We start from the raw sequence: 144,179 nt of genomic DNA, 5'->3' as shown, positions 1-144,179 counted from the left end.
TAGGTGTTGCATTCAGAAACTGTTTATAGACTTCCACCCTCAGCAAGTCATTTTGTGCCTTTATTTGCTTGAAAGAAGCCTTAGTGCTTTTGGGCTTCTTGCTCTGCTGAGTGGAGGAGGACACTTCCAAACCAAGTTGTAATCCCTGCTCTTGCTGAAAGGAGCTTGTACCTATATGTTGGTTGCCTTCTCCATCTTTCCTTGAACTGTCAAGGACTTCTTCACTGATTTCTTCTATCTCCGGAGAATCAACCCTTTGCCTCTTGGCCTGGGGTTGTTGGGAGGATCCACTAGCAGGAGTGGACTCTTCTCTGTCTCTTTTCATACCCCTCTCCTCATGTGCTGGGGTTTGCAAGATTGGAGCTGCTGGTTGCTCAGTTTGTGGAGGGGGGGTGTGCTCTTGTTGTTGCCCTATTGAGGAGGCAGGCTGTTCTTTGACTGTTTCTTCTTCAGCACCCATTATTCTTTTACCCTTGTCTGTACCTGGTGCTGTTGTGGAAGATGTCTGTGTGGTTGGTGCAGCTGCTGAGGCCGAGGTACCTTCTCCTACTGGTTGCGGTCGTTTGAAGGGTACCTGCTGCACAGAATCCAAGTCAAGAGTCTTTTCCAAATCCTTGACATTCTTTTGCATTATCTCTTCTTCAGTTAATTTTTCAATTAAAGTGTCTTGCAGCCATTCTTGCTGATTGGCATACTTTTCAATGTGTGGGTACTTGCAATGCTCATAGCCTAACAGCCTGTACTTAACTCTTCTAGTAGTGATGAAGCCTTCAGGGTCATAGGGGACCCAACGGAAGATTTTTGAGAGCATGTACTTATCTTTAAGGATTATCTCAGCATCTTGCCATCCCTCTTTTTTATTCATTATGAAGGGGCCTAGGTGGTGCTTGAACTTGAAATGGGCTTTCTTTTTGGAGCTGTGAAAGTGAGTGAGGTCAGAGTGAATTAGCTGCCTATAATACTCCAAGGCAAATAGCCTCATGGGCACATATTTTGGGAGCCTGTATGGACAAAGCTCACAGCCATAGACTCTGATGACTGTATGATCCTCATATAGGTACCAATCACCTATTTTGTAATTCTTGGAGAGCTGCAGGACCTTCTGTATTTCAAATGATATTCTGGGAGGAGGGGACCTCATTAATAAACAAGAGACTGGATAAACAAACTGATCAATGAATTCACAATATGAATATGGTGACTTTTGCACTTGATGATAGACAGATGTCCAGAAGATAACAGATCTTCTTTCCCCTTTAGAGTCCAGCTTTTTGATGTAGCATGGAAAAGCCTCGGACTGATAGTACATGAAAAGGTGGTAGATATAAGATGAATACTTGAAGATTCCCTCTCTGTCTACCTTGCACAGCTGCTCATGAATCTTGTTAGCTATGAATTTGGCAAAATTATATTTGTGGGCAGGGGGTTGGCATCGGCTATAAGCAGCTAAAAATACCAGCATTGTTTCATCCACATGCTCACTGGTTCTGTATCCCAGCACATAAGCAATCATGTCCAACAGAAGTCTACCTATATCAGTAAAATAGACATCCAAGTAGGGAGGTGACCCTGTGGGCTAGAAATTAGGCCTCATAAATATCTTGGTGATTTTCTGAATGTCTTCACTGGACATCTTGGCACCTGTGTCCAACAGATAGTTCATGGAGAAAGGGAACAGCAGCTCAGTTTGATTGAAGTTAAGCATTTGGTTGATGGATTCAGCATTAATGTGAAAGAGGATGCTCCCAGATGGAGACTTAACAGCTTTGTGCTGCACATCATAATTTTCAGCACATAGGCGAATAATCTCTGGAAAAATGTTGACAGAGGGGAGACAGTAGTATGGCAGATTTGACTCCCATATCCCATATGTATCCTTGCCATTCAGGTAGTCATCTCTCAATTGCCTGAAGGTCTGCAAATGGTCCCTGTTACCCGCAAAGTCTTGGATGAGGTAGTCCCTGTCAACAAGAGGCAAGGACTCCAGGTCTTTATTTGGTGCATTTATGGGAGCAACACTGAGGGCTGTGGGTGCAGGAGCAGCCATCATGTAGTCTGAATTGAATAAGGAAGGTGTAATAGCTTGCAAGGATCCTCCAAATTCAAGTGACAGACTCAATGTAGATGATGCTAGAAATTCTCTCCAAATGGAATAGGCAGGCTATGCAGGACTGTCTCTGCTTCGCTTGGGTCAATTTATAGAGATTGTGAATTGATGAAGATGAATTGCAGAGGGTATGTAGGATTCAAGCTGGTGAAATGCAGCTTTGGGCATGCACCCGGCAAAAGGAACAATGTCGGGTAGCTCAAGGATAAATTTGTGACTTTAGGCCGTGAGTTTATTGTTTCAATATCAAATTTATGGAGCTAGGGCAATGTGGGTTGATTTAGTTCCAATTTAAGTAATAGACGGCTTCAATTTGGGACTTTGACAGGTGCTTAATGGAGAATTTGCAGAGAAATGGTATGCATAGGGGCAAAACAAGGGAATTGTGGTGAATACCTGGATAAACGACACGGAAAGCCTTCGGGTCGGACAGGGGTGCTCGATGCAGCTGAATTGACGAGTAGTGGCGGCTCCAACTTTGAATTTGGTGTTTAGGAAGAAATTTCGTGGCGAAAAGGCTTACAACGGCTCAGTCACTTTCGCTCGAAAATGACATAAAACGGCCAAAAACGGGCTTTTTAACGACAAATTTGGAAAAAAAGGGACATTGGCGCTTTTCCGCCGATGACGTCAGCATGACGTCATGGCGGGGCCCGGGGTACGGAGGGTGACGTGGACGCTGAGCTTGAGGCCAGCGTGACTGGACATGGCGGCGGGCGGAGAGCGGTGGCAGGGCTGCGTGGAGGGCCACGAGGCGCGAGGGCGGGCGGAGGCGGCACGACGTCATGATGACGTGCGGGTGACATAGCAGGGAGGTGGTAAGCGGTCTCCCCGCACCACCTTTGGGCGAAGGCGGTATCGGGGAGGGGGGCTCCGAACAACCCCGCCGCTTGCCACGCGTCCCGGGTACGGCCACCAATACCGCCATCTCCCCGGACGTTAAAGGGAGGCATGTCGGGGTTTGAAAAAGACCGCCCACCGTTGGATCGGGGGCGGCAGATGATCGACGGTTGGCGGGCGCTGTCGATCGATAGCGCAACTTTGGGTTGGGTCCCGTCCGACCATTAAAATATTCAGTTTAATATTTGGGGCGCGGGACTTTGGGTTTTGGGGTTTTGTGGGTTTTTGAATTAATCTGTCGGGGGAAACAAAGGGTTAGAATTAGGTTTGAGTAGAGGGAAAGGGGGCTTTATGAGATTTTTTAGGAAAAAAGGGGAAATGAGGGATAAGTGCAGGTTATTACTCTGACCAGAGGTTACAGCAACCCCAAAGCAAGGTTAACCATAGTCCCTGGTGGACTAATGTCTCCCTTAGACAAACTTATTTAGCTATAGTGCTAAAGGGGGGGTATTTATACATTGCTTGGGGTATTATACACCATGGTGTTATAATAGTAGGGGAAATGGGGACATAGGGGATTTAATGTAAATACAGTTAGTAGTTAGTACTGGGGAGGAATGAGAATGGGAAGTGGTAGTTACTAAGCTTTTCAGGAATCAAACTTAGTTAGGAAGTAGATCAAAATGAAAAGAATTTTTACACAAGAAATGTGGCTTCTTTTCAAAATAAAGAAGTCATTTATGACATGAAATTTGTACAAGTGAAGAGTGTAGGGAGGACTGATCAGGCAGATCCTGCAGTCCTCATGGGGGATTAGTAAAAGACTTTTGAAGGAGATGAGGGGAGTTAGTGATAGTTCAGTAGTTTGCTCAATGAGCCATTGGACTTGCCTTTCTTTTGCTGGTAACATCATTGTAATTCTTGCCAATTGATATACTTAGATGATGCCTTCTGCAAGTCTCAACTGTCTACCCTATCTATTATGCCTAACATTTTTTCTTCATTTTTGATGGGTGCACTTGGTCTTGCAAACCCTGATAATTCTTTTTCTTTTTGCTGCCCTCCTATCTAAGTCTACCCTTATGACTTCCAAGGGCCCAGATTAAGCAGTTGAGCTCCTTTCTTTCTCTATCCACCTAGTCATCTGTCAAGCTTGAACTGTTTGAACAGGTACTTCCTCTCTAATCTACAACATGCAATTTAAAACATGGTGAGGGCCAGTTTGAGCTATTGGACCACCCATCAAACTAGTAGTGGCAATTTGGACTAGCCACTTTCATGGTCTTTGTTTGGGGTTCATTTCTTTTACTTTTTCTCTGACCAATTCATTTTCTTGCCCTTTGATTTTTCTTTTAAGGCATACCCTCTTTACATTTTTTTAACATGTCTGCTCTCTTCACAAAAATGGAACCTTAGTGGCATGGAAGGTGAGCATTTTTGGCACTTCCATTTTCAATCATGAGATATGAAAACCTATTGGTATAGGAGGCTAACAGGATGATGCAAACATTGCAAGATATTCAAATCACTTGTACTCCGCCTATCTCCATTTTTTGTGATAATACAACTGCTATTAGTATCTCAAAGAATCATGTCATGCATTTAAAGACTAAGCACATACCGATCAAGTATCATTTTCTCCGGGAACAAGTGTTGGAACAAAAGGTCAAATTAGAGTATGTTCCCTCTAAGAAATAAGTTGTTGATATTCTCACCAAACCACTGCCCAGGGAAACTTTTGAATACCTCAGACAGAATCTGGGAGTAGTTGATGCATCATCTTGCTGTTGAAACCTATCTGTTTCAAAGAAAAGTGGTTGTACGCGAGTTTCATGAGGAGGATCTGCGTACATACGCAGGTTTATGCAGATACAGTCGCGTATATGTTGGTTTGAAGGAAATCAGTGGGGACAGTCTATGGGTGAAGAAATTCTGATATGGGTCTGACAAAGACCATCTGGCATAGGTTTAGGGGGAGCAAATATACTTCTAATAATGCATTGTTGGCATTACATTAGAAACTCTTGGTTCATGTACACAAGTTGTTTTTGGTTTCAGGTGGATCAGGTGCAGAAGGAGAACATGGTTGCTAATCTAAATAATGATGTTGCTGATATTTGTTATTGGTGACTTTCATAGTCTTGCTCTAAATTTTTCGTCTCTATGTCATGTATATCTTTTATTGTCAAGGTCATGTAACGGCCTATTTTGGTTTCCCCACTATGCCTAGGATAAATGATGTAATGTACTTGGTTGTCATATGTAAACTTCTGATGTATCCCCACTTGTTTGGGTGGATGATCCCCACTTGGTTGGGTGATGGATGTTTGTATAGAGTCTTTTGGTGATAGGAAGGTCTTTTATGATGTATAACTCATGGTTCTTCTTGAAGAACATCTTTTGCAGATCTTGCCTACAGTCAGGGGGAGCATGGTCAACACAGCTGAGCAGAGATTTCAACATGTACTTAGGGGGAGCATAACCCTTTTCCCTTGATGACAAAGGGGGAGAATGACTTTGAGGATCTTGGGGTTGCCATCAAGTCCAAAGGGGGAGATTGTTGGCATTATGACACAGGTTTGGCGCTATGGCACAGGTCTTGTCCTTGATGGCAACTCACTCTGGTAACAAATCTCAGTTCAGGCTCTCAGAATGAAGGAAATATATATATACGCAGGTTCATCGTGATCAAGCCACGTATACATGCGGGTTAGATGTTCCAAAGTCATGTATGCGTATACACGCACTTTCACGCAAGAAAAAGTGCGTACATGTGGGAGAACTTATGGTTGGTCTATGGTATTTGAACCTATGGTTTTGGACCATGGTATCTCATCCGAAGTGTTGATCCCAAGTATTGGGTCCATGGTATTGATTTGTTATGGTTTTGGACAGTGGTATTGTGAAAGGCCTAAGACTATAAAAGAGGAAGGAGATCATTAGGCAAGGTCACGATTTAAATTATTGAATATCTGAAAAAGGGCTAGATATGGAATACTGGTGATTAAGGTTATGGTGCAGAGCTGGATCTGAACGAAAGAGGAACCTAAGCACAAAGAAAAGGATAAGTTCTATTGATGGGTCAAAATCTTAAGGCTTGAGTAATAATATCTTTGTATTATTTTGATATGTTATATGTGGTGCACGCTTGATCTATAAATCTGATAATCTGGGTTAACTAATGTCTGAATATTTGAAGGAGTGAATTATCTTTATAGATCTGTATGCAGGTTCAGTGAAGCGAAGGCACGTATACACGTTGTTTCTGTAAGTCAAAAGTGCGTATACACAGGTTGGTCTTAACACAGAAGTGTATGCACGCAGGTTTCTGAATATTGAAGTAGCGTACGTCTCTTAAATTATGTTCTAGCTGCTTCTGTTGATTAATGTAGTGATCTGGGTTTAGAATTGGTGTATGGTTACTGTTACTGTGTTCTGGGTACAACTGTCAGAGAAGTGTCTATTTGATTCAGTTTAGATTGGTGAAAATGAGATTGTTTGATGCAAAGATTCTTGATGTTTTATTGATGTTATTCATGGATCTAGTCTGAAAATTTATGAAACGTGGTCCCTGGAAGAAATATAAGGTTGTAGCCTTCTGTAGGTCAGCACTTATGTACTAGTACTTCAGCTAGTACAAGAGCTAAGGGGGTTGTAGCTCCCTTCTAGGAGAGGCTGGAGAACGAGAGAAGGTTGTAGCCTTCTGCAGGTTGAAGCCTACGTACTGGTATAAGTATGCATCAGTATAGAAACATTATAAAAAGAAGTTTCTAATTAAAACAAGATAGAGACGAATTGCAACGGGTGGTTTTCACCCAGATTGGGTTTCCACCTTATATCGTGTGTTCTTGTGTGTGATTGTCTTATGATCTGTTTTACTGTTCCTCGTTACTGTTTATATGATTCTGATGCACAAATTAATGATCAACATTAGTATAATAAATTAAATTTTCCTTATCTATAGTTACGTATATACGCGGTTTTCACTAACTGAAGTAGCATATATGATCTGGGTGTGAAAGGGAAAATAATTGACTTAATAATACTGATTCACCCCCCCCCCCCTCTTAGTATTATTTCCAACAAGTCACTCCCTACATTGAAGATCAAAGAGGATTAAATGTTATTAGCTTCTTAGGTTCTTGTTGCCATGATGGCTCGATGTTATTAGCTTTTATAATGATCTATAGTGCCCCGTTCTTCTTCACAAGCTCTAATATGACATTAACCTTGATACATTATTCTTTGAGGACCTCAACTTGAGGATCTATATATTTGACTCTTACTATGAAGGGATCTGATAATAATTATTTTTTCAGTTTGATGTTATGATGAGAATAATTGTTATGGATGTGTTTTATGACTATGTCTAATCGTATGATGGATTTCATTATGTGTACGTTTACATTAGTTCTTTCTCACAATTACAAAGATGTTGATGATTATGTCATCATGATGGTTTAGCATACATGAGTATATTGGTGAATATTATGGTGAACAAATGCTACTAATGATTATTGAGTGTGGCAAGAGACCACACAGATGTACTTACATGTGATGAGTCGATAACCTCTGTTTTGGTTTGAATTAAGTATTATTCTCTCAAGAAATTTTAAAGTTCAACTTAAAATTTTGTTGTGTATTCTAATGACTTACTAGTGGTTGTAGGCACAGGATAGTTGTTTGGTCAAACGACTCACACATGGGTGATGTGGTTGTATAGATAAATGAAACTTCCTAGGAGGGGTGGGATAGTGTCCTTGATTTCACCCGCTAGCACTCTCATCATGACTTGAGCTAGAAGGTGTTGGGATACCTTCGCCTTGAAGATCACGATGTCGTGGAGGCAAACCCCGAATTGGGATTCTCATGAGGATTTTACTGGGGGGAATGTATCAAGGTGGATTCCTTGATCCCCAACACCATTAGTCTCACTATAGTGGGTGAGATGAGAGAGGATAGCGGCCTCCATCGTCGCACCTAGTTTTTCCCCTCATAGTCACTAAATGTTTGAAGGGCAACCAGCATGGCACCCTTGGAACTTCAAGGGAAGTTCTTGAAGGGCACAGATGACTTGGTACCCTTTGCATCAAGAAGAAACTGATTGGCATGGAACCCTTGGGACTTCGAAAGGAATTTCTTGAAGGGCATGATTGGCTTCGCAACTTTGGCATCAAGAAGATATTGATGCACATAATGTGGTAAATGAGGATTTAGAACCAAGTTATCTAAATCAAGAATAAAAATTTGGGTAAAGGGAGAATAGGAAGAAATGAAAAGATTGGACTACATGAGAAATCTACCCTTCCCACATTGGAAAATCTTTGTAGAAATTTGATATAAATTGCAACTGCTCAAGATTTCAAACTGAAAACAAGAGACACAAATTTTACTCTACTAATCTGCGGAATGGAAATCACAATTTAGAACAATTTGCATAGACATGCAACAAGAAAAACCAAAAGTACACGATTTCTAAGGAACCCACCTTGGGAAAATCCCTCAAGCCTCTTTGCATTAATCATTTGAATAGAGAAACTATTACAATTGCTTGCTCTAGCTATGAGCACAACCTGCAAGAGTAAAATTGTTCTAATTTCTAAATGAGAGCTTCTAGCCAACACTTAGCCAATTTTCTGCTCCACTGGCCTCATATTTCCTTACGTGATCCTGAGAAAATTCAAGATCCTAAATAATATGAAATTCATTATTTCCTTGCGCAATTCCCAAGGAATTGATCTCTTTACTACATGCAACAATTGTACACTCAACTAGTATATAACTCATGTTACACTAGTCTTGTCTCCTCCGCCTCGGCTGGGAAATTCAAATTCCATGCATGCGTGAGCTATTTTGGGCTGATTGATCAATTAACTAACATATCTTTGAGTTAGACTATTGTCCCACTACAAAACTTCCCTTGAATTGACTTTATCAATGGTTAGAGATCAGCTAACTAAATACAACTGAAAACTAAACTAGATTGTTAAAATTTAGCAATAAACACATGCATGACTGAACTCCAAACCCCTAACTAAATTTAATGAGCTAAAAAAGTTGTCTTGCTGATGTGGAAATTGGATTTACTCAATTTGACTAAGGCTAAAGTCAAATTGAACCTTTCTTGCTACATTTTCTAACACTCCTCTTAGCAAGAAAGGGATTTTTCACCACCCCTACCCTACACTTGTGGAATTTGAATTTACTTCTTTAAAATGCCTTTTTCGAGATGTCAATGTCTTGCTCCTCAGTTGGAATGTACTGTAGAAACATATTTCTCCTATGCACACAGTCCCACAAATGATGATATCAGATATCAATGTGCTTGGACCTGTCATGAAATGTCAGATTCTAAGAGAGCTTAATGCAACTCTGATTATCACAATATATCATTGTTAGGTCAATCCCCTGACTAAAAGGGCCCACAAGTATTTTCCGCATCCATATGGCCTCGCATGTTGCTTGGGTTGCAGCCATGTATTCGGCCTCTGCTAGAGTACCATAGACCTCTACTTCCTTCTATAGCAGGAAATAGTTATGGACCCAACATTGAAGATAGCACTTGAAGTATTTTTCCTATCTGATGGACTCCCTGCCCAATATACAACAGTGAAGCCTTGGATCTTCACTCCCTCTATCCTCTTGTACCATAATTCATACTCAGTATTTCCTCTGAGGTATTGTAACACATACTCTGCTTCCTTCCAATATAGCATGGTATGCCTCACCATAGCTTGACTAAGCTTGTTTACTACATAACACGTGTCAGGTCTTGTGTTCACAAGATACATCAAAGACCCCACAATCTGCCTTTGAATGGTAGCATCAACCTCTTCACCTGAAGTGGCATTCTCCTTCTCCAGTTTGTAGCTAGAAGTGTATCCATAGGCTTGCAATTCTCCATGTGAAATTTATAAAGTATTTTAGAGGCATACTTCCCCTGAGACACAAACAATTCACCATCACCTTGCCATACTTCTAGAGTGAGGAAGTAATGCATTAATCCCATGTCTTTCATATCAAATTCCCTTCCAAGATCCTTTTTGCAAGAGCGGATCAATTGCTCATCACCTGTCAATATTAAATCATCAACATAAAAAACAAGAATAAGAAACTTATCATCTACCACAATGTGATAGAGGTTCGCATCTGCTTCACTTTTGGTGAAGCCCAATCCAATGAGATAATTGTCGATCCAAGTGTACCGTGCTTGGGTTCCTGTTTGAGACGATAAAATGCTCTCTTTAGTATGCACACATGTGACTCTCAATCATATGTCTCAAATCCTTTTGGTTGCTCTATGTAAATTTCCTCCTCAACAACACCATTGATAAATGCAGTCTTCACATCCATCTGGTGTATTTTTGATCAGGTGCTCATGTCTTAAGTGTTGTAAAATGCTCAAAATTTAAAATGCTCAGAACTGGTTCAAAGTTGAATGACTAGAAAGTGATCGTCTTCCTGATTCCGGCGCCGCAAACGGTTCAAAAAATGGTCGTCGTATGAGGAAGTTATGGAAAAAAGAAGAATTTCTCAATAACATTGAAAATTTGAATTTTTCAAAAAAAAAATTAAAAAAGGAATATTCCATAGAATATTCTAGCAAATATTCCTTTTCGGCAACCAATCGCAGACTACCACGTGGCAAGCCCGGAGGCCGCCATGTGGCATGGGTGACGTCAGCAAATCGCTGTTGGTGTGCATGTTAAAATTTTGGGAGTTCCATGGTTTGAACACATGACCTACGTTACAACAATCCCACACGTTACCGTTAGGCCACCATATCAATTCTTATTATATGGGCGTAAAAAACATTGTTTAAAGTTTAAAATGAATTTGGCCGGGGCCTGAAGGGGGCCAGCCCCCATACCATGCGACCTCGGGCCCAGAACCTAGCGCTTAAGCCCCAACCGCCAGCACACTAACCACCAGCGCGCAATCCGAGGTAAACCGTTCACATGCGCATTAAAGACCGACAGTTAAATCCGGCGGTCAGGTCAGATTTGGTGGTGGAATTGGCGGACCGCCAAATTTGGCAGGCTTATCTTGCCTCCAACTATAGTTAGCTGGAGTTTTTTTAGGGGCAGACTGGAGAAACTTTAATTGGCCATAACTTTGGCTAGGAAAGGCGGTTTTGGACAAAAAAAAAATTGATTTTGGGTATTTTCGACCTTTTGAAGCCATTGGTCCAGGTCTTACAGCCACCTGAGGTCATTTGCAGAGGTTTTGGAGCCGTGAAAGTTCTAGGAGCCACTAGGGCCCAGTATTGTGAAGACTGTATAGGGTTGCAGGTATCCATCGGAGGTGAACCAGTAGTCAATCTTGAAGGATTCAAGTGTTCTGAATCCGTTTTTACCATTTTTTCCACCTGTAGATGCTTCTATTCAGCTGTATATTCAATTTGAGCATTTAATTAAAACAAGGATAGGCCCATTTGGGAACTTTGGACCCAGCAGACGTAGCCCAGGAGGGGTGAACTTCTTTATCAACTTCTTTTGCATCTGTGGTTGATTTATTTTGCAGAACAAATTCGTTTTATTGTGTTAAACAGTAAAAGGAAATAAATCTGCTATGCTTAAATGGGTCATGAACAACTGAAATTTTCATTTGTTTTCTTTCTGCGAGACATGGACATCTTTTAAATATGTATATATCTTAATTGAATACCTTGCAAACCATTTACAAGTAGTTTCAAATTCAGATCAAGTTGGTATCAGAGCTATGTTGTTATTTCTTTGTATCAAAAGCAGTCAAATAAACTATAGACAGAGCCTGAAACGAGCCAAGAAGCCTTTGAAATGCTCTTGTTATACAATTGCAAAGTAGATAAATGCTCTTTCAGTCAATCTCTGGTGTAGTTGTCTTTTGATTGTTTTTGTGCAAAGATCTTCTAACTGTCTTGCAAGTATTGATGCTCACCAGGTTGAAACTTAAAAGAGGGGAAGGACAATTGACTAGAGAACGAAAGAATCCTCAGTCAAGGAAGGCCAGAGAGCCATCACCTCCACCTTCAATTTCACCCTCAAGAGTCTCAGCAGAAGCTTCAAGAATGTCTGCACATGAAGGAGAAATTCCTGCAGACATGGATCCAAAAGAAGAAGAAAGAGTCTTCAGAAAGGCTTTCTTTGTAGGTTTTAACCCTGTACAGAAATTACCTGCATACAAATTCTTAAACAAAGAAAATAAACAATGCGAGAGCATAACCCATAAAACACATATGCACAGAGATTTTTCCCTGGATCCCAAAACCGGGACTACCAGCTTGATTTTTCATTATTGTTCCTTTCAATGTTACAATACATATTTATACATGCCGAAGCATCCAATACCATGGACCGAAAACCATCGCGTCCAATACCATGGACCGAAAACCATCGCGTCCAAAAAACATGTGCGAAAATCATGCACAAAACCATAGGTGGGTCCACCCAACCTAACATATGGTCCAAAACCAAAATTTTCCGGGGCGCTGCCCCGAACCCCATAAAGTGGGGTTACGAGTGCCCTTCAAACCCCCTATTAACTACGTGGAAAGAATATAACACAACCTAACATTCTTGGACCTCACTGAAATGGTGAGGATATTGTACCAAGAAAGAAATGAGAAATTGGCTGGAGAAGGGTCCAAACATCCACATGAAGGAGAGGACTCTTCAGGAGGTAAGAAGAAAGGACATGGAGGAAATGGTGATCCATCACCCCCATCGTCACCTTCTTCCTCTTCATCCTCGTCTTCTTCTTCTGTGCATAAGCATAGATCCTCTGGAAAAAGTCCTTTTTTGAAGCTTGATGTACAATTCAAATTACCTATGTTTAATGGTGAAGTGAATGCAGAAAAGCTTGACAACTGGATTATGCAGTTGGAAGTTTACTTGAGGATCCATAATATGCATGATGATGCCACAAAGATTCAGTTGGCTTCTTTGAGAATGGATGGAGCACCATTGGTCTGGTGGGAGGCCAAGACTAAAGAGGAGATCAAGAAATTTGGTAAGGTTACCTTAACATGGCCTAAATTTCTGTTAGCCATTAAAAAATAGTTTTATCCTCTTGCTCACATGCAGAAAGCCATTATGAATTGGCAAAATTTCAGACAACTTAAGGGTCAGAATGTCCAAGACTACACCCAATAATTCAGGAGAAGAGCTCTCTTGTTAGGGGTAGATTTACAGACCCAGGAAACCTTGTTGAAATACATTGGTGGCTTGCATAGCTACCTTAGACACGCCATCTTGATGTTTAACCCTACTAGCCTGGACGAGGTTTGTGTCCAAGCTACCCATTTAGAGGCAAGGGGAAAAAACACATTTGAAGAGGGTAGAAACAAACCCCCCCAAGGGGAAAAACAAAGAGAAAACCTCCAAGGGAAAGGGCAAAAAGAATGCATCTGTCAAACAAGAGAGTGAGAAAGTGATCTATAAACACTGTTCTAAACCAGGCCATGAGGAGAAAAACTGTTGGAAATTACATCCTGAAAAAATACCTCAATCTAACAAATCCAAAGGGAAACAGAAAATTGTTGCCACTACATCTACACCACAGGATTTAGGGGATGATTCAGGTGATGAAACCAAAATTGCAGCCATGGGTTTGAAAAACTTGAAGGGAAAAGAAATTGAAACTCAAACCAGCACTAGTACCTCAAACTGCCATGTACAAGCTCCTAATGAGGAAGAAAGAATTGAACTGTTTCATGTGAGGGTGATTTCAAAACATACTAAAATTGACACACTTTTTGATAGTGGGTCACAAGAAAACCTTATATCAGAGGACTTGGTCAAGCAGCTTAAACTTGAGACCGTTCCACATCCGAAGCCATATCCACTTGGATGGATTTGTAAAGATGCAAATTTACAAGTTTCAAGAAAGTGCACATTGCACTTTGCAATTAATGCACATTTTATTGACACAGTTGAACTTGATGTGGTACCTTTTAATATAGCAGGAATTGTTTTGGGAAGTCCTTACTTGTTGACAGGAAAGCTATCTTTCATCGCCATGAAAACAAATATCATCTTTTCAAAGATGGCAAGGAGTTCATTGTTAGAGCTCATCGCAAGAAGACAAATATAGCGATGGTGAATGCAGGACAGGTAAAAAGGCTGGTCAATTCAAGTAAGAATTTTGTTCTTCTTATGATTAAGCCCAAGGTTGATGTGAATCATGAGTCATTTGACAATTGTGATCCAAAACTTAAGTCAGAACTGTATGATGTAGTTGATGCATATCATGAGATGTTTCAGGAGCCAACAGGTTTGCCTCCTAAGAGGGAGATTCAGCATGAAATCCATTTTCATCCAGATTGTCCTCTTCCAAACATATGCATGTACTGCATGTCTATTATGGAGAATGCTGAAATAAAGAAGCAAATCAAGGACTTGTTGGACAAGGGTTTCATAAGGCCAAGTACTTCGCCATGTGGGTCACCGATATTATTGATTCCAAAGAAAGATGGCACTTGGCGTATGTGTGTTGATTTCAAGGCCTTGAACAAGATAACGGTAAAGAATCGTTACCCACTCCCAAGGATAGATTATTTGCTAGACCAGCTGAAAGATGCTTGATATTTCACTAAGTTAGACTTGCGCAGTGGATATCATCAAGTAAGAATTGAAGAAAGTGACATTTGGAAGACAACCTTTAAAACCAAACAAGGACTCTTTGAGTGGCTTGTAATGCCGTTTGGTTTGTGCAATGCACCTGCAACTTTCATGCGGGTAATGGATGATGTCTTGCGTCCTTTTCTTGATGATTTCGTTATTGTCTACTTAGATGACATCTTAATTTTCAGCAAGTCTAGAGAAGATCATGTCATGCATGTTAGGAAAGTACTTGATGTTTTGAAGAAGAAACAGTTATTTCTTAAAATGTCAAAGTGTGAATTTGGAAAGACTTCTTTGGTTTATTTGGGACACATAGTAGGAGGAGGTGCTTTGAGAATTGATCCTGCTAAGATCAAGGCTATTGTGAAGTGGCCTACTCCCAAATCCATAACAGAGGTAAGAAGTTTTTTGGGTGCAGCTCAATATTGGAGGAAGTTCATCTCTAACTTCTCTTCTATAGCAGCTCTTATGCATGCAGTGACAAGTGTGAAGCATGCTTTCCAATGGGGAGGCAAGCAGCAAAAAGCTTTCGAATCTTTGAAAGAGAAGATTAGTTCAGCTCCGGTCCTTGCATTACCAGATTTGAGACAGCCATTTGAGATACAAACCGATGCTAGTGATTATGCAATGGGTGCAGTTCTTCTACAGCATGGTAAGCCTATTGCTTTTCATTCTGAAACTTTTAATGGTGTTGTTGTAAATTATCCTACATATGATAAGGAGTTGTATGCGTTGGTACAAAGCGTCAAAAAGTGGAAACACTATTTGATGGGCAAAGAAACTGTTATACATACTGACCATCAGCCCTTACAGTACTTGCAATCACAAAGCAAGTTATAACAGTCACGACACTTCAGATGGATGGGTTTCTTGCAACAGTTCCATTTGGTAATAAGGTACAAGAAAGGTACTTTGAATAAGGTTGCTGATATGCTTTCAAGGCCTATTATTGGTGTTGTTACTTTACTTAAGAATGATTCCATGGTACATGATAGTTACATAGAACAATATGCATCTGATGATGACTTTAAAGATGTGTATGCTAACTTGAGTAAAGGGAATCATGTAGAAGAAAATGACTATCACATGCATAACAATTTGTTGTTTCATTTGGGCAAGTTGTTTATACCACAGGGGGAGAGAATAAATGTCATAAGAGAAGCTCAATCTTCTCTTATTGCTGGCCATTTTGGGGTAAGAAAAATAGTTGCACATCTACAGAGGTATTGCTATTGGCCTCGCATGGTAGATTCTGTTTCAAGGTTCATAAGAGGATGTTCATTATGTGCTACAAGAAAGCCTAGTAATAGGAATCTTGGTTTGTATACTCCTTTGCCGGTACCTTCTAGACCATGGGAGAGCATCTCTATGGATTTTGTAGGAGGTTTGCCAAAATCTAGAAAGCAGCATGATTATTTATATGTAGTAGTTGATCGTTTCAGCAAAATGTGTATACTTATGCCTTGTAAGAAAACTATAACTGTTGAACAAACTGTTGAATTATTTTTTCATCATGTATGGATTCACTTTGGTTTGCCTACTTCCATTATTAGTGACAGGGATTCCAGATTTTTGGGGAATTTTTGGTCCAACCTATGGGAGATGATGGACACAAAGTTGAAGAAAAGTATTGCTTTCCTTCCGCAAACAGATGGACAAACAGAAGTTGTGAACAGAACCATTGTGCACCTCTTGAGAGGATATTGCAGCAAGCATCCCAAGCTATGGGATGAACATTTACACTACATACAGCATGCTTACAATCGTGCCAAGCACTCTTCCACAAACACCTCACTGTTTGAAGCTTGTTTTGGTTACTTGCCAAAATCACCTCTTGATTTCATTCTTGAGAAAGATGTTGCCATTGAGGGACATAGTGATATTGACAAAGCTCGTTCATTCATTGAAAGAATTCAGCAAATACATCAGCAAATTCAAGAACAGCTTGAGAAGAGTCAAGGCAATTACAAGGAAAGACATGACAAGCATAGAGTCGATCACAAGTTTCAAGAAGGGGATGAGGTATGGTTGTACATTAGTAAGGAAAGGATGTAAGGAGAAAGTAAAAAGTTGAAGCCTATTCGTTATGGTCCATTCAAAATCCTCAAGAAGGTTGGAAATAATGTTTTTCAATTAGATTTGCTTCCTACATGCAAATGTATTCTGTTGTCAATGTGGAGAACTTACGTTTGTATGAACCTCCTTTGATTGTTGATCATGAAAGTGTTGTTCAGCTATCATCTATAGAAGATTTCTCGCCAAAATTCTTAGATGAGCTGAAAGAAGATACAATCCTTGACAGAAGGACACGCACTTCAAGGAGGGGCAGTGTAGATTATGTTCGGGTTGGTTTCAAAGGCAGCAAACCGAACAAGGAAAAGTGGATGGAGGTGGACAGAGTGAGGGACCTGTACCCTCACCTCTTTAACAGGTAATTGAAGGCTTTTGGGGTCCAAAAGCTTCCCAATGGGGAGGTGTGATCAGGTGCTCATGTCCTAAGTGTCGTAAAATTCTCAAAACTTAAAATGCTTAGAACTGGTTCAAATTTAAACGACTGGAAAGTGCTCGTCTTCTTGATTTCCGCGCCGCAAACGGTTCGAAAAATGGTCGCCGTATGAGGAAGTTATGGCAAAAAGAAGAATTTCTCAATAACATTGAAAATTTGAATTTTTCAAAAAAAAAATTAAAAAGGAATATTGCATAGAATATTTCAGGGAATATTCCTTTTCGGCAGCCAATCACAGACTACCACGTGGCAAGCCCGGAGGCCGCCACGTGGCCTGGGTGACTTCAGCAAATGGTTGTTGGTGTGCATGTTAAAATTTTGGGAGTTTCGTGGTTTGAACACATGACCTATGTTACAACACTCCCACGCCTTACCGTTAGGCCACCATATCAGTTCTTATTATATGGGCGGAAAAAACATTGTTTAAAGTTTAAAATGACTTTGGGCGGGGCCCGAAGGGGGCCAGCCCCTAAGGGCCAACCCCCATACCATGCGACCTCAGGCCCAGAACCTAGGGCTTAAGCCCCAACCGCCAACACACTAACCACCAGCGCGCAATCCGAGGTAAACCGTTCACATGCGCATTAAAGACCGACAGTTAAATCTGGCGGTCAGGTCAGATTTGGTGGCGGAATTGGCGGACCGCCAAAATTAGCGAGCTTATCTGGCCTCCAACTACAGTTAGCTGGAGTTTTTCTAGGGGCAGACTGGAGAAACTTTAATTGGCCATAACTTTGGCTAGGAAAGGCGGTTTTGGACAAAAAAAAAATGATTTTGGGTATTTTCGACCTTCTGAAGCCATTGGTCCAGGTCTTACAGCCACCTGAGGTCATTTGCAGAGGTTTTGGAGCCATGAAAGTTCTAGGAGCCACTAGGGCCCAGTATTGTGAAGACTGTATAGGGTTGCAGGTATCCATTGGAGGTGAACCAGTAGTCAATTCTGAAGGATTCAAGTGTTCTGAATCCGTTTTTACCATTTGTTCCACCTATAGATGCTTCTATTCAGCTGTATATTCAATTTGAGCATTTAATTAAAACAAGGACAGGCCCATTTGGGAGCTTTGGACCCAGCAGACGTAGCCCAGGAGGGGTGAACTGCTTTATCAACTTATTTTTCATCTGTGGTTGATTTATTTTGCAGAAAAAATTCATTTTATTGTGTTAAACAGTAAAAGGAAATAAATCTGCTATGCTTAAATGGGTCATGAACAGCTGAAATTTTCATTTGTTTTCTTTCTGCAAGACATGGACATCTTTTAAATATGTATATATCTGAATTGAATACCTTGCAAACCATTTACAAGTAGTTTCAAATTCAGATCAATTTTCCACCCATCTGCATAGCTAATGAAAAAATTGATCTGATGGAGGAATACCTTGCCATGGGCTAAAATGTTTCCTCATAGTCAACGCCATCTAGCTGAGAAAATATTTTGGCCACAAATCTAGCCTTATACTCCTAAATACTCCCATGTTGCATGCTTCACTTTGTAGATCCATCTGGAACCAACCATTGATTTATCTTCTGGTCTCGATGCCACTTCCCATACACTATTGTTCATGATGGATTCATATTCTTCCACCATGGCATCAAACAAAACATGTTGAGAAATTTATTCCTCAAATGAACAAGGCTCTGTCTCAATGAGATCTATCATGAGAGCCATGTAACTAGTGTACCTCTCAAGTGACCTCCTATGCTTTTTTTGTGATGTAGGGGCTCCCACATTCTTGTTAGCATCCTACAATAATCTATTAGCTTCTATGTTTCTCTTTCTCCCTTCTCTCGATGTTTCTGGTTGAGTGGGTGTCTCCACTCAGCCTCCTCTCTGCTCATCCATTTGTGGTTGCTCCATAACTTCTTGAGGCTCCTCCTTTAGAGCTAGAAGCTCTTGCTCTGGTGGGATACTTAGCTCTCATTCCAGAGAGCATCTCATAGCCTTCTCCTCATCAAAATTAACATCTCTTCTTACCACCATCATCCTGAGTGAAGGTAAATACACTTGGTAATTGTGTGGAGTTTCGGTGTATCCTACAAAGACTCTTAACTCTGTTGTAGGCTCAAGTTTCTTCCTCAAATCCTTGGAGACATGAAAATATACTAAAGCTCCAAAAATTTTGAAATGAGACACAACAAAATTTCTCCTTGAGAAATCTTACTCATGTGTGATCATAACAAGTATCCTATGAGGACTCTGGTTCTGCAAGTAAATTATTGTGTTACATGCTTCTACCCATAGATGAAATGGCATCCCCTTATCATCTGGCATAGCTCTTGCTTCTCCAAGTATGCTCATGTTCTTCCTCTCAGCTACCCCATTTTTTTGTGGGCTATGGGGTGTTATCATTTTTCTTCGAATAGCTTCTTTGTCATAGAAATAATTGAAGGCATTCAAAACAAATTCACCTCCATTGTCACTCCCAATAGCCTTCACTTTCTTCCCATTCTCCTCCACCAATGCTTTGAATTCAACAAATTTGGAGAAAACTTCATCCTTCTTTTGCATGAAGAAGATCTAGCCTTTTCTAGAGCAATCATCAATAAAAATAACATAGTACTTATATTTTTCTATGGATTCTATAGAAAAGGATCCACAGACATAAGAGTGGACGCACTCCAAGATTGCATCGGCTTTGATATCTCGGCCATGGAAAGTGGAATTGACATATTTCCCCAATGTACAACCCTTACAGACATCCTGCTAGTTAAGGGAGCCTTTAGGCAGACTAATGGTAATTTGTTGCGTGATTTTTAAGGCACCATGGTGTTGATGACCTAATATCATGTGCTAGAGTTCTCCAACAATTGCCTTGTTGTTCAATGAAGCACAATCTCCAACCTCAAGCTTGTATAGGTTCTTCACTCGAACTCCAATCTACTTCACTTTCTTGATAGCTATGTGTCTCAGAAAGGATTTAACTTTACTGAAAATAACATCATAGCCTCTATCCTCCAATATGAAAAATCAAATTCTTCTTCAACCCAGCTACAAACATAACATCTTTGAGGTGAAGAGATGAGGCTTTATCTCTCTCAAAGGTGACAGTACTAATTCCTATAGAACAGTACCTCCCATAATCCTCCAATTCAATATGCATCTAGAGATCTTTCTCCTCCAAGCTACTGAAAAATTCCTTGCACCCTATCATATGGAATGATGCACAGGAATCAAGGTACCAAACACTCCCCATAAAATTTTTGGACATGCATGCTATTATGGTGAATTCTAATTCTAATTTTGAAGCCAGTGCTTCACCTTCTACTCCTCCTAAAGGCTTCTTGTTGGAATTCTTGTGCGGAAATTTTGTTGCATAGTGCCCATATTTGTGGCAATGGAAACATTTTATCTTGCTCAAGTCTTTATTCTTGCCATTATTTTGGCTGGATTTAGGTTTGCTTTGGGTATTCTTTCATTTTCCCTTCTTCCCCTTCCCAACCAAGGAAAAATTTTCTTCATCCTCTTCTCTGGATGATGTTCCATCTCTGGTATTCCTTTCGATCTCTTCTTGAACTAAATTGAACCACAACCTTTCCCAATTTGGTAAATTTCCCCTTTCATTCACAGTGTCTTGGTAGTTGTGCAGGATTTTGGAAGGCCTAGAAGAGCTAGGCTCACCAAATCATCTTCTATTATAGTCACACCAACCCTTCCAAGCTCATCTCGAACTTGAGTAAACCTGGAGAGATACTGTGGAATAACGTCATTTTTCTGCATCCTAATGTTTTGAAGTTTGTCTTTCAAGGCCAATTTTCTATGGTCATTGTTATTTTTTAATATCTTAGTCAATTCCTTCCACATAGCGCATGGGATTTCTTTTCCATGGATATTTGAGACCACGTGGTCTCTCACATCTTCCAGAAGAATTATCATGGCCTTTGCAGCATCATTCTTCCACTGGGTTAACTGGTGTGCATCACACTGTGGAAGGTTTTGCAATATCATTCTTAACATATTATAACACATCATTATCATCAATCACTTCTTCCATTCAGTCCTTCTAGGCTATGAAATTCTAGCTACCCTCCAGGGCATACTCCAATCTCAGTTTGTTGAAAGACATTCTCCCAAATCTGAAGAAAAACAATTGCATTGAAGCTGCAAATTCGAAATTCCTGAGGGACACATTTGAAACATTGGTCTCTAATGTGATTGCAGGACTCTGATACCATGTAAAAATTTGATAGAAATTTCAACTGCTCAAGATTTCAAACTAAAAACAAGAGACACAAATTCTACTCCAGTAATTTGCGAAATGGAAATCACAATTTATAATAACATGCATAGACATGCAACAAGAAAAATCACAAGTACACAGTGATTTCTAGGGGAACACAACTAGGAAAATCCCCTCAAGTTTCTTTGCATTAATCAGTTGAATAGAGAAACTATTAAAATTTCTTGCTTCATCTCTGAGCACAACCTGCAAGAGTAAAATTGTTCTCACTGTTGAGAGTGTCTAGCAAAAACTCAACCAATTTTCTACTCCACCAGCCTCCTATTTCCTTGCACAATCCTGAGCAAATTTGAGCTCTTAAATAATCGGTGAGTTGGAAATGTCTGGCTAGGGACAAAACATCCTTCACACCCATACGATGACAGCCACAAGGGAGCACAAGAATCAATAAATTCTAGTCGATTCTCCACCCCTTCAATGAACAGTACTTCGGGTTACATAAATTTCCACTACATGTTTATTGTATTGCATTAAATTGTATACTTGAATTATGGATGAATTGACCTTAAATTTTTATGTGTATTTCATATTGATGTGTGATTTATTATGTGATTCACTTATAGTTATTGTTCATAGATAAATGAATGTCAAATGAAAATTTTCTAATTTGTCTCACTCTTAGTAATACCATATCTTAGGATTGTCTCTCTATTTTTTTTAAATAATATATATATAGTCTTGGATTCCTTAAATTTTTATTTACCCATGTTACATGTGGTCAACATAATTAAATAAAAAAAGGTTGTGGATAATTCATATTGATGTGTGATTTATTATGTGATTCACTTATAGTTATTGTTCATAGATAAATGAATGTCAAATGAAAATTTTCTAATTGTCTCATTCTTAGTAATACCATATCTTAGGATTGTCTCTCTATTTTTTTTTAAATAATATATATATAGTCTTGGATTCTTAAATTTTTATTTACCCATGTTGCATGTGGTCAATATAATTAAATAAAAAAAGGTTGTGGATAAATAGTGTTACAGGTGCAATCCCTACATGATCGGACCACATGATTTGACAAGGGCATCCACCACCCTATCCCAATGGAGGAGTTATCAACTAATTTCAATGGGTAGCAAGCTAAGTGGGCTTGATTGTGGGGAAAAACTCCACAGTTAAGCGCGCTTGAGCCAGAGGAGTTCTGGGATGGGTGACCTCCTGGGAAGTCCTGGTTACCGGGTGCAAGCCCCGGAAGTGATGATTGATGCTATGTGATTCGTTCTCCACATTTCACTAGTTTCAATCCCACTTCTTCACCCCTGTGAGCATCACCCGATGCAATGAGTGCTAAGTGAACTATTCAAAAATCATGAGATATTAGTCACTTTACGACTACCTCTCATGGAAATGGTCATACTTTGAATGACTTACTTAACGCAGTTGAATCCCAAAAATGATATCTAATATAATGCACTGCGTAAATCCCCCATACTTAAATTCAAAAAGAGTCAAGGGATCTCTACCTGAATGGTTCATGAGGCACAATACTTGCTAAGGTTTTGCAAATGGGGTAGCAAACTAAGTGGGCTTGATTGTGGGGAAAAACTCCACAGTTAAGCGCGCTTGAGCCAGAGGAGTTCTGGGATGGGTGACCTCCTGGGAAGTCCTGGTTACCGGGTGCAAGCCCCGGAAGTGATGATTGATGCTATGTGATTCGTTCTCCACATTTCACTAATTTCAATCCCACTTCTTCACCCCTGTGAGCATCACCCGATGCAATGAGTGCTAAGTGAACTATTCAAAAATCATGAGATATTAGTCACTTTACGACTACCTCTCATGGAAATGGTCATACTTTGAATGACTTACTTAACGCAATTGAATCCCAAAAATGATATCTAATATAATGCACTGCGTAAATCCCCCATACTTAGGTTGGGAATTTTATTAATTTGAGGAGATTGTCTTTCACCCTGCCTCCATGCATGAAATTAATTAAATGCATCTTTAATATGCCTCTATATCCAAGGTAGGTCTCAGAGTGCATTATGGATGCCTTAACTCCCTCCCATGCCAATTTTTTCATAGCTTTCTTGCCTATGGTTTTCTCTAGTGGTGAGGTCTTGGTTTCTTTACTATTTTTATGCTACATCCTTATGTTGTTTCCTTTACTTTCCATGGCATTTTATTTGGTCTCTTCATATCAGGGGCTACTACATGCTCTTCCTCCCAACCTAGATTTCCTCTTGTTGGCATTGGCTCTAATTGACAGCAAAGGACTTGCTCTGATATCCTATGCTCCTCCACCATCCTGGGGATATAACGTCTCTCTCTTCTTCGGTCTAAGGCTTCTACACTCCCTTATCCAAAATATTATTAATCTCGCTTGCATTTTGCTTCCACCAGCTATTATGACATGGCAGCATGACCACTATCATAGACAAGGGGATGGTGGAGGCATAGTGGGGGGCTCTCAAGCTTGTTTTCATGCAGAATCTTCTACTAGGTACTACTAAGCCCATACTCTACCAGAGATCCAATCTTAAATAAATTTTGTAGAAATTGAAATCCATCATGAACAACAAGGAATTATTGATTTTGAGGTTTTGGATGGGGTCATTGCATGGATCTCAGATATGGGAAACACTCATGGTCACCATAATCATTATCTCCACATTATGGATCTCTACTAGCATGTTAAGCTACTTCTCATTAAGATATTGGTCGATAAGTGTCAAATTCAGGACAACATGTTGCTAAAAGTGGAGGGTCACTTAGCCAAGCTTAATATGGGTTCACCTCTAAGTTCACATGTTCCTTCACCTTGCGAAGATGAGGAGCATCCCATTAATCAGGATACCTCTATATCCTCTTAACGCACAGGTTTTTTATTTCAAGTTTTTTTATGTTTAGTCTTCAGGGTGTTATGTTAGTTTCTACTAGGGATCCTCTCCACGTCTTTGGGTCAAATTCTATTTCCTTTGGTTTATGTCAATCTTATTTTGGGTTGCTACCTTACAAGATTATGTTTTTTTGATGTATTTAATTGTTGGTTCCCCCTTACATGAGGTAGCAAATCTAGTCGCCTCTCTTTTGTATGGACATGGTTTTTGGAAACTGTAAATTCTACTCTTTTGTCTCTAGTTCAGTTTCTATGTGGCAGGCTAGAGATAGAAAGTATAATGGGAATGTTGTAAAATTTTGATTTATCAATGAAAGCTCTTAACTCACCAAAAAAAAAAAATCAAAAAAAAAATTAGAAATAAAAATAAAAATTGCTCCTCCCACCCCGCAATGCTTAGCAATCCCAATGGCACATCTTTCCACCACCACAATGCAAGGCATTAGCAATTTCGTGGCACCAAACTTTTGGCTCCAGGGGATGGGGAGGGTGATGAGTGGCATCACCCATCCCCACCCCGAGCAATAATCAAATTTTTTATATTTTTAATTCTTTTTAATGTTTAAATATGTTTTTTTAATTTTTCAAAAAAAAAAATTAAAAATATTTTAAGGTAATGTTTTAATATATTTAAAAAATGTTTCACAGACCCTGCGTGGTCTAGTCACTGATATAAACACAGAACTGTAAATGATGATAAATTAGTATTTTTTGACATGTTTCAAGCAATCACCCTGCGTGGTGATCACACAATGAACAGTAAAGCATATGTGGCCTGCATATACAATATGTAATTTTCTTTTTTTAATGAAAATTACGATTTTTTCCAGTGGAAAAAAATATATTTAAAAAATGTGTTTTTATTAAATTAAAAAATAAAATAAAATAAAAATAAAAATTAATCTTTGGCATTAATGAAGTTATTTGTGAATATATTCGAATCAAAATTCACAATCACGACATTCAAAATTGCAACTGGAACCTAGCCAACAAAAATTTAGCATCTTTGCTCAAGATCCAACAACTAATCTCTCAAATGTAACAAAAAAAATGTTAGACAGTGGAAATTTGCACCAAAGGAAAACAAAAAGGAGCAATATTGGTATTTCAAGGACAAATGAAGCAACAACTAGAACAAATATTTTTGAATTATGCTAAGTTTGAACATGTGCAAATGAATTATCATACGTTTATCTTAGTACAAGATATATGTTTGGTTTCGGGTACAAAATTTGTTTATGCATTATAAAACAATCTAAGATGCATATCAAGATTAGATAATGTTTCAAAAAGAACAATTATAACATATAGGAATGTTATACAAAAAAACATGTGCATCTATCATGCAAGACATTGAGGAAGAAAATGTAATTTTGTTTATGCTTGTTTAATATATCATATATTATTATAAATATTCTGATTTTTTTAATTTATTCAACAATGAAATGTTATATTTTATTTTTATAGAATTTTGCTTTGTGACTTTCCATTGTGAAGAAAATTTAAGTTTGTTTATGCTTGTTTAATATATCATATATTATTATAAGTATTTTGATCTTTTTTAATTTATTCAACAATGAAATGCTATATTTTATTTTTGTAGATTTTTGCTATGTGACTTTCAATTATATTTGAGAGGATTTATTTTATAGGGAAATATATCATGGAAATCGTCAATTCCTTTCATATTGATAAGGCGCAAGAATTAATGAAAAAGAAACAAAGAGTAAAAGAATTTTAGGCTACAAAAGTAGAGACACGTGAAAAATAAAGAGGAAAGAAAAAGCCTATAATAAGTTTAGAAAGCTAGCATTTCAACATGTGGAAACTCCAAATGAAGATAATGTTGGCATTGGTGACAATGCAGTTACTACTCTTGCTCAAAAAATAAAGAAACAAGATAAACACAAAATAATGATGTCCAAGGGTGATTCCATTCGTATACTTATGACGAGTGTCGATTTAGAATAAACTCCTTTAAATCATAAAGGATGAAATCTAATGTTGTTTATGATAAAGGAATCATGGTTACCTCTTAATATCATGCTAAAAGTTATAAAGGTAGTAGGGAAATCATAATATCATGTGTTGATATAAAGGATGGTAATATCAACACATCAAAAATTACCATTAGAAATTGAATGAGGAATAACTTGGTTGATGGGCCATACATTTCAGTTGAATGTGGAGAAAATTTATAGACCCATGGAGGAGAAAGATAAATACCAAATTAGAAAGAGACACCACTTGTATATTCACAATTTGAAAACATTGATTAGGTACAATCCATATGTACACGTGGTTGACTATGTGGTGCTTTTTGACCTAATCAAAGTTTCTAGTAGGGATGCATTTGACAGATCAAAACGTTTTGACTATAAATGTTTTGTGATTCGGAAAAACCATTATGTAAAGGATAGAAGAGAATTGGTGCAAGAGTATCTCAATATCCCTCCTTTTGAAAGAGTCAAATGCATCAATTATGTTGGTTTAAGCGATGTAGAAGTAAAACTATTGGCATGAAATTATAACACATAATGAATATGGGATGTCTATGAATTTCATTCAAAGGGTGTAGTTTATTCAAAATAAATTTTAAAAATTATGTGATAAGGCATAACAAAGCTTAATGTCAAGTTTTAGAAGCAATGTTGTTTGGAAGTAGGTTTTCTAATTGATGAGGAAAATTCAAAAGTAAAAAATCACAAAGGAAGCGATGCATTCAAAATTGTAGATAGTTGTTTTAATTTGGATTTAAAAGTGGAAAGACGTGGGATTTGATAGATGAGATCCTCAACATGTGGGAGAATAATGGTACTAAAAATCAGAAAGTTAAAAGGTTATACTCTTAACATGTAGCACCAATAAGGCGGGTCATGAAATCAAGAATTTGCTAAAAGAGATTATTATAACACCTTTGAGAACAATGCAAGGATTGAAAGATAAAATGCTTATCATAAAAATATTATCATGTGTAAAGTTGGGTGAAATATGGATAGTGTATTTCAAAAGTAATTTTATTGAATTATTTTTATTTATGTTAAGATTAGAAAAAAGTATATTTTTTATTCTAACATATTATCGTTTCAAGTGTGTGTGTGTGTGTAGAGAGAGAGAGAGAGAGAGAGAGAGACTTAAATCAAGGGTTTGCTAGAAGAGATGACTATAAGACCCTTGAGAACAATGCAAGGAGTGAAGGATAAAATGCTTATCATAAAAATATTATCATGTGTAAAGTTGGGTGAATTATGGATAGTGTATTTCAAAAGTAAGTTTACTGAATTATTTTTGTTTATGTTAAGAATATAAAAATTATTTTTCCATTTTAACATATTATTGTTTTAAGTGTGTTTGTGTGTAAGAGAGAGAGAGAACTATCTTAAACATGAACAAATGCTTAAAATTTTAAATGAAAGAGTTGGGATGATGTTAGACATAACTACCAAGATTCAATCTTTACAACAACACATTCAAAAAGGAATTGTTGATTTATTATATTTATTGTATTCATTTATAAGTTAATTTTTATGTTTTATTACATATATGCATATAAATATATGTTTGCGTATTTCATTAAAGATGTTGAAGAGGAATACAAATGGAGTACCAAGGACCTTCAAAAGTTATATTCAAAGAGCCCAAGTTTGAAATACAAAGAAGACAACGTCTTCAATATCCTCAACTTGATGACACCCTTGATCTCTACATTCGGAATGGACTTCTCTCCATGTCAAGTAATATTAGATAATTTTGAAAAAAAAAAATGTAAATCTTGTTCTTAAAAATGATTACTTGCTAGATATTTACCCATAGTTACAATATCCAAAATAGTGGATATGATAGTGAGCCTTATACTTACCAAGCTTTCAATAAAGAGGTTACAATATTTTTAGAAGTCACAACATCGTCATTTTAGAAACCTATGATTTTTCATCCCGACACAATTAGGATTAGTACTATCAAGAATCAAGGGAAAAGTGAAATCAAAGAACCAACTTATTTGGTAAGAAACTTGAATTGTATATATAGTGATTAAAATTAAAAATATATTATCAAAATGTACAAGTTAATTTTATTTTTTACTCATTCATGTTATAGGCAAAAGCCTAATATTCATAGTTCCAGTAATGATCCATTCACAAATGATATTGACAACATACATGTTGCATGCTGGGAAAAGATAATACTTGTGATTCTATTCACATTAATGCAAAAAATGGAAGAAAACATAGTCAATTATCGATTTATAATGTTGTGGAAAGAAAGCTTACATGTGAGGAAAAGGATTTGAAAGGAAAGATTGTTAACATGATCAAAAACACAAGTACAAATTAATTATCTTATAGATACATTTTCAAGTGAAGAAGATTGGTTTCTAGAATTGTTCTCATGTTCAAGTAATATTTATGATATAAAATATATGAAATCAAACTTCAATATTTATTATTTTTAATTTATGTGTGTAATTATGGTTTGTTTTGTTTTGCTTTGCTTTTGTTTTTATTTTTTATACGAAATCAAACTTCAATAACTTCAATATTTTTTATTTTTTATTTATGTGTGTAATTATGTTTGTTTTATTTTTATTTTTATTTTTATTTTTATTTTTATTTTTATTTTTGTTTTTGTTTTTGTTTTGCTCTGGTAATTAGGTACAACACTAGCTTGTTGATTACAAAAGTGAGGAAATTGTATAGCCATTGAAAATGACCCCACTACAATGCAATTTTATTGAGCAAAAAATTAATGTTATTAAAGTTATTGTAGATGAATTGCAAAATTTTAGTTTGAGGAAAGAATAATTTAGTGAATTTCGAGTGGAAAAAATGTCAAAGAAACCTTAGTGGCCATTATATGGATTGTCTAGAAAGGATTACTCTTGGTGCTTGCAGACATCAAAAATACAATGGAAGTCCAAAATGACCTAATGCAAGCACAAAATGATATTGAAAAAAAATGTTGGTGATCACCATGAGAATGATGAATTAGTCATATATCATATTGTTGATTAGTTTTAAGTTTTTCTTGAAAATCATGCTCATTTTGCAAAATATTTATAACTTATGGTTGTAATCATATTGTTGATTAGTTTTAAGTTTTTCTTGAAAATCATGCTCATTTTGCAAAATATTTATAACTTATGGTTGTAATGTTGCGAGTTTGAAATTTATGATAGGAATAAATATTCATTAATTGTTGTCTTATATATTTATTATGTTATTTTTACTTTAGTTTTACTTTTATGTGAATAAGGAAAATAACTTTAATATTGTTATATTTTTAAGTGAAAATTACAAAAATTAAAAATGTTAATTTCTATTTTCTTTTTTCATTTTTTTAACTACCCTATAAAAATATTTTATTTGACATATCATTTTAAACAAAAAGCTTCCCAAAAAAAATTCTTAAATATTTAAAAATAATGTTTTTCAGCTACACCTATTTCCTATGTATTAAAATAAAAATTAAAAAAAAATGTTAAAAATATATATTTTACACCTAAATTAATTACTTCAAAATGGTAAATGATATATAACATTTTTCATATTATTAATATTATTAAAAATGTTAAATGTTATAAAAAATATTTTAATTAACAAAAATTGAAAAAATAAATAAATAAAACACCATTGGACAAAAAATAATTAAATAAATAAAACAAAAACTTTTTTAAAAAATCGTCTTTAAAAAATAATAATAAATAAAAATCATTTAAACAAAAACAAGAATAATAAATAAAAACATTTGAAAAAAAATGTGGATACTTCATAGCTAAGAAGATTTAAAATGTAAAAAAATGTCCCCTAAAAAAGAGGTGCTACACTTTTCAAAACAAAGGTTATAGCCACTAAATGCGGCCTTTAAGAAAATGAGAACCCAATGATGTAGTTAAGATAAAATTAAGAGATAGAAATAATAAGATAGACACAAGACATAGAAACAAACACATTGAGACAACATTTACATAGAAACCCTTAACTAGGACAACCAACACCTAGTAGATATCTATTTGGGTGTTGATTTTCCCTATTAAGGATTTCTACAATAAATGTTGTTTCTATGTACATGCATTTTGTGTTGTCTTTGATATTTCTCCCTCCAAGAATTAACATGGGGTATCAAAGCAAAGAAAACCTAGACTCTTTAGCGAGAGAAGTTTGATGTCTAGAGCCATGATTGTGCATTGTTATTGTTGGAGAGAACCATATGCTTAAAGAAAAACAAAACAAAAATGGCTTGAAAGCACTAAAAATGAATTGAATTGTTTGATCCACTAAGCTCCATTATATTAATCGAATTGGATTTCTCATCTTTGTTGGCTAAAGTTATGGAGTTATTAATCAAGGCCACTAATAATACTTTCATAGAATGGAGTAATTCAAAAATCAAATTCCAAGATCTATCTTGAGTGTAGAGATCGACATGGAGGTCATCAGATGTCGAAGAGGTGGTGGATTGTGTGGTTGAGGTTCCCATGTTTTTGTGAATCATGTCCATTGTTTGGTGAAGAATTTAAATCCATGCAAATCATCTGGTTGCGTTGCTAGGTGAGATGAATGGCCAAATGTGTTGATACTTTTAGAATGCTCCCTTGTGCACTATAAGAAGCACTCCAGCACTATTGAAAGGTGTTGGTCATTAGTTTCTTAGATCTACATGCTAGTCATAAACCTGAGTATATTACCTCTGGTATGAGATTGGTTGTTGGCTATGTTGAATGGGGATCTTCAATGAGCACTATCTAGATCAAATCGCAAGATTTGCCTAACAATTGTACTATATATTTTCTACATAGAAATGAGGATAAATTCACATAATATGGGACCAATATGTTATTAAAAATTCTGTGTTAAGTTGTGGATGAGTGACACAGACATGTGTGTTGGACTTGTGAGGCAGGCCATGCAAGAAGCCAAAGCAATTTTGTCGGCACTTACAGTACTTGATAGAGGAGAGGTGTCCTAATTGAGAGAAAGATAAGCATTGTTTCTTGTTGTGGGAAATGAGGGAAGAAATGTATATATCCACTTGGACCAACTTGAAGAGGAAAAATTGTTCACGCTATAAAATCCCATTGTAAGTTGGCACCAAAGTAGTTCAAAAATGGAGAGGTGGTGGCATACTCTCTGAATAGGAACGAGTATGAAGCTTCGTTAACCTCTAGCCCGTGGATCTAATGATGAACACCAGTCAAATGGTTGTAACCCTATGCAAATTAATATGGATCAAATGAGTGGGGATCACAATATTAGAAGTGGCTTCGTTGGTTAAAGGAGGGTGGCCAATGTTGAATTTCCACGACCTTAGGTCGAGGTTAGAGTCTTAAAATCACGGACACTACAAATCCAAGAATCTCAACCATAAACTGCTTTGCACAACAAAAATATAAAGCAGTAAATCTCATATGCATAATATACACAGTTTTAAACAAAACTCTACAATAATGCACAATCACCAATCTTCGTTATATTAATCTAAATCTGATAAATACAACAGTGTATGGTTACAATATACAATGACAATCTTCGTTGCAACTTCTATGTTGTATCTCGTCCTGTCGGTCCGTCGCTTTTGTACTGCTCACTAGTAGTGCCTTAGTCCATCAGGCATGTATACATCGAGACTCAAAGAGGGTTGCCTCATATCACTGTTGCAAGTTACGTTTGCTATAATGAACACGGGCTCATCAACTTCTCTCTAGGTAGGCCTAATTCCCGAGCTCCAATTTGCCAGGCTAGCAACAACTTTTGTCCATCAAAGTGTTGCACATCGGCACCTATCTTCACCCAACCTTCTGCTTCTCTTCATCCTTCAAGATAGCTCGTCTAGGGCTACTTTGGGTTATCAACACGCTGCCCTCCAACTAGCTCTATGACACCCAATACTTCACTGTTGACTCTGCTCCTAAGAAGACACCTTCCCTCCCTAAAATGTCTTCCAATTGGATCCAACAAGTTGCTAGATAAACTGATCCAAAACTAGTCAACTCCTTTGACCCAACACATACCAAAACACTGTTGTTTGTGACTCCTGCACTGCTGCAATTTCTAGGACTAGTTAGGGCACACAACACAGTCCCTAACCGTCCTCAAATCTGGCCCAGAATTTCCCTTATGAAATGCGGTTGTCCTTCAATGGGAGGTTTCCCCTCCACGCTGCTCTTTTAGGGCAGATTCAAGCCCTTAAACACAAACTTATCCTCCTAAAAAACAGCGGCATCCTACAGGTGTATAGACAGACTTATGGCAGCCTCTTATGAGGACTATCCATCCACCAAACAGCCTCCAAACTTACTCGTTGTCATTGCCTTGGTTTCTGCCTACAAGAACAGGGCTTCAGCCCTTCCACCAGCAGTTATGTCCTCAGAAACAAACCCCTGAACAAACCTTAAACCACGTTATTTCAGATCCTCTTTTGTTGTGGCTAGTGCACAGAATTCTTCTCTCCAACGAGTTCTCTTTCTAAGGTGTGTGTTGCACAAGATTGGATGCTTAAAATGACTTAACACATCCTCAATATATAGGCTTTAAGGCCTCAAACGAGTTCACTCAAAGAAACACGTCTACTTGGAATTTTCTTCAAGTCGCCCTACTTGAAAATCCAATATTTACTATGTCAACTTCAAAAATTCATATCTCTATAACGACAACTTGGATTTGGACGACTTTTGATGCGTTGGAATCGTCTTTCTGAGCACTATCATCACCTACCATGAATCTGTCATGGTTTTGCCCCAAAACACGATGGGTTCCAAAACCCCATACTTGAGTTCCAAGCCCACTAGCAGCCCTTATGGCACTTTGTCCTCCAAACCCTGAACCCTAGGGCTTGGAGTACCTCCCAAGCTACACAAATCAACACTCCCTCTTAGCGAGGGAGGTACTTCCAAGACTAGGAAGTATCTCGTCATCATCATCACTGCTCGCAACACTTGCCTAACTCTTGGCGCTCACAATCACAGCAATCCCTGTACGGTGAACTACGTCCTTCTCAGAAGTGTCATTATCTCTGCTAGAAGCAACCTTCTTCTTATTATCCTGTAACGTTTTCCACTCTTTCCATGATTCCTTCTTAGTATTTGTAGGAGCACCCTTGCTCACCACTGACCACGTGCTCTCGTTGGGTTGCAGAGTCTCCCTCTGAATCTGCAAGCTCCCTCTCAAACTAGACTCCCTCTGAGTCTCTGGAACCTAGACCTTCTCGGAAAAGCGTACATTCTTCTCGAGAACATGTGCCTTCTCCTCTGAAGCCTACACATGCACCTTCACTTTCTCCTACTTCTCTGGAAACTTCACATGTGCCTGCTTCTTTCCATGATCCTCAAGTTTGGCAGTCAACCTGTAGAGACCATGCTCTCTAACTTTGAGTACAATCCCGTCAGACTTAGAGGCTCTGAGCCTGAATATTTCCTTTCCATCCTGGAACAAGACCTCAAACCCCTTGTTCTCCATCATCGAGACGGAGAGCACATTATATTTGAGTCCTCGTACAAACAGTACATCCTATACCTGCATCATACGTCATGTCTCCATTCTGAATGGCATAACACCCGATCCTCGAATCTCCAACTAACTCTTGTCACCCAACACCATGTGCAACTTCGAGTCCCATCCAGCTAGAGTCTCAAAAATATCCTGTGACCTTGTCATATGCTTCATCGCACCATTGTCCACGTACCATCCATCCCCTTTGATAGCACTCTGCGAGAAATGAGAAATCGTAGAAAAATCCTCCCCTTCATCTTCCAATCTTCTAGCGAGCTCATCCATCTCTGCTTTATTGGCAATAAGGGTGGTCTGCTTCCCACCATCATCACTGCTCGCAACACTTGCCCAACTCTTGGCGCTCACAATCGCAACAATCCATGTACGATGAACTACATCCTTCTCGAAAGTGTCGTTGTCACTGCTGGAAGCAACCTGCTTCTTCTTCTTATCCTGTAATGTCTTCCACTCTTTCCATGATTCCTTCTTGGCAGTTGTAGGAGCACCCTTGCTCACCACTGACCACGCGCTCTTCTTGGGTTGCAGAGTCTCCCTCTGAATCTGCAAGCTCCCTCTCGAACTAGACTCCTTCTGAGTCTCTGGAACCTGGACCTTCTCAGAAAAGTGTACCTTCTTCTCGAGAACCTGTGCCTTCTCCTCTAAAGCCTGCACCTGCACCTGCACTTTCTCCTACTTCTCTGGAACCTGCACCTGTCCCTGCTTCTTTCCATGATCCTCAGGCTTGGCAGTCAACCTGTAGAGACCATGCTCTCTAACTCTGAGTACAATCCCATTAGACTTAGAGGCTCTGAGCCTGAGTCTTTCCTTTCCATCCTGGAACAAGACCTCAAACCCCTTCTTCTCCATCATCGAGATGGAGAGCACATTATATCTGAGTCCTGGTACAAATAATACATCCTGGACCCGCATCATACATCCTGTCTCCATTCTGAATGGCACAACACCCGATCCTCGGATCTCCAACTAACTCTTGTCACCGAACACCATGTGCAACTTTGAGTCCCATCCAGCTAGAGTCTCAAAAATATCATGTGACCCTATCATATGCTTCGTCACACCACTATCCACATACCATCCATCCTCTTTGATAGTACTCTGCAAGAAATGAGAAATCATAGCAAAATCCTCCTCTTAGTCTTCCAATCATCTAGCGAGCTCATCCATCTCTGCTTTATTGGCAATAAGGGTGGCCTGCTTCCCTATTTTTTCTCATCATCTCCCTTTTCCTCAGACATTTCGATGAAAAATGACCCATCTCGCCATAGTTCAAACACTTGAATTTACTCAAGTCCTTCTTGTGCTTAACCTTCATTTGTGATGCAAGTGCCACATCATCATCTGAAGCTTTCTGCTTCAGCTAAAGATCCTCGCCTCACAACTCTTCCTGAATGAAGTCATCCCACATCCTATCCCAGTCTGGAAGCTTCTCCCTGGAAACATTCCCTTTGATGAAGGGTTTCCATTCCTTGGTGAACCATTTCAAGGAAATCCTTACCATATCTCCATCTGAGACAGTCACACTAATGGTAGCAAGCTCATCTTTGATCTGAGACAATCTTGTCAGATACGAGGTCACGCTTTCACATTTTAACATTTTGGTGGACTTCAACTTATCCTCCAATACTAATACTCGATTCTTGTTCTTATTCTGGAACAAATCCTGAAGAGACACCCACATCTCATGTGCGGTGTTCTTCCTGGATAAATGAGGAATTAGGGCATCCCTCACACCATCAACGATGATCAATCTCGCCCTTGCATCCAAATCTTCCCATATTTCCATCTCCTTAAGGTCGGTTGGCTTCTTGATTTCTTTCTCGACAAAATCCTAGATCATGTTGACCTGCAAGATCAACTTGATATTTTCCTTCCATGGACTATAGTTGGACAACCCCTCCAACATGTCCTCATATCAGATACCTGCTTGCAACTTCGACATTGTAGTGAACCCTTCACTCACAATGTAACCAACTCCCTCTCACGTTGTACTTCATTGCGCACAACTTTGATTTACTTACTTCCAAAGTAGCTCAAACACACTCCGATACCATGTTGAAATTCCACGACCTTGGGTCTAGGTTAGAGTCTTAAAATAACTGACGCTACCAAACCAAGAAGCTCAATCATAAACTTCTTTGCACAGTGGAAATATAAAGCAATAAATATCATATGCACATTATACATAGTTTTAAACAAAATTGTACAGTAATGTACAATCACCAATCTTTGTTATATTAATCCAAATTTGATAAATACAATAGTCTATGGTTACAAGATACAATGACAATCTTCGTTGCAACTTCTATGTCGTATCTCGTCCTGTCGGTCCTTTGCTTCTGTAGTGCTCACTAGTAGTGCCTTAGTCCATCAAGGCATCTGCACATCGAGACTCCAAGAGGGTTTCCTCCCATCACTATCGCAAGTCAAGTCTACCACAATGAACACGAGCTCATCAACTACTCTCTGGGTAGGCCTAATTCCCGAGCTCCAATCTCCCAAGCTAGCAACAACTTTCATCCATCAAAGCGCTGCACATCGGCACCTGTCTTCACCCAACCTTCGGTTGCTCTTTGTCCTTCAAGGTAGCTCGGCTAGGGCTACTTGGGCTATCAACACGTTGCCCTGCAACTAGCTCTATGACACCCAATACTTCATTGTTGAATCTGCTCCTAGGAAGACACCTTCCCTCCCCAAAATGTCTTCTGATTGGCTCCAACAAGTTGCTAGATAAACTGATCCGAAACCAGTCAACTCCTTTGACCCAACACATACCAAAACATTGTTCTTTGTGACTCCTGCACTGCTGTAATTTCTTGGACTAGTTAGGGCACTAAACATAGTCCCTAACCGTCCTCAAATTTGGCCCAGAATTTCCCTTGTGAAATGTGGTTGTCCTTCAATGGGAGGTTGCCCCTCCACGTTGCTCTTTTAAGGTAGATTCAAACCCTTAAACACAAACTTATCCTCCTAAAAGACAGTGGCATCCTACAGGTGTATAGACAAACCTGTGGCAGCCTCTTATGAGGACTATCCACCCACCAAATAGCCTCCAAACTAACTCGCTGTCCCTGCCTTGGCTGTGGCCTACAAGAACAAGGCTTCGGCCCTCCCACCAGCAGTTTTGTCCTCAGAAACAAACCCCTAAACAAACTTTAACCCACGTTGTTTCAAATCCTCTTTTGTTGCGGCTAGGGCACAAAATTATTCTCTCTAGCGAGTTCTCTTTCTAAGGTATGTGTTGCACAAGATTGGTTGTTTAAAATGACTCAACTCGTCCTCAATATATAGGCTTTAAGGCCTCCAACGAGTTCACTCAAAGAGACACGTCTACTTGGAATTTTCTTCAAGTCGACCTACTTGAAAATCCAATATTTACTATGTCAACTTCAAAAATTCATCTCTCTAATGACAACTCAGATTTGGACGAATTTTTTATGCATTAGAATTGTCTTTCTGAGCACTATCATCCTCATCCATCACATGTCGTGAATCCATCATGGTTTTTCCCCAAAACACGATTGGTGCCAAACCCCCATACTTGGGTTCCAAGCCCACACGCTACCCTTGTGGCACTTTGTCCTCAAAAACCTGAACCCTAGTGCTTGGAGTACCTCCCAAGATACACAAATCAACAACCAACCCATGTGACAACATGACTAAGAGAAGCACACATTCAAGTATAGCATTGACAACAAATGAAGTCCCCTAGATACAAATTAAAGTGGAGGTTCATGGGTTTATGACACATGGTGAATGATGCATGGAAATGTTTTAAAATGATTGATATGGAGAATTAGTGGAAGCACGTGGAGATAGTAGGTGAAGAAAGACTCAATGAATGTTTGAGCCAACTCCTTGCAATGGAGCAAAGAGGGATGCAAGTAAAGTAGGGAGATGCTCCTCACATCATTTGCTTGAGCATACAGTGCTAAGGTAAGTACTTGTTCTATGTAATTGCAATTGAAGGAGGGATTCTATCAATGAAATAGGTTAATGTTTCATAGCATCACGTGCTTGGTCATACATGTAAATGAGCATATGGTTGTAAAACCTATTTAGGCATACATACCTTTGGTTTGACGGTTCATTGGCAAAATTTCAAGATGTAGACCTAAGTGATAGAAGGCATGTTGTATTCCAAAAATTGATTAATAAAGGGGTGAGTGTTTATACCCAAGAAAAGTTTAAAGGAGGGAATGTTGGGATAATCCTGACTCGGTCTTAGAATAGTTAAGATAACCTTAAATAAATAATTGATGGGTTTATCAATGGTGTTTTATAAATCTGTAGAATTGGGTAACCCATGGTATTATATTTGATAAAGCCTATTGAATGGCTTGTAATACTCCATTGTAATAATAGATATCAATTTGGGTGTTGATTTTTCTAGTTAAGGGTTTCTATGGTAAATATTGGCTACATATGCATGCATTAATAGATATCTATTTGGGTGTTGGTTTTCTAGTTAGGGGTTTCCATGGTAAATATTGGCTTTATGTCCATGAATTGTGTGTCGTCTTTGACATTTCTCTCTCCAATAATCAACAACTATATTACTGAATCATATAATCAGAATTATGTTTTGTTTCTGTATAAAGGAACCCCCTCATGACTTTGACTTCCCAATTGTTGACAAGTGATAATTGACTTTGCAACTTTCAACATGTGGTAATTAAGGTAAACAACCAATTTCTAAGTTCCAATCACCTAACTCCAAGGGAATCAAAAGGGTTGAAGCCATAGTCTCCCCAACTTGAGGAAGGTATCTCACCTCTAAGTCATAACTGCTTGAGCTAACCCTCAAGACTGGATGATAAGAATTTATTCCAATAAACAGAAATATCCATGTACATTCTATTTGAATAAAATTCAGACATAAAAAATGGCCAGAGTTGATGCACATATGGATAGAGCCAACCTTACAGGGCACTGTTGGGTTTTTATTGTTTGTAAACACTGATAGACATACATGTACTAAATTAAATAAATGTGCTTGACAGCAATTTAAAGACTCCACAGGTTATTAGAACCTTGGCTGCTAGCAAAGACGCCCCAAGCCAAGTTAGAGCAACAGGCATCTACAGCAATTCTGGAGGGTTTCCTTTGAATGCGGAACCACACCAACTTAAAATCAAAATAATAAAGTTGCTTATTAACTGTTCAACAAATTAGGAATAACATGTTTTTCATGCCATTCCCTAGCTCATTTTTAAAACAATCCCGTGACTATTTTTCTATTTCTTCCAACTGACTACCAACCAGAAGGCAACATTTTATACAACAGATTGCTTAAAGTAGGTTCATTGTTTGAGAGACTGATTTTCAACAATATATTTGTATTGGTAAAATTAATTACAAAGATTTCATACAATACATCATGTATAATAGAGCCAAACCCATACAACTCAGAACTCCTAAATTGACACTTATATCTAAAAGATGCCTATCAACCTCAAAAAAACTCTGTAATTTCAGAAACTACACAATTATAGTTCGGAGAAGCCAAAATAGTCAATCCCAACCACTGTAAATTTACAATACATCTCAACCGAAACACAAACTAGTGAACCAAATACTCTTTAAATGAAGGGAGATCTATCAAGATTCAGATGAAAATACTCGAGAATAAATTTGTCCCTATGGCAGCCTAGTTCAAAGGGAACACCTCAATATTGTGCTACAATTATATCGCAAATATCATATCAATTCTGATGCCTCTTTAACCAAAGATGATTCCATACAAAAATAAATCGGATATCATTCTACCGATTGTATTGGTAAAACAGCACAGTAACCAGCTTCTATTGCCATGCACCTATACAAATACACTGTCATTGACAATGCTATTATTTGTTAAACACCATGATGGATAAAACCGAATGAAACAAGACAATTTACAACCCTACATATAGACGTCCTTCTCTTACAACCATATTGTGTAACTTTCTCAAGAATATATGATATTCACACTCTGATTTCAATTTCTGGATCACTGTAAGAACATACGAAAAGCTCCAGAAAATTAGGTTCAGTATCTCCTGAACAAGTTTCTAACCCAGACAGAGCTGTAGGTGGCATATAGTGTTTTGTATTTCCTCCATCCCGAAAAATACTTTCCAATAACCGCATGATAGCTCGGGCGTTTCTTAACCCTGTTCCAGTAATCTAACAGATGTGATCTTGAACCAATGTACTCTTCTTCTAAATTCAATAGATTAATACGAGCTAAAATTGGAATAAACATGGCATCAGCCATTGAAAAGGCTCCACCCGCTAAAAAGTCGGTAGATGAAAGTTGGTCCTCAGCAGCATCAAGTATTTTTATTAGTAGTTCATTGCTACTGTTGATGAGCTCCTTGTCTTTCAATTCCTCCTCTGTTGCATAGGCACTGTGGAGCTTCAAGTGGTACTTGCCAGCCAGATCAGGACACTCGGCCATTCGTGCAATTGCAGCTCGTCTCTGGAATCTTGAAAAGAAAAGTCGGTACTTTTGAGGAACATGGCTAAGAGTAAATAGCTTTGGATTCCAGGAATCTATCGAGCGCATCCATAGTAGCATTTTCTCGCGGTCCACAGCATCACCCCCTAATGGTTCATGTATGCTATCAATATACCTGTGGTGTAACATAAGCTACTATCATTGAACATGCTTTAAATCTTTACCACTAGAAATCGGCCCAGAATAGGAATGACAATAAGATTGTTTTAAGCAAATACTAATACATTCGTTGCCGTATAAAAATGAGAACCTCAAACAGACGTGAGTATGAAGAAACAAAGCACTCTGAAGCACCTTGACTTCTTCCATTTATATCATTTAAAATAAAGTAGAATGTGTTACTTGATGCCAAAACAAAGAAGTTAAAGTGTAATATAATGACGTACTGAAGAATGGAAAGTGTGTCCAAAATAATATGTTGACCATTCAGGAATACAGGTAGTTTGCCAGTTGGGTTCATGCGAAAAATTCTTGAATCTAGGTTCTTCGCCTTCAGAGGATTGATGCTGTATGGCCAGTAATCTAGGCCTTTCTCCTCAAGAGCAAGCCGCACTTTCTGACTATCTAATGAGTAAGGATGTTGATACAGCTGCATTTCATTCAAGTGCTTCAAAACATATCCACTAACTTGCTACAAACTTTCTGCAAATTACTTCAGGAGAAAGATCACTTCTTCTGCGTGCAATCCAACAATAGAAGATCCGTGAGGCTTACCCATTTTCATTAAATCACATTATAACAAAAAACCCTCCTTGACCATATGACTATACTGCACATCCATATTATTCATTGTCAGGCACATCTGCTAAAGCATTTACCAAAATATTTGTCCTTCAATCATTTGGAGGTTCCCAGTCAATTTATAGCTGAGGACTGTTTTATGTATCCATTAACATGTATCATCAGTTTGAAAGCATAGATAAACCTACAAATTTAACTTTAACTACTGAATACCATTTAAGGACACAATGACCAAGCTAAAGGGAACATGTAGAGAACATGACAAAGGAAAACAAAATAGAGTATATATATATATAGAGAGAGAGAGAGAGAGATCTGAAAAGTGTCGAAGTGATACTCTGAATGGTTCAAGGCATTAATTGCAAAATGAAAGAGGTTTTTGAATAGTGACATATAAAGCCCGCCAATAATTTATAAGACTTGCTTGGACTCGCACATACTCAAATGGACTGTTCAATAATGCATAATATCCAACGATGAAAATCGCAGGTTGACAAATGACTCAGAGAGGCTGGAGTATAGGAGTTCAACTGGGACTCAACAAAAACATTGAAAATATGCTTAAATAAAAAGTGTCATGGAGCTCTAAGTGAATAGTTCATTTGGCACAATATTGCTTAAGTTTTGCAAATGGGCTAGCATGCTAAATGCACTTGACTATGGGGAAAGCTCTATGGTTGAGCATGCTTAAATAAAAAGATTCAAGAAGCTCTAAGTCAATAGTTCGTTCATTAGACACAATACTTGCTGAAGTTGTGCAAATGGGCTAGCTAGCTAAATGCACTTGACGATGGGGAAAACTCCATGGTTAAGTATGCTTGAGCTACAGGAGTCTTGGAATGGCGACCCTCCCTATAAGTTATCAAGTGCAAACCCCAAAGAGGAAACTTCACTAGCTTCAACCCGGATGGGCGACCCTCCCTATAAGTTATCAAGTGCAAACCCCAAAGAGGAAACTTCACTAGCTTCAACCCCACTTCACCCCTGTAAGCATCACCCAATGCCATGAGTGCCAAGTGGGCTATTCAACAACCATGGTGTTAAATTTTTGTAGCTATGGTGGGTCTTCATTGTGAAAATTCCAAGATCTAACAATCTCAGGAATCCTACTGCAACCAACTAAATCTATTTCACCTAGATCATAAATTACATTACAAACTTATTTCAGATTTCTTCTTGAAACATTGAAGTAAATTACTGAAGCAGCCTACACCAAATTAAATATGATTCTGAAACATAGAAACTGAACAAGGAAATACAAACACATAGGACACCGTTACTTTTGTACAAATGTCCCTGGAAAAACCCAACTTGGGAAAACCGTTGCGGCAGTGAGGGTTTTATTTTATTATGCAGCAGTGAAATCTGAGTACATCTATGGATGCCCAACTGGCAATCCAAAGAACAAGAAAATCTGGCAGAAATATTCCCTAAGCAACCCTGGCACTCGTGTTGTTTGCACTCACGTTCCTGCACTTGTGTGTTCCTGCACTCGTGTTCTTGCACTGGGAATAACTTAGCCTCTTGCTACTACCTCTCTAGATCTGGAAATCTTCCTCTGGATCACTGTCCCTGCCCCTCTACTGCAAAAGATCTCTTCGATCAGAATTTCCTCCTGAGAACTTCTCACTTCAGAAATTTGATCTCTTGATCTCTCAATGTATTTTCCAAATGACCCTCAAGCCCCTTCTTATATCTTTCCTTTGGACAACCAATGGCCTAGATTAACTCCTAATCTCCATCTTTATCTAGAAGATTCACCCACAATTAGATTAATACCCATTAATATTTTAATTTTCCTAAGTTTAGACTTAGGAACTCCATTAAAAATATTAATTATTTTAATATAATCGTCTCTGGGTGGAATTTCCCAAAACAGTTTTTGGGTTCTTTGGAATGTATGTGCCCAAGCCTCCCTGCAAAATTTGAGGCTTAGAGCACATCCGATGTTACCCCAAAGCAATATGCTACTGCATATTGCTCTGACTCTGAAGCATCGTCCTCTACGCTGCGGATGTCTAACATGTTGTCCACCAACTACTACGTTGTCACTGCTACTATATTTTTGCCTTTGACACTGCCACTACCAATGCTACATCTGTACTACAGCTCCCTCTCAAAAGCTGCATCTGTTATGCTGCTAGCACTGCCACTACTAACATTGAATCCGTACTGCAACTCAGTTGCTGAGAGAAGCAACTGAAAACACCCAAAAACTGGACAAGTATCCCGTGGATACACCTCAGTGTTGAAACCCTGACTACTGCTAGTCCCACGTTGTCTTCTGAAGCCACTGCGTTGTTGAAGCTCTACACTATGCCTCCATGGACTGCTACCTCTCTTCTCTTCACTGCTCAAGTTCTTGCGCTCCTAACTACTGCATCTGTTGCTCCAACACTCCATGGCACCAACTAAAAACTCCTCCATCCTGCTACTACTAATCATGGGCTCCCATAGCAAGGTTATGATCCAAGAGGTGGGCTCCTCAAGAATCCTGCCCATCTGTAGCTCTATCAAAATACAGGTCTATATCAGCCCACCTCCCTCCTGGAGGTATCTTGGCTATCATGGCAAACTCCTCCTCCTGTTCGATCTTTGCGGCTACAATCTTAGGATTGTGCTTCTCATCCTTGTCCTTTTTCTTCAAGGGACACTGGGATGCATAGTGGCCCATCTCGCCACATCTGAACACTTCACCTTGTAGACATCCTTCTTTCGTCTTTGTTGCCCCTACAGCCCCTTCGATGCAAGGGTTGCATTATCCTCCTCCTCTACTTTGTGCTTCGACCCACTGTTGTTGTTGCTTCTGTCAAATTTGACCTTGACCAAGTCTCTCCTCAGCTCTTCTTGTTTTAGAGCTACCCACATCTCATCCCAATTAGGCAATGCTGCTCTGCCCAAGATACTCTGGACAAAGACTTGCCACTCATCCGAGACAAAATTTAGGGCCAGTCTCACTAACTTTAAATCCTAAGGTGTATGCCCCGCAGCCAACAACTCATCACGGGTCTCCTTCAGCTTCGTGAGGAATGGATCCACACGTTCTCCCTTCTGCATCTGAGCAGATCTCAACTTCTACTCCAAGTACATCTTCTGCTGCTCAGAAGATCCCTGATACAATGTGGCCAAAGCATCCCACATCTCCTTAGCAGTTGCTCTGCTAGCAACGTGGCACACCACGTGATCCTTGACTCCATCCAGGATCATCCTCTTGGCCTTTGCCATTTCAGCTCTGTACTTCTTCAACGGATCTACATCCGCAGGGACAGCTACCACACTATCAACATGCGTCTTGAGGGCATGCTCATCTAGAAGGAAGGACATTTTAGCCTTCCAGATGATGAAGTTGGAAGCTCCGTCCAACCTGTCCTCATCCCTCAAGCCACTGGTTGCCATATCCTCCAAAAACTATCGAACAACGCCCTATTTCTCTTTACTGCGTAGCTTCTAGGCTGGCTTACACACTCTCTGATGGAACTAGTAAGTCTGTTGCTCCTCTACTGCTCAACAAATGAGAAATATTGATTTCCTCGACAAGAAATCACTTAGGAAGTATTCCTTCACTATGTGATCTGCTTCCTTCTTCCGACGGCTTTTTTGCCCAACACTCAGCTTGCAGAAAACTGCGTCCCTCTAGCTCTGCGTTGATGCTCTGCGTGGTTCCCTCTACCTTGGAAAATTCTCAATCCGACAGTCTTACCTCTCTGTCATCTCACTTAGAGAAAGACACCCACAAAAATATAGCCCTCCTGGCTAGAACTACGCAATCCCTCAGGGGATTCAAACCGCTGCTTGTTACAGCAAGTTGGCCCTTGCTTCAGTGCTAGATCTACTCTTCCTATTTCACATCAACAGCTTTGATACCATGTGAAAATTCCTAGATCTAACAACCTCATGAATCCTACTGCAACCAACTAAATCTACTTCACCTAGATCATAAATTACTTTACAAACTTATTTCAGATTTCTTCTTAAAACATTGAAGTAAATTACTGAAGCATCCTACACCAAATTAAATATGATTCTGAAACATAGAAATTGAGCGAGGAAAAAACACATAGGACACCATTACTTTTTGGACAAACGTCCCCAGAAAAAACCAACTTGGGACTCGCACATTCCTGCACTTGCGCGTTCCTGCACTGGGAATAACTTAGCCTCTTGTTACTGCCTCTCCAGATCTGGAAATCTTCCTCCGAATCACTGTCCCTACCCCTCTACTGCAAAAGATCTCTTCGATCAGAATGTCCTCCTAAGAACTTCTCACTTCATAAATTTGATCTCTTGGTGTATTTTCCAAATGACCCTCAAGCCCCTTCTTATATCTTTCTGTTGGACAACCAACGGCCTAGATTAACTCCTAATTAAAGGCTCAGATCATTCTAACTTTATCTTCGTCTTTATCTAGAAGATTCCCACAATTAGATTAATACCCATTAATATTTTAATTTTCCTAAGTTTAGACTTAGGATCTCCATTAAAAATATTAATTATTTTAATATAATCGTCTCAGAGTGGAATTTCCCAAAACGGTTTCTAGGTTTTTGGAATGCATGTGCCCAAGCCTCCCTGCAAAATTTGAAGCTTAGAGCACATCCGATGCTACCCCAAATCAACATAATTTATATTTTAGCCCTTGTAATGTATAAAGAATTGGTAAGACACGTTCTTCATGTCATTTTGATTATTTAGCCCTTGAAAGAATTTATATAAGACATGTTCTTCACAAGTCTGATATAAAAGAGAAATTTTTGAAATTTAAAAATTGAATTTTTGGCTCCAAACTAGTCAAGTCGGCCCTCCCTCAAGTCAAGTCGGCCCAATGAAGAGACACACCCATTATGGACAAGAAGAACACTATATAAAGGCATTCGACCTCCTCCACAAAGGCACCATTCAACCTCACACAAGAAAGACAGTTTTTTGGGCATCTAAGTGAAGGACGAGGAAGAAGATCTCTCTCTCTCTCTAACTCGCATTTCTCTCTCTAGACCTCGCACGTGTGACTTTTCTACGCAACAGTTTTTGGGCAGGCCGAATTTCTTTTTGTTTTTTAACCACATGGTGAATCGGTAACTGCCAGGCCTAATCTATGGGAGACCCAGGATCAAACCTCATAGCTGCCACTATAACACCAAGAGCATAACCAACCACCTGCAAGTCGGGTATACTAAGTTCCTATGATTTTAGCAAGAGCAGACTCACGGGAAAGGGGAATCCGCCCCTCTAGCCGCCACCACAGCAGGTCATTGTACTCAGGCCGAATTTCTAAGAAGCTTTTGGGCAGCATATTCTGGGCAGACCGAAATTTTGGGCAAATCTGAGAGGGCCTAAATTTTGAAGGGTGAAAGTTTGACTTGACTTGACTTGACTAAAGGGTTGCTTGACCAGGTTTGACCATAGCTTGTTGGATGCCATAGTTGATAGCTACCTTAGATGTATCTCTTGTTGAATTGAAGAATTTCTCTAAGAAAAAGGTTGTTGGGTTTCCCCCCCAAGTGGATTTTCTCAGGGTAAATCTTGTGTTCTCTATGTATTGTGATCTATATTGTCCTTATGGTTTTATGGTTGAAGTGTAATTACTTAACGATAAACTAGAATTGTTAAAAGAAGATCTATATCATTTGAAGTAATTATCAGTATTTCCGAAATATTGTGCTTGAATCTATTGCACTTAAAAACTCAACATGGTATCAAAGCTTAGGTGACACAAAAAGGGCATTGAGATCACTCTTGAAGAAGCTTTGGTAAGAGATCACTCTTAAGGAAGACATACATCTACAATCACTTTCTTGTCCAGAAAACAAATTAAGGGCAACTACAAACTTTAGGGCTTGGAAAACAATGATTGATCTTCTCACAAAAGAGGATCTCTTGTGTATTTTGAAAGGAAACGTCATTTAACCTGAAAAGGATGAAGAGAAATTAAAATTTGAGAAAGATAACATTACAGTTAGAAGTATCATTGTAGATTCTAACAAAGATCATTTGATCCCATATATTGCAAATCTTGACTCTTCAAATAAAATAAATGTATGGTTCCCTAATTGGTTTGTATATCATCAACAATATTGGTCAAGCAATGAGTTTGAAGAATGAGCTTCGTGGTGTTAGAATGAGAAGGAATGATACTATAGCCTCATATTTCATGAGGATTTATCAATTGAGAGGCCAACTTCAAGCACTTGATGAAATCATTCTCGAAAAAGAACTAGTACCTGTAGCACTCAATGGTTTCCCTGAATCATGGGATTCATTTGCAGCAGGAATACGTGCTAGAAAGGATGTTCCAAATTTTGATGAACTATGGACCGCATGCACTCAAGAAGAATCAAGGCTCATGTCAAGAGGGAGGATTCTATGATCTGAAGAAGGTGACTCTCAGGCATATGCAGTACGTTTCAAGAAGGGCGGAGGAAGAAAGAAGTTTGGCTTTCAAAGAAGAAATGGAGGAAGAAGAAATGAAGGAAGAAGACCTGAAGAAAGAAGATCCGCTCTTCAAGGAAAGAGAGATATGTCAAAAGTTTCAATGTCATAAATTTGGTCACTTTAGACACAATTGTCCTGAAAGATCGAATGATAGAAAAGAAAAGAAGCATGCCTCTGCAACATATTTTGAAGAACTTCCAAAGAAACCTAAGAATGAAAATCCAAGTAATAAAGATTTTTTCTATTTCTCTGCTCTTACTGGTTTTGTTGCAGATAGTGAAGACTTGTGGCTAGTAGATAGTGGTGCCTCAAGGCACATGACAGGAGATCGAGACAACCTCACAAGTCTAATGGAAAGAAGATTATCACAAAAGGTGGAACTTGGAGACAACAATAGTTATGCAATCAAAGGCATTGGGAAGACATCCATTGAGCTAGAATCAGGTGATAATGTTCATCTTAGCAACATATTATATGTACCAGGTTTGAAGAAAAATTTGGTTTCTATTTCATGATTGGAAGATAAAGGAGATAGAGTAGCATTTGTTGATGGAAAAGTTTTTGTTTGGCCCAAAGGCTCTAGCATAGATTCTGCTAGAGTAATTGGAGTTCGTGAAGGAAGGTTGTATAGACTTTTGAAACAACCTATTCAAGCACTTTTACATAATGATATTAATCCACGTGAGCTTTGGCATAGAAGATGTGCTCACCTTCACTATCAAGTTTTGCCAGCCTTAAAGCAGATGGTTGCAGGTGTTCTAGATTTGCAAGAAGAACATGGAGGTGTATGTAAAGGATGTGTGCTTGGGAAGAATGTCAAGGAACCTTTTCCAAGTAGCGAAAGTAGATCTAAGCAAGACATAGATCTAGTTCATTCTAATGTATGTGGCCTAGTGCCAATGAAATCTCTTAGAGGCTCTTTGTACTATGTAATCTTTATTGATAATTTCTCTCACAAGACGTGAATCTACTTCATGAAGACGAAGGATGAAGTCTTTGACAAGTTCCAGGAATTCAAGGCTAAAGTTGAAAGCTTGATGGGAAAGAAGATCAAGATCATGAGGTCTGATAATAGAGAAGAATGTACCTCTAAGGAGTTTGTTTCTATTAAATTTAGCTATGTTCTATGCTTAGAGCAATTTATTTCAATTTTCATAGTTAGCTCAATATATTTTCTAGATTAGCAATCACATCAGCATTAAAGTAAACTGCAGATAGAACATAAACATAAATCGCAGAAGACAAGCCAAGACAAGAGGACACAAGATGTGGCACTAGCCAGGGACAAACCCCAATGTGGGGAAACCCTTGATCAATTCTTCTTATATGTTCTTTAATAGTTCAACAGAGAGAGAGATAGTACATATACATCAGAAGTCAACATATTGACTTATCTAAATAAGAGCAGAGATCTTCTCTAAGAAGATAGCATATGAGGTAGCTGATCTGAGCTGAGTAGAAGGCATACTGCTTCCACTGATCCAAGGTGACTCCATCACCATGCTACTCCTCACTGTGCTGCACCTCATTGTGTTGCACTCAATCATCATGCTGGACCTCATTACCATGTTGCACACATCATACTGCTGCACCTTATCATCATGTTGCACTTGTCACTGTGCTGCACTCAATCACTGAGCTGGACTCCTTTAACAGGTCCAAGGTGCAGTCTCCTAACAATCCTTAAAATCTACCCAGATTTGACTACAATTGATCTCCAAGGAAATATCATTTCCTTTACAATTCAGTGTAGCCTTCAAGCCCTAAACAATGAATGAACTATGTCTATGCTCACTTCTTATTACAGTGGCATTCAAGTGGCATACAGCAGTCCTTAGAACTTGATTATGACAGCCTATAGAGTGGCTGATATCCTTCCAGCAAGAGCTCACTCAAACCTCCTACCAGCAAGCAGTTCAGCCCTTTAATTTGACCCCTGAAACAGCTCTCAAATGTACACGCTGATCAGTCTCTTTCTTGCTGTGGTTGAGGTTCTTTTGACTGCTGAAATAGGCCTCCTATGACTGCGATCAGACCTTCCTTTCACAACAGCTATACCTCTCCCTTAATGGCTGCTAGGACTCTCCTCCTACTGCGGCTAGAACATCTTTTAAAGACAGCGTTTAGGGCTGCCTTGATTTAGATCAGCAGTTTAGGCAGTAGGGCTTCCTCATGACAGCAAAGTCTTTTACAAGTTAAGACCTCCTTTGACTGTGTCCTTGATTCTTTTAGCATAGTGGATGAGGGCATGGCATATCCCTCTTAACAACGTCCATAGGGCTGCAAACGTCCTCCTAATTTCTGCGGCTAGGGCTTCCTCTAGGGCTCCTTGGATAGTGTTGAAACTCCCTTAGACAGAAGACCCTTTTCTTGGCTGCGTTGAGGGCTTACACTTTTACTGCCCCTCTTGACTGCGGCTAGGGCACATCCAAGACTCTTCCTTCTCATGGCAGCGTTCAGATCTAGGGCATGCCTTCTCCATGACATCGTTGAGCTAGGGCATCCTCTCCATGACTGCGTTTTAGGGCATCATCTTCATTACTGCATTTTAGGGCATCATCTTCATTACTGCATTTTAGGGCATCATCTTCATTACTGCGTTTTAGGGCAGCATTGTCTTCTTAGGATCTCTCCTCCCACCAAAACCCAAGACAAGTGGAGAGGAAGAGATCACAAGAAGTGTATGTACAAATGACTTTCAAGGCACCTCTATTTATACTAAAACGTTGAGCACAAGTGGGGGCAATTTGGTTGTTGGCCAACCTTGACAAATTGTCCCATAACACAAAAAAAATCATATCTCCATGAATACTTGTCGGAATCGGATGATCTTTAGATCAATCCTACACCTCTCGATGAGAGGGATCCAAGAAAAATATCAGTTGCCATAAAGAAGATGACCCACGTGGAGATTGGCCCTAGTTGCCAATTTTAACACTCCCTCTCAACTAGGGAGAACTCCATCTGCTGATCCATATGTTTGACTGTACTATCTCTGCCATCAATGCCCTGCCCTACACTGCTCTGCTCTGCTTGAACCATGAAGACGAAGAATTGATTGAGAATGTCTCATACAATTCTCTACTGACCCGAAGTCATTTTTATTGATCCTAGATCAATATCACAAGAGAGTGTCTCAAACCACTCATACTGATCCCAGATCAATGGAGGTCATAGGGAGTACAGTAGATACAACGATGCATCCATCGATAGTACTACCAATGGTCCCTAACCCCATTTCCCTACTCATTGATCAGATGAGAGGTACTTCCCATTAGTCCCAGACTACATGGGTAGGATGCCTCGACAGGAGAACTAATCATCCTGTCCACAAGAGAACGAATAATCCTGTCCAATCATCCTGGCCCACAAGAGAACTAATCATCTTGTCCCATAGTCGCCACGGGGTATCATAGGGGAAGGTTGAACCTTTCACCCTGTACCAGTGTTGCGGGGGAGCGCCCCCCCCCCCCCTCGCTCCCGCTCCCGATCCGCGCTCCGGGCGGGAGCGACTCGGGAGCGGGTCGGGAGCGCGCTCCCTAAAAAAAATTTCGCTCCCTGCCTTTTCGGGAGCGTTTTCGGGAGCGTTTTGCCTTTTTTGCATTTTTTTTTGTTTGTAGTAATGTTTGAAATGCAATTTTTTTTGAAAGAAACAAATAGTTTTTGAGTGGGGCAACTTAATGATCAAGTCTAGGCCCTAGTATTGATATGCTATTCATGGTAATGTTAAATTCTTAAAGTAAAAGTGACATTTTCTTTAATTTTCATTTTCATCCTTTTACTTAAATTTTTAACATTACCATGAAATGACTCAGGATGTTTGAGAGTGGTTTCGTCCTCATTGGATTTCATATGGAGAAAGTAGAATTTTAGATTTCATTCAAAATCCAGCAGACTTATCAGTTTTTCAGGATTTCAGGATTGGGGGATTGCAATGTTTCCATTGAATTTTGTCATGTATTAGGGTATGGAACTCATATTTAATCAAGAGTACCAATCCCTCTATGTACCTTGATGTTAGTGACATTGGTTGTCGAACTCCTCTATCATGACCCTTCTAAAAATGTACGCATCACTCAAACAAAATCTTGACTTGACATGCTATGCTTTTTCTATCTTATGTTAATGCTTAGAGGGTGATATTAATGACAAAGATCCCTATATAGATACAAAGGTAATGACAAAGATACCTCTGGATATTAATGCTTGGAGGGTGATATTAATGACAAAGATCCTGATTTTGCAACAAGACTAAAAAATTAGACATTTCTCGTGGTGGCAAGAGGCCCAAGCATAGGAAATAGATAATAGATTTACTTCTCTTTTCTAGTTTCTAGTAGCTTTTATAACTATTGACTCTTTCATATTTATTATGATATTTTTTTAAACAATATATGACAATTTAAGTTTGAAGTTGGCAATTATAACTCATTAGTAATGAATTATGAATATGATGCTTCATGAAAGTTGAAAGTTGTTTCATTTCATTTCATTTTATAACATTTCATTTCATGTTAGATATTATTTGTTGTAATGGTTACACTTAGCTTACAAGTACAACTTTGGTGATCAATGATGATAAATGTTATATATTGAATTTTGAAAGCTTGAAACTTTAAGATTGATGAATCATGAGACTCAATATGTTGTATGTTACTATGTTACTAACTTGCGGACGTGGTTGATGAAGATTATAACTTCTAGATGATTGTTGTTATATGGTTCAATCTATGCTTTTTTATGTTTTTTATATCTAATTCATCATTCTACATGTTTTTGTTGACATATATGTATCAAAAATTAAAAAATATAAAAAATATATATATTTTTAAAAAATCGCTCCGGGATTCGCTCCCAAACCGGGAGCTTCTGAAAATGGTCGCTCCCGCTCCCGCTTCCGCTCCCGCTCCCAAGTAACATTGCCCTGTACACAACGCACCATTAGGGGAGGGCGAGTCACCCTATGGTCGCGTGTTGCTCCAGTAAGTACCCCAAGCGATCCATATGTCTGACTGTACTATCTCTGCCATCAGTGCCCTGCCCTACATTGCTCTGCTCTGCTTGAACCATGAAGACGAAGAATTGTTCGAGAATGTCTCATACCATTGTCTACTGACCCGAAGTCATTTTTATTGATCCTAGATCAATATCACAAGAGAGTGTCTCAAACCACTCATACTGATCCCAGATCAATGGAAGTCATAGGGAATACAGTAGATACAACGATGCGTCCATTGATAGTACTACTAATGGTCCCTAACCCCATTTCTCATTGATCAGATGAGAGGTACTTCCCATTAGTCCCAGACTACATGGGTAGGATGCCTCGACAGGAGAACTAATCATCCTGTCCACAGGAGAACGAATAATCATGTCCAATTGTCACCACAGGAGAACTAATCATCCTGGCCCACAAGAGAACTAATCATCTTGTCCCATAATCGCCACGGGGTATCATAGGGGAAGGTTGAACCTTTCACCCTGTACACAACGCACCATTAGGGGAGGGTGAGTCACCCTATGGTCGCGTGTTGCTCCAGTAAGTACCCCAAGCCCCACGAAGCTCCCAAAGCTCAATGTATGCAACATGCAGGACCCTCATAAGAGGGTCTCTCAACGACTCCAAGTCATTCGAGAAAGTCACAAATTTGACCTTTCCCCGGGGCTTTAACAGAATGTCTGCGACCTGTACATCAATCTCAATGTGATGGAGCCTCCTCGCTCATCGACATACCATATCCCTGATAAGGTAGTATCTGATGTCTATTTGCTAGAGCAATCATAGAATACGAGATTCATCAACAATCGAATCCCCCCCGGTTGACAGAGAAGATCACGGTGGTATCCATCATGTGTACAAACAGCTCATTGAAGAGCTTCCACAACCAGGCAGCTTCATACAAGATTATACTCGTAGCTATGCATTCGGTCTCGGCGGTGCTTATAGCAACCGACTTCCGCTTCCTACTCATCCATGATATCGAAGCAGAATCCAAAGAGAACCAGCACTCAGAAGTGCTCTTGCGATCCTCCACATTGCCTGCCCAGTCAGCATTCGAATAATCATGCAACTTCACATTTCCGACAATGTATCTCAATTCATGAGAGATTGTGCCCCGAATATATCTCAGAAGATACTTGGCACCAATCCAGTGAGGCTCAACCATATATGAGCTCATCATACTAACTGCAAAACATATCTCCGGACGGAAGTTCACCAAGAACATTAATGCGAATGAGTTTATGAAACTCAGAGGCATTTCCCAAATCTGGTCCGGCATCACTACCATATAACTTCTGAAAGTTAAGATCCTTGAGGTAGTCACGAGCTTGCAGTGTACCGTTCCACATCCGGAATCCAACTCCATCTTGCTTCTGCAAATGAGAGGGTCTACACCTGTCAAAAAATAGGTCGTCCTTAGAAGGTGACGGTATGAGAGATCTATCATCCACAACCTTCGAGCAATGGTTTGGATCGGTTCCACTCCTAGTGAATCTCAACTTTCATCAGACAGCTATCAATCCTCTCATACTATGCTCGAGGTGTTTTGCTTCAAGCCATAGAGGGAGTTCTTCCACCTGTATACATGAGATTCCCGATCATGAATCTCAAGCTCCTCGGGTTGTTCAAAACCTGTGGAGCTGCTACATAAGGGGAATGGTCCCCTTGTAATATTTTCCTTTGGTACATCTCAGATATGTACCTTCATGCTCTTCTTGAATTCAGGCATCACTGTCACCATCTGACTCACATCGGGTAGGGCCCCATAAGTAGACCTCCGGTGTTACAGATGAGATATGTCAGTTGACATGATCCCCAGTGGACCATCCTGCAACTTGATACAAATTGCCAACCCTGAACCCATGAGAAAAAGCATCTTTGAAAATTCTATTTTCAAACATGTACCTTTCCATTGATGAATGACACCCTGACACCTTTGACTTCCATTGTCGAAATGGACACCAGGTTCTTCTTGCGATCATGTACATAAAAGAGATTCTGTAAATGAATCGAGTTACCCTCATTTAATTGAGGGGTAACATTTCCTACAGCATTTCCAGGATAGGTGGCATCGGCTCCAAGTATAATCCCACGATTGTTTCCATCTCTTACCAAATTCGAGAGAGCACCCTTCTATCCGATGAAGTGCCTTGAAGCACTATAATCAATAAGCCAGATTCCCACAGAATCTAAAGGAGAGGACCAATACAAGATAACAACATTTGATTCTTCATACCTAGGGTTCCTTGCTTTCTCTGAAGAGTCGGCCATTTCCTTGATGGCCTACATTACTTGGCATTCCTCTTATTATTGAAGATGTCCCTGGAATGATTGTTATCATCATCAAGTGATGTGTTCCTGCCATTCAGACACTCCTTTACATAATGGCCAAACTTATTGCAAATAAGGCATATGTCTTTCTTTCCACCCTTAGATCCAGACTTCCCATTGAAGTGATCTTTAGGTCATCAGAAACTTCCGTTGTGCCATTTTGATTATATTCTCTGCTTCGACTTCACCCTTGTTGAATTTGAAAGGAGATGAGGAATCCATTGATCCTTTTGTCCTTTCCCAACTATCTCGGTGATTGCTCTTCCATTCTTCCTTGGGCTTTGTCTTCACCTCAACTCTAATACCATGTTAAATTTAAGTATGTTCTATGCTTAGAGCAATTTATTTCAATTTTCATAGTTAGCTCAATATCTTTTCTAGATTAGCAATCACATTAGCATTAAAGTAAACTGCAGATAGAACATAAACATAAATCGCAAAGACAAGCCAAGACAAGAGGACACAAGATGTTGCGCTAGCCAGGGACAAACCCCAATGTGGGGAAACCCTTGATCAATTCTTCTTATACGTTCTTTAATAGTTCAGCAGAGATAGATAGTACATATACATGAGAAGTCAACATATTGCCTTATCTAAATAAGAACAGAGATCTCTAAGAAGATAGCATATGAGGTAACTGATCTGAGCTGAGTAGAAGGCATACCGCTTCCACTGATCCAAGGTGACTCCATCACCATGTTGCTCCTCACTGTGCTACACCTCATTGTGTTGCACTCAATCATCATGCTGGACCTCATTACCATGCTGCACACATCATACTGTTGCACCTTATCATCATGTTGCACTTGTCACTGTGCTGCACTCAATCACTGAGCTGCTCTCATCACAGTGCTGCTCCCATCACTGAGCTGCACCCAATGCTGCACCCATCATGCCATTGCACTCACCAGTCTTAGCTGCTTGCTATGGCTTACAACCTAGCAGAGTAGCTAGACTCCTTTAACAGGTCCAAGGTGCAGTCTCCTAACAGTCCTTAAAATCTGCCCAGATTTGACTGCAATTGATCTCCAAGGAAATATCATTTCCTTTACAATTCAGAGTAGCCTTCAAGCCCTAAACAATGACTGAACTATGTCTATGCTCACTTCTTATTACAGTGGCATTCAAGTGGCATACAACAGTCCTTAGAACTTGATTATGACAGCCTATAGAGTGGTTGATATCCTTCCAGCAAGAGCTCACTCAAACCTCCTACCAGCAAGCAGTTCAGCCCTTTAATTTGACCCCTGAAACAGCTCTCAAATGTACACGCTGATCAGTCTCTTTCTTGCTGTGGTTGAGGTTCTTTTGACTGCTGAAATAGGTCTCATATGACTGCAATCAGACCTTCCTTTCACAGTAACTATACTTCTCCCTTAATGGTTGCTAGGACTCTCCTCCTACTGCGGCTAGAACATCTTTTAAAGACAGCATTTAGGGCTGCCTTGATTTAGATCAGCAGTTTAGGCAGTAGGGCTTCCTCATGACAGCAAAGTCTTTTACAAGTTAAGACCTCCTTTGACTGTGTCCTTGATTCTTTTAGCATAGTGGATGAGGGCATGGCATATCCCTCTTAACAGCATCCATAGGGCTGCAAAAGTCCTCCTAATTTTTGTGGCTAGGGTTTCCTCTAGGGCTCCTTGGATAGTGTTGAAACTCCCTTAGACAGAAGACCCTTTTCTTGGTTGCGTTGAGGGCTTACACTTTTACTGCCCCTCTTGACTGCGGCTAGAGCATGTCCAAGACTCTTCCTTCTCATGGAAGTGTTTAGATCTAGGGCATGCCTTCTCCATGATATCGTTGAGCTACAGCATCCTCTCCATGACTGTGTTTTAGGGCATCATCTTCATTACTGCGTTTTAGGGCATCTTCTCCATTAGGGTAGCATTGTCTTCTTAGGACCTCTCCTCCCACCAAAACCCAATACAAGTGGAGAGGAAGAGATCACAAGAAGTGTGTGTACAAATGACCTTCAAGGCACCTCTATTTATACTAAAGCGTTGAGCACAAGTGGGGGCAATTTGGTTGCTGGCCGACCTTGACAAATTGTCCCACAACACAAATAAATTCATATCTCCATGGATACTTGTCGGAATCGGATGATCTTTAGATCAATCCTACACCTCTCGATGAGAGGGATCCAAGAAAAATATCAGTTGCCATAAATAAGATGACCCAAATGGAGATTGGCCCTAGTTGCCAATTTTAATAGTTTCCTTTTGTAAGGAAGTTGGGATTAAGAGAGAGCTGATAGTCCCTTACAATCCACAATAAAATGGAGTTGTTGAAAGAAAGAATAGATCTATTAAAGAATATGTGAAGGCAATGATGCATGATCAAGACCTACCTATGTTTCTATGGAGCGAAGCATCGATGACAGTTATCTACTTTCAAAATAGAAATCCTCATTGAATTTTGGAAGACAAGACTCCTAAAGAAGCATTCACCAAACAGAAACCTCAAGTTGGTCATTTGAGAATATTTGGTTGTCCTGTTTATATTCATGTACCTAAAGATAAGAGAAGGAAGTTAGAGCCTTCAGGAAAGAACGGGATTATCATTGGTTATAGTGAGTTGTCAAAGGCCTATAGAATATATGTTCCAAGACAAAAACAGGTTGAAGTTAGCAGGAATCTGACTTTTGATGAAAATGTGGCCTATTGGAAATCTAAAGAAGTTATCCATGGATTTTGATGGTGCCAAAGAATGCGAAGCTCCCAAGGAAGAAGTTACTGGTCCATCCAATACTACAAAACATCCCAAAAATCATCTAGAAGAGCCAGAAGGGCAGAAGGGCCTAGAGATCCAGTGGATCCAATTGTTGTTCATGAAATCAAGAAGAGGCCAGCTTGGCTTAGATCTACCTTGCAAGAAGCAAAAGGACATGCAACACCACGTGGCTCCTTCAGGGAAAGCAAGAGGCCAAAGAGGTATTTTGGTTATGCAACTTTGATGACGAATCTCATTGATGCTGAACCTTCCACTTTTGAAGAAGCAGCTAGCCAGCAAGTTTGGAAGGATGCGATGTTGGAAGAATACCAATCGATTATGAAGAATGATGTATGGGAGATTGTGCCTAGACCTGAAGGAAAATCAATGGTGTCCTCCAAATGGGTATACAAGATCAAGCATGCAGTGGATGGCAATATTGACAAATACAAGGCAAGATTTGTGGCTAGAGGGTTCTCCCAAAAAGAAGGAGAAGATTATAATGACTTTTGCTTCAATCACCAGGTACACTACCATTAGATCTATTATTTCTATTGCTTCTTCTATGGGTTGGAACTTACATCAAATGGATGTAAAGATTGATTTTCTTAATGGCATGATTGAGGAAGAAGTGTACATAGAGCAACCTCAAGGTTTTGAGGTCCATGGTAGAGAGTCTCATGTTTGCAAGTTGAAGAAAGCCTTGTATGAACTTAAGCAAGCACAGAGAGCCTCGTATACACGATTTGACAGTATCTAACAAGACTAGGTTTCTCGAAAGTGATCTTGATCCAAACCTGTACTTCAAGATCGAGAAGAATGAACCTATGATTCTATTATCGTATGTTGATGACTTATTTTTGACAGGTTTAGAGCATCTCATTATTCGAAGTAAGAGGGAGTTGGCCTTTGAATTTGATATGAAGGATCTTGGGTTGATGCACTACTATTTGGGGCTAGAAGTTCGGCAAAAGCTTGACAAAATCTTTCTTGGTCAAGGAAAATATATCATCAAGATCTTGCAGAAGTTTGGAATGATGCATTGTAAGTCGATGCCAACTCCCATGGTTACAAATTTGAAGAAGTTGAGAGACACGGAGTCTGACTTGGTAGATCCATCTATGTAGCGGAAGTTGATTGGCTCACTGATGTATTTGGTTAATACCAGGCTGGACAGTTGCTTTGCAGTGAACACGTAGAGCCAATTCCAGGTGGAACTGAGACATGATCATTGGCACACTGAAGTATTTGGTTAATACCAGGATAGACATTTGCTTTGCAGTGAACATGTTGAGCCAATTCTAAGTGGAACTAAGACATGATCATTAGATAGCAGATAGCAGCAAAGCACATACTGAGATATTTGCGTGGTACGGTTGACTTTGGTTTGAGATATGTCACAAACGGTGACATACAGCTACAGGGCTATACATATGCAGATTGGACAGGGAGTGCTAAAGACAGAAAGAGTACCTTCGGAGGTTGCTTTAGTTTGGGCTCTACTATGATTTTGTGGATGAGAAGGAAGCATACATTTGTCACACTCAGCACTGTCGAGGCAGAATATATTGCAACTAGCTTGGCGAGTTGTAAAGCAGTGTAGCTTCAAAAGTTACTTGAAGGACTTTTTGATCATGTGCTCAAGCCGACCGTGATATATTGTGATAATCAAAATTGAATGAAGCTGACAGAGAATCCATTTTTCCATTACAAGTTGAAGCACATTGAGATCAAGTACCACTTCATTTGTGACATGGTGCAAAAGGGAGCAGTGAAGCTCCAATATGTCTCCACTAATGAGTAGATTGTTGATATTCTTACAAAGCCTCTGTCCCGAGCGAAGTTTATATACTTCAGAGACAAGCTTGGACTCATTGAGAGGGAGTGTTGATGAGATAGATTCGTGGACTGACATTCTCCCTGTGTCAAGTACTTTGACCCATATTAGGGAAATTATCCGTGTCAAGTACAATGACCCGAATTAGGGAGAATGGTCCGACAGAGGATTGACATTCTTCATCATATTCATTTAGCATCAGGCAGTGGATTGTGCAGCTAGAGTTTAGCCTTTGGCGATTCACCATGTGTCATTGACCCGAATGATGGTGAACCAAGACTAGTCGGGATGCCATGTGTCAGGTACCAATCCAAATTATGGTGACTAGTTGTATGCTAAATGATATCCCATGTTTATGAAGTATTGACCTGAATTATCGTGACCACACACCATAGGTCTGAAGTATTGACCTGAATGATGGGATTATTTGATGCAATTGATTTACCATGCTTCTGAAGCACTAGCCCAAATTATGCTGAGGATATACCATAGCTCTGAAGTGCTGACCCGAATTATGGTAAATGGTTGATGCTATTGGATTACCATGTGTCATAATTGTGACCTGATTATGGTGATGATTTTTTATAACCTTTTCTTAGAGAAATTTGATCACAATGAAGAACATCTTTCTAGTCATTATGAATATCTCCCTGGCTAAGAGGAAGCGTTGAATTTTTGTAGCTATGGTCAGTCTTCATAATTTATATTCATAGCACTTGAAAGAATTTATATAAGACATGTTCTTTATGTCGGATTTAATAGAGAAATTTTCGAAATACAAAATTTGAACTTTTGGCTCCAAACTAGTCAAGTCAGCCCTCCCTCAAGTCAAGTCGGCCCAGTGAAGAGACACCCATTCTGGACAGGCAGAACACTATATAAAAGCATTCGACCTCTTCCACAAAGGCACCATTCGACCTCATACAAGAAACACAGTTTTCTCAGCATCCAAGTGAAAGACAAGAAGAAGAACAACAACAAAAAGAAGTACGAAGATCTCTCTCTCTCTGTAACTCGCATTTCTCTCTAAAGACCTCACACATGTGACTTTTCTAGGCAACAATTTCTGGGCATGCCAAATTTCTGGGCAGTTTCTGGATAGACCGAAATTCTAGGCAGTTTTTGTGCAGGATGAAATTCTGGGCAAACCTGAGAGGGCTGAAATTTTGATGGGCAGAAATTTGACTTGACTTGACTAGACTAGAGGGTTGCTTGACCAAGTTTGACCATAAGCTTGTTGGATGCCATAGTTGACTAGCTTGCATTAGATGTATCTCTTGTTGAACTGAGAATTTCTCTAAGGAAACGGTTGCTAGGTTTTTCCCCCAAGTGGGGTTTCCCAAGGTAAATCTTGTGTTCTCTTTGTGTATTGTGATATCTATTGTCCTTATGGTTTTATGGTTGAATTTCTGAAATGTAACTGCTTAATGATAAACTGGAATTGTTAAAAGATCTAATATCATTTGAAGTAATTTTCAGTATTTCAAAAATATTGTGCTTGAATCTATTGCACTTAAAAATTCAACACATGGAATTTGCTCAGTTGGAACTAATGCTCATGGATATGGGACATGGACTAAATAATTACTCTACGAAGATAATCCCAAAGATGATATCTCAAATAAAATAAATTTAAAATGAGTGTTTTAAAGTTTTTCCTTCTTTTTGCATATACATCCTGCATTGAGCAAGTTTTTGGGCTAGGTCCATGAGTGAAACTCGTGAAGCCACAGAAAACTCATGAGTAAACTCCCAGGTCAAAGTTTGACCTTGTTATGAACCTACTTGAAGTTCTATTTTTAAAGGCCAAAGAGACTCACAGCAGATATCTGGAACTTCAAAACTGATATGAAGTCTGAAACTAATACAGAGATAACAATACTAACAAAAGAAAAATCAGCGGCAATAGCAGTAAACTCAACACTAACAGTTATAAGTTGAGTAATAACCTAAAGAATAGGATACACCCCTCTACCCCCTCATATCCCATATACGTTGTGCATGTGGATGCATGGGTCCCACATATGTGGCATGCCTGGAATGTGTCCTTTCCCAGGCATGTCTCTGATACATATTGGAGACGTGAGACCCGCATGTCCCTCTGTGTTGAACAAATGGGCTCGAAATTCAGCATCCAAGAAAACTTTAGGTTTTATTTTGATCTACACCATTTGGCCCAGATATTGGTCACCATTCAAGCAAGGAGGCAAATACAATATGGAGGTTAACTTATATTTGAGATTCTTGGTATTTGGTGCAAGATAAATCTGCATTACATTCTCTGAGTTGTCACTTCTAAGTTTTATTTTAGCTTAGTGTTCTCCCACTGAAACCATGACTTAGTCATCAAGGGTTCCTGCAAAAAGAAAGGGAAAAATATGTGTTGCTTCTCATTCCTCTCCACATCCAAGTGCTATTGCTGCTGCTGTTAGTGTTCTGTCTGCTGTAAGTGGAGCTTCCATTGGTGGAAATAAAGCTCCAACAGGAAAACAAAGTTAACCAAGAGAGAAATATACATTTTGAAAATATGTAACCAAAAGACCGGTGCTGAGGAGTAAGGGTGGTGGAAACTGCACTTGGGCAGTACCTACTTCCATGTCAAGAGTCATTTAATAGGCCTCAAGAAAGGGATTGGAGCATGTCCAAACATTAATATGAACTAAATAAAATATAAAAAAGATATCCTCTTTCATGAGCATGCTAAACATATAGAGATGAAGATCCTCTCTCATTTTTTTGGAAATTATCCAGTGAAAGTGAGAGTGGAGCTGAATTTGATAGTGACCAGCAATAGCAGCAAAGAAGAAGCGTGCCCCTAGTGGTCAAATGGACAAGATCTTTCGAGTAGATTTGTGGGATGAGATGGATCTTACCATCAAGTTCTATTTCTATATCAGTTGCTTTCATTAATGTCACATGCTCTTCTTTATTTGTTGAAATTGTCAAGTTATAACTGAACAAACTCTAATTGGGTATGTACCTCCTAGTTCAAAGAAGGTTAGAGCCACACTATTGGTTAAAAGCTAAGTTACCAGGATTCGGATACGGATTCGGATCCGGATCCGGATTCGGATATGGATCCGCTAGTTTTTTGAAAAGCCAGGATCCGGATACGGCAAGTACAAACAATATAAAATATTTTATAATTTTTAAAAAATAAATTTATATAAAAATAAAATAAAAACATATATTAATTTTATATATATAATTTTTATATAGAGTACCTATAAAAATAAATATTAGATATATTAGATAAATAGTATCAGAATTAATATATTATTTATAAATATTAATTAAATTTGTATAAAATAAAAAAATTATAATTTCTGTTTAAAATTTTAAATATAAAACTTCTATATAATATTTTTAAAATAATTATTAATTTCAGATGGAAAAAATAATTATTAATTTAATATATTAAAATTAATGTATCATAATATTGAAACATTAATTACTAGTTATTATATTTAAATTAAATAAACTTACTTTATGAAACTTTTAAAATAAACCTATAATTTAATAGTTATTATATTTAAATTAAATGAAGTTACTTTATAGAACTTACTTCATCAAATTTCTAAAATAAACATATAATTTAATTAGAATATCCCAACATCCGTATCTTATAATCTTGAAATAAAGTTTATACAATGGTTAACCGCAGGTTTATAAACTTGAAATTAATGAACTCCCTTGTTAATTATTCCCACGGCTGATTTTTCCAATATAGCGTTATTCATCAGCTGACATTTTCTTTCTGGAATTCTGCGTTGAGATATAATTTGAAAATATGTGCTGACGTCAAACCATATTACACACAGATTAATGAACTCCCCCACAGATTAATGAACTCCCGCACGGCTGATTTTTCCAATATCGGGTTATTCATCCACTGATATTTTCTTTCTAGATTCTGCGCTGAGATATAATTTGGAAATATGTGCTGACGTCAAACCATATTATAGACAGACAAATGTTGGGCGGGGCGGATCTTCGTGGATCCGGATCCGGATCCGTCTCTGATCCGGGGATCCACGGATCCAGCCACTGGCCCTGGAGGATCCGGTAACATAGGTTAAAAGCCTACATTGCGGGGCAATGCCCCACCCAATGCTTTGCTCCTGAAGCACACTCCCAAAGGGAGAGGTCAAGAAGCTCCCTTACTAAACACTACCTTTTGGGAGTGTTTTAAGGAAATCATCCAATGCAAACGAGAATGGGCCAAATTTGATAGCAGAAAAGCAATAACAGCAAGGAAGAAACATGCCCCTAGTGGTTCAATGGGCAAGATTTTTCAAGTAGAGTTATGGTATGAGATGGATCTTACCATCGATTTCTATTTCTATATCAATTTCTTTCCTTGATGTCGCATGCTATCCTTTGTTTTTTGAAATGTGTTGAGTGCTAACTGACTTCCTCTTTCAAAGAAGCTTCAAGCGACATTATAGTGAGGTATCAAAAAATGATATGTGACTTGAGAAAATGATCCAAAGGAAGCTCATTTGGAGGATGAAGCCATAGTTTTAGAGTGCTTGGAAATTAAACTTTTGGGTGATCATGAAGATGATCATATTCATGAAGCAGACATGCCAAGCTCATCATCTAGAAGGTTTCCGCATGCAGAAGCTTTGCCTTAATCTTCAGAGCGTACAGCATTACATGGGGGCCATGTAGCTAGTGGTCGTGTTCCACAAACACTTCTACCTACTCCTACTCCTCTCTATCATCACACATCACAGGAAAATAAACTAGAAGTTTATTGTAGAAAGAGAAAAGTTTAGTAGACACTAGATCTCCTTTTCTTTTTCTTGTTTAGAAGTAGTCTCTCGAACTTAGTAGTTTATTTTATTATGGTCTATTTTGTAAACAATATATGACAGTTTTTATTTGAACTTTGAGCTTCGAACCTACCTTTGAGTTGTTGATTGAATCTTATAACTATTTGGTATGAATGTCATTCTCTATTTCATTTCCTGGTTGACGCTATGTGTTACAATTTCTTGATGAATGATCATTTGAAGACAATCCTACAACTACTAGATGATTGCTGTTATGCTGGTGCTAAATGGTAATGATCATAATCAATCCAATGGTTAAATTAATGTTTTTGTGTTTTCTGCAATTGATTTGACAATCTACATGTTTTTCTAATATATATGTATCAGAAAATGTTAAAATATGTATCATATAAAAAAGCTCTTCTGAAATGGTCTACTCCCAGAAGCTTTTTTGCAAATTGCAATTTCCACTCCTGCTCCCTGCTCCCAATAGCCTTGGTTAAAGCAAAGGAGGTGGTTAAACTCCTAACACCTATTAATTCAGCATGGCTCCCATTTCGTGTTAGTATTGTTTCCAATGGACGGACAGATACAGCACACCATCCCCTCATAAATTTCATGGTGTCATCAAAGAACAGACTGTTGTTCTTGAAAGTAGTGGATGCTCTTAGAAGATACAAGGATGCTAATTGCATAGGTGACTTGTTCATTAAAGTCGTTGAAGAAGTAAGTGTTGATTGTTATGTTCAATTTATCACAAATAATGCATATGTTTGCAAGGTTTCCAACATGATTGTGAAGATTAAATATCCGCATGTATTTTGGACATCTTGCTTTGTTCATTCACTGAATCTGACACTCAAATCTATTGCATCCCATGTGAGGTCAAAACTGCTCGTGCTACCATGGTTAATTTATATTATTTTACTTTCTAGAGAAAGTAAGATGTAAATGTAAAAGAAAATTGAAGATATAGTCTTGAATAATTGCTGGTGGGAGAGAGTAGATCTTACCATTAACATCATGAACCCTATCATTTCTTTGTTGTGGATGGCAGATACATACCACCCATACTGGGAGGTGGGACTCCACAATAATCAGTGTAGGAAATTAGTTTTGAGAATGAGTGTCCTAAGTATTGGACATCCATAGAGATCTTGTTCACCAAGATATGGGATATTCTTGTCAACAATTGGGAGAAGAATTAACACCTTTACATTGTTTGGCTCTCTCATTGAATCCCAAGTACTATAGTGAGTGTCTCAATGCTAGGCCTAGACACAAATAAGCTCCCCATATGGACAAAGAAATTTAATATGGTAGGGCAATTACATTGAACAAGCTATTTCAAGATAGAAAAACACTTAACAAAGAGGAGGGCCTCATAGAGTTTTCCGCTGCCATTGGAAGATTTGTAGGCTATGATGTGCTCAAAGACAAGAGGAATAAGAAGCCCTATGCTTGGTGGGAAACACATGGAGAGACATGCACTATTCTATAATGTGCCTCCTCTCTTACGTCATTTCATCCTCTTGTTGTGAGATAAGATAATGTAATTTTATTAATGTCCTCGGGTGACCACAAGAGTAGGCCAATGAGACTAAAAGATACATCTGGTGTAAATACAAGACATGTAGGAGTGCAAATGCGACTCCATTGTAACTACAAAGATAAAAAGACTAAAAAATGACTAAAATAAGACTAAAATGAAATAAAGGTACAATGTGTCTTGGCCCAAGATACTTTGGACAAAGACTTGCCACTCCTCTAAGACACTGTTTAGTGCCAACCATACAAGCTCTGTTGGTTGAGGTGCCCCCCCAACGGTTGCAAGCTAATCACAAACCTCCTGAATCCTAGTGAGGAAGGAATCTATGCCTTCACCATGCTACATCCTGATGCTCCTCGACTTCTGCAAGAACATCTTCTGTTGCTCGGAAGTACTCTAATATAGGTGAGCGAGAGCGTCCCACATCTCCTTGGCTGTATCCTTGGCCAATATATGCGAGACTACATGGTCCCAGACTCCATCCAGGATCAATTGCTTCACCTTTGCCATCTCTTTCCTGTATTCCTTTAGCTGATCTACATCCTGGGGAACTGCCACCACATTATCTACATAGGATTTCAGGCCATATTCATCCAGAAGGAAGGACATTCTAGCCTTCCAGATGACAAAGTTGGAGGCTCCATCCAACCTGTCCTGATCTCTAAGCCCATTTGTGGCCATCTCGAATCTAATCGAAAATCTCCCTCTTCCTTTGCTTGGCTATTGAATCTGGTATTCACATTCCCTTTTGGAGTGAATCTGCCCAGCGAAAATACCTGAGCTGCTACTCCCTCTGCCTGCTGGAATCACTCAACTGGCAAGCTGAATTTTTCTTCCAACCTGCACTGAAAATTTGAGCTTGCTCAAGCAACTCGCATTTCCTGGCTTAGGTTTTGTGCAGCCTCCAGAAATTTGTCCTGCTTCTCCCTTTGAACAGCGAATTTCTGCCTCCACTTCTAAGCTTCCCCGTTTGATCAATCTCGCTCTGATACCATGTGAAAATCTCACCACTGGAAATTCTATTTCAGCGACTAGAATTATTTCTTCTAACTATAAATTAATTTAACAGTTTATTGCTACGACAACAATGAAATAATCAATCTTCGCAAAAATACTGTGGAAAATAAAAGCGCTAGAAACTAAGAAATATGCTATAGCACACACATAAAAATTGACACACTTATTTTTGGACAAATGCCCCCAAAAAAACTCAAGCTTGGGAAAATCGGTGCAGCAGTTAAGGGTATTAATTATTAAGTAGCAGTGAGAAATTCAGAGTACAATCTATGGATGCCCAACTGACAATCCAATCAACAAAATAATATGGCCAAAATATCTGAGGCAAATACCTCAACATCACACCTGATCCTACTCTGTCAACTGACCAAACTAGTCAGGTGTACAACCTCTGCTAGGGTAAGAATTGTGTGATAACATGCACATAAGGGTGACTTCAATATTTGGTGAGGGCAGTTCATGGGGAGGCTAGTGTTGGAAGGATCTCTAAAAAGGTGTTTGGAGATTTTTGGAGAGGTTTCCTAGGATATGCACTCAAATTTTCATGTCCTAATCAAAGGTTGGTTAGCATTTGAGTTTAGATCATGACCATATCACAAAAATGGTATTGGGGTTTTGCATATCTTAAACTACAAAGATGGAAATTGGGGTTTACCCCAAGAAGAAAATCATCTCATTTTCAGCCAATCTAAATGAAATTATTCGATCTACAATTAGAATTGTGGAGAAGATTTTGGGGAATGGATTTTGGAGGACTTCCATTCAAAAGCATACAGAAGGGTGGTAAGAATCCTAGTGGAAATTGACCTCTGTGAGGGATTATTGAAGGAGATGAAGATCACATGGGTAAAATCATAAAATAGAATTTCACTTAAGTGTAAGATTATTGGAATGTCCTGTTTAGGTGCTCAAATCACGATGTAATTGGTCATGAATGGTAAGAATGCCCCATCCCTACAAGAAAATGGATATGAAGAGAGAAAAAGGGAAAGTTCAGAAGGTTAACAAAACCCTAATGTTTATTACAAATCCAAAGTTGAAAAAGAAAAGGAGGTTGTGGACGAAATAAAGTTTAAACATTGGAAGTAAGAGCAGATTTGGACGACATGTAAAAGTGCATGGAGGAGACTAGTGCAGGTGAAGATAAAAGCTAAAGAAGGGAAACAATGCTCAAGAGTATGAAGGAAAAATTGAGGCATTGGAAAAAGGTATGCAAAATGATTTTCTAATAAGCAACTCACAGCCTTGTATGAAGTTAAATTTAACAAAAGAAATCTGTACAATAGAGAATCCAATCTAGGGAGAATTAAAGGAAAACCAAGGGTGTAATGTCCCCAACCACTTAGGAGACATAAAACAGGGTTCTGCTAGCCTAATAAGTTCCCGTAGGCTAAGGCGACGAAAATTTTAATAAGGGAACATGATTTGCCTAGAAAAAACATTATAACTACTTAAGGGGTGAAAAAGGGGACATATTCTACGCTAATGAAAAGTCACTTTCATTTTATAAAATAAAAAGTTTCTAAAGTGACTTTATAAAAATTAAAAAAGGTAAAATGATGGCAAAAGTGGCCACTAAATTATAAAAGGAGAAAATTGACAAGTCTCTCCTCATTCTATCACTTGCAATTCGAGAAAAGAAACTCTTGGAGAGTTTTGGAGAGAAGCTTAGGGTTTAAGAAACCCTAGCTGCCATTTCTAGCTTCGGTGTTGAAACTATACACCCTTGTTGGTTCAAAGAGTGGGTCATTCAGATTTCACCATTGCACTATCAAGTAGAAGATTTACAGAAGATAATGGAGGTACAAGGTTTTATCAATTGATTTTATCTTCTAATGTTTGGTTCACTACATATCTATTTGCAGGTTGAGTCATTGAAGGATCGCCAAATCTGAGGCCCTTTCTTAGGGTCAAACATTACCAGGAACCTAGGTTGAGTTTCTTGAAGAAAGGGACCAAGTTCAGAGGTCGAGTTTCAGCCTGGTGTAAGGGCCAAGTTTGCTGGAAGATATAAGGTTGAACTTCACTGCTGAAAGGGACGATTTTCCCTTGTTTATTCTGTTGGTCGAGTTCATCATTTTGTTGGGACAAGTCGCTTATAATATCAGTGGAATATATCATTAATTAAGGCTGAGATTTAAAGCTGAAAAGGGTCGAGTTTCATGGTTGGAGGGGTTCGAACTCTTCCCTAAGTTGCTAACTACGTGTAACCCTTTTGCTAGAGGTCGAGTTGAGCTGTGGTGGTCGTGTTCTCTTGCTAGATGAGGTTGATGGCCTTTATTCTACTTGTTGGGTACACTTTGGAGGAATACAAGACTACTTCCTATATAGAACTGAACCTTTTCTTCATTTGTTGATCATGTGGACCATTTCATTGGTTGAGACTAACATTATAGTGAAGGACAAAGTCAGTTTGGCTTGTTATGTGTGTATACTCGAGTTGAACATTCTCTCGTAGCTTTTATTTGGGTTGTAGCAAAGGTTGAAAGAGGAGAAACCAAAGGTCGATTTCCTTAAGTCCCTTATAGCAGAGGTGTATGAGAGACTGATCATCATATTGAAGAAATATCGTTGTATTTATACCAAGTTTCCCTGTTGTGCTCATTGTAATGTATTCTCCTTTATCGGACTTAGTAGTATGAGAATGTATCTTCCAACTTGTTAAGATGCAAATTATATCAACAGTACATGTGATTTCAAAATGTTATATGCTATTAGAAGCAGTGATCTAAGGTCTAGTTACATAAACATGTCACTGTGTGTTGATGCCTAAGACAAACAAACCAAGTAACACACCTACAACAGTATACTCACAATATGTTTGACAAAATCTCTCACTGAAGGAACTCACAACTCAGAAAACTCAGTGGTATTTTTGGGTTATTCCCAGGTGGGGAACCTTACAATGGTATCAAAGCATGTCCTTGGACAGTTGTGAGGTCTAAGGGGCAACCTATAAACACAGTTAATGAGTTCTAAAGACCGTCATTCCATCACTTACAAAATAAAATACATTGTTACAGAGCATACTCCCATTTATGAGGAGGAAACGTCTCCTAGAAAGAGTATAGAAGAAGAAGAGACCCCTAGCAAGGGAAAAGGGGTAGAAGAGACCTCTAAAAGAGAAGAGCCAAACATGGGGGATAAGGAAAATCATGCATTCAACAGTTTTCTCAGTGCACTGAATGATTTGGCTAAGGGCCAAAAGGAGATGGTGGATCTGATGAGCAGGATAGCAAACAAAGGGACTTCCACCGAGAAGGAACCTATTAATGGAGAAGGGTCTAACAGTGCAAAGGGAAGCCATCCCTGTACTACCATGCAAGGCATTCACGCTTATACAGCGAAGCACCTAGACCCAACATGCCTCAGTTCATATATGAGATGGTAGAAGACCAGACGGAGAAGACGAGTCAAGGGATCCCTTATGCAGATTATTTGGAGGAGTATAGAGCATTGGGACGTGAGTTCCAGGCTGTTACAAATTTCACCGACTTCTGCCACCTCCAATTAAAAAGAAAGCCTAAGGCTAAGGCAACTTAGAGGGTTTTTATGCAAAATCAAGAGTTACAGAAAACATTGTGAAAGGTGAGCATTCCTTGTTTTGATGGGTCGTAGATGCATCCATGGTTGATCAGAGAGAAATTTCCAATAGAGAAGTTTGATGGCTTTGTAGTAGCCATACCAGGTGGCCATCAAATGGAATGCACTAGATATATCCCCAGGTTGAAAGGTGACCATTCCTTGTTTTGATGGTCATCGAAGTGCTTAGCCAAAACATGGGTCCAAAAGTTGGACACCTACCTTCAGTTATATCAGACGACCGAGGTCAAAACCATTACATTGGCAACATTACTTTTGGACGAGGATGCCCATGAGTGGTGGTATCATGGGTTAGTGACCATGGGTCATGCCAGCATCACCTCATACACTAAGTTCACTCAAAGGCTCATAGAGCGTTTTGACCGAAAAGATCCAGACATTCATTTGAGAGAGTTGTCTCAGCTCAAGCAGATAGGCAACACAAAGGCATACATATCAGAGTTTCTAAGATTAGCAGTTATTGTCACAGACATATCAGAGGCTCGATTAGTGATGTTATTTTTGGAAGGGCTATTTGAGCCTCTACGTGATTGGGTTAAAGGGGGCTATCAACCAACCACACTACAAGATGCAATTAACAGAGCTAGGGACATGCAGGATGTTGTTCCTAAGAGCATATTCACTCCTAATCCTTCCTTTCCCCAGAAGAGAAAAAGAAGTCAAACCCTTTCAGAAGAAGTGGACCAAGAAACTGAAGTTAGATGAGGCCCCGAAGGAGTTGAGGAAGAAGAATCTATGTTTCAACTATCAAGAGCATTGGGCACCAGGGCACAAGTGTGCAAGAAAAGGACAAGATGGGCAAGGCCCACTATATTGAGGTGTATTATGAGAGTGACAGTAATGATGAAGATGAGCATGTATAGGAACAGATACATCAGATAGTTAGGGGTGGGACATCACAGGTTGGGGGCAAAGCCCCTATTATTTCATCCATGTCAGGATTCCCCAGATACCATACTTTCAGAGTTAGAGGAGTTCTAGCGGGACACAAGATGACAGTCTTAATTGATGGTGGGGCTTCCCGCAGCTTCATAGATGCATCCATGGTTGATCAGAGAGAAATTCTAACAGAGGAGTTTGATGGCTTTGTAGTAGCCATACCAGGTGGCCATCAGATGGACTGCACTAGATATATCCCCAAGTTGAAGCTAACAATGGGGAATTACACAGTGACAGATGATTTCTTCGTGGTGGACACGTAAAACACCAATGTGGTGCTAGGAATTCAATGGCTTTATTACATTGGGAAGTATACTGCAAATCAGCAAAACATGGAGATGGAATTTACAAATCCAGCGGATGGCAGGAAGGTTGTTTTAAGGTCCATGCATCAATATCCACCGAAAATAGTATCATCTAACAACATGGAAGAAGTGTTGCAGAGGGATGGCATTGTGTGGGTAGTTGAGTGCTTCATCACAAACAGCAGGCAGTCGTAACAACTGCAACAGCATTCAGACGACATTCAGGAATTGTTTCATGAACACCAAAAGGCTTTTGCTGACATTCCTCCAGGTAAACCACCAAACAGAGCCTTTGAGCACGTTATGAGTTGGAGGGTGTGCAAACAGTCATAACCAACCCTCACCGACATCCCAAGGTTTACAAAGATGAAACTGAGAAGGCCATTAAGGAGATGTTGAGGTTGGGTCACATTTAGCCTAGTTCCAGTGCTTTCGCTTCTTCAATGATGATGGCTAAGAAGAAGGATGGTACCTTGCGGATGTGTATTGACTATTGGGCTCTTAGCAAGAGAACAATCAAAAATTGGTATCCTATCCCCAAGATAGGCGAGTTGATGGATGAGCTAAGGGGAGCCAAGTATTTTTAGTAGATAGATGTTTGTTCACACTACTATCAAATTCGAGTTCGGGAGCAGGACATCCCAAATACAACTTTCACGTGCCATTATGGGCACTCTAAGTTCATGGTTATGCCATTTGGCTAACTAAAGTTCCCGCAAATTTTCATTCATGCATGAACCACGTGCTCAAAAAACAATTGTGGAAGTACTTGTTGGTTTTCTTTTATGATATACTTATCTAAAACAAGATTTGGGAGGGAAATCTTGTGCACTTGGGCGAGGTATTAGGGATTCTGGAAGAACAGGAACTATATGCAAAGGAGTCCAAGTGTGAGTTTGGCATGACAAAGATGCTCTACTTGGGGCATGTGATTGGGAATGATGGGGTTCAGGTCCATCAAGAGAAGATCAAGGCAATCATCGAATGGCCTACCCTGAAAAATGTAACTGAACTGAAAAGCTTCCTTGGCCTCTGCACATACTATAGAAAGTTTGTTAAGGGGTTCTCGCAATTGACAGCACCTCTTACAGACCTCACCAAAAGGGGCCTTTCAGTTGGGCCGATGAAGCATAGGACACATTTGAGAAGATGAAGCAGGTGATGAGCTCATGCCCAGTGCTTGCACTACCAAATTTCACCCAGCCATTCGTGTTGGAATGTGACACTTCAAGAATAGGGATAAGAACAATTTTGATGCGGGATCACCACCCCATTGTGTTTGAGAGACGAAAACTCAGAGATTATGAGTAGCATTATTCAATTTATGATAAAGAGATATTGGCCATTATGCATGCATTGGCCAAGATTAGAGAAAATCACGTGGGGAACAGATTCAAAGTAAACACAGATCATAATAGGTTGAGGTTCCTTGGGGAGCAAAAGGAGTTGAGTGAGAGACAACAAAATTGGATCAGCAAATTGTAGGCCTATGACTTTGAGATCGAGTATGTCAAGGGAAAAAACAATGTAGTAGAAGATGCCCTTTCAAGAATGCCACCCACTCACTCATGGGGATAACAGATGATTGGAAGTCGTTGTTGCTTGAAGAATATTCCAAAAACAAATTCACTTGTGAGATTTTGGATGAATTGATACAAGATGACAGATATCGAGTAGCGGTCAACATCATTTATTACAAGAACCGAATCTATTTGGTACCAGAATCACAGCTCAAGGAAAATTATGCAGGCAACTCATAACTCACCTTTAGCAGGGCACCCAGGGTACCTGATGACCTATAGGCAAATTAGGGAGAGGTTCACTTGGAAGGGCCTCAAGATGGATTTGTTGAGGTTCGTAAAGGAGCGGAACATTCGCCAATAGAACAAAACGAAACATACTCATCTGGCAGGGTTGCTACAACCACTCCCTATCCCTGAGTAGAAATGGGAGAGCATTTCCAAGGACTTTATCACTGGGCTACCTTTGGTACAAGGAAAAGACTATATATATTCCAAAAACAAATTAACTTGTGAGATTTTGGATGAATTGCAGATATCGAGTAGTGGACAACATCATTTATTACAAGAACCGGATCTATTTGGTACCAAAATCATAGTTCAAGGAAAATTATGCAGGCAACTCATAGCTCACCTTTAGTGGGGCACCCAGGGTACCTGATGACCTATAGGCAAATTAGGGAGAGGTTCACTTTGAAGGGCCTCAAGATGGATGTGTTAAGGTTTGTAAAGGAGCAGAACATTCGCCAACAAAACAAAGCGGAACATACTCATCTGGCAGGGTTGCTATAGCAACTCCCTATCCCTGAGTAGAAATAGGAGAGCATTTCCATGGACTTTATTCACTGGGCTACCTTTGGTACAAGGAAAAGACTATATATACATAGTGGTGGACCGACTCACTAAGCTCGCACATTTCTTTGCCATACCATCTAAATATTCAGCATTACAGTTGGTTGAGCCGTTCTTCAGGGAGGTCTTTTGATTGCATGGGTTGTCAAAGACCATCGTGAGCGAAAAAGATAGCAGATTTATGGGCAGCTTCTGGCAAGAGTTATTCAGACTTGTGGGGACGAAGCTAACACCGAGCACTAGTTACCACCCACATACTGATGGGCAGGCAAAGATAGTCAACAAGTGGCTAGAAGGATATAGTCAACAAGTGGCTGGAATCAAGGTTACTTGGAAGTGGGAGCGAAAACGGGGAGCGTGAGCAACATTTTCAGCAGATCTCGGTTTGGGAGCAAATCCCCAAGCATTTTTTATATAATATATATTTTTTTTTATTTTGATGCATATATGTCAACAAAAACATGTAGAATGACGAATTAGATATAAAACAACATAAAAAAACATAGATTGAACCATATAACAACAATCATCTAGAAGTTATAATCTTCATCAACCACATCCACAATTTAGTAACATACAACATATTGAGTCGCATGAATCATGATTCATCAATCTTAAAGTTTCAAGCTTTCAAAATTCAATATATAACATTTATCATCATTGATCACCAAAGTTGTACTTGTAAGCTAAGTGTAACCATTACAACAAATAATATCTAACATGAAATGAAATGTTATAAAATGAGTTGAAACAACTTTCAACATTCATGAAGGATCATATTCATAATTCGTTACTAATGAGTTATAATTGCCAACTTCAAACTTCAAACTTAAATTGTCATATATTGTTTACAAAAAATATCATAATAAATATGAAAGAATAAATAGTTATAAAAACTACTAGAAACTAGAAAAGACAAGTAAATCTATTATTTATTGCTAATGCTTGGGCATCTTGCCACCACGAGAAATGTCTAATTTTTAGTCTTGTTGGAAAATTAGGATCTTTGTCATTAATATCACCCTCTAAGCATTAATATCCAGAGGTATCTTTTTCATTACCTCTAGAACTGTATAGGGGTCTTTGTCATTAATATCACCCTCTAAGCATTAACATAAGAATGAAAAAGCATAGCATGTCAAGTCAAGATTTTGTTTGAGTGATGCGTACATTTTTAGGAGGGTCATGATAGAGGAGTTCGACAACCAATGTCACTAACATCAAGGTACATAGAGGGATTGGTGCTCTTGATTAAATACAAGTTCCATAATCTAATACATAACAAAATCCAATGGAAACATTGCAATCCCTTCAATCCTGAAATCCTGAAAAACTGATAAGTCTACTGGATTTTGAATGAAATCTAAAATTCTACTTTCTCCATATCAAATCCAATGAGGTCGGAACCACTCTCATGGTAATGTTAAAAATTTACGTAAAAGGATGAAAATGAAGATTAAGGAGAATGTCACTTTTACTTTAAGAATTTAACATTACCATGAATCGCATATCAATACTAGGGCCATAGGCTTGATCATTAGGCTGCCCCACTCAAAACTTCTTTGTTTCTTTGAAACAAAAATTGCATTTGAAATATTACTGCAAAAAAAATTGCAAAAAAAAAGACTAAACGCTCCCGAAAAGGGAGGGAGCATTTTTTTAGGGAGCGCGCTCTGGGGCCGCTCCCACTTGGAGCGTGAATTAGGAGCGGGAGTGTGAAGGGGGGGGCGGGGGGGGCGCTCCCTCGCAACCCTGGCTAGAAGGCTATCTCCGAAACTATGTATCTAGCCAACCAAAAACATGGTAAAAGTGGTTGCATCTAGGTGAACACTGCTACAACACGACTTTCCACATGTATATTAGTACGACACCCTTCAAATCATTGTACGGATATGATACCCCAACATTTTTAGACCATGTATTTGAGGATAGACATGCCCCTTTGGCTAAAGATTGGATTCAGGAGAGCCAGGCTATCCTTCGAGTCCTCAAGGACAACATGCAGATGGCCAAAATTTGTAGACCGTGTATTTGGGAATAGACATGCCCCTTTGGCTAAAGATTGGATTTAGGAGAGCCAGGATATCCTTCGAGTCCTCAAGGACAACATGCAGATGGCTCAGAACTAGCAAAAATTATGTGCAGGCAAGCATAGGATAAAGCGCAACTTTGAGGTGGGAGAAATGGTATACCTTCGTCTTCAACCCCATAGGCAGTCATCACTCAAAACAAAGGGGGCAGAAAAACTGAAACCCAAGTTCTACAGGCCATATAGAGTCATGAGACGAGTTGGGGAAGTGGCCTATGTGTTGATTTTCTAGGTCATCTACTAGAATAGGATTTTTTTCTTCATTTGATAACTACTTCAATGATCAATTAAACATTAGTTTCACATAACATTAAAATTCAATATCATTTAGGCAGTGATACAGAATAAAAATAAAAATAAAAAAATAAAATAACAATTAGGCACACAGCCAAGGCAAAACCCACACAAGCAGAAAACCCTAAAAAGTTGTTCCTTATGAGAGAGAGAGTTTCCATATTCATCTATACATCATAAAAAACATAGCAGAATAATAACCAAACCAGTAATCGAAATCATGATGAAGTGTCTTGTCAAAAACCGTGTTCCTGAAATTTCAGCCCTCCTAAAATTTCGGCCCTCATGTAATATCGCTAGATCAGAGATATGTGTGTCAAAATTGTGTCCAAAGGAGGAGAAATGATTTCCTTTATATAGCCTTCAAGTGGGGTTGAATGGGTGCCTCTTATGGGCCCAGCCGACCAATTAATTTTTGGATGCAAATTTAAAAATTCAATTTTTCCATTTCTTTTTCAAGATGAAAATATCGACCATGGCTACCATACTTTCCAACACTCCCTCTTAGCCAAGGAGGTACTTTTCATTCTCTCTCTCAAGATCAATCTTCCTGACCAACCATAGGTCTCACAACCCATAGCCTAAGGAAGAGATCAAAAATAGAAATCTCTCTCTCTATCAAGATCAATCTACCCAGCCAATTATAGGTCTCACAGCCCACAACCTAATGGAGAGATCATCAGTCTCATCATAAGTAAAGATACATAACAACCATCTCAAATCATCTCCCCGACCAAGAAGTCTCATTGCACACAGCCTAAGGGAGGAACCAACAATACATCTCCCGGACCACAAGGTCACACAACCTATGGGAGGAATCAGCAATAGATCTCCTGGACCACACGATCTCACAGTACACAGCCTACAGGAGGAATCAGCAATACATCTCCCATACCACAAGGTCTCGCGGCACACCGCCTCCAGGAGCAATCAGCAATACATCTCTCGGACCACAAGGTCTCACAACACACAGTCTACAGGAGGAATCAACAATACATCTCCCAAACCACACAGTCTCACGGCACATAGCCTACAGGGGGAATCAACAATACATCTCCTGGACCACATGGTCTTACAACACACAACCTACAGGAGGACTCAACAATACATCTCCCAAACCACACAGTCTCACAACACGGGCTACAGGAGGAATCAACAATACATGTCCTGGACCATATGGTCTCACAGCACACAGCCTACAGGAGGAATCAACAATACATCTCCTAGACCACACATTCCAACGACACACAGCCAACAGGAGGAATCAACAATACATCTCCTGGACCACACAGTCTCACGACACAGCCTACAGGAGATGGTCCATAATATGATGTTACGTAATTAGTGCTCCTTCAAGGGGATTTTTCAGTCATTCTAGTTTCAGCAACCAGTTCAACATCAAAAATATAGCCACGGTGAATCTCAGCATTCAATTGTTCATTCAGCTTCAACCAGGGCTTCTCTCAAAAGCAAACATCAGCAACTATCAGCAAACAATAATAGACTTTAGTAGTGGCTTCTCATAGAAGCAATCATCAGCAATCATAGAAGTGAATATCAGTGTCCATAATCAAATCCAACAGATAATAAATGGCTTCTCACATAAGCAAGCATTAGTAACCATAGTAGAATCCAACAACCATAATCAAATCCAGAAAATCATAAGTGGCTTCTCACAGAAGCGGGCATTAGCAACCATAGTAGAATCTAGTAGACCATAATCAAATCCAGCAAATCATAAGTGGCTTCTCACAGAAGCAGGCATCAACAACCATGTTAGAATCCAGCAGACCATAATCAAATCCGGCAAATTATAAGTGACCTCTCACAGAAGTAGGCATCAGTAACCACAATAGAATCCAGCAATTGATAAGTCGTTTCGGCGAAAACAAACATCATCAAATAGATCAACGAACCAGTCAATATCAGAGTCTTGCAACTTCTTCAAATCATTCATCAAGGAGATGTCAATGGATCTATAGTCCATTGTGCCAAGGATATCACCAAGTTCATGCCTCAAAAGCAACTCCCTCTTACACAAAAGTCCTCTTCATAGAAACGTGTTTGATCTTAAATGCTCCCTCTCAGTACAGAGCCTATCACGAGTCCTTTTGTCACATTGTTCTTCTGTCATTTCCAATGATTGCCACACCTTGGAAGTCTTCATTATGTACCTGCAATCCTCACTAGGAGGCTATGGAAAAACAAGAACAACCAAGCAAGCCAAGAGACTCATAATAATCAATAAAAACAATCAGGATAATACTTATATGTTCATAGTGTGTCAGCTCCCTCTTGATCTTAGCCTTCTCAAATCGAGTCAATCTCATTACATCATCAAGGAGTCCATACCATCATCAAAGAGTTCACATCATTTAGAATTCCATGTCATTAAGGAGTTCATGAAATCAAGGAATCCACATCTGCATCATCAATGAGTCTATATCATCATTATCATCAAGAAATATACATCATCATTGATTCCATATCTTCATCATCATCATCAAGGACTCTACATCATCAACGAGTCTAAGTCATCAATGAGTCCACATTATCATCATTAATATCATCAAAGAGTCCATGTCATCAAAGAATCCATGTCATCAATGAGTCTATGTTATCATCATCATCAAGGAATCTAATCCAATTCATCATTAATGAGTTTGTGTCATAAACTAGTCCACATTATCATCATTAACATCATCAACGAGTCCATGTGATCACTATTCAGATCACTGTCATCATCAAAAGTAAACATCAAGGAGTTCAGATCACCATCAAGGAGTTCAATCATCCACGTCATTAATGAGTGTTAATTTTAGGTATGTTCTATGCTTAGAGCAATTTATTTCAATTTTCACAGTTAGCTCAATATCTTTTCCAAATTAGCAATCACATCAGCATTAAAGTAAACTGCATATAGAACATAAACATAAATCGCAGAAGACAAGCCAAGACAAGAGGACACAAGATGTGGTGCTAGCTAGGGACAAACCCCAATGTGGGGAAACCCTTGATCAATTCTTCTTATATGTTCTTCAATAGTTCAGCGGAGAGAGAGAGAGATAGTACGTTTACAACAGAAGTCAACACTTTGAATTATCTAGATAAGAGCAGAGATCATCTCTAAGAAGATGATACATGAGATCAATTGAAGACATGCTGCTTCAACTAATTCTCCAAGGTGACTCCTTCACCTATCGTTGTGCTGCATTTCGTCATCATGCGGCACCTTCCCGCGCTGCACCACGCTGCACCCATCATCACTATGCTGCATCTCATCACACTTCATTAATCATGATTGTACCCATCACTGTACTGCATTATGTGGCATTGCTACACCATGTTGTCGTACTGACCTATGCTCTGGCTACACCTTGCTTGCTTGTTGTCCCTAGCATGCTTGTTGTCCTTAGCATGCTTGCTGTTGCATGCTAGTTGTCCCTTGCATGCTTGGTGTATTTGCTGCTAAGTACCATACAACTGTCCCAATGTTAGTTAGTTGTCCCTTGCACGCTACTCTCCTTCGGAGACAGATGCTCCGACAGTTCTTGGCAGTTCCGGTAGTTCCGGCTATTCCCGGCAGTTCTCGGCAGTTCCGATAGTTCCCGGCAGTTCCAACAGTTCCGACTGTTCCGGGTTGTTCCGGGAGTTCCGGCTGTTCCCATCAGTTCCCGACAATTACCAGTTGTTCCTGACAGTTCCCAACAGTTCTGGTAGTTCCAACAGTTCTAGGGAGTTCCCGGCTGTTTCGGCTGTTCCCGACAATTCCCGACATTCCGGTTGTTCCCAGCAATTCCGACAATTCCCAGCAGTGTCGGCTTCTGCCCTCTAGATTAGGGCAGCGTTATCCCTTAGGATCTCTCCTCCTACTAAAACCCAAAGACAAGTAGAGAGGAAGAGATCCCAAGTGTGTTGAAAATGACTTGAAGGCCACCTCTATTTATACTAAAACGTTGAGCACAAGTAGGGTTTGTTTGGTTGCTAGCCGACCTTGACAAATTGTCCCATAACACAAATAAATTCATATCTCCATGAATACTTATCGGAATCAAATGATCTTTAGATCAATCCTACACGTCACGACGAGAGGGATCCAAGAAAAATATCAGCTTCCATTAATAAGATGACCCACATGGAGTTTGGCCCTAGTTTCCAATTTTAACACTCCCTCTCAACTAGGGAGAACTCCATCCGCTGATCCATATGTCCCACTGCACTATCTCTGCCATCAGTTCTCTGCACTGCTCCGCTCTGCTGAGCTCTGCTCTACTTTGCTGAACCATGAAAAAGAAGAATTGATCGAGAATGTCTCATATCATTCTCTACTGACCCGAAGTCAGTTTTATTGATCCCAGATCAATATCACAAGAGAGTGTCTCAAACCACTCATACTGATCCCAGATCAATGGAGGTCATCCTAGCATAAGGAGTACGATAGATACAACGATGCATCCATCGATAGTACTACTATGGTCCCTAACCCCATTTCCCTGCTCATTGATCAAATGAGAGGTACTTCCCATGAGTCCCAGACTGCATGGGTAGGATGCCTCGACAGGAGAACTAATCATCTTGTCCATAGGAGAACGAATCATCCTGCCCCACAATCGCCACGGGAGAACTAATCATCCCGGCCCACAGGAGAACTAATCATCCTATTTCACAGTTGCCACGGGAGAACTAATCATCCCGGCCCACAGGAGAACTAATCATCCTGTTCCACAGTTGCCACAGGAGAACTAATCATCCCGGCCCACAGGAGAACTAATCATCCCGTTTCACAGTTTCCACGGGAGAACTAATCATCCCGGCCCACAGGAGAACTAATCATCCTGTTCCACAGTTGCCACGGGAGAACTAATCATCCTGGCCCACATGAGAACTAATCATCCTGTTTCACAGTTGCCACGGGAGAGCTAATCATCCCGGCCCACAAGAGAACTAATCATCCTGTTTCATAATTGCCACGGGAGAACTAATCATCCCGGCCCACAAGAGAACTAATCATCTTGTTCCACAGTCGCCACAGGGTATCACAGGGGAAGGTTGAACCTATCATCTTGTACATAGCACACCACCAAGGGATGGTGAGTCGCCCTGTGGTTGTATGTTGCTCCAGTAAGTACCCTAAGCCCCCCAAAGCTCCCAGATCTCAATGCATGCAACATGCAGGACCCTTATAAGAAGGTCTCTCAACGACTCCAAGTCGTTCAAGAAAGTCACAGATTTGACCTTTCCCGAGGCTTTGACAAATGTCTACGACCTGTACATTAGTCTCAATGCGATGGAGCCTCCTCGCTCATCGACTTACCATATCCCAGATAATGCAATATCTGATGTCTATCTGCTAGAGAAATCATCGAATACAAGATTCCCCAATAATCGAATCCCCCCTCTGATTGTCACAGAGAACCACAGTGGTATTCATCATGTGTACAAACAGCTCACTGAAGAGCTTCCACAACTAGGCAACTTCATACGAGATCATACTCGTAGCTATGTATTCGGTCTCGGCGGTGCTTATAGCAACCGACTTCTGCTTCCTGCTCATCCATGATATCGAAGCAGAACCCAAAGAGAACCAGCGCTGAGAAGTGCTCTAGTGATCCTCCACACTGCCTGCCCAGTCAACATTCAAATAATCATGCAGCTTCATATTTCTGGCAGTGTATCTCAATCCATGAGAGATTGTACCCCGAAGATATCTCAAAAGATTCTTAGCACCAATCCAGTGGGGCTCAACCAAATGTGAGCTCACCATGCTAACTGCAAAACATATGTCTAGACGGAAGTTCACCAAGAACATCAATGCAAATGAGTTTATGGAACTCAAAGGCATTTCCCAAATTTGGTCCGGCATCATCACCATATAACTTCTAAAAGTTAAGATCCTTGAAGTAGTCACAGGCTTGCAGTTTACCATTCCACATCTGAAATCCAACTCCCTCTTACTTCTGCAAGTGAGAGGGTCTGCACCTGTTTGAAATAGGTCGTCCTCAGAAGGTGCTGGTATGAGAGATCTATCATCCACAACCTTGAAACAATGGTTTGGATCGGCTTCACTCTTAGTGAATCTCAGCTTCATCTGACAGCTATCAATCCTCTCACACTACGCCCGAGAAATTTTGCTTCAAGCCATAGAGGGCTTTCTTCCACCTGCCTACGTGAGATCCCTGATCATGAATCTCAAACCTCTCGGGTTGTTCCAAACCTGTGGACCTGCTACATGAGGGGAATGGTCCCCTTGTAAGATTTTCCTTCGGTACATCTCAGACATGTACTTTCAAGCCCTTTTTGAATTCAGGCATCCCTGTCACCATCTGACTCACAAACCTCCGGTGCTATGTGTCAATGGACATGGTCCCCAGTGGACTTCGTGCAACTTGATACAACCCTAAACTCAAAAACATCTTTGAAAATTCTATTTTCAAACACATACCTTTCCATCGATGTGTGCCACCCTGTAACCTTTGACTTCCATTGCCAAAATGGACACCAGGTTCTTCTTGCGATAAAGTACATAAAAGAGATTCTGTAAATGAATCGAGTTACCCTCATTCAATTGAGGGGTAACATTCCCTACACCCTTTCCGGGATAGGTGGCATCGGCTCCAAGTATAATCCCACGATTGTTTCCATCTCTACCAAATTAGAGAGTGCACCCTACTATCCGATGAAGTGCCTTGAAGCACTACAATCAATAAGCCATATTCCCAAAGAATCTAAAGGAGAGGGCCAATACAAGATAACGCTTCTTTATCTTATCAAAAACAACATTTGATTCTTCATACCTAGGGTTCCTTGCTTTTTTTTTTTGAAGAGTCGGCCATTTCCTTGATGACCTCCATTACCTGTCATTCCTTTGATCATTGAAGATGTCCCTGGAATGATTGTTATCAAGAGATGTGTCTCTGCCAGTCACACACTCCTTCGCATAATGGCCGAACTTATTGCAACCAAGGCATCTGTCTTTCCTTCCACCCTTAGATCCGGACTTCCAAATGAAGTGATCTTTAGGTAGGCCATCAGAAACTTCCGCTGCGCCATTCTGATAATATTCTCTGCTTCAACTTCAACCTCGGTGAATTTGAAGAGGGATGAGGAATCCACTGATCCTTTTGTCCTTTCCCAACTGTTTTTGGTGATTGCTCTTTCACTCTTGCTTGGGCATTGTCTTCACCTCAGCTCTGAAACCATATTAATTTTAGGTATGTTCTATGCTTAGAGCAATTTATTTCTATGCTTAGAGCAATTTATTTCTATTTTCACAATTAGCTCAATATCTTTTCCAAATTAGCAATCACATCAGCATTAAAGTAAACTGCGAATAGAACATAAACATAAATCGCAGAAGACAAGCCAAGACAAGAGGACACAAGATGTGGCACTAGCCAAGGACAAACCCCAATGTGGGGAAACCCCAAATCTTCTTATATGTTCTTCAATAGTTCAACAAAGAGAGAGAGAGATAGTACGTTTACAACAGAAGTCAACACTTTGACTTATCTAGATAAGAGCAGAGATCACCTCTAAGAAGATGATACATGAGATTAGTTGAAGACATGCTGCTTCAACTGATTCTCAAAGGTGACTCCTTCACCTATCGTTGTGCTGCATTTCGTCATCATGCTTCACCTCACCGCGCTGCACCATGTTGCACCCATCATCACTATGTTGCATCTCATCACGTTTCATTAATCATGACTATACCCATCACTGTACTGCATTATGTGCCATTGCTACACCATGTTGCCTGACCTATGCTCTGGCTGCACCTTGCTTGCTTGTTGTCTTTAGCATGCTTGTTGTCCTTAGCATGCTAGTTGTCCCTTGCATGCTTGGTGTATTTGTTGCTAAGTACCATACAACTGTCCCAATGTTAGTTAGTTGTCCCTTGCATGTTGCTCTCCTTCGGAGACAGATGCTCCGCCAGTTCCCGGCAGTTCCGGCTACTCCCGGCAGTTCCCACAGTTCCCAATAGTTTCAGTTGTTCCGGGCAGTCCCGACAGTTCCCGACAATTCCCGGCAGTTCTGGCAGTTTTGGTTGTTCCGACAGTTCCAATAGTTCCGGCTTCTGCCCTCTAAATTAGGACAGCGTTATCCCTTAGGATCTCTCCTCGTACTAAAACCCAAAGACAAGTAGAGGGGAAGAGATCCCAAGTGTGTTGAAAATGACTTGAAGGCCACCTCTATTTATACTAAAACGTTGAGCACAAGTGGGGTTTATTTGGTTGCTGGCCACCCTTGACGAATTGTCCCATAACACAAATAAATTCATATCTCCATGAACACTTATCGGAATCAGATGATCTTTAGATCAATCCTACACCTCTCGATGAGAGGGATCCAAGAAAAATATCAGCTTCCATTAACAAGATGACCCACATGGAGTTTGGCCCTAGTTGCCAATCTTAACAATGAGTCATGTTGGCAAGGAGTACTTATCATCATACATCAATCATCATTAACGAGTTCACATCAACATCCTCAAGGAGTCCATATCGTTATCCTTGTTCACAAAGAGTTCACATCATCCAAATCAACATTGACATCATCAAGAAATCTTGTCTATATTACTATCAAGGAGACAACTTTGCCCATGTTACCAAGAAGTTTAACTTGCTCATGACATCATTAGATTGTTAATGGAGTACTCATCTCACATCGTCACATCCTCAAAGAATCCACACTAAGTTGCAGGAAATGTTAGAGAAGGGTCTGTTTCCAGCCGGAAACAAAACAAAGACAAGGAAACTCGTACCGTACATCCTGGAAACTCGTTTCCGACCGTACTGGCCTGTTTCTCGAGGAGGAAACGTGGCCAGTGCAGACGGAAACGAGTTTCCAGGCCGTACGGCGGAGTTTCGTCTTCTAACTTGACTTTCTCTTGTATTTTTTTTTTTTTTTTTCGCTTCTAATTTTTTTATTGGGAGACTAAAATATCTTAAGGATGCTTCTAGATGCCTCTCAAGTTATAAAAAAGAGGATTTTTTTGAGTGGGGCAGCCTAATGTTCAAGCCTATGGTCCTAGTGTTGATATGCAGTTCATGGTAATGTTAAATTCTTAAAGTAAATTCTCCTTTATTTTTTATTTTCATCCTTTTACTTAAATTTTAAACATTACCATGAAATGACTCAGGATGTTTGAGAGTGGTTTCGCCCTCATTGGATTTCATATGGAGAAAGTAGAATTTTAGATCTCACTAAAAATCCAGACTTATCTGTTTATCAGGATTTCAGGATTGGGGGGATTGCAATGTTTCCATTGGATTTTGTCATGTACTAGGGTATGGAACTAATATTTTATCAAGAGAACCAACCCCTCTATGCAGGGGAGACTCCCAATAATCAAGAGCACGTCAGGTACTATGGTATGGAACTTGTATTTAATCAAGAGCACTAAGGTCGTTCGACTATGTAGGAGGAGACTCCCAATCAAGCACGGGACAAGAAATTAGAAATTCCTCGTGGCTGATTTTGTATATTGCTATTTTCATTATGTGATCATTCATGAGTAAATGTGATGTAAATTTAGAGACTTATAGTTTATACATTGACAATTGACAATTTTATCATAATGTAATAAATTAGAATGTATCATATATGCTTTATGATTGCACATTATTTCTTAAATGTCCTAATATATATATATATATATATATATATATATATATATATATATATATATATATTGTGTTTCCCCGTTTCCAAAATTTGGGGGGGTCACGTTTCGTACCCGTCCCTGTTTCGGAAACTCGTACCCATTTCCCCGTTTCGTGCAACTTAGAATCCACATTATCAACATCAAAGAGTCATATAGTCAGCTACAAGAGGTCCTCATAATCAAGGATTCCAACCATACTGTCAACATCAAGGAGTCCACTTAATCAAGTAGGACACATCATCATGAGGCTCATATTTATCTATATCATTATGGAGTACTCAACATCAACAAGAAGGAATTTGAGTCAGGTCCATTAGTCTTAGATTTTTCTTCAAACACTACCTAGGGTTTTACAGTCCAGTTGTTAGTATTAATTAAAACAAAGAAATACCAAATACTTATCTTTTGAGAGCATGACAGCTCCCTCTTGATCTTTAGTCTTCTTGAATCCAACTTGCAAATCAACTTCGTCATCAAGATATCAAATCTTCTAGGAGCTAGGTTTTCTTTTATTTGAGCAGAAGCACTCCATACACAAGCCCAGGGTTTTTATTTTCAACCCTTTTGATTTGATAGGGTTTTTAACCTCAAACTCTAATGATCTTACAAACTTTAACACTTATGTTCACCATTCATTCTTGCATTCTTCATCATTTTGAACAAAGGCAAATCGAGATTATTACAACCCATAGAACTTTCATGTTCAAACCTTTACTAGAGATCTGCAAGTCTAAAACGTTTCAAACCCCAGATATTGCAATTTCATTAGGCCTCAAATTCTTAGCAAGGTTTTGATCAGACTTAGATAGGAGGCATATAGGGTAATTATTTTCAATGACCATGCTTCAGTTCACAATATATCATCTACATTTCCTTTGCAACTAATTCGAGTGTCCATGCCTGCATTAGAGACATTGGTCTTGAAGAGAGATAAATATCATCTAAAACTTTAGCAAATCTTTCGCTTCTTAAATCCCTGACACACTTGTAGCTAGATTGACTTTTACATAGTCCCCATCTATTGTTTGATTGCTCCATAGGTCAGTATAGAACTCGAAGGGAGACTTTGATAGACCATATTCTTGAAAATTTGCAGAGAAGTATGGCTTTCGAACATATACACTAGACCTTATACGTGGCATAGTCTTGGATCTGAAAACTTTAAGGGTCAGCTTCTTGAATTTTTGTTCAATCATGTTGGCCTTATTTGAAATGAAGAATTCGATCTTGATTTATGTATAGAACCTAAACATAGGATCAGACTTTGTGTACTTCAGAGATATAGTAGCTTTGGACGGATCAATACAATCTTATTATGGAACAAAGAGTGAGAATGATAGTTACGGGGACTCGAATTCATTATAAAGATAGAATTCAACCTACATCATAGACCTTCAAACAAACTTTATGTTCGACCTTCATCAATACTAACACAGACATAAACCATAGCCTTAATGTAGCATAAGAGATGTGAATCGAACAAACTATAAATTTCAAAGTCCATGCCTTGGAATACAGACAATAGAGGATTGATATGTATCATAAAAAAACTTGGATCAAAATGTTCATAGAATTTCATACCTCAGATCAATTTGCAAAGTAGGTGAAGCCACAAAATTTTGTATAATGAGCCCAGACTTGCAAGACATGCCACTGAAAAAAATTATCATTTTACATACCTTGAGAAAGGCGTAGAATTTTCACTATCCTTTTTGTAGACTTTTCAGAGTTTCGCATATGATTATAGAGACACAGATCCTTAGGTCGTAAATTTCACAGTGAGGCTCGCATTTCAAAGACGGACAATAAACCGCAAATTTGATTTGTATGCATGGACAAATTTTCCACAGAATTCGTATGATATTCCATAGAGAGAGACAGCTTTGCATTGCTTGTAATCATGGTATTTTATCACCCGATTTAGATCTAATTTCAAACTTGATTGAGTTCACTTTGGATCTTAATATACAGACTTCAGACCTCATGAATAGACTTTACAAGAGACTCGACTCTTTCTCTAGAAATAATTTGATCTTGAAGCATAGAGGATTTTTCAGACCTTCTTACATGAAATCATGATCATAGATAATTTGGCTTCTTCTCAGAAATTTTGCTTTTTCCAGCTCTAATACCATGTTGATTTTCTAGGTCACCTATTAGAATAGGGTTTTTTTCTTCATTTGATAACTACTTCAATGATCAATTAAACATTAGTTCCGCATAACATTAAAATTCAATATCATTTAGGCAGTTATATAGAAGAAAAAAACATCAACTAATAAATATGAAAGAGCAGTAAAGTAACCATAAAACAATGAGACAAGAGACACAGAAATTAGACACATAGCCAAGGGAAAACCCAAAAAAAAATCTTCCTTATGAGAGAGAGAGTTTCCAGATTCATCTATACATCATAAATAAACATAGCAGAATAATAACCAAAACGGTAATCAAAATCATGATGAAGTTTCCTATCAAAAACCATGTTCCTGAAATTTCGGCCCTCCCTAGAATTTTAGCCCTCCTGAAATTTCGGCCCTATGCATCTTAGGGGCCCAGCGGACCTATTAATTTTTGGAGGCAAATTTAAAAATTCAATTTTTTCATTTCTTTTTCAAGATAAAAATACCGACCATGGCTACCATATTTTCCAACACTATGAACTTGAGTTTCCTGAAGGATGTAAAATTCACAATATCTTGCATGTTTCATGCCTCAAGAAGGCCTTGTGGAAGCATGTAGTAATCTCCACTGAGCTCCCACCATTAGACGAGGAAGGAGAGCTAATTCTTGTTCCGAAGGAAATTTTGGAGACCAACGAGTGGAAGTTGAGGAGTAGAACCGTGTAGAAGCACTTGGTAAAGTGGAAGGATCTACCTGTTGAGGATGCCACATGGGAGGCCGAACAGGTGCTCAAACATCCAAAGTTGAAGTTGCTTGAGGGCAAGCAATCTTGGGTAGGGAGGACTGTAATGTCCCCAACCGCTCAGGAGACATACAATGGGGTTTCGCTAGCCTATAAGTGTTCTCATAGGATAAGGCAGGGAAATTTTAATAAGGAACATTATTTCCCTAGGAAAAAAATTATAACTACTTACGGGGGAAAAATGGGACATATCTTAGGCTAATGAAAAGTCACCTTCATTTATAAAGTAAAAAGTTCTTAAAGTGACCTCATAAAAATTAAAAAAGATAAAATAGCAGCAAAAGTGGCCACTAAATTATAAAAGGAGAAAAGTGAGGAGTCTCTCCTCGTTCTATCACTTGCAATTTGAGAAAAGAAGCTCTTGGAGAGTTTTTTGAGAGAAGCTTAGGGTTTGAGAAACCCTAGCCGCCATTACTAGATTTGGTGTTGAAACTATACACCCTAGTTGGTTCAAAGAGTGGAACCACTCAAATTTCACCATTGTGCTATCAAGGAGAAGAAGATTTGCAGAAGATAATAGAGGTACAAGGTTTTATTAGTTGATTTTATCTTCTAATGTTTGGTTCTATGCATATCTATTTGCAGGCTGAGCCATTGAAGAAGGAGAGCCAAATCTGAGGCCCCTTCTTGGGGTCAAACATTACCAGGAACCCAGGGCGAGTTTCCTGAAGAAAGGGACCAAGTTCAGTGGTCGAGTTTCAGCCTAGTTTAGGGGCTGAGTTTGCTGGAAGATATAAGGTTAACTTCACTGCTGAACGGGACGAGTTTTCCTTGTTTATTCTGCTGTTCAAGTTCTTCATTTTGTTGAGACAAGCTGCTTATAATGAGTGGAATATATCAGTGTTCAAGGCTGAGATTTAAAGCTGAACAGGGGTCAAGTTTCATGGTTGGAGGGGTTCGAACTCTTCCCTAGTTGCTGACTGTGTGTAACCCCTTTGATGGAGGTCGAGCTGAGCTGTGGTGGTCGTGTTCTCTTGCTGGTTGAGGCCGAGGGCCTTTATTCTGCTTGCTGGGTACACTTTGGAGGAAGATAAAACTACTGCCTGTACAGAACTGAACCTTCTCTTCATTTGCTGACCGTGTGGACCATTTCTTTGGCTGAGAGTCGAGACTAACATTCTAGAGAAGGACAAAGTCAGTTTGGCTTGCTGTGCATGTACACTCCAGCTGAACATTCTCTTGTAGCTTTTATTTGGGCTGTAGCAGAGGTTGAAAGAGGTGAAGCCAGAGGTCGATTTCTTAAGTCTCTTACAGCTGAGCTGTGTGACAGGCTGATCATTATATTGAAGAAATATCGTTGTATTTATACCAGGTTTCTCTGTTGTGCTCATTGTGATGTATTCTCCTTTATCAGACTCAGTATTATGAGAATGTACCTTCCGGCTTGTTAAGATGCAAATTATATCAGCAGTACATGTTATTTCTGAATGTTATATGCTATTAGAATTGATGATCTGAGGTCTGGTTACATAAACATGTCACCGTGTGTTGATGCCTAAGACAAACAAACCAAGACACCTACAGCAGTATACTCACAATATGTTTGACAAAGTCTCTCACTGAAGGAACTCACTAAACTCAGAAAACTCAGTGATATTTCTGGGTTATTGCCAAGTGGGGAACCTTACAAAGGGATAGGGAAGACCCCTATTACCAAGTAGAGGAGTTTAAAAAAAAACCATGGAATATGAAGGATAGTGAAAGGGCATCCAAAAAAGGGAAACCAAAAAAAAAAAAAAAAAAAAATCATACTGTACAGTGTAAACAGTTTGGCAAGAGATGAAGTTGGCATTTCCTTAGAATCAATAGGTAGGAACAAGCCAAGATACCATGAAGAGATATAAGGAGGTCTGGTCATAACCCCACAGCAACTTCATCTGATTGAGAGAAATCCTTCATGAATTTTGCAAAGGAAAACAGCCGAGAATGAAATCAGAGAGGGAAAACAAATGACCATCAATGGGGCCCTTAGAGCACAGAGTGCCTCTGAGAAGGTGTCCCAATGTAAATCCTTTCCCTAAATTTGAGAGGGGTAGGGGGTGTCCAGAACAAGTTAGCCTTCAAAATGAACTTTGCCATCTATAGGCCAGATGTTGTATTAAACTTGGACACCATGTGTACAGGTGCACAGGCAGTGGTTATTTTGTTATCAATTTAAAATATTGGTGCTTATAGTCAAAAGGAACATTAAGCAGTATAACTAGTTGGAAAGACTCTCTGGAACTGATCAATTCAGCTTTTATACCTGCAAGTATAGCTAACCTAAAAGCTAAGGTACATGGAAATGGTTTTTCAATTATCAACTTGTATGATTCATGGTCAATATGCGTATACGAAAGTCTTCTGGAAACACTTTAAAATGGAGGTCAGGAAGGACAATGTGATGATAGAAGATCTTCACTTGACAATGGATGCAGGGGAAACCTGGGGGGAAGGTTCTAGATTGGATCCCCTAGCTAATTGTTTAACCAGTTGCTGGAAGATCTAGGGCTATGTGATTTAGAATCTCTGCAAATGGTTCCAAACCTAGAGAAACTTTCAGATGGAGTGTTGAAATGTTTGGATCGATTTCTAGTTGCAGAGAAGGTATTGGAGAATATGGATAGACCAAGGTCTTGGGTAGGAGAAGAAGGGGCATTAGCGTATTTACCAATTATTCTGTAAATGGAAAAAAGTAGACCAAAAGCCTATTGGGACCTTTAAATTCAATCATATGTGGTTAGAGGAAGCAGGGTCTAGGAATATGATAATGCAGAATTGGAAAAGAAATGATTCTGAATCAGCGAAATTTGCAATGTTCCAATTTGTAGAAAACTTGAAGCAAGTTAAGAAAGAGGTGGCAGCATGGACAAAGAACAAATCCCTTGGTACAAAAAATGAAATGCCAGAAACAGAGGATCAAATAAAGGCCCTATATGATGACATACCTTACCTTTACACAGGCTTTAGGGTTTGGGGCATCCACCAGTTTGTGAAGTAGTTTATTACATATCATAAAGCTAGGTAGCTTCAAATTTGTACTAAGAATCTATAATTAGCAGTAACAAACAAACAAATATAATCTTCATTACAAGGAAGATGAAACCATGTTGCAAGGACCTTGGAAATCGCAAGTTTTTGCTACCATTATATGCGAAATATCTATGAAACACCTGGCATAAATAATGGAAAATAAAAGTGTCCAAAGACTTGATTTTGGAATACTGTGCCTAATGCTCTATATCTGTCTTGACAGAGACAATAGCACCATTGAAAGGATCCAATTTACAGCTGGGATTGGCATGTCTATGCAAATTACTTATGTTCTTGTACATTATTAGTGATTATATGAATTCTTGTTCCTATAAATTGCCATGGATAATGAAAGAGAAACATGCAGTATTGGTTTTGCTACTCTATAACAGTATAACTTCATTCGAAGTTAATGCTTCATAATGTGATGCCGGGGAAACGTTTCTAGAATCTGAAGCATGAAAGCATAGATTATATTAAAAGAAAAAAGAAGTAACAATCTTTAAAGGTTTCTTATAGTAGGAAGAGCAAATTTACAATTTAAACTAGAGCAGAAACATACCACAGGTTTGGGTTTTATGCACTACCACTGTAACATAGGTAGACCAACCTTTTTTGAAGGACATTTTTTTTCATTGTCTTCAGTGTGAGGGAGGAGCATAGACAAGCAGCATTTTTTGCAGTTAAGCCCACATCCACCAGTCCATATTTTGTTATAATCACTTATCCACAGCCCCTTAACTTATGATCCATGCGCCTCATCACTTCCATTTTCCTTGTTTTTCTTCACAGATTCATTGATGCATCTTCACAGATTCATTGGTGCAGCCTACCTGGCTTTCATTCCTTGGAAATTATTCTGTGTGAACCCTTTCAGACAATGCACGATATACACCTCTAACGCATCTCTACTTCTATCACTAGCTCATAATTCAACCAGCTTGTAAATCCTATATGGCCTATTAATCTTAAGGATTCATTTAACATGTGGCATTTATGGCGGAAAACAGTTGAGCATCACCCCCAGGATACGTTCCACTTTTCAATGCCACAGAGAAAGACGATAATTATAACAGACAATCAACAACAAACAGGCAAATTGCAAATGCCTAAGTTTTCTTGACGCAAAAGATAACCATCAGCAAAAAACTGCATTGGAGATGAGGAGACAGCATATACAATCATAGAAAAATTAGTGAGTAATGGGAGAAAGAAACTGGTTCATTTGGGAATCACTAAAGAGCTCGAGCAATGCCTTAACACTCTGATTTCGAATTTCAGGATACAATGGCTATTGACTTCGAGTGGCTAGGTTATCCTTATATTTATCAAGGTCCAATGCAATTTTATAACTTACCATGTTTTGCAGGCACTAATCCAGTAGGCACGGGTGATCTGAGATTGTTTGCTATAGATTTAGCCCATTGATACAAAAGAGATAAATTGGAATTGACTGAATAAAGTGCAGTTCATTGAGCCGAGAGGCTCATTCTACAGCCCAGTATGAGGGGATGTGTAATTCCATTCGTGCTCAACTTGGATTTGACACGTGTCCCTCAAAAAATACTTTAAATAATAAAAATGTCGGTCATAGTAAAACATAAATGACTATATATATTTGGTTAGTTTTAATTAAAAATATTATAAAACATCAACAATCCCATTCTCGTTGCGCTCACTTGGTTCACTGTTAATATTACAATCCAGTATGAAAAAGATGTGGTAAAAATATTTCTCTTTCACTTTTGGAGTTATAAATAAAATATTTCCATGTCTATGTTAAACAATATAATTTTATATAACTTTATAGAGGTAAAGTAATTAAAATTTTAAAAACAAACTTAAATATATTGTGTGAATATCTGTATTAACTAAATATTTCAATAAGAAATATATATATATATATATATATATATATATTCTTTTTGTTTATATATATAGAGTATGTGTGTGTATATGTATGTGTTAATGTTGATCTTAGAAATATATTTTAATGCTAAAAAGAAAAAAGTACTTAAAAGGTAAAATAATTTAGTTACTTATTAATGAGAAATGTACTCTCATTCAAAAATACAATTTAAACGATGAAAAATTACACATTGTATTTTGCACCCTAAAAGAAATTTGATCCCTCTCGGCTCATGTTAGATTCATGCTTAAGATGGATCTATACTGTTTCCTACTCAGAAATTCATGTGATGTCTGAATTTCACTTAAGTTTCAAAATTTTGCAAATCTCATTCATTTGCATTCACTTATTACTTGAGATAAGCAAGGCATCGCATTATGACTGACTACCAAAGGTACAGAGTGCCTTCCTTGTTGAAATGCATTCATACTTAGGCATTGGTTTCCTTTCAAACAAAGGGGTCAGGCATCTGTATAGAGTGCCTAAATTGTTGAAATGTGTTAATACTGAGAGCATAGATATCCTTTCAATCAAAGGGGTCAGGCTGTACTAGAGAATATAAAATGCCTTCCTTAACAGCTGTCATCTATAATTTTATAAAATCAGTAAGAGTTCAAAACTTCAAACACAAAAAGAGGAGCATTTAATCCAGAAATTTCTCATAAGTTGTTAATGCCTTGTCATGACATCATATTTCTAGTGTAGGATCATTCTCAAGTCTCAATACATGGGGTTCATGCTTTATTTCCCTAAGAGAGATCATAAAACTGAAAAATCTTATGTGTGTTCCATAGGGACGCGTTCCCCACGGTCAGGTGCGCGCACCCCTCGCACCCCACACACCCAGGACGGGGGGACATCTGAGGAAACGTTTCCCCACGTCCCCCTTTTGGGGAGTCGCGCCCCCACACTGAGGAAAAGTCCCCCCTTGCGCCCCCACACTGGGGAAAAGTCCCCCCTGCGTCTCCCCAAACCCCCTCAAAATGGGTTATTCATCCCCCTTAAATTTGCTTGTAAACAATAATTTATGATAAGGGAAACCTAATATTTGACCGTATTACCCTACTAATGCTATGCAATTCATGGTAATATTAAATTCTTAAAGTAAAAGTGACATTCTCCTTTATCTTTCATTTTCATCCTTTTACTTAAATTTTTAACATTACCATGAATGACTCAGGATGTTTGAGAGTGGTTCTGACGTCATTGGATTTCATATGGACAAAGTAGAATTTTAGATCTCACTCAAAATCCAGCAGACTTAACAGTTTTTCAGGAATTCAAGATTCGATGGATTGCAATGTTTCCATTGTATTTTGTCATGTACAAGGGCATGGAATTAGTATTTAATCAAGAGTACCAAACCCTCTGTGTACTTTAGAATGGATTGCAATGTTTCCATTGTATTTTGTCATGTACAAGGGCATGGAATTAGTATTTAATCAAGAGTACCAAACCCTGTGTACTTTAGAGTGACTTTTAGACTCGTCACTCCACTGTTTTTGAGTTTTAGTTATATCAATTTACTATTCCAGTCTTCAGATTTTAGTATTTATTATAGTCTATTTTGCTTAGTACTAATTAGATTCTAGATGATGAATGATGAATTTTAATTTTAAATCAATTTAGAATCTAGAATGATGAATATAATTTTTAAATCAATGTAGATTCTAGAATGGTGAATAATGAATGATGAATATGAATCAGAGTATTTCATTATTGAATCTCGTGGTTTATGGATGAATCATGTATGTATTAGTAAGGATGATGAGTATGGATCAATGTATTTCATTATTTAATTCAATTATGTATGTATCATTGTATTTATGCTTTCATATATATATATACCCTGATGTCCCTCTGCCCCCCCTGAATTTCCTTAAAATTTGAGGGTACTCCCACACGTCCCCCTTGTGCGTCTCCCTGCACCCGCGTCTCCCCATCCCGGAGTCTTGGTGGAACATTGGTTTTTTCGAGTGCCCTCTGCATGGAAACTGATGGACTTCTCCTGTTGTTTATTCAAGTGCCATCTAAAGGGTATGTAACTCTTATCTTTGAAATGCATATCTGATGGAGATCATGTAATATTTCTCATCTTTCCTTCTAACCCTTAGTTCCCTTCTGGTAAAGACTACAACTTTTGCAAATGTGCATCTAGATCTTATGACAATAAAATCATTTTAAAGCATTCACATCTTCAAAGCTAGAGAGACTTAAAGCAAAGCAGATAGGAAACTGCTAAAACAATTAAAAATATGGATCCTGTTACCCCTCATTTCAGCAAGGATACCTATATGCAAATTTTTCATTTGGCAACAACATTGTAAGACCAGAGAATGCAAACCAAAGCCTTGTAGGCCATGTGTTGTTATGTATCATGGTATCGTAGGCCTACTGTGGTCGCCCATGCCTAGTCCTCATAGACTCCACTCTTAGGTCCTTTTGTCCTATATAGGATTGGAGGGCTTAGGATCAACCTACCCGGACACATGGTTTAGAAGAGCGGTGAGCAATTGGTTTTGTATGGGTGATTGCTATTTGTAGGTCTAGTCCAACCCATGTCTTGAGTGCACCTATGTCCTATTGACATGGTCATGTGTCATAGAGTCTGTATACATTCTCTAGCCTTGGCATATCATTATTTTCAGTTCTCAACATAGCAATCTCGCAATTCACCACATACAAATCCTAATGCACAGGATCCAGGGGGGTCAAAAGTCACAAAGGCTCAAATTGCTCAACATAATTAGTACTTTACATGCCATGTGGAACTTATGTCAAAATGTGAAAGCGTCAAGAGATATTCTTAGTCAAAGGTGGCCACCCTCCTTTTGCGACACATGTGGGCTAATTTGGGCATATTAGGGTCCTTCCCTGGTCAAATGGGCATGTCTTGTATCAAAAGTCATCTAAAAAATTATGCCAAGCAAACTCGTGTGCCCAAATTGGAAAACAATGCAAGGTGTTAGAGATCTATCATTGGGCTCATTAATTTGAGAGGAAATCCCGCATGCGTGAGAGCTTCTTGAGGACGTTTGGAGGGTCAAAACCAGTCGTTGGGCTAAGTCAATGAAAGAAGAGGTCAAACACTCAATAAAAAATCAAGTCTCCTAGCAAAATGATGGAAAAACATTGCAAGTAAAGGCAAGTAAAATCATTGAAGTCGCATGTTGAACCTGTTACCCACCAAAGTGGGTGACCCTATAGGAGAAAAAATTTCTCCCATTCTTCACATCAAGCTGACCATCCATGCAACCCCTCACAACCACCACAATTTGATGACATGCCATTATATTTCCACCACCTGCATCAGTCATATGCTTCTCACCCATCTGGCAAGAGCACATGGGCAAAGGTGGGCTTCCGATCCAAAGGTACTTTATTCATTTTGTAATCGGGTGCTTATGCTTTTTTGTATTTCAACATTTGATATAGATTATGGGTGACCTAGAAGAAAGAGGGGTTTTGACTGTGATCTTGTTCCCTCGCCTTAAATGGGGGGTTAATCTTCAATCCTAGTCTAATGGGACCTCCCCTAATGGCCCAATGGGTATAGGAGGGGCACTACTCAAGAAGCCTTGATTGAGATAGTGTGTTCCATCTATCCCTATTCCATACCTCTTTCCATCTTACATTACAAGCCCATATTCCACCTCCATTCTTCAAGTTCAACTGACCATTGGTTCTTCGGGATTCGGCACCCATACATACACATACCTGGGTAGGGCTTCGAACTTTGCCCTAGGAGGTTGATGCAACTAAAAGAAAAGGAAAAAACATATTATGGCCACAAAATAAAATAAAAGAATATCAAAATACAAAAGATGGTCAAGACATACACATTAACACGTGGGCAAAAGCCTGGCATGAACTCTACCTCACTCACTATGGCCATCACCTGGTTCCTGAGCACATGCTACTATACATCATAAAAGGAACCCTTGCATGTCCCAACCTCAATGAGCAATGAGTTGCCTCATCATTAAGGGGTGATACAACTACCATACGTCATTCAAAATAAGCTCTAACCCTTTGAGCTATGAGCAATAATATAAAGAAAAATCAAACAAAAGTAAAAGGTGCACAAGAGGGGTGGAAAAACAAAGGCCGAGTTGGTAACTCATGCATCCACAATTGCTCCCTCTTCACATCTATACACTCAAGATGCGGATCCCCATCATGCTAGTCCCTTTGACCATGGCACTTGGCCATGAAGTCTTATCCCCTTTGTATCATCATTATTCACTAACACCTATCAATTGAAGGGTGGACTAAGGAAATGTTACTTCCCCTTAGGGGCTGGAAACACCTAATAAGGTTTCCTTTTAGCCACTCCTACCTAGGGAGGAAACACCATCACGAGTTCAAAGTTGTAATTTCAAAGGGGAAACCTTATTTGAAGTATTAAATAGCCCTTTACATTCAATTTTTGTTCACTTAGATGCAAAAATGATTATTGTCCCTGATGATTAGTTGCTTTCACTACACTTTATGTTGTGATTGTCAGGTGGTTCAGCAACCCATGACCTGGGCACCTTACCCACAGGTACCTTGGCCCCAGAGAAAGTATGTTGGCACCTACAGGTGAAGCGTTGTGAGCCTTGGGTCTCCGAGCAAGGCAGCACATCGTGCCTACCCTTGGGCACCTCCTGCACCCAGAGTGTTCTACCACTTTCTAATGCATTTGATGATTCTTCAGGATGATACACCTGGACCCAGCATACCCCCAAGCCAGCCTACCACCATAAGAGGGATGGCAACTAATTCATGCCTCGATGAGGATGGCCTAACCTTCTAAGATGTGGGAGGGCTAGTAGCACCTGAAAAGCCCTCAACATTGGAGCAGAGACGGATATTTTGAGGAGTTTGAGACCCAAGAGACCACCTTTTGTTACCCCAACTGGATTTTGGGGACCAAAAAGAGTTATTTGTGAAGGTTTGAGGGCCAACCCTCAAATGATCATTTTTAGAGGCTTCTACACCACACTTAGCACCCAAAAGCCTGAACACATGCCACATGGAGCTTATTTATTGGATGACACCAGCGTTTTAAAGCCTCACTTGTGGGCTCTCATTTGATTTATTGTTTAAGCTAGATGGGTTGGTTTATAACCTAGTGCATCATTATGATTTTACTTGTCTTTAGGGGCTTTTAGACTAAAAATTAGACTTGTCCTCCTCATATAAATAGAGGATATTTTCATTGGTCATCATCATCACTTGGAGAATTTGGCCTCTCTTAGGAGAATTTCAGCCTTCTTTACTTGTGGAGAGATGTGATCTATGGAATGAATTTTGTATTGGAGTTATGTCTTTGTCTTTGGAGAAGTTATCTTGGATCAATGATGGATTATTCATGCATGTTATCTTGTAAGTGAGCCTTGTATTTGATAAATTTTTGCTTTATGTCTAATGTATGGAATATATTGGTAATCTAGGGTTTTTCTATTGTGCCCTAATTTGTTGAAAATTAATTGTATAGAAGCTAGATATCATTATTGCATGCATTACTCATTATATAACATGTGAATGGTATTCCCCTTGGGAACTCATGTTGTAGCTCTCCCAAGTGCCTTTGATCCCTCACAAAGATAATAGTTAGGGTTTTGATGCTAGGGCATCAAAATATCCTTACTCCTTTGCAAGGATTAGCTAACCTTAAACATCCATAGACTCCATCCACCCAAGGACTAGGAACTGGCCATCCATTTGTTGATGATCAAGTCAATTTTACTCATAAATTGTACTCTCTCTCACACCTAATTCGGCCCTCTTAAGGCCAAGCGGCCAAATAGGGCTTAAGCGAATTGACATAGAGAGGAATTTTTGGTCTTGGAAAGACTAAACATCGAGGGTTGAGTGGTTACCACAAAATCATTCCCCTTTGGTGGCCATTCATTCCATTTCCATCCATAATTTATCTTTCCTAGGGTAAACCCTCGTTTGGTGATAGCTTCAACTTGGGGGCTTCTCAAGGGTTTCATGTGCCTTAGCTTTGTTGGAATGCATTATACGAAACGCTTTCTTAGCATCTTGAGCTTTGGCCATCCCAATTCTCAACCTATCAATCAAACCCTAGGTCTTGTGTTGCCTTAATTTGGCCTTTTCAAGGAAAGCGAATTTCCTCCTCTTGGAACCTTGTGCCTAAATTGTGTCTTTCCCTTGGAGGCCTCTTTGTCACCTTACACCTTTAATCTTAGAACACCTATTAGGTGACCTTTATACATAACGAGATTCCTCCATAAAGAGAAAGGGGGTTTGGTTGTGGTGAGTCTGGTGACAGTGGACCATCCCCCATTGTTGTCACTTGGTCTAGTGTTTGCCTTGTAAGGTACCCCTCTACAAGGCCTACTAGAGTTTGCGACAACAGGACCTAACTAGCACATTGAACCAAATCTAGTCGTTGGAAGGTTCTCTCCTAGCATAGAACGGTCCTTTCAAGCAAATAAAACCTAAGGTACCCCTCTACAAGGCCTACTAGAGTTTGCGACAACAGGACCTAACTAGCACATTGAACCAAATCTAGTCGTTGGAAGGTTCTCTCCTAGCATAGAACGGTCCTTTCAAGCAAATAAAACCAAACTAAGCCAAGCAAACCTATTTCCAAGTCAAATCCAGTTGAAGCAAGCTAAATCAAGCCTATTCTAAGCAAGGTTGAACCTTCAAAGCTAGTTGTTTGGCATATTGTGACAAATTGCCCCCTTTTTTAGGGAAATTCGTTATGTAAAAAAATATTTCTCATTGTAAAGACTTAGTCTCTAGGTTGTGGATGACAAGTCTAGAGAGTTTCAAACTAGCCATGAGAAAGAAAATTATATAAGGCTAGTCCCTCATCTCATTTGGGTGTTATGAATTGTGAGATCCTCATGTCATAATAAGAACCATTTTTGGTGCAAACAATTTCTCTTGTAGATTGATTCTTCTATTCTGTTGAAGAATCTAGAGCAAATAAGTGTAGTGTGATTCTTTGTTACTTGATAGCGATTTGTGGAGTCTTTTTACTTTTTCTTGTTAGCTTAATCTTCTTCTTCTTATTATTAATGCATGTGTGTACTTCATCAAACTACTACCAAAACATAAGAACAAGCACACAAGATGTTGGCTCTCTACCAGGGCCAAAACCTCTCTTCTCTTGATAGGAAAAACAGTTAGGTAAATTTCTCTTATTGAAGCTTCTTATTGATCAATGCCAAACCCTAGACCCCTGACGAGAATATCCTCCAAGCACAAATCAAGTCTTTCCTTCTTTCTGCACTTTGTTTCCCCGGCACTTTGTCCTCTCCTTCTGCGATTCGACGATTCGTCCTCCTCCTTCCAGCACTTCGTTCTTCTTTCAACTGTTGATAGACCTTATTGCACTTGCTCTAGAAGAGATACCTTCTTTCCTTATGATGATCCCTTCCCTCTCTTCACCAACCAACGAACTTGCATGACTGTAATGGGAGGCTGTTATGACAGTAAAGATAGTCTCCTTCTCTTCGCAGGTGTGACTGTATTCCTTGTGATATTGACCTCTTCCTTCTTCACTTGAGAGAGCTCCTTCTTCACTTAAGTGAGAGACCTTATAGGCCTACTTAGATTGCCCAACCAATGAAGTTATGTCACTGTGATAATAGTGATGTAATGACTGCAGGAAGAGGCTCTTTCCTTCACATGTGTGGTTGTAATAAGCCCTAGTACAGACCTCTAAGGCTCGGTGTTTCTTCCTCCTTTCTCGTTGTCCTTGGAGACCCTTTTCTCGTCCTTTTATTACCCTTTACTTGCCTCCTTACTTCGTTGATTTCAAAGATATGTTGTGTTGTACTTAGAGAAGTGGATGGCCTCTATATATAGAGGATTGTCCCTCCTTTAGGCCGACTTGAGGCCGACTAGAGGACAGTAGGCCGACTTGTCATATTTAATTCGAATTGCTTCTTTGTAGGTGTCGTTGCATGGAGGAGACTTGTTGACTTTGCTTGGAGGTATTCTCTTGACTCTAATACATAAACGTACAAGGCGTAACATGCCCTTAAGGTCTTCAACCTTTTCTTTTGACTATTTGATTCACCTATAGCACTTTAACTTGTGCTAGACCTATTTCAATGAGCAAGAAACTCATTGACATATATTATAAAAATAATGTTTCTTTTCTTGAATAAGTACAAACATCAAAAGTACATTTATGAAGACCAAACCTAGTTACATTTTCTTCAACACTCCCTCTTAACTAGGGAGGCATTCATACAACATTATAAGGTGTTTGGCTATTATCAATCTCTAAAGAATTCACATAAGAGAAACTGTATTTGCAATCCATCTGTTATAGCATCATAATAACCAACATTGTTTCCACAGCAAGGCCTTGACTAACAGCTCTATCTCTCAATAGATCAGAGCACAATGTTGGCGAGACCATTGACTTATAGACACCTTAGTCATTGTCTCTCAAGGTACATACCCACCCGGGTATTCACTAAGTATGACCTTCTAGGACTATTCTTATCTTGGGTTCCCAACCCTCAAAGAATATCGGTCCCCTTGCCTACTCTTGTCTTGGATGCCCTACACATCCTCAAAGAGTAACGGATGCCATATGATTACCCAATCCTCCCATATTCTTTCTTCCCAAGAGAAGACAAGAATGTTGTGACCTTCTAGGATTATTCTTATCTTGGGTTCCCAGCCCTCAAAGAATATTAGTCCCCTTGCCTACTCTTGTCTTGGATGCCCTACACATCCTCAAAGAGTATTGAATGCCATATGATTACCCAATCCTCCCATTCTTTCTTCCCAAGTGAAGACAAGAATGTTGTGTCTATCTTGTGTCTACATTTCCATTCATGGCCTTCATCTAGACTTACAGTTGTTAGTCCTGGTCTAGTGCATGACCCATGAAATGGAAAAACACAATTGTCACTCCTTTGTAATCAAGGGTGATCCAAAACTCCCTCTTGATCAGGGACCTGTCAAAGCTCCCTCTTAATTAGGGACTCTTTCATTCATCAACAACTTCTTCTTTGTGGGTCCTTCAACTGCTTGATCTCCTTCCTTTCTTTGATGTCATGAAGTCTTTGTTCGAACTTCTTCTAGGTAGGGCACCATCCATCGATCACTTTCCTTCCTGGTTTGTCATGTCATTGCTTCCTTCGTGGAAAGTGGCTTTCTTGTCATACATCAGGTTTTCTTGTCATCTGGCTACTCCTTTGTCATCTGTCCATGCTTTGGAATACTCTTCTCATGGATGCTTCGTTGTACTTGCTTGTTTACATGCTTCGACCTAGTAACCCATCATGACTTCAACATTAAATGGTGCTTTTGTTGGATGGCTTCTTCATCATGACATCTTCGTAGAGTAGAATCAGTTATCTGCATCTTTCATATCTCCAAGGCCTTCATAGGTGTCAAGGGTCCTTCCTTCCTTTGTCAGAGTTGTCCTGCCTTCTTTTGGGAGATATCTTCAATGGTTCTTTGTCAGATAGTGATTCTTTGTGATCATGGTGTTCTTCACATGCTTGATCTCTTTCTTCATTTGCTTCTTCTTGGATAGATTGGTCAACCACCTTATGCTCCTTGTGAGAGCACTTCTTCATTGCTTGCTTCCTGGACTAGTCAACATTTCTTCTTGCTTCTTAGTCAACAATATTATACTCCTTATGTGAGTATATCCTTTTGTTGACCTTCATTTCATTGTAGTACATGCCTTCGAGCATGTCCTTGGTGAAAGAGATTCTTTCATACTTGATCATGTTATACAACTATTCCCATGACTCAATAATATACAAATGATAACATAACTAAACTTTGATGCATACATACCTCATCTTGATTCACCTTTGATCATCTTAGCTTCATTTGGTTGTCCTTGGTGTGGCCCTTCTTGCTTCATCTTAGCTTGCCTGCATATCATCCTTTTCTTGAATCCCATGAATGGGATTCTCAATGAGACATTTGCTTTGGTTTATGAACCTTCTTTTGAAGATTCCATCATAGGGTCTTAAAGACCCTTGCCTTGCAAATGTTTCTTTTCTTTTGATGATGTAGGTCTTTTAAGATTCTTTTTCATGACCAATTTTCTTTCATAGTGGATGAGGTCCTATTCTATGTATGCTCCTTCTACATGAATATCTTGAGCTATATCTACCATGCTCCTCTATTCTAGTAGATATTTCTAACCATGCATCTTGTTCTTATTATAAATGGCTTTTCTACATGAGTATCTAGAACTCTATGTACTACTTGCTTCTAGATTTTAGAAGATGTTTCTAGCCATGCCATTTCTACATGCTCCTATTCTACTCAAAACCTTGAAAGAAGACTTGAAGTAAAGAGTTTGACTTAGTCATAGTAGAGATCCAAAGGATCTTCCTTCTTTTGCTTCTTTTCTTCTTCTTTCACCTCTTGAGTCATGTGAGCTTCTTCCCTCTTTCTTTTGTTGTTGTTGTCCTTCTTAAGCTTAGGACAATTCCTTTTGTAGTGTCCATATTCTTGGCATCCAAAACATTGGATTTTGGACATGTTTTTTTTGTTTGTTCTTCATGGACCAAATTTGCCAAATTTTCCCTTTCTCTTGGCCATGGTAGCAAATGCTTGCTCCTTTGATCCCACATCTTCCTTTGCTTTAAGTCTGGTTTCCTCTGTCCTGCATAGAGACCACATTTCACTGAGTGTGGTTGCTTCCTTGTTGGCATATATGCTTGATGTGAAGTTGCCCTAATCCTCAAGTAAAGCATTGAGTACTACAGTTGTCATCTCTCTATCAAACATGACTTCCCCAAGCTCTTGAAGTTGATCTCTCATTTTAGAGATTTTCATGAAATAGGGAGCTATTCCTTCCTTTGTTATCTTCATCTTGTACAATTCATTCCTTAGAGATATTACTTCTCCAGTTGTGGATACCGAGAATAGCTCTACTAGCTTATCATAAATTTCTTTTGATGTTTCAAATTTGGAGACATAAGTAATGAGAGAGTCTTTGATTGATTCTATTAGAATCCTTTGAGCTCTTGTCTCATCCTTATTGAACTTAGCTAAGGCCTGGGTTTGTTCCTTAGCAAGGATAGTGATATTCTCTTTGACTTGTTCCAGGAGTTCATTCTCCTTGAGAAGTAAATCAGTCCTCTTCTTCCATGCAAGAAAGTTATTGATACCTACCAATTTGTTCCTTTCCTTGCAAAAAGACATTGATGTATATTCAAAAGGGGACATGTACTTGATAGATTTTGAGATGTAGTGGATTTTCTTTCTCCTTGAAGACTTGATGGCTTGCCTTCCTAGGATCTTGATGTTCTTCAAGTTGCCTTCTCCAAGTGGACTTGCTTGATGGACATAGCAAGGCTCTTCTTCTTGCTATGTAGTCTTCCTTGGTGAATGATAGGTGATAGGCCTTCTTTTCCTTGAGTAGATTGAGACTTCTAGGTTTGATGCTTCAACCTTGTAGATGTCCTTCCTTGATAAGTGTTCTTGAGTTGCCCTTTCCTTGATGTGTCACCTTAGCTCTGAAACCATGTTGAAGAATGTTAAATTATGGTATGTTCTATGCTTAAGAGCAATTTACTTCAAATCTTCTTATTAGCCCAATATCAATTTCCAAAATAGCAATCACATCAACATGATAGTAAAATGCAGATAGAACATAAATGTAAACAGTAGAAGACAAGCCAAGACAAGAGACACAAGATGTGGCACCAACCAGGGACAAACCCCAATGCGGGGAAACCCTTTGATCAATTCTTCTTATATTCTTCAATAATTCAGCAAAGAGAGAGAGATAGTACAATTACACAATTCTATAATTTTATGACAGCAGCAACTAAACCCTAACCAGCAAAGTCAAAGGTTGCCAAACAAGTCAATAATGACCTCAAATCAACCTTGGTCAACTCGGCCTCCAACAGCAATAATAAGCAGCCAAAACAAACCAAGAAAGATGGTCAAATAGCAGTCAACGCATTTGCAACTCTGCAGTCAGCCCTAACCAGTCAACGCTGGTCAAATCTATGGTCAAACAAGTCAACGGTTGGTTGCCCAACAATGCGGCTAGTCTAGGAGAGGTTGCCCAACCCAAAACCGCAGTCAGATCTCCTCTACGCTAGTCAACGCAATCAAATGCAACCCTACTGCTCTACGACCAACCCTAGGTCAACGCTGCCCTAAAAACAAACCTGTGTCCTTCCTTCTTCCCACGTGTGAGTGCCTTGCTGCTCCTACGCATACCCAAATAGACTAGGAGAGAGAGGAATGAGATGGTGAGATGAGTTCCATAATGCCTCAAGGTCTCCTCCTTTTATATGCCACGTTGAGGATAAACTAGGGGTGAGAAATATTGTTTTACTTGCTGGCCGACCTTGACAAATTGTCAAGAAATACAAATAAATTCATATCTCCATGAATACGTGTCGGAATCGGATGAACATTAGATCAATCCTACACCTCTCGATGAGACGAATCCAAGAAAAATATCAACTGCCATAAATGAGGTGACCCACATGGAGTTTGGCCCTAGTTGCCAATTTTAACAATGAATCTAGGGCAAATAAGTGTAGTGTGATTCTTCGTTACTTGATAACAATTTGTGGAGTCTTTTTACTTTTGCTTGTTAGCTTAATCTTCTTCTTATTATTATTAATGCATGTGTGTGTACTTCATCAAACTGCTACCAAAACATAAGAACAAGAACACAAGATGTTGGCTCTCTGCCAAGGCCAAAATGTCTCCTCTTGAGAGGAAAAACCCTTTGGTAAATTTCTCTTATTGAAGCTTCTTATTGATCAACGCCAAACCCTAGACCCATGACGAGAATATCCTCCAAGCACAAATCAAGTCTTTCCTTCTTTCTGCACTTTGTTTCCTCGGCACTTTGTCCTTCTCCTTCTGGCACTTCGTGCTCCTTCTTCTGACACTTCATTCTTATTTCAATTATTGATAGACCTTATTGCACTTGCTCTAGAAGAGATACCTTCTTTCCTTATGATGATCCCTTCCCTCTCTTCCCCAACCAATGAACTTGCATGACTATAATGGGAGGGTTGTTATGACAACAGAGATAGTCTCATTCTCTTTGCACGTGTGACTGTATTCCTTGTGATATTGACCTCTTCCTTCTTCGCTTGAGTGAGAGGCCTTATAGGCCTACTTAGATTACCCAACCAACGAAGTTATGTGACTATGATAATAGTGTTGTAATGACTGCAGGAAGAGGCTCTTTCCTTTGCACATGTGGTTGTAATAAGCTCTAGTACAGAACTCTAAGTCTTGGTGTTTCTTCCTCCTTCCTCGCTGTCCTTGGAGACCCTTTTCTCATCCTTTTATTACCCTTTACTTGCCTCCTTACTTCGTTGATTTCAAAGATATGTTGCATTGTACTTAGAGGAGTGGACAACCTCTATATATAGAGGAACGTCCCTCCTTTAGGCCGACTAGAGGACAGTAGGCCGACTTGTCATATTTAATTCGAATTGCTTCTTTGTAGGTGTCATTGCATGGAGGAGGCTTGTTGACTTTGCTTGGAGGTATTCTCTTGACTCTAATACATAAACATACAAGGTGTAACATGCCCTTAAGGTCTTCAACCTTTTTCTTTTGACTATTTGACTTACCTATAGCACTTTAACTTGTGCTAGACCTATTTCAATGAGCAAGAAACTCATTGACACATATATTATAAAAATAATATTTCTTTTCTTGAATAAATACAAATATCAAAACTACATTTATGAATATCAAACCTAGTTACATTTTCTTCAACATATTCTTTTTCTTAGCCATTTAAAAATTATTCACAAGGAAGATGAAAGTTAGGGTGTTAGTCCTCAATTTCTCTTTATTGGGTTCGAATTATCAAAATTTAATTGTTGGACTACCTCTTATCGGATAAGATATCTTCTAATTCCACAGTTGATCCATTGGTCAGAGGTATTCCAAGAGGGAATTGCTCCCAATTGGGTTTGGACACTGTTAGTTTTTGTAGCATCGAATGGTGTTCTAGTCTCAAACTTTGTGGAGAGGCTAAAACACATGAGTTCTCCAAAACCCAGAAATCGTTTTTGGAAATTCCACCTAGAGACAACTCAAAGATCGATATTTAAAAAATGCCTAAGTCTAACTTAGGGAAATTGATTAATTAATAGTAATGATTTGAGAAAGGTGGGAATCCTCTAGAAACTCACACGAATCGACTTAGAGATGATCTCAGCCATCGATTAAGTTGTAATCTTGGTCGTTGAAGTCGATGGGTAGATGGAGAACGCACACAATGCAAATACTTAGAGATGATCTCAGCCATCGATTAAGTTGTAATCTTGGTCGTTGAAGTCGATGGGTAGATGGAGAACACACACAATGCAAATACTTAGTGATATAGACAGTTTGATTTTCCAATGCAAGTGATTCAGCAAGAGAGATTGAGTCAAAGATTAAGTAGCAAGTGGCAGAGGGGTAGAGTAGTAGATTTCCGGAAGAGATTTCTAGTTCTAGAAGAGTTAACTAAAAGAGGGACGAGTTTTCCTCAAGGAGTTGCACAAGGCCTGCGCAGAGGGTTTCTAGGGAGAGTTTGATTCAGCCAGAGGAGTCAATTTAGTTGTTGGAGGCCAAGATAAAATCCAAGAGGCCAAGTAAGCCACTTTCTAAGGCAAAGACGGGCAAAGCTGCAGGATTCAGTGAGTTCTAGAGGTAGAGCAAATAGAGCTTGTGCAAGCACTGCGCAGAGGCTCACGTGGGGGCAAGTTGTACAACCGAGTTTGGCCAAATTTCGGAGCAGATGTAGTTGTGGTGTGGAGGTATTTCCCTCAAAGATATTTTGCCAATATTTTTCTAAGATTGGATTACCAGTAGGGCATCCATAGATTGTACTTAGAATTTTTGTTGCTTCATAATAATAAAACCCTCATTCGTTGCATCGGTTTCCCACATTGGATTTTTCTGGGGACAATTGTCCAAAAATAACTGTGTCAAAATTATTGTGTGTGCCCTAGCATTTCTCAGTTTCCATCATTTTATTTTCCGCAGGGTTTTTATGATGAAAATAAATTGCATAATTAAATTTACAGTTAGAAGAATAATTTCCAGTTGCTGCAATAGACTTGTAAATTTCACATGGTATAAGAACAAGTTTGACGGACAGGGAGTTCAAAAACGAAGAGGGAGAATTTCGTGGCTCTGAGGGAGTAGCAACACAAATTTCCCAGGGGCTACAAAGTGCCTAGCCAAGCAGTGTGAATTAAGGTTACTTGGGAGTGGGAGCGGGAAGCGACATTTTCAAAAGCTCTTGGTTCGAGAGCGAATTTTTACATAATATATACTTTTTATATATTTTGATGCATATATGTCAACAAAAGCATGTAGAATGATGATTTAGATATAAAAGGCATAAAAACATAGATTGAACCATATAACATCAATCATCTAGAAGTTATAATCTTCATCAACCACATCCACAAGTTAGTAACATACAACATATCGAGTGTCATGACTCGTCAATCTTAAAGTTTCAAGCTTTCAAAATTCAACACATAACATTTATCATCATTGATCACCAAAATTATATAGAAATTCTAACATGAAATGAAATGTTATAAAATAAAGTGAAATGAAACAACTGTCACAAAGCATCATATCCATAATTCATTACCAATGAGTTATAATTGCCAACTTCAAACTTCAAACTTAAATTGTCATATATTGTTTACAAAAAATATCATAATAAATATGGATGAGTCGACAGTTATAAAAACTACTAGAAACTAGAAAAGACAAGTAAATATATTATCTATTGCTAATGCTTAGGCCTCTTGCCACCACGAGAAATGTCTAATTTCTGAGCAGGTCGTGGTGGTCTTCTAGGAGTCTCTTCCCGCATAGCCGTATGACCAAAACCAAAAGGCACATGCCCTCCACGTGAGGATGTATATGGAGGTGGCCACAACAAAGGAACAGTTGTTGGAACTCGAGCATTGCTACTGGATGATGGGGATGGCATGGATGTTGTTGCTTCATCATCATCTTTCAGAAGTTCTACTTCCAATTCTTCTAGATGTATAGTGCCATCCTCCAAATTATCGTCCTCTAGGTTGTTGTCCCAAGTTTTATATGATGTATCCTCGTAAGCCCGATCACAATAATGACTCAACAACCTGAAGTTGTAGTGCACATAAACTAAGCTTTATGCCCGGTTTTCATTGAGTTTGTTTCTTCTCACATTATGGATGAAGTTGTAGGCGCTCCAACACCTCTCTGCAGAAGAAGTATTTACAACCTATGAAAGCACTTTTTTTGCCGATTTTGGCAAAAGTCTTTGGCCGCCATATGCTTCCCACCATGTGAGAGCATAAAATCTGTCTCTATCTTCCATTGCGTGCAAAGAACCAAACAAACAAGTACAACTGAAGTATCTGCCTAATTCAAGATGTAGATTAGCACACTCCTTGTCAGGGACCAACTTGTCTATTGCTTCCATATATCCTTTAGATACCTCTAGATCTGTATGGGGTTTGATCCTAACCCCACCCCCAAGTGCAAGTTGGCCCAACCAAGATGGCGAATAGTATTTTGGCATAAGGATATACACCAAGGCATGTAGTGGAACATTAAGTTTATTCCAACGTGCACACACACAATTATGAATCATTGTATACAAGTTGAGATCATTTTCCTGAACAATATCTTTTATTTGTCCCAACATGCTATCCATCTCCTAATACACCTCCCCAATCACTGGTTTATCTGTATCTGCAAAACGAATCATGCTATAAATGGGCTTGGTGAATTGCAAAACTTCTCTCACACATGCCCAAAACAAACCATCAAGAGCGGGCTCCTCCACATATTCAAAACCTTGCCTGTCAATTGCTGTTGGAGCCCTGTCCTTTAGTACCTGCCAGTGTTGACTTGATACCATGCTAGCCAATGACTCTCTTACCTTCAAAAGGGGCCTCAAGGTGAGGTAACAGCTAGCAAATCTAGTCTTCGTAATCTTCAACAGCTCCAATCTTGAGTGACTGCGGAAAATCCCATGGGTATTGCTATGATTTGTAATAAATCTTATCATTTTTTTGCCTCTTGTATAAATCACCAATCCATTTGTATTGATGGTTTTTGTTCTTAATAATATCATGCATCAAAAGGTTCATTATGTGAACCAAACACCCAAACCAAAATATGTTGGGGTATCTATCATCAATAATTGCTCTCGATGCCTTACAGTTAGAAGCATTATCAGTGATGACTTGGATGACATTGTATGGCCCAATACGTTCAATTGTTTCAAGTAATGGTTTTGCAATGTTGATGACGGTATTGAACTTTTCTGAGTAATCATATGTTAAAAGGAATATTGCACCATTAATAGACACAGCAAGAACACTTATCAATGGGTTGCCTTTCACATTTGTCGATCCATCAGATACAATGGACGCCCCATGCTCATTTCAAGAAATTCATTTTACCCAAAGAATGTGCTATTTTTGCTTTTTCATGATCATGTCCCACAGTTCTAGCCTTGTCATACCCGAGGCTCTTATATCCTTTGGGGGCATCATTAATGGCGGAAACCATTTCATGCCAATAAGGTGAGCAAAGAACATTGAATGGTATCCCACATGCATAGAGAAACCGGTAATTTTTTTAATCCACATCACCCTTCGTCAAGGAAATCTAATATGGATCTAAACCTTAAAGAGATGTTTGTTCTTGTGCATCCATATCCATTGCCATGGGAGGATGTTGATGGAGTTCTTTGTGCATGTGATTGTGGGCTATGTTCAAAGACACACTTTGATCTTTTAGATTTGTATTGGGCTTCCCCCTCTTCCCTTATGTATTTGGCTCTTTGTGTTGTTGACACACAAACAAGCTCTGATTCCTATTTGTTTATCTCCTTCCCATTGCCTTTTCCCACAGAGGTGCCTTCTGGCACAGGTGTATGAACCTATGTAAGTGTTTTTGCAATGGAGGCATGTAAATTTAGTGGTTCCACCCCCTTTCCCTCCTTCAGGCCTAGAAACATATTTCCACAATGGGGTTTGGTCTGGTTTGGTTTTTGTGCCCTCATCATCTCCACTCTCCTCTTCCTCCTCACCAAGGTACTCCTCTCCAAGGTTTTCATCAAATCCACTAAAACCCACTTCTTCATCCTCTTCATCATGATCAACCCTCCTTCTACTCTCCAACACCATAATAACAAAAAAAGGAACCAACAACAAGAGAATGCCAAGCCATATAGCCATGATGTTTGAAGTTTTGAGCCTACAATAAAATGGAGGAATGGGAATGGGAAAGAGAGAAGAGAACATTTTCATTTAGCAATGAACATATAAAAAACACAAATGCTAGATTAAAGTGTAGATCCTACCTCTTTGGTCTTCAATCCCAAGCTCCAATCTCCCTTGCAAGCTCCTCAAGCTCCCTCAATCTCCCTCCTCAACTCAAGCTCCAATTCCAAAAGCCCTCCTCTCTTGCTCTCTCACTTTGCAAATGGTGAATAATGGGAGGGGAGGAGGGCCTTTTATCTTTTTTCCCCTCCCCTTCCCTCCCATTCCTTTCCCGTCAGCTGCTCGTCTGCCACACGGCTTTTTTGCCAGTGGGAGTGAAAATTTTAAAGAGGGAGAGGTCGGGAGCGATTGCTCCCCGACCGCTCCCTCCTTAAAATTTTCACTCCTAGAACGAAAGGGAGTGGTCGGCTCCCGATCGCTCCCTTAAAAACAAGGAGCGAAAATTTTTTTAAGGGACCACGCTCCCGAAATTCGCTCGCAGGGAGTGAATTTAGGAATGCGCTCCCGAGTGGAGCACGCTCCAAGAGCAAATTCGGGGGGGTGCTCCCCTACAACCCTGGTGTGAATTGCTAGACAAGGTTCAATTTTCCAATTGCAGAATGCAGGAAGGGTTGATTTGTCTGGGAAGTGATTCCAGCAGGTAGAGGTGAGTAGCACAGTATTTTCGTAGAGCAAATTTCTTGTCATGGTACAGTAGGGTTTTGTAGCAGTTTGCAGTAGTAGAATCAACGTCAAGCGGAAGAGAAACAACATATGAAATTATACTCAAGATATCTCCAGTAATTATCCAGTGTCTTCTAGTATGGCCATGGACATATTTGAGATTCAGGGGACTATAGAATTGTCTTCAAGGTTGGGAGATGAATTTGTTTGCGTGACTAGCTCAGCGTGACATGGAGTCTGGTATATAGGCAGTGGAGCGTCAACTTATATTATAGGAGTTAGAGAATATTTCTCCAGCTACAATGAGGAGAAAATGGACTTCCAGATAACAATGGGAAACAAGACTAAATGCACTCCAGTTGGGAGAGGTACCATTGATATAGAGAGGGAGTCAGGAGCAAGCACTAGTGTTACAGATGTATTGCATGTGCCAGGAATGGGTATGAATCTGATTTCAGTATCCCAATTACAAGATAAGGGATATGATGTCCACTTTGTAGGGAAGAAAGTGTACATAAAACACCCGAACTAGAAGAAGGTGAAACAGATTAGGGTACGAAGCAACAGATTGTACAAGTTGCAGTTTGAATCTCCAATGGCACTAGTCAGCAGTAGCAGTGACAGTGGAAAAGACCTGAATGAATTATGGCATAGGAGGATGGGACACTTACACCATGGAGCACTTAGGATGCTCAGGGAGATAGTGACAGGTGTTCCAGAATTAGGCATGGAACATGATGATGTGTGCAAGGGGTGTGTGCTTGGGAAATATGCTAAGGCAGCATTCCCAAGGAGTGACAACAAGGCAGATGGTGTGTTGCAGCTTATACACTCAAACATTTGTGGCCCTATGTCCACTAGATCCCTAGGAGGGTACAAATATTTCGTTACCTTCATTGATGACCATTCCAGGAAAACCTAGATCTATTTCTTGAAGACCAAGGATGAGGTCTTCGATCACTTCAAGGAGTTTAAGGCTCTGGTGGAGAATGCGACAAGGAAAAAGATCAGGACACTTCACTCAAACAATGGAGGTGAGTACACAGATAGTGACTTCACAAGGTGCAAAGGAAGGCATCAAAAGGGAGTGGGCAACTCCATACAAGCTACAACATAATGGGGTAGCGAAGCGGAAGATGATGTTATATGACTAGGATTTACTTGGGTTCTTAAGGGCAGAAGCATGTAACAAGGCTATGTATATTCAAAACTGGGTTCCTCACAAGGCATTGGGGAAGATAACAACAGAAGTTTTCTTAGGGAAGAAACCAGGAGTAGGTCATTTTAGGATCTTTGGTAGCATAGCTTATTGTCATGTACCAGATGAAAAGTGCACCAAGTTGGATCAAACTACAGAAAGAGGTTATTTCATTGGGTATAGTGAAACCTCTAAGGTATATAAGATCTATGTTCCTAGTAGCAGGAAGAGTGACATGATGTTTATGGAGAACAAAGCCTTCAAGAAGTCTCGCGAAATGCCAGCAGGTGATCAGAGTGAGCCAGCAAAATCTCCATTGGTCCAGCAGCAAGGGATGCAAGAGGCAGGATGAGGAGTTGGTCAAACCTCCCACCACTAGTGGTCAAATCAATAGGGAAGTTCATCAGACATTGAGAGATATAGAGGAGTTCATTGGAGCTCCTAGGACGAACAAGAGAGAGCACATACAGCCTAACGGGTACCAAACATTGGTGACACAGGTTGAAGAACCTTCCAGCTATCAGGAGGTCGCATAGCATCAGGTGTCGGTAGATGCCATGGTAGAGAAGTAGAGTTCTATCATGACAAACGATGTTTGGGAGGTGGTGCCAAGGCCCGAGGACAGGTCAATTGTGGGTTCTCGCTGGATCTACAAGATCAAGTACACTGCAGATGGTAGCATGGAGAAGTACAAAGCTAGGTTTGTGGCAAAGGGGTATGCACATAGAGAAGGGATAGATTACGAGGAGCCCTTCACCCCGATTGCAAGATACACTTCTATCCAATCAGTTATATCCCTAGCAGCACGGATGGGATGGCAGATTCACCAAATGGACGTCAAGACAGCATTCTTGAACGGGATGATAGAGGAGGAGGTGTACATAGGAAAGCCAGAGGGCTTTGAGACACATGAGAGGCACACACATGTGCAGGCTGAAGAAATCTTTATACGGGCTCAAGCAAGCTCCCAAAGCGTGGTATGGTCGGATTGACAACTACTTGCAATAGATGGAATTCGTGAAGAGTGACGCAGATCCCAACCTTTACCACTTAATGGTAGAAGATGAGCCACTCATACTAGTGTTGTATGTAGATGACCTCTTATTCACAAGGTCATCAAGGCTCATAGAGGACTGCAAGAGGAACCTGGCAGTAAAGTTTGACATGAAGGATTTGGGGTTGATGCACTGTTTCCTAGGCTTGGAAGTGTGGCAAAAGGACAAGGAGATCTTCTTTGGTCAAGGAAGATATGCTACAGAGACTCTAAAGAGATTCAGGATGCAGGATTGTAGACCCGTGTCTACGCCCATGATCACCAACTAGAGGAAGATAGACGCATCAAAGGACAAGGATGTTGAACCCACCTTGTATAAACAGCTCATCAGTTCTCTCATGTATCTGGTCAACACTAGGCCAGATATCTGCTTCGCAGTCAACACTCTCAGTGAATTTATGGTGGAGCCGGAGAGAGTGCATTGGATAGAAACGAGGCATATTTTGAGATATTTGCGCAGCACAATAAATTATGGGTTGAAATATACTTGAGGGGATGATGTCAGACTATGTGGATTCACAGATGCAGATTGGGCAGGCAGTTCAATGGACACGAAAAGTACCTCTGGGTACTACTTCAATGTTGGATCAGGGATGGTTTCTTGGTGCAACATGGAGCAAAAGTCAGTAGCAGTGAGCTCTGTAGAGGCAAAGTATATAGCAGCTAGCACAGCCACGTGCGAAGATATATGGCTTCGAAACCTACTAGTGAGCTTGTTCAGGCATAGAATGAACACGACCAATGTTTACTGCAATAATCAGGCATTGACGAAACACATAGATATTCGATGTCATTTCATCAAAGATTGTGTGTAGCGTGGAGCAGTCCAGCTACAGTTTCTTCCCACAAAAGAGCAGGTTGCGGATATACTCACTAAATCTCTAGGAAGAGCCAAGTTCATCTATTTCAAAGAACAGATGGGTATAGTGGAGAACCTGTTTCAATAGCAGGGACAGAGTATTTTGGATGCATCTCAGCTGCAATAGTTGCAGTAGCAGCAGCAATAATGAGAATGAGTGTTAGTTGGGTTGCAGTGTATATGCAGAGTTGGCAGTCGTACAAGATGTACAATGCAGTGTCAGCAGCAACACAGATGCAACATGGTTTAGCTACAGTCAGTGGCAGATGAATTAGAGTTACCGCAGTGGTTGATGGGCAGTGGCAGGCAGGTACAGTTGTCAGATATCAACAATGTGTATGTGAGGATGATGCAGAGACAAGGTGTTGTAGCAGTGCAGCGCTAGAGAACACCTTCTCTAAGAGGGAGTGTTAGTTTTTGTAGCATTCAATAGTGTTCTAGTCTCAAACTTTGTGGAGAGGCTAAAACACATGAGTTCTTCAAAACCCAGAGATTGATTCTGGAAATTCCACCTAAAGATGGCTCAATTAAATTAATTGATCGATAATTAAAAAAATGCCTAAGTCTAACTTTAGGAAATCGATTAATTAATAGTAATTAATTGAGAAATGTGAGAATTCTATAGAAACTCACACAGATTGACTTAGAGATAATCTCAGCCACTGATTAAGTTTTAATCTTGATCATTGAAGTTTCAACTGGAGATTATAAGAGGTCGTTGGGGTGATGGAGAACACGCACAATATAGATACTCAGTGATCTAAACAATTCAATTTTCCAATGCAAATGATTCAGCGAGAGAGATCGAGTAGCATGTGGCAGAGGAGCAGAGTAGCAAATTTCCAGAGGAGATTTCCAATTCCGAAAAAGTCAACTGAGAGAGGGACGAGTTTTCCTCAAGGAGTTGTGCAAGACCTATGCAGAGGGTTTCTGGGGAGAGTTTGATTCAACCAAAGGAGTCAATTTAGTTGGTGGAGGCCAAGCAAATCACTTTTTGAGGCAAAGACAGGCAAAGTTGCAGGATTCAATGAGTTTCGAAAGCAGGGCAGATAGAGCTTACGCAAGCACTATGCAGAGGCTCATGCAGGGGCAAGTCGTACAACCCAGTTTGACTAGATTTCGAAGCAGAATCAATTGGGGTATGGAGGTATTTGCCTCAAAGATATTTTGCCAATATTTCTTTTAGATTGGATTGCCAATTGGGCATCCATAGGTTTTGTACTCAAATTTTGTTGCTACATAATAATAAAACCGTCATTTGTTGCACTGGTTTTCCCACAATGAGTTTTTCCAGGGACAATTGTCGAAAAATAATTGTGTCCAAATTATTTTGTGCTAGCATTTCTCAGTTTCCAACATTTTATTTTCAGCAACGTTTTTATGTTGAAAATTGCAGTTGTGATTTTATTCATTATTTGTCGTAGCAAATAAACTGCATAATTTAATTTACAGTTAGAAGAATAATTTCCAGTTGCTACAATAGACTTGTAAATTTTCAAAGACATTTGTACATCATCTTAGACTACAGTAAGGGTGACTAGTCTCTTTGACTTCAAACACACATCCTAGTTTAAAAATACAAGGATGAATTAGAAGGGGTTGTGATCGCAATCTGGCACCAAAAGAGGTAATTTGCTACCTCGCCTCACCTAGTTAAAAATCCAAACTCATTATTTTTTAAATTATGTTTTTATAAAATATAAAAATATAAAAATTAGAAAATATAATAGTAAGTAGAGAAACATTTCACTAGCTTGAAATTAATTTCCATTTTTTAGCTTATTTCATCACTTGGATTATGCTTGAATCTTATCCATTTGACCCAAGAAAGATTTAGCTTGCTTGTCTAGCATAGGAAACGTTGATTTGAAGCAAATTTAAGTGGTTTTCCAAGCATTTTGCAAGTCTGCAATATCATTTACAGCAACAGATTTGAGTGGTAAGTGAAGCCCTTCTTCAGGGGTTTGAGCTAAAAGATACATACTTGTAAACCTTTCTCATGTTTTCACTTTTGAGCAATAAAAAGATACATACTTGTAAACCTTTGTCATGTTTTCACTTTTGAGCAATATATTATCATTATTTCAAGTGAATAATCAATTTCCAACTTGCTAGAAATTAATTTTCTGCATAAATATAATTATGAATTTTAACCCATTGGGAATTTGACCCCCTTCGTTAAGTAACATTTTCCAAATTGTCATATCTTTCAAATTACTTATTCATTTTAAGTGTCAGACTGCTCATATTGTTGCTTATTCATTGTCCTAACACTCGGACCCTTTGATCTCAACTTAATAGATCATTTATACACATGGGTGGTCCCAAAAGGAGGTTTAACTCTAGCCCCTGCATTTTGTAGAAAATCCACGAAATTTTAATAAGCTAATAGGAGCAATCTGAAATAAAATTTCGTCTCACATAAACACAGAATTTCTCTACTAGATGCAGCAGAATAGGAACAAAAATAAAAGCACAGCCACACAATTAAAAAACACAGAATTGTAGTCCCAGGGGGGTAGCTCAATTGGTAATCTGAAATATGTGAAATCGTTGAAACTCGAGAGACCCAAGTTCGAATCCCCCTGTTTGTGACCTGGTTTACGAAGAGGAGAACAGGTCGTAGACCCCGAGAGGTTTACTAGTAGTTACAAGTCAGGCGGGCTGTTGAGTTCCTCTAGATCACAAAAAATACACAGAATTGTCTAGGGAACCCAATTGGGAAAACCTCTGCTTGATGAGAATTTTATTGATAGCAAAAACTGAGCAATTGATCTCTTACAAAATACAATTGTTTCAATATGAAAGACACTTGTCTTTCCTACTTGATCTAAGCTTGAAACCTTTGCAAGACTACTGATCTTTGTTGCCTCTACCAACCTGTGCACAAGCTTCTCTTGCACATTCTTCATCTCACAAGCTCCATGCACAAACTTGTGCTTCCTATTTTGCTTGGTTTCACCAACTCGTGCTCACTAAAACAATGATTAAACTTGTCCCTTCGTTCTTTCTTTTAAAGGCAATTTGAATGGTTAAAATTAGTGAATTTCTAATTAAGGAAGTGAGCTAGAGTTTTTCTAGTTAACAAAAGTCAACAGAACTAGTTAACTGGATCCTCCTAAAATTTAGGAGGCTACCTCCACTTAAGCTTTTAGTTCCCAATTTAACTCACAGTATAAAATCAAGAACTTGACTTCCAATTTCAACACTCCTAATTTTCAAGGAAACTCCTAAATTTTAGGAATTCGACCATGCACAAAAAGGAACTCGACTTTGACTCCATGAATTAAGACACAAATCAAGGAATCACCTTTCTCGCTAATTTCAACACTCCCTCTTAGTGAGGAAGGTGTTCCTGGAAGAACTTCGTCCACCTAGATCTGTCCCCAACACTATCCAGTTCTTCACTGCTGCAGCTGCTCCCTCTGAACTAGAAGGCTTCCCTGCTTTCTTTTGCGGAATCTTCTTTGAAGATGTAATACCCTCCGCTATTATAGAAACATTTTATTTTGTATGTAACTATTATTAGTATGTTGGCATATGAACCATGATGCACTGATTATCAGGGATAGCTGAAGTAATTAAATAAATAAATTGATGAATAAAGTTGGAAATTGTGGGGAAAGAAACACTAGAGTAAAAACTTAAAAAGATGCTTGCCCAAATCTGAAGTGAATCAAATTTGATCTAAATTCCTTAAATAAATATACTCAATTGAAGATTAATACTGAGTAAAGCACTGCAGGAAATAAAAGCAGGCTTTATGAGGAAAACTAAAGAAAAGCCTAAGCTGAAGGTTTAATAGGTCCCTAAAAGGCGGAACACTGCCAAGGAAAAATCTATGGGAAAAATAATGTTAAAAAAAATATTATGAGGAATCAGAGGGGGTTGTTGATTCCAAGCAAGATCATCTTAGCTTGGGGGAGATCAGAGGTTGATCCAAGGTTGTGTGGATCAGTGTTGTCCCAGATACAATTTCCATATTGGACTGTTGGTTAGAGACTTTGTTTTATGTTATTAGTCATATATGATGGATTAGAGTAAATTATGCTTGTCGCACCTTTGGATTTAATGTTAATTTCTGTTGTGAGAATGACCTTGGTAATTTATTTTTATGAATGAGAATTTATGCTTCTACTTTTCTAATAAAGAGATTATGCTTTAGAACTTAGTTGTAGGGCTTTGTTATGTGATTACATTCAGCATTGAGGTTAGGAGAGCATAGAGTTTAATCTATGCATGACTATAACAACGACAACAGAGAACCCCTGGGAACCCCTTCTTGGAGATGGGGTTGCATGCACAGTTGCATGTGTAGTTGTGTGGGTAAATTAGGATGGGGGGGTGATTAACTAATTGGTGGGAGTCCTTATATCTAGTTATGAAGGGTACCTTAGTAAACTGGTTCAACCTTAAGTACCTTTTTCCCAAAAGGAACCAACAGACAATCACCAGAGTTCTAATAGCTACAAATCAGAAAGGTAAGGGTTCCAGGGTTTAAAGTAGGAACGACTCAACATGACGGGAGGCAGTAGACATCAGGAGTAACCCCCAAGTGAGGGAGAAAGAGTATTAAGGATAAATCCCATCGTGTACTATTGCATCAGAGAAGAAACTATAAGGCGGAAAGTTGTAGTGGATTTATAACATATTGCCATTATAGTCTCAAAATGGAAATCCCAAAAACAACTAGCTACTAATCATTGTTCATTCCCGGAATGCCGTTAAGCTCAAGGAATCAACTCAAGTTACCAACTGTAGTTTAGTTATGAAGTAGCTTAGTTACTGATTGTGGATTTTATGGCAAAATAACTTTAAGCTACCAATTATAAATTTCATACACAGTATATTGATGAGTGTACTCAAAAGAGAAACGATGCAATAAGAAATATGGAATTTGGGGCAAATAAAGACTAAAACATACACAGAAAATAAATTCTTCAGTTCAAGAAATTAGGGCTAGAAGCACATGATTTTGGAAAAGAAATTGCCATAGAACAGCACACACAATCATATCCACAGTCATTGAAAATACAATTCTTTTTAAAGCAATTAGCAAACATTACAGCATATTCGAAGGTAAATAGACATTATCAATTTAACATGAGTCTGTAGTGACTGACATTATGGTACGAGAAAGGATAAACTTTGGACTAGACTAGAACGGTATTTTTATTACAGGCAGAGAACAAGATTTATGTTTATAATGAATCCCATCCTACAAAAAAAGAAGGAATTGTTCCTCAAGCTAACCAAACAGAAGCATGCCATACGCCCATATCTGTGCTCTAATGTATAAACAAGAGAAGTAATTGAAAGACAAAGAGTGCAAACCACACCGATATCAAGCTTCATTATTATAGATTAACAAAAAGAAAACTCATTCATGATAACCAATAGGACGATCCGGAGGCATTCTTATCGCCAAATGCAAACATGGTAGAAATAAGCATTCATTATGAATAACTATACAGAAAGCAAGATGTATTATTATCACCAATTCACAACATACTAGAAAGATAGGATAATTATATAAATGTAACCTGAGAGCAAAGTGCTACGGTAATGTTCAATAAGGAAAATTCTTCATTAGATGAAACTATTACAGTGTTGGCCTCTCTAGGTGAGGCACGTATAAATGCTAATCACAGGAAAGAGGTTGTAGTAATACCTGCACCAGTCAAGCCACAACTTAGTGGGTAGAAGTCATCCTTAATTGAAATTAAAAGAAAATATACCTTAAATCACTAGAAAATTATGAAAGGCAGCATCACCTGTGTGGCGGGCGCAGTACAGAAACCTCCTTACTATAGCCGAATCTGCACAACAGAAACAAAAGAAAAACCCCAACATAAACTAGGTGAATGTGAATGAGCTTATGAATTTATTTGACAAGCAAACCACAGATTACGAAGGGGAAACCTTACTGATAATACTGGGTATCGAGAGTAATTATGTGCTGGCCACCAGAACCCTAAGCCAACCCAGTGGGAACTCTCGCACTCGTCCTGTGAAAGGCAAGGGGTGATTAGAATCGCTCTAAGGATAATATACAAGTATACAATTACCTTGTTGGAAGAAATTGACCTGACGAACCTACGTTGCCCCAGTTGTTGTCTCGGCACTTATATTGAGGGAAGACACTTAAAAGACGAGCAAGTCGAGCACCTGGTTGCCAGACAAATCCCACGTCATGGCTAGGGTCGGCTTCAGCTTGAATGATCAGCACCAGGTGGTCGTGACACACTGACAGCAAAGGCATGCAGGGGAGGAAAGCAAACGCGGTCACAGAGCAATGATGCGGAACCCTCGGCTCTGGTGGCAAAGTGACAAGCCAAATGAATGAAAGGCAAACAGGGCAAAAGGTTAGGGTTTAGACAAAGCAATTTATGCCATTAATGAGGGAGAGGAGATCTGGGTCGTCGAAGTCACATCCCCTCGGCCATAGTGAAGGCCATGTGCCTTAGTACCCATTCACATGGGCCAAGACGCGTGGAGCAAGCCAGTAGGCGATGGGGTGGAAGGGTCGAACAGCTGTAGCGCTGAGTGAGAGACTGAGCATAAACATAGGTAGTATTAACAATTCGGGAGGAAGGACTGCTGATAGGCGCCATTAAATTTCGAAGTAGAACATTATGCAGTTTGATATCCCTTGGAAACGGGGCGTACCTATATTTCGACTCACAATAAATCAATCAAGGGGTATAAAGTGAGAGGGGTTTAATATACGCTATATCCCAATTGTATAACCATACTCAGATACATAAGGTCTTGATCAAACAAGAAGTGATTCATGTAACACTCAAGTGTAGACAAGCGCCAAGTAAATGGAATATCGACTGTAAACATAGGTCGAATAAGGGTGGATGTCATAAGTGTAATGTTAGATACAAGTTCATAATCATGCCATGATTGCTAATAAGGAAAAGAAAAATAAATAAAAGATCAAATAAGTAATGCACCTCATATAGCAATACAGTTAGGAAACACACCTTATACAATACAAAAAAAAAAATGGATATGAACATAGTGAAGTGTTGTTGTGGGATAGGTATCTGACAGAAGACCTGTTCTTTCCCACCATACTCTGCAAGCTCTGCTCCTCATCATCATCATCCTACTCGTTAGCCCAACTACCAACTAGCTTAACCTAAAACTAAGATATTGGTTGAGGCTCCATCTTGAGAACTCTATCCTGCTCTCGCTCAACCATCTCTACTATGTGCACTACCTGCCTTGCTACTCAAGGTTGCACCTGTACCTACCTACAACTTGTAGAGATTCTTCACCCTCACACCTATCTACTTTTTACATTCAGAAGCTAAGTGCTGGAGGTAAGCCTTACCTCTACTGAAGATGATATCATATCCCTCTTCCTCAAGGGTAGCTACCGAAACAAGATTTTGCCTCAATCCTAGAACATAAAGAACTCTGAGATGAAGGGAATTACCTAACTCCCTCTTAAAGCTGACAGTACCAACTCCTCTAGCTACATTCTGACCATCATCTCCTAGATCAATATGGACCTGTATGTCCTCATTCAGGTGGCTGAAACTCTTCCTATTCTCGGTCATGTGGAAGGAAGCTCCTGAATCAATATACCACATATTTCTATCTGTTAAGCTTTCCATGTGATATCAAAGAAAAATCCTTCTTGAATTGGGCAGAAAAGTCATCTACCTTCGTTGATGCAACACCATGATCCTTCCCAGCCCCCTTCTTCTTCCCAAGACACTTAGAAGCATAGTTTCCAAACTCATGGCAATTGAAGCACTTGATTTTACTTAGATCCTTCTTCTTGCCCTTCTCATTGACCCAACCTCTCCTTGGCCCTTCTTGCCCTTAGCCTTGTTACCCTTGCCTGCCAGGGCACAATTCTTCTTGTCCTCTGTCATAATTGATCTCCCTTATATGGTTCCTCTTCGGATCTCTTACTATATGCAGTCAGTCCAAAACCTTTCCCACTTTGATAAGTTCTCTCTCCCACTAACAACATCTTGGAAACCTTTCCACGACTTGTGAAGTCCAAGGCAAAACTCACAAGATCATGATCAAATACAAACTTCACCCACCCCACCTAGTTCATCTCGTACCTGAGTGAAACTTCACAAATATGGGACGATGGGCTCATCCTTGCTCGTCCGGATACTCCTCAACTTCTCCCTAAGGGCAAGCTTCCTAGTATCACTGGTACTCTGATACAACTTGAGGATTGTATCATACATCTCATATGTTGTTTTCTTCTCATGGATATAAGGCATTATATGATCTTTGACCCCTTCTAGAATGATCCTCTTTGCCTTGATATCATTCTTATTATGTTGGGCCAATTGTTGGGGGTCTTGAAGTGGTGTTATTGCCTGCTTGATGTACTCTCCCACCCCATTATCTTCCAGCACTATCGTGATCCTCCCTTTCCAAGCTATGAAGTTCGATGCTCCCCCTAGATAGTGATATGCTCTCAACCCTTGGTAAGTCATACCACTTCCCCTGATAGCTCTCTAAAAACTTGCCCACTAACAGTCTTGTATTCCTTCACATTTTCTACAATTTTGCAAGGCTAAAGTTGCAGAGCAAACTAATTATTTGTTTTCAGCCACATACCAAGGTCTCCATCAAAGTACTTCATCTCAAGTTTGGTAAGAGCTCTCAACACTCAATTATTGTGCTATTTCAAGGCTTTATTTCCAAAAATTAAAGTGTCATTTTTTTGTTGATTTTCATTTTCTACTAATCAAATTTTCATTTTCAAATCAGCAATATTTTTATAAATTAACTCCTAGACTCCATCACCCAATAGATAATATTAGGCACTAGTCTACTAACTTGTGTTGAAGGGTATATACAGTAGGAAACTCTCCCTTGGCCGTGTAGGGGTTTGTAGTATACCTAGGGGGGATAGTATGGGGTACAGAGGGAGGTACCCAAGGGAATAATGTAATAATGGGATGGGCCATAGTTATAAGGTAAGCCCGTGGTATTAGATATATGGTATTGAGAGAACCATGGTAATGACCCATGGTATTGTATGTATGAATCATATATAGAGGCTAGAGACTCCCCATTGAGGGATGTCAAGGAATATTGTATGAACAAACATATGGCTTGTGAAGTGTTCTCCTTCCTTAAGGAGTGAATGTATGGTGTTGCCCTACCTTAAAGGGTTTTGATATTAATAAAGATTTGAATAGATAAACTGCTCTTTATTAATATCAAAACCCTTATAATGTAGTATGCCTAGGGGGGATAATATGGGGTACAGAGGGAAGTACCCAAGGGAATAATGTAATAATGGGATGGGCCATAGTTAATAAATAAAGTGATAACCTGCATCATGTAAGGGACCACAAGTAGTTAGCAATAATGTAATAAGCCCATTGTATTAGATAGATGGTATTGAGAGAACCATGGTAATGACCCATGGTATTGTATGTATGAGGCCTATATAGAGGCTAGAGACTCCCCATGGAGAGATGTGAAGGATTATTGTATGAACAAGCATATGGCTTGTGGAGTGTTCTCCTTCCTTAAGGAGTGATTGTATGGTGTTGCCCTAACTTAAGGGTTTTGATATTAATAAAAATCTGAATAGATAAACTGCTCTTTATTAATATCAAAACCCTTAAGGTAGGGCAACACCATACAATCACTCCTTAAGGAAGGAGAACACTCCACAAGCCATATGCTTGTTCATACAATAATCCTTCACATCTCTCCATGGGGAGTCTCTAGCCTCTATATAGGCCTCATACATACAATATCGTGGTTCCCTCAATACCATCTATCTAATACAATGGACTTATTACATTATTGCTAACTACTTGTGGTCCCTTACATGATATGGGTTAACCACTTTATCTATTACGAATTGTGTGCATAATAAAGTTATACAAAAGTCCATATTGTGGCTAACATCTTTGTATGCAAATAGGGTTTATTGTTTAAGTAAAAATTATCCCAAGTCTTACCTAATAGGTTAGACTTGACCATTCCATGTCTCATTGAAACAATGGATTTTTGAAACAATAGAAATCCATCATGGTGGTGCTAGAAAATGAGGAGAAACCACCTTAAATCACAAGCAGTTTATGTGTATATAATTCTTTGAATTGCTTAAATGGTTATTTGATGTATTTTTAACCCTAGATGATAATAACATTTAATAAACAAGAGAAAGGAATCAATCTTACGAAGCAAGAAGCAGTTTACACCTTTATTTCTTAGGATAGGCTGATCACTGTTGCAAATGCAAATACACACAATCAACTGCATATCCAAGGGGCAATTAAGTAGCCAGATTCAAAACAACTACCTGAGTTTTATTTACCTCTTTTTGTTTGTTTCTTGATCAGTAGTGGAAAACTTGGGGTATTGTAATTTGTAACCTTGGCTAAAAATGTAAAGACAAAGGTAAAACTTCAGAATGAATGACGAATAAGATAATCTGATCAGATTATTGATATGGCATCAAGATGTGATAAGAATTGTCTTGAGTTACGGTTGCATTCTCCTTTGCCAAAATATCATTCAATATAAAACTGTCTAAAGCATTCTCCTTTGCCAAAATATCATTCAATGAAAAACTGTCTAAAACTTCTTCAAATCTTATATAGCAAGAGAAAGAATCCATTAACAGGGCAAAAACGAATGAGAGTGTAAGGGAAGCAAATCCAATGCAAATTATACATCAAATTTAGTCTTCATTAGTATGAAACAGGTGTTAATTTTACAACCAGAAACTAGTTAAAATCTACACAGAATAAGACTTGAAAGATGACTATTGGTCATTCAACCGATTCAGATAAGTATGTCCAGATACAGAGGAAATAATCTCATTGTGGATTTTTCAACATTATTGTTGCATTTTCTCCACAACTGTGATCTCCCCAGCATCTTAGGAAAGTTTAAACTATACCATGTTTCCAAATCAGAGGTGAAACAAAGAGCTAAAAAGAAGCAACTTGGCAGTCTTTGTGTGGTTTTCAGAGTATAATTGGCAGGAAATACTGGGTTCAAAACCAAAGCAAATTCAAAACAATAGAAGATGAAAAATAGCTTTGGAAATAATCAGATATTATGAGAAGAAAACATAAGTCTAGATGCAATTAATCTATGAAATTACTAAGTCTCCCATTAATATATCATTAAAGTGCAAACTTAGACAAAGTATCGTATTTCACCCAATGAGGCAAATACAATCTACCATCTTCCATAATTCCTTTGATAATTAGATGGAAATACATCAAACCTTGTGTATTAAACTACACCAAGTTTTCATATCGGTGGGGAAACGAAGAGCTAACGAGAAGCACCATGGTAGTCTTTGTCTGTGTGGTTTGTGGAATATGATTGCCAAGAAGAACAAGGTTCAAAACCAAAGCAAATTCATAACAATAGAAAATCAGAGATGGATTGGAAATAATATTGTTAGGAAATATGAAAGTCCATATGAGAAATTACCCTGGTCTCCTATTAATCTATTGTTAGAAGTGGAAACTTACAAAGTATCCCATTTCTCCAAACCATTTCAGAATAAAGTTAGATGGGGATACTTCAAACCTTTTGTATCAATAGGATGATCTGGTCTGTACTCCACCAAAGGTTGTTGAAGTCCTAAGGTTACTTGCATGATAAAACCAAGCAATCAAGCCAATGGGGCGTTGGTTCAATGGTGAGGTCAACAAGTATTATGTTGTGAGATTTTCTGGAAAACCTTCATGCTCAAAGTATTGAGTTGTCTGCCAAGGTTCCAATCTTGCTGTCGTTTAGCCCACCAAAATTGCCCGAGTTTTGACAAGGTGAGGCCAGATGCATGTGCAGGCAATTGTAGCAGAATAGCTACCCCTTAAACCTGGCACCTAAGCCACCCTCAGGGCATGTTTCTTGAAGCAGTTCAAACAAAAAAGGGAAAAACAAGCAGTAAATCCTAAAGGGCAGGCATAATGCCAACACCCAAGACTGATTATTTGACAGACAAACATCACTATTCCTTTACCTGTGGGATTGGTCACGGGAATAATCTTATGGCAGAGACGAAGGTCAGTCTTATATTGGTTGGCATAGGTGCAAAAAATGGCATCTCAGATCTCCAGACCATTGGGGACTCCAGATTTGTTGCAGGATGGCTTTCTGGGCAGATCAATATCCTCAAAATTGGATTTGACCATCTTATTGAGCAGGTGACTTCCCATATCTCAAAAGTTTGTCTCATGTTACTGCACCTATTTTTAGATAAATTGAATGGCTTAGTGGATGAATTGTCCAAACCGGTAATGGACGGCCAAGCAAGATCACTGAGGTCAGCACCATCTTTCCTACGAGATGGCTGTTCATGTAGTCATCAACGGATTCTCTAGTTTGTTTCTAGATTGTCTGGTGGTTTCTGGATGGACAATTTGGGAAAGCCTTTTAAATTTTATTGTTTTTATTCTCCGAAAAGATATTATAGATGTTACATACAATTTTACGAAAATAAAATTTTCAGAACGTTTGAAATAGCTGAGCAGATGCAGTAGTGCTGCTTTTACTTGAACTTCTGTTTTCTGAGTGCTAACAGCTCTAGACACTTGCTAAATGCAATGACATCATTCATCTAGAAATAAAGATATTAAGACTTTTTTCTTTGAAAAAGAAAATAAAAAAACATTCATATAATCATTGATCATTGATGTGTTCCACATCATGTGGCTCCCCTGTGACCTGAAACTCGATCTGTAGGTGCATTCTTCCAGCCTTCATCACTAAAACGAGTACACTTCCAGCCTTCATCACTAAAACGAGTACGCTGAGGAATGCCCAGGAGCATTTATCCATAAACAAGTAACTAAATACATCACATGGACAACTGACTTCATCAAATGGTCTGAGACCAATACCCACACAAGAGAGAAGTCATATAAATCCTGTAGCCACGAATAACTGAAATGCAAACCTTACCATGAAACCACAGAGACACGAAAGAGAACTCTTGTGAAGAATAATATACAGAAAGCAGTCAATCCATGGAAAATCGGGTGAGTCTGCTTGATTTCCTTTCCATGAACCCAATACAGAGATTCCAACGCCGTATTCAGGACGCTCCTAATGTTTCAGAAAAGCCTTAATCAACAGGGCACCTAGAAGGTTCAAACTTCAATGCTCGCGATCCCAAGGGCCCAACTTCAAAAATCAGTGGGGCCAATGCAGTCAAAGTCATCCCAAGGCAAAGGTAGCATTCACTCCATTTCAAAAAGCTAAAACCCAAGACAATTACTTAACCATAAACCTCAACAGGGTCTGTCAAACCCAGTTATCTAAAGAGCGGCTATGTTCCTGCGTTGTATATGAATATGATACATAAATAAAACATGCAGTGAACCCAATGAAAGCAACTTAGGATTCTGTGATTGATATACTAACCTCAAACTAGCACAGGAAGAGCAATGGCTACAGCTGCTGCTACTCTGTTGATTTTCCGACCGTTGGAAAATATCAGTCGTCCTCCTCCAAAAACATTATAACTTTCTCTGTACTTTATTCTGCGAACACCGACTTCGAGAATCTATTTACGCCTAACGTGCCTATAACTAACTTTGAGCATAAAATGGGCCGATTTGGCTAACGAAGGACGTTATAAATATAAAGAATTTGATAGTTAGCCGCCTCTTTAGCCACCAACCAGCCCAGCCTGTATTTAATTTTTTTTTTAATTTTCAAAGAATGGACCTGAAAGCACAAGCAATGATTGCGTGACAGCCAAGGCCTTCCTCTCCTTGGGTAGGAATGAAAAGTGGGGGGCACTAACTACCAGGGAAAGATTAGACCGTCAAACATATTAGTAAAGAATGATTTGGTGGGTCCATGAGATGTCAGTTTTTTGAAAAGTGAAGGAAAAAATGTCTCTTGGGGGCTCATAATTTTTTTCCACTCCCAATGGGTAAAAGAGAATATTAATGTGCACTTATGTTTATTAATATTTATGAATCATGCAAAAATAATAAATATAAATTAAATATGAATAATTAGAATATTATATTATATAAAGAGTAAACATAAATAATTACAACCAAGGTGTTTTATTACGAGGTTCTATCTCATGTTATTGTTTCTAGATTTGTTGTCTATCATGTAAGGACGCCCGACCATAAAATAAATATCAGAATTGCTTCGTTAGCATGGTACTGGTGAAAACCGCAAATATGAGTAGCAGCTTGTTTGTTTAGTGATTTCATATTTTGGAATATAAATTCAATATCCTTTCTCTCCAATCTGGCTAATTCTTGTGATTTTTTGTATCAGACTGTAAAATTGAGTGGAGTTTATTATACTTTTATTTTTATTTTTTTTAACTATTTCATTTTCCGTCAAAATGGAACCTACTAGCTTTTTGTTGCATATGGAAGTTGCTCAACTCCACAGGGACTGCAACAACAGAGTATTGATAAGTCAAGAAGAAGTTGCAGAGGATTGATATGTCAAGAAGGTTGTGGAAATGTTAGTTTCAGTGGTGTGTGTTATGGAAACCAATGATATATCTGTTTTTTTATGATATTGATTGCAAGAAATAAATCTCAAGTAAGTTATGGTGTTTCTCTTACTGGTTGGGGAGTGCACTCCCTTTTGGAATTTTGATTTTATTTTTAAGGGTAAAAATAAAAATCCACAATTGCGTAACCTATAAATCCCATAAGATGTGTGATTTACCCTTCAAAATAAAAGCCACAATTGAGTAACCTATATTTTTCTAAAAATCCCATAAGTTACGATGTTTCTGTTACTAAATTTTGGTTGGGGTGCACACTCACTCTCTGTTATTTGATTTAAGTAGCAAATGGAACCAGTTCACTCTCTGTTATTCGATTCAAGTAGCAAATGCAACCAGTTCACTCTTTGTTATTTGATTTAAAGTGTGTGTTGTAATATTTTATTTCATGTGTGTTTGTGTTCTTTCCACCAATTCCAGTTCCAAATCATGTACTAATTTGAAGGCATTGCATCTCATGTTAATGTTTGTGTTCTATAAGGCACTACATCTAATTTTAATGTTCTTGTTCTATTTTCAAATTGAAACAGAAAAATGAACTTAAGTTGGAAACATTGGAATAAATTAGAGAATGGTCTATAGGATATGCAAGCTTTCTGGTGCTTAGTTATGCTATGGGTAGATGTTCATATTATACATTGATATTATGCCCAGATGTTATGCTTATGTACACTTCTCATCAATGATTATTTGTTCTTTGAACTTTTTTGGATGATTTGTAGTTAGACTCAAGTTTGCAATATATTGAGGTGTTATCTAACTTTACTCATCATCAGACAACTCTTCAATTATTTGTAATATGTATGAGCTTTACAGATCAACCATGCAAAATTGATGATGTAATTTTGTTTTTTTGCTTGTACGAAACTCTAGTCAATATGATAAAGATGCCTATTTTGACTAGAATGACACCAGATTTACTTGATAGATTTATGTTATCTTACTCTTATCTGCAAAGGTTTTTCTTCCCTCTCCATTGCAGTCTGACAAGTAACTAACAAGCCTATGATGCCCTAATTGTGATCATTCAGCTTATAGAACTTCATATAACCCAAATATTACACAAAATAATGTATGAATTATTACCTTCCACACTCCCCAATCCTCGGCGTTTCTTTGCACCTCTTGGTGCAATTTCTAGTTTATAGGAATTGATTCATAAAGCATCAGAGTCACCAGCAACGAAGGTTTAAAGAACTGGCAGAGAAAGAAAAGCACATTTGTCCAACACCCCCTATGCATCTTCGTATACCTCACATAATAGCTAACTTGTGTTCTATAATCCTAAGGGCGGTATCTTAAAGGTGGCAATGTCAAAGAAGAAAACAAATTAAAAGAGGATAATGTTGAAACATAATTTGTATTTAGAAAAATATTGATATCTTTTTGTGAATCTCTTTAATTAAGAAAATCAATTCATTTGGTCACTAAAATTCAAAAAGCAACTATGAATTAAATATTGGAATAGTTTACATAAGCCACTCATAGGGTTTAAAGAGAAATTGGTTAAGAAAGGATAATGTATTACTTCAAATTTCAATCTATTTTTATTTGTTTTAACTCTTTTTAATCAAGAAGATTAACTCATTTAATCACTAAGTCCAACAAACAACTATAAACCAAATATTGGATATAAAGTACTAGCTCAAGAGAATAAGGATGTGTTATAGCGAACAAATCCCTCTTGCTGACAAGAGCGGTCTCCCTAGATCTTAGACAGAAACTAGAAACATACAGACAATTGAAATGACTCTTTCCGTAAGTTTATCTCATTTGAATTATAAATATAAAAGATGGTAAATGAGCCTCTTACCTGTTCGTGAAATGCTTGATGAAGATCCCTTGTTGTGTCTCCATGCAACCTCTCGGTGCTTGATAAAACCCACAACCATAAACATAAGAAGGATCAAAAGAATATGTGACATAATAATTCAAACAAACTTAACCTAATGATCAAGGAGATTAGGAATTGAAATTGCTTTAATGAACATCTAAAGAATTATAGACCATTCATCATTCTAATAAGACAATTCAATGGGGAAAAACATTCATTTGTATTAATCAAAGATAAAGAAGAGCCTTACAACCTTTGCCTTGATGTAGTGAGGTTCCTCCCAAATGCATCCAATCTCCTCCTTAGATGATAAGCTTTCCAATCTCAAACTAGCAGCATAAGTTTATCTTCTCTGAGTTTTGACCTCCTCAATCCCTCTGCCCTCTAATCATTTTATAGGCCAAGAGGAAGAAGTTTCATATCCAAAAGAGGAAGGTGATATCCTCTAATTGAGGGATTAGGGTTCCTTGAGGAAATGGATTAAGATCCATCATTTGAGGGTTATAGCTCGAATAGGAATCACCTGGAAGATTTCAGTTGGGATATATTCGACCAACTATGTTTCTAGAATGTAATTTTTTATTTTTACTTTCTTTGATTCACCTGCGCGGTCCACACTGGTAGATAGAGCGCAGTTCTGCGCTGTTCTCGGGGGTAAGTTCAGCGAATGCGCAGTAACTTCTAGGGAAAAACGCGTCGTACCTACTTAACAAAGTATACAAGCTAATTTTCCCAAAGTTCTCATCTTCTTCAAGGTATTTTTGGTTGTTTGACCTCTAAGGGAGTTTAATGAAACATGTTCATGGATGGCAAGAAATCCATTTATATCGATCAAGTGTCATGGTGACAAAATGATGTGTAACAGATTGCCCCTAAAGTGCGAAGTCTGTATAATAAGTTTTAAAAGATTGAAGCGCTTTATCATGCTAAAGATCGGATCAGAGACAATGGTCGGAAACCTGCAAGAAACATTCAAGGATTACAATGCAAATGTATATATATAATCATCACTGAGGTAGGCATTCCCATACTCAAAGTAAAGCTAACTCAATGAATAAGTATGAAAAAACTCCAAAATCATATCAATAGTAGACACAGTATGGATGCAGCCATCCGTTTATGATTTTGTCTACATAATCATGAATATAAAACTCCTCGCAACCTGGATTGATGAAACTAGATCTAGGGTCTTGATCTTCATCTTCTCGATCCATAGTACGAATCTAGCCATGCGAGTGAATGTCTCGAAGTCAAACATGGTAGAAACCACTTGATTAGTGGTCAATGATATGAATCGTTAACAAGCGTGAGAGAAACCACCAATAATGACAATGGCTCTCAAGGTACTTCCAGTACAATCTATAAAGTGTGAATAGGTCATCTGAAGTCGAACACTCATAGAATCGTTTGATCAAAGGCCAATAACGAGAACCTGTCGTTGAAGGCAAGAAACCTGCCATTAAGGCATGCAAGCTTCGAGGTACTGAAGGTTTCTAGATCAACTTTCTAGATAATGAGTTGAAGTCAATAGGAAGCGACCAGTCGCAGGAAATTCTACGACACAAAACATAGTGTCATATTTTGAAAAATAGTTTGCAAGGACTGACTCAGAGATGGCCGATGTAATTGAAGGCTAAAATTTGCAAAGGAACATGAACTAAGGTTGAACTTCTCTTGAACACATAACGACATGACAATTGAGTTGGCAACATTTGACTCAATGATAATACTCAAAACCAACTGAAGACTTTCAATGGGGTTCGATTAACTGTAAGACAAATGGATTTCCCAACCCAGACACCGGTGTGACGGAGTGTCATGTTCAAGAGCGACATACTGCCTTTATGATAAATGTAAAATGAACACCTTTTCCCATTTCCCCCCCACCATTGCTAGCAAGTATCTCTTTATTTTTTACAAGCTTGAGGAGGATAACATATGATTTTCTTGTAAGCTCATCCTTCGAATGAGTCCATCAAAGTATTTTTAACGAACCCTAAGAAGGAATGGTTCGGTCTCGTTATGCTTAATGAGTCGTATATTTTTTAATTTTTACGAGTCTAGTAAAGGGGTAACTCAATGTCGTTTTCTTTTAATAGTTTGAAAAAGACACAAAAAGGAAACTCATTCAGTTCTTTTACCGTATGATCTAAGAGGATCTCCAGACACCAATGGCATGGAAAAGGCTCAAAATTCAAAGTGGCATAAAGGCAATGAACTTGACCTTAGATCGAAGTGCTCATCGCCCTGATTCCAATGGTACGAACGGCATTCCAATCTGAGTCCGGATGAAGGAGATAGAGGTAGTCAAAGTTGGGTTGACTTTTTGATGACTAGGTAGGATTAATGAAGACACAATTTGAACTTTTTCCAACAGACGGAATCTGGCCAACTCCGGCCAGATTCTGGGAAAAATCATGGCCTCGTTAAAAATACTCCTTTGGTCCAAAACTGAATTTCCAAAAATGCATAGTTTGTTTTTATATAACAAAAAAATAAAAAGAAAAGGTGGCGAGCCACCAACCCCGCCACCCCTTATTCGCACCACTTAACAATTGGTTGAGGGGCGGGCCATGATCCTCAGCCCCTCCCACGGAACTGTGTAAACAAACCGAGGTGGGCGGCCATGACCCCGCCACCCCAAACCATGGAACTCCCAACGGATCCCATGGAACGGGGTTCAACAACCTATAACATTGAATATAGTGGGTGGTGGGTCGGCCCTTGGGGCACGAACCCAACCACGCCCAACATGCAACTTATTACAAACACTGGCGAGAGGCAGGTACGGTGGGCGGGCCGCCCAAGGCAGGCCCAACCCAACCAAAAATTTGATTTAAACAAAAATATTGTTTATAATGTATTAAAAAAGATTTTGTTATGCAAAAAGGAGGAGGCGGGGTTTGACCACCTGACCTCCTCCATATTAACCAGACTTTCCACCAACTGTGCTACAACGATTTCCTTGAAGAATCCGCCACCAGTATTTTATTTAAATGCAGTTTTTCAGTGCGCCCAGAGGAGGAGGTAGTGCACGTAGTTCGAGGCAAAATTTTACAGGAAGGCCGAATTTTCACTTTGCCAGAATTTGACAAATTTTATATGGTTTCAGCACTTCTCGACGCCACAAACGCAATGGCGTTGTCCGTTTCTCCATCAGAGTTTTGCATTTTTTGGCCATTTTCCAATATGGAGGTATAAAACTCATTTTTTGTAACTAATGCTTGTACTCTTCTTTCTCATGCCACTTAATGAATGAAGGCCTCCCCATTGATCGAGGGCCCGGAGATGTAGTCCAAGTCGGACGAACTCCGTTATCAAGTCTTTTTGTCTTCTTTCATGCTTTATGTGTTTCCCCTCTTCTCTCATGTGCACATTAAGTTTTCTATGTTAAGCTACAATTTATGCATGTAATTCTTTAATACATCTATAAGCAAATGATCTTGGATCAAGTGGTATTAGAGCATGTCTTTTTAGATGTGAATTGCATGTTTGTATGCTAACAAGAAATAGGCTCCGAAGAGGTGAAGGGAAACTAAAGTCTTTCGATCCCGAAGTAGGGCGTGCACATCGAAGGAGAAACATGGCAGATGAAGAGGCTCGTCATGAAGAGGAGCTCAATTTCCGCAAAACCTTCTATGCAATGGCAGAAAATGTAGGTCAGTTGCTTTCAAGACTGGAGAAAGCAGAAGGGAAAAAGGTAGAAGAACAAGGTTCAGTGCATGGAAATGGTGAAGAAGAACCCCCTCCTTCTCCTTCCACGAGTGAAAGCTCTTCTTCCTCTCATCATCATCATCAGAGAAATTCAAGGGGTGAATCTAAGAAACCTTTCTTTAAATTATATGTCAAATTTGATCTTCCCATGTATAATGGTGAAAGTAATGCAGAAAATCTTAATAACTCGATTAGGCAGATTGAATTCTACTGCAGGATTTAGCAGATCGAAGAGGATGAAGCAAAGATTTAGTTGGCCTCTCTTCGATTGAGTGGCACCGCACTTATCTGGTGGGAGAGCAAATTGTGAAGCAATAAAAGTGTGGGTAATCTTCTTTCCTCATGGCCTAGTTTCATTTATGCATTAAAGGAACAATTGTGTCCCTTGGGTTATAAGCAAAAAGCCTTACTGGATTGGCAATACTTAAGGCAAGGTAAAGGTCAGGATGTTCAAAGCTTTACAGAGGAGTTTAGAAAACAAGCACTTAATGTGGGCATTGCACTTGATTCACCTGAAGTAGTAACTAAGTATATTGGATCATTACATAGTTACATTAGATATTCATTATTATTGTTTGAACCTACTACCATTGACTCAGCTAGTGTAAAGGCCATTCATCTGGAAAACAGGGGAACACCTAAACGGGATGACCACCCAAAGAGAGTCGCAGCAGCCAAGAGAAGGGGAGAAAAGCCCTCTTGTACACATTGTGAGAAAGAGGGGCATGATGAAGAAAATTGCTGGAAGTTGCATCCTGAGCTGAGACCTGAAAGGAATGATAGAAAGGGGAAGCAGAAGGTCGTCACCACCATGCAACAAAACCAAGATTCCGAGTCAGAGGAAGATGAGAAGGTCGCAACTGCAGGATTTGCACGAGGTAGGCCCATTGACTTGGGGTCCGATTTCGGCGATGAAACAAAGTTTGTAGCCCTTGGGATCGTGGCAGGAGGACCCATAGATTTGGGGTCTAATTCTAGCCATGAATCAAGGATTTCAACAAACATAACGAAAAGGGCACTCCCTGTAGCAGGACTCCAAGAACTTGAGGAGATCAACCACCGCATCCAAGCAGAGAATGCTGAGCTAAGGAGGCTTCTACAAGAGGCAAGGGAAGAAAAAAAAAGATTACTACTCCAGTTGCAAGCCAAGGATGAGGTCTTGGAAAAACTGTAGCATCAATATCCGGAGGTAAAAAGCGATTCCTCGATTTCATATGATTTTCATGATGATGAATTCGCTGCTTTTGAAAAACATACTACAAGGATTGGATCCAAACTATTGAAGAAGATGGGGTATTAGGGAAAGGGCCTCGGCATCAAAGGCCAAGGCATCGTAAACCCCATCAAAGTTGAGGAATTGTCACGTCGTGCAGGACTAGGATACACTAGAAAGGAAATGGGAGAAAGCTCTAATACAGCTAGTAACCAAGCCAACGATAGATGATGAAATTCCCTTCTCATAGTCCAGCGATAGTGGGGGCCCCATAAACACTTATCGGAGGAACACTAGGGGAAAGCGCCCCAAGGAAACCCCGAAAGTTTGGAGGAAAAAGAATCGTTGTAGCCATTGCAACAAAGAGGGACACCAACAAACCGCATGTCCGATGCTCCATGCTCTGGAAACATCACTGGAGGAGCCGAAAGGTGAACATGTTCAGCAAATGAAACCACCCCATTCATGGGGTCTACTTTGTTAAGTTGGTTTTTCTAAGGTAGTAGCTTGTTATGGCCACCATTGTAAATCATACATTGCAAGTAAATGTAAAAGTGATGGTGTGTTTCCTATCACTTCAAAACGCAACAATGATATTTTGGCCTTTCTTTACTAGTAGTTGAGGTATTGATTACTTTTTATGTAATCCTTGGCCAAGGAGTGTGTGCTATAAACTCTTGGCAAGGAAGGGTTGTTAAGTCATGTGTGGTGTGCATGATTGCAAAAAAAAAAAAATGTACTAGTTTTGCATGCAAGTGATCAAAAGTGTGGGTTGAAAGGACATAAACAATGTGCTAAGTGTAAATTCTTTTGGGGTCCAAAAGCTCCTCAGTGGGGAGGATTGATCCAGGAGGATCTCCAGACACCAATGGCATAGAAAAGGCTCAAAATTCAAAGCAGTAGAAAGGCGATGAACTTGACATCAGATCGAAGTGCTCATCACCCTGATTCCAACGATATGAACGACACTCCAATCCGAGTCCGAATGAAGGCGATAGAGGCAGTCAAAGTTGGGCTGACTTTTTGATGACTGGGCAGGATTAATGAAGGCACAATTTGGACTTTTTCTGGCGGATAGAATCCGGCCAACTCGGCCAGATTCCGGCCAAAATCGTGGCCTTGTTAAAAAGACCCCTTTGGTCCAAAACTGAATTTCCAAAAATGCATAGTTTGTTTTTATATAACAAAAAAATATAATGGGTGGCGGGCCACCAACCATGCCACCCCTTATTCGCACCACATAACAATTGGTGGAGGGGCGGGCCATGACCCTCAGCCCCTCCCACGGAACTGTGTAAACAAACCGGGGTGGGCGACCATGACCCTGCCACCCCACACCACGGAACTCCCAACGGATCCCACGGAACGGGGCTCAACAACCCACAACATTGAATATCATGGGTGGTGGGCCGGCCCTAAGGGCACAGACCCAACCATGCCCAACATGTAACTTATTACAAATGCTGGCAAGAGGCAGGTAATATGGGCGAGCTACCCAAGGCGGGCCCGACCCAACCAAAAATTTGATTTAAACAAAAATATTGTTTATAATGTATTAAAAAAGATTTTGTTATGCAAAAAGGAGGAGGCAGGGTTTGATCGCCCGACCTCCTCCATATTAACTGGACTTTCCACCAACTGTGCTACAATAGTTTCCTTGAAGAGTCTGCCACCAATATTTTATTTAAATGCAGTTTGTCAGTGCGCTCAAAGGAGGAGGCAGTGCACGCAGTTCGAGGCGAAATTTTGTAGGAGGGCCGAATTTTCACTTTGTCAGAATTTGACAAATTTTATATGGTTTCAGCACTTCTTGATGCCACGAATGCAATGGTGTTGTCCATTTCTCCATTAGAGTTCTACATTTTTTTGGCCATTTTTCAGTATGGAGGTATAAAACTCCTTTTTTGTAACTGATGTTTGTACTATTCTTTCTTATGCCACTTAATGAATGAAGACCTCCACATTGATCGAGTAGGGCCCGGAGATGTAGTCCAAGTCGGACGAACTCCGTTATCAAGTCTTGTTGTCTTCTTTCATGCTTTATGTGTTTCCCCTCTTCTCTCATGTGCATATTAAGTTTTCTATGTTGAGCTACAATTTATGCATGTAATTCATTAATACATCTATAAGCAAAAGATCTTGGATCACCGTAAAATTTTAACGAGCCCGAAGAAAGTAAAGCTCAATGTTTTTCACTTTTAGGGAGTCAGAAGAAAAACATAAGTAAACTCTATCATGTTCTTTTTCGTATGTTTAGTCTCTCAGGTCTGAAAAAGGATAAAGTAATAGACAAGAGAACTCTATTGACCATGTTTGATCAATGTATATTTTTTTCTTAAACAATCCTAGCACAGTCCGTAAGAGGGGTAAACTTATACTGAGTAGATGGTTATTCATTTACTTTTACGAGTTTGAAAAATCAAGTACTTGACGATCTTTTCATATTTCAAGGATCTGAAAAGGGCTTAAAAGAGGACTCTAGGGTTTCACTTTTCATAATTTTTAAGAGCATGAAAAGTGATAAAAGTCTGTTGATAGTCAAAATGATTCGTTTTTACGTTGTAACCTATTTTGCACATTTAAACTCAATAAATCATCATAATTGCTCAGTATTAGGGTAAAAACATAAAATTTTCACTTTTAAAGGTCTTAATCATAAAAAATAATATTTTAATCACTCAAAAACTTATAAAAGTTGAAAAAGTAATTCATTTTTTACCATTTGCATTTTTACCATTTAAGAGCAGAGAAAAGGGCTTTTTTTACCACTGAACTTTCGGGACTAATTCCGATCCAACTGGTGGACAAAATCGCAAATTGTTTCCTCCAGGTAAGAGATCTCCTCACAATCTATCTTTTCATCCATTTAGATTTTCATTTTAGGCTTGTAATTTATTTTTTGGGGAGAGATTTTTGACAAAAAATGCACCCTCGACCCTGCGCGGACGTCTCCATCGGGTTGGCACAGGCCAATAATTTTTTACACGCAGAAAAATGTGGTCTACGCAGAAATATTCCCAGAAATCCACGTAGTTGCGCCATGTTTGTAAAAGACCGACAACGCAGGCACCAAGAGTTTTAAAAACAAAGAAAATGAACCCCAAAAAATGTGTGATTGGCTTCAATATTGATTCTAAATCCTTTTAAATGTTATTTTAGGTCTATTGATTGTTCCAAAATGGAATGGAGGGAGAGAGAACATGAAGCCAATGATTCAACAGCTTTAGAAGATCCAGCTACCTTGCAGGCTTTGAGAACTTATGGCCTCTTGAAATATTGGCTCATTCCTGGGATGAAAGCTCAGGTAGATCTGATGACATGGTTGGTAAGGACCTGGAATGTCCAGGAACAATGCTTTGTGATTGGAGATCATCGTGTTACCATTGATGTCGATGACATCTACTTCTTGACTGGGCTTTCTCGTAGAGGAGTCGATATTTCTTTATTTGGGCAGAGAACAGGAGGAGACACTACTGATGGGTACCTACGACGTTTTTGTGGGAACACACAACTCAAGGATGGCAGGATTAACATTCAAACCATTAGGATCATGCACTTGAGGGCTATAGCTTTTACTACTAGCAAGTTGTGTGGCAACGCAACTCTTCATTTGGTCACATGAGCGCAGATGCAGACTACCATGGAATGTTGGGAATCCACGATATTTAACTGGTGCAAGGCAGTGGTTATTAACATGAACGGACAACTAACCAAATGTAAAAATGGCAAACTAAAGAACTTTTGTTATGGTTCCATTTTGGTTTCTTTTGCCCTAGAGAGGATTCCACTCCTTCGGCCACAACAGATTTTTGCGGATGAGGGAGGTCCCCAGGATCCAAGTATGCTGAGATGGGTCTTGTTTATCGAACGCCATGGAGGTGATGGACCGATGGTAAGATATACCCTTGAGTTTTTTTACTGGTTGGGCCAACATATCATTTCGATTAAGGACTTCCCATACGTAGGGATGGATTATAGAGGTGACCTTGATATCCCACTTCCAACAGGGATGCAGTGGGTTGACCTAGGTAATAATTTCTCATTTTGATATGTTTTTTTAATTTTTTATGTGTTTTTTGTCTTCAAAGGCTAATTATCTGAAATGCATATGCAGATGTGGGCCTAAATCGATCAGCAGCGCTGAGACGCTTTGACAGGCGAGGTGAACAACCTATAACAGTTATGGCAACTAACCCAGATGCAATGGAGGCATTAACAGAGCTGGAACAACACCTAGATAGGTTGAATTTAAACATCCTAGAGACTAGGACAAATGGCATACCTCTTCGGTACCAGCAACACGTGGTTGGAGTTCCAGGGCCACTTAGGTGATTGTTGCGTCGGGTTACTCATGCCATAGTTTGTTATCATGAGCATCATCATACTTAGTCGTTGAGTGTTTTAGGGTCACATTTTGATTTTTGTATCAGCATATTCAGATAATAAAGGCCACAAGACCTTATGTCCTCGGATGACATATTTTTGTATGACACACTTTTATACAAACTTTATGCTAATGAAGACTGGTACTTTTGATTTGAGTTTATCTTTGATCAATATGTAGTTGAATATTGTTTTTACTTACAAATGTCTCAAATGTCTATTTAACACATGATTAGCTAGTACATCAGTTAATGTGTTTAAATTTCTTAGAATGTGTTGATATTCAATGCAATCAAACTACCTTTCCAAAAGACGGACCCGTAAAAACATTCTTAACATTGATGAACTTGTTACTGCATATACATTGTTTAAATGTAATACTACGAGTTGCGAATCTAACCTAACAATCAAACATCGAATGCCAAATGAGATGGCATCAGATAATAGTCCAATAACTGCAATATATTTTGCTATATTATTTGTTGTTGGACCAAGAAATATTCCATGAATATAGACTAACTCATCACTGGGTGAATAAATAGCCCAGGTTGCAGAAGACAAATTCCGAGTACTACGGCTAGCACCATCAGCAAAGCCAATGTAAGTTTGAGGGAACATCGACATCTGCAAATCAAGTGCAAATAAGATAAGCAGGAGAAGCAGTAGGAAATTGTAAAATATTAACTATCGCACACACCTAAAAACAACAAATAATGTACAAATATCCACGAAATATTTTATGCATAATATGTCTTTAGGTAAAGACCACTTCTGGGCTTTCCAAAAGGAATACCATCATAATCCACTAGCTCATAGGCTCCTTTAGCTAATACGTGTTTCATAATGTAAGTTCCATGCCACATGAGCTCGAATTTTCCTGCACCTAACTTATCACGAGCTTGATCATAAACTAAGACTAGGTCACCTTCTGCGTATGAACGAGGATTCACATTTTGATCAAATTGAGCTTTAACTCGTTTTTTATGAGCCTCGCTAGCCAATGCGGTCTCACGGCGAGTTTCATCTAAATGTGCTAAGTGTAAAAATGCTCTTCCTCTGCAAAGGTAGCTAGTAACAATTCGATGGCTAGTTTCAAAGATGGAATTTCACATTCAATCGACAATACTACCTCCAAACCATAAACAAGTTGGAAAGGAGTAAAACTCGTAGATGTTTTTTCAGTAGTATGGTATGCCCACAGTGTTGGAAAAAGCATGGTATGCCAGTTTCCTTTATGAATACCAACTATCTATTTAATCATGTTTGTTAAAACTTTATTGATGGCTTCAACTTGACCATTTTCTTGTGGATAATAAGGAGTAGAGTTATCATGGCATAGGCCATGCTGTGCTGATAGTTTGGTCATTATAAAGTTATGAAAATGGCTACCATGGTCCATAACAATAGCTTTTGGGACACCAAACCGAGCAATCACATGATTGAAATTGAAAATTGCTACAATTTTGTCGTCGTCTTTATATGTAGGCATTGCTTCGACCCATTTTGTAAAGTAATCAACTACAAGGATAATATACCCATGGCCCCTGTCTGAGTGAGGGTTACAAGTGACGAAATCTATGCCACATTTTGCAAAAGGACCGACTAGTGAGCGCCAGTATTGCAGCAATAATGTTGCAACTCCTGAGCTACCTACTTTACTCTTATCAACTCGGTAGTTCGTAACAAACTTGGAAGCGACGGTGTTGTATGCACAAGTACTAGTTCTTACTACAGGTTGTCACTTGGTCAGCCGACGCAAGATCACTAGGAGCTCAAGCCAACTTCTATGGATTCCAGAAGAAGCTCTATATGTGATGAAAGGAGAGAAAGACTACTCTACAGATACTACTCTAACTGTAGAAAGGAGAAAGATTGAAATGTAAAGCAAACCAAGTAAATCCTAATTAACCAATGAATCCTACTTTTGCAGAAAGCACTATGAAAACCATGAAAAGAATTCCATTACCTACTCAAGGAAGTAAACAACATCTAACTAAGCTATTTCTGGAAGTAAATGAGCAAAAAACATCTTTTTGGACTTTTATGTATTTTTATGTGAATTTGACATGCATGTGATTTATTGTTTGTGAAGGTGGCAACAAATAGATGGTGTTGAAGGGTGGTTTTGGGACTTGGGAGGATGTAGGATGGTGTGGTTGGGTCCTAGGAGGTATCAGGTGGCCTTATGGAGGTTTTCCCACACTTAGCATTCAAAAGAAAGCCTACAGGAAAATCTACAGGAGGACACAGGAAATCTATAGGAGGAAAAAAAACGTTCTACAGGAGGCCTATAGGAGGAGGCCGAGAGCAGTTTTGGCTATTTTGAGGGTGTGAGAGTGGGTGGAAAAGGTAAATGAAGGTTGGAATGAAGTGTTAGGGAATATAGGGTCTACCAAGGATCATTAGGAGAGAGAAAGATGATTGGATTTGCTTAAGGAGAAAGGAAGAAATTCTATGGAAAACGCAGGAAACTAAGGCAAAAATGAGGGGAGACTTGGGCGACCTGTAGGGCATGGATCAGATGGAGGATGGGATGGCTGATAGGATGGCTTGATTCTAGAAGATCTCTGCTAGATAAACAACTGACAGTCAACCACTGAGATTAAGCAAGCAATGAAATAAGTGCATCTAGAAAAATAGAGTTTTGCATCAACGTAATCTAAACTGTGATCTAGGAAAGGAAATGCTGATAACTGTTGCAAGGAAGGAAAGCATGGAAGAAGATTATGGTAAATAAAGAAATGAGCATGATGAAGAAGTTCTGAAGCACAACAAACTAGACTATTACCTAACTAAAAAGCTGCAAACACTAGAAGTCCTATGAATGAGGAAAATCTGTGT

The 144,179-nt window shown here is 39.1% G+C and overlaps 1 protein-coding gene across 5 annotated transcripts; it reads right to left on the bottom strand.

Moving 5' to 3' along the window:
- Window positions 1-39,367: 39,367 nt before the first annotated feature.
- Window positions 39,368-129,264, bottom strand: LOC149190333 (glutathione S-transferase TCHQD-like). Of its 5 annotated transcripts, none has more exons than XM_089412116.1 (4): window positions 129,072-129,264; window positions 128,610-128,984; window positions 40,535-40,823; window positions 39,368-40,263 (listed from the first exon to the last, which is right to left on the bottom strand). In XM_089412116.1, the coding sequence occupies exons 3-4, from the start codon at window positions 40,741-40,743 to the stop codon at window positions 39,678-39,680; spliced, it is 795 nt and encodes a 264-aa protein (XP_089268242.1). In that variant the 5' UTR covers window positions 40,744-40,823; window positions 128,610-128,984; window positions 129,072-129,264; the 3' UTR covers window positions 39,368-39,677. The 5 variants fall into 5 exon arrangements, with proteins under 5 accessions (XP_089268242.1, XP_089268245.1, XP_089268243.1 ...); XM_089412119.1 differs by having other exon boundaries at window positions 40,535-40,820; XM_089412117.1 differs by having other exon boundaries at window positions 128,610-128,831.
- Window positions 129,265-144,179: the final 14,915 nt, after the last annotated feature.

Source organism: Pinus tabuliformis, chromosome 3_1 (genome assembly GCF_031772625.1).
Source record: "Pinus tabuliformis cultivar Carrire ecotype Pingquan chromosome 3_1, CPIR1, whole genome shotgun sequence".
NCBI lineage: Eukaryota > Viridiplantae > Streptophyta > Pinopsida > Pinales > Pinaceae > Pinus > Pinus tabuliformis.
Note: the sequence above shows the minus strand (reverse complement) of the source record. Positions and strands in the feature narration are given on the sequence as shown.

Coding starts and splice junctions, on each gene's coding strand:
- LOC149190333 (XM_089412116.1), bottom strand. CDS start 40,743: ATGCAGCTGTATCAACATCCTTACTCATTAGATAGTCAGAAAGTGCGG. Junction 40,264..40,534: donor GACACACTTTCCATTCTTCA/GTACGTCATTAT, acceptor GTTACACCACAG/GTATATTGATAGCATACATG.